General features: G+C 46.0%; 1 protein-coding gene across 2 annotated transcripts; it reads right to left on the reverse strand.

The window, feature by feature from the left end:
• Positions 1-55,999: 55,999 nt before the first annotated feature.
• On the reverse strand, positions 56,000-103,759 carry NUFIP2 (nuclear FMR1 interacting protein 2). 2 transcript variants are annotated; one of them, XM_040423438.1, is made up of 4 exons: positions 103,431-103,759; positions 72,862-74,532; positions 59,268-59,300; positions 56,000-56,798 (listed from the first exon to the last, which is right to left on the reverse strand). In XM_040423438.1, exons 1-4 carry the CDS (start codon positions 103,576-103,578, stop codon positions 56,746-56,748), a joined length of 1,905 nt encoding a protein of 634 aa, XP_040279372.1. In that variant the 5' UTR covers positions 103,579-103,759; the 3' UTR covers positions 56,000-56,745. The 2 variants fall into 2 exon arrangements, with proteins under 2 accessions (XP_040279372.1, XP_040279373.1); XM_040423439.1 differs by lacking the exon at positions 103,431-103,759 and adding an exon at positions 79,088-79,289.
• Between the last annotated feature and the right edge of the window lie 40,420 nt (positions 103,760-144,179).

Below are 144,179 nucleotides of genomic sequence, written 5' to 3' on the forward strand. Positions count from 1 at the left end.
TGGTCATAAAATGTGATCGGATCTTCATCTAAGTCACAACAATAGACAATCACAGTCTGCTTAAACTAATAACACAAAAAATTTAATGTTACCATGTTTTTATTGAACACACCATGTAAACATTCACAGTGCAGGTGGAAAAAGTATGTGAACCCTTGGATTTAATAACCTCCTTTGGCAGCAATACTTCAACCAAACATTTCCTGTAGTTGCAGATCAAACGTGCACAACGGTCAGGAGTAATTCTTGACGATTCCTCTTTACAGAACGGTTTCAGTTCAGCAATATTCTTGGGATGTCTGGTGTGAATCGCTTTCTTGAGGTCATGCCACAGCATCTCAATCGGGTTGAGGTCAGGACTCTGACTGGGCCACTCCAGAAGGTGTATTTTCTTCTGTTTAAGCCATTACTTCTATGCTTTGGGTCGTTGTCCTGTTGCAACACCCATCTTCTGTTCAGCTTCAGCTGGTGGACAGATGGCCTTAAGTTCTCCTGCAAAATGTCTTGATAAACTTGGGAATACATTTTTCCTTTCGATGATAGCAATCCGTCCAGGCCCTGATGCAGCAAAGCAGCCCAAACCATGATGCCCCCACCACCACACTTCACAGTTTGGGATGAGGTTTTGATGTTTGTGGCTGTGCCTCTTTTTTCCTCACACACTAGTGTTGTTGTTTCTTCCAAACAACTCAACTTTGGTTTCATCTGTTCAGAATATTTTTGCCAGTATTGCTGTGGAACATCCAGGCGCTCTTTTGCAAACTGTAAACCGTGCAGCAATGGTTTTTTTGGACAGCAGTGGCCTTCCTCTGTAGTATCCTCCCAAGAAATCCATTCTTGCTTAGTGTTTTACGTATTGTACATTCGCTAACAGGATGTTGGCATATTGCCAGAGACTTTTGTAAATCTTTAGCTGACACCTCTAGGATTCTTCTTCACCTCATTGAGCAGTCTGCGCTGTGCTCTTACAGTCATCTTTACAGGACGGCCACTCCTAGGGAGAGTAGCAGCAGTGCTGAACTTTTCTGCATTTATAGACAATTGTCTTACCGTGGACTGATGAACAGCAAGGCTTTTGGAGATACTTTTATAACCCTTTCCAGTTATGCAAGTCAACAATTCTTAATCGTAGGCCTTCTGAGAGCTCTTTGGTCGAGGCATAATTCACATCAGGCAATGCTTCTTGTGAAAAGCAAACCCAGAACTGTTGTGTCTTTTTTATAGGGCAGGGCAGCTGTAACCAACACCTCCAATCTCATTCTCATTGATTGGACTCCAGTTGGCTGACACCGTCACTCCAATTAGCTCTTGGAGATGTCATTTAGTCTAGGGGGAGCACATACTTGTTTCCACTGAATTGTGAATGTTTACATGGTGTGTTCAATAAAACATGTGTGACATTCAGATTATTTGTGTGTTATTCGTTTAGGCAGACTGTGATTGTGTCTATTGTTGTTGACTTAGATGAAGATCAGATCACATTTTATGACCAAATTTGTGCAGAAATCCATATTATTTCCAAAGGGGTCACATACTTTTTCTTGAAACTGTACATATATTTCCTTTAATTGTTCAGAACTAATTTGCATGAAAGCACAATAGGCTGGTTGTGACCTGAAACATTTATGGTAATTGTTTGATTTAAAAAAAGAAATGTAACAATATGATTCGAAACTTGTACAAGATATAAGAACATACAATTCAGTTTAATTGTAAACCTATTTTTTTAATATATATTTTTATTAAATATCCTTGGTTTAATGGTGGACACATCAGGAAACACGGCTTGTCATTTCTAACTTCTCAGTGATAACATTACTAGTTCAGCACATATCTTACATGCCTGAAATCACAGCGCCCAAGTAGAAGTGCTTGTAAGGTGAAGGACAATTCACAATGAAATTCGATAAGGAAGGAGAGTAGAAGTGAGGAGCAGATGTATTTCTCTGTTATGACTAACACGGATAACAGTCGTGACCTTAACGGAGTTGTGCAAGAATTGGGGGGTTTTGGCAAAGCCCTGCACTTGGCCAAACCTGTATAGGGAAGTTTATTTACCTGCTTCCCCTGCCCCTTCTCCTCCCTGCCCCTTCTTCTCCAAGCCCTGGGCAGCTCCTCTGGGCTCCCTAGCTCAGGGGCCAGCAACCTTCGGCACTCCAGCTGTTGTAAAACTACAATTCCCAGCATGCTCCATTCATTTTTATGAGAGTTCTGAGGAGGGCAGAGGAAGTATGCATGCTGGGAGTTGTAGTTTCATAATAGCTGGAGTGCCGGAGGTTGCCTACCCCTGCAGCCTAGCTGAAAACATCTGGTTTGATATCACCACAGCCAGTCACTAATCATGGTGGTAACTGGCTCCCCTTGCATCATGTGACCATTTGTCATGAAATAAGGGTAGCCAGTCGCCGCAGCGGACAGTGATTGGCTAAGATTATGTCAAACCAGATGTTTATGGCAAGGGCGCCCAGTGGTGCATTGCCGGCCAGGAGGAGAAGGAGCAGGGAGCCAGGAAGCAGGTAAGTAAGCTTCCCTTTACAGGTCCAGCCAAGATGAGGGGGGAGGGGGGCTGGGTGTTGCTAACTTCACCCTCACCCCCCATTCTTGCACAACCTATTAAAAGGGAATGGGTTATCAGAAAATGTCCTATTGTTTATATCATGTTTTATGGCTAGTTTCACACTAGTGGTCCGGCAAAGGAACAGCCTGATGGAGAACCATGCATCCAGCACCGCCGAAACAGCTTTTTTTTTTCCGGGTAAATCTCACTAATGCTGGAAACAGGTCGGATCTCATTATAGCCAATGGGCTCTGGCGGTAAAGGTAGTATTCAGCTATGCCGGATATGATGTAAGAGCTAATGTGAAACAAGCCTATGTTAAATATATACTTTTAAAGATTTTTTGGTGGTTATTTTTCATTTGATATGTCAAAAAACAATCCTAAAATCCTGTAGTTTTCACGTTGGCCACTAAGCCTAATAACTGGCGCCACTTCTTAGTCTGTACAGATCATTTTAGTGCAGTTATCTGCTCATCATTACAGACAGGATAAGAATTAAATATATAACCTATATATAGAGATAAACCACTATCCACCTTTTACAATGGGTGATGGTCACAGCTTTATCTACTCCCTCCTGACCTCTGCACAGGTCACAGAGCATGCCTAGAAAACTGCTCCCATAGGGGGTCAATGAGGTCCCTTCCTGACCATTGTGTCTATGGACCATGGATGCCTGCTGTAAAGCATATCTCTAAAAGCTGTTAAGAACAGCTCAGGCAAGCAAGATGAACGCCCCCATAATCATGTTAAGGAAATAGAATGTAAAAAAAATCTGCAATCAGAAAATGAAAAAACATTAGAAAAAAGATGATAAAGTGTTTAGTATCTGGTTTTAACTGGGAGAAAACAAAATTCGGACATTACTTTTTAATGCAGTTAGAAAGCTGGATGCACTGTCTTGAGGAAATATTAAGTAAAGAAAATGTAAAATTTACTGCACACTGCAAAACTTTAGATGGCCATACATATTAAATGTACACAATATTGGCAGAATCTCCCCGAGCATCTGCTGTCAATCAGGGTGTTTAATTTCAACATGCCCAATCCTATGTTCTCAGCAGGGGCGTAGCTAGAAGTGACTGGGTCCCACAGCAAATTTTTGTATGAGCCCCCTGCGCTTCGCAGCTTCCTCCTCCGTGTAAACTCACTCCTTTGGCTAGTCACGATCTAGACCAGCCTAGGCAGCCACACATCCTTTTCCATATATATTATTATATATATATATATATATATATATATATATATATATAATAAAAATAAAATGGACAGCACTCCAAGGCTTTAAAAAAAAATTATAAATTTATTCACCCATGTGAACAAAACAGCAGCAGCGATGTTTCGGGCTCATTCATAGAGCCTTTCTCAAGCAAGAAAGGCTCTATGGATGAGCCAAAACGTCGCTGCTGCTGTTTTGTTCCACATGGGTGAATAAATTTAAAAAGTAAAAAGCATTGAAGATAATGAAGAGCACGCGAAAGGCGACTTAAAAAATGGAAAATTCATTTTAAAATAAGAGGTTATCCTAAAAGATTATTCAGGAGAATAGATGAAAGCTGATCAAGTACTCGTGATACTTTGATGAAGGGCAAAATGAATGGCCGTATGGTAATGACCTGGTTACTTATAATCCCTATACTGCGATTTATGCAGTACATACTGTAATTAATCATTTTGGTTCAGCAGATATGTTAAAAATGTACTTTTAAATATGCAAATTACCTTGCTCAGTCGCGCAGGCGCACTGAGAGGCGGACGCTCGCTCGCGCCGCTCCATCCTCAATGCGCCTGCACCGATGACGTCACATCTAACCGGCGCAGGCGTATTGAGAAGGGGGTACACTCGGGTCGGCGCTCCTTCCTCAATGCGCCTGCGCCGGGTGGTAGATGTGACGTCATCGGCGCAGGCGCATTGAGGATGGAGCGGCCGAGCGAGCGTCGCCTCTCAGGTGCGCCTGCGCCGACTGAAGACAGGTACGGCGCAGGCGCCAGATTTTGAATGCAAACAGGGCCAGCAGAGAAAGATCCCGTCCGCTGGCCCTGTCAATCAACATGCGGAGGGGGCGTCTTTAGGATAGGAGGATGCGGCTGCTACCAGCAAGTAGCTGCCCTACTTGCTGGTAGCAAGGTATAGTGCATATTTTAAAAGTACATTTTTAACATAATCTGCTGAACCAAAATGATTAATTACAGTATGTATGCATAAATCGCAGTATAGGGATTAAAAGTAACCAAAAAAAAAACAAAACTGTTTAGTGGGGTGACAGAGCCCTTTAAATCTGTATGTAGGCTCCCATTATCCACATAAACCTGTGTATCTAAGAATTGCACCCGTTCACTCGAGGCTGTTAACGGTTTAAATATAGATTATCGTGTTACAGTGGGTATGAGATAGAGGGTATTGGCTCCGATTGCAGGATTTCCGGACACATTATTACATTGAATGTATAGAGCAGTTATGAATTTTATGCAAAAAAATGATGATTTTTCTGTATTACAGATATGGAGTTTCATGGGATGAGAGAGGCGTCCTGCAGGATGATGAATATGGGCCAAAAAATTTTTATGCGACAATTGATTTAGATGGGAATTATACACAATGCCGCATGCGGGTATAGACGGTAATTCACACAGACTCTCAAGCATGCGCTTGTTTGTGGGGAAGTGTTGTCTATGTGATGTGGATGAGTGACTGCACATGTATTATTAGTGCGTTGAGGTGTAGTGCAATAGAAAGATATAATTTATTAGAATATGAGAATAGAAGATGATTCCATATAACAATTTTTTCCCGCGGGGGAGAAATGGTCATCTTATGCTCAATTTATGCGCCCACACGCTCTCCACGCTACTAGAGTACTGTGCGGACTGATCCGCACCTCAAGAGATAACATCGGCATGAGCATTGATATAAAAAAAAAAAATTTTGTACCCTGCAGTTGGGTGGTGTTCACACCATGCGTTTTTTCAAAAAAACAACAAGTTGGATGAATTGCATTCAATTGCAGCACGCGTCTCTCTATCCTGATGAATTTATTATAGCCAAAGTGATTTTATTGTGATTTTAAAATGCACTTGCACTTTTTATAATATGTGATTGTTTATGTATACTTCAATGTGAAGCTACACCTTATCGGCACAAGCATTTTATATATATAGATGTATGAGAATATATACCAAGATCACAATACAAGAAGACACTGGAAATAGTGGAATGGAATGGATCGATAAAAAAAAAAAAAAAAAAAAAAAAAACACTTGATTTTGTATCAGCTGTCACTAATTGTAATCACTTGATTAAATGATGTTGTACACATGAATTGAAAAGCTGGATATGTATTTAGATGCCAGCATGTTGTTGGTCTGTGCACTTGGCTTGAGAAGGATCCCGGAAGGGGATTGAAACGTTGCGTATTTTGTATCACATGTGTGAATAAAGACACTGCGTTTTTACAAGAAGAGTGCTGTGTTGATTTTCTATGAATATACAAGCCTGTTGTCAAAGGCGAGACGCTTGCACCGGATAATCTCTAAAGTGAGTGCTGCCGGAATTCACATACTATAATATATATATATACACACACACACACTGTCTGTCATGTAGGTCATTGTACATGGCAGCCTTCCCTTTCTGCCTGCTGTTCCGCCATGTACTAGTGCTTATTATGGCACATATAAGCGCCCACCCTTTGCATATATGAGTAACAAAATAAGCAGTATTAGATGGCAGAACAGCAAGCAGGGAAGGGGGGCCCAGACAAGGGCCGGGGGGGGGGGGGGGGGGCTCAGACAAGGGTTGGGGGGGGGGGGGGGGGCACAGGCCAGAGCAAGGGGGCGCAGATAACGGCCAGGGGCTGCACTGGAAAGGGCCAGGTGGCGAACACAGGGGCCAAGGGGGGGCACAGACAAGGGCCAGGGAGGCGCACACAGGGGCCAAAGACGCAGACAAAAACCAGGGGGCACAGATAAGGGCCAGGGGCGCAGACAAGGGTCAGGTAGGGGGCACAGAAAAGGGCCATGGCCCAGGGGGGCGCAGACAGGGGCCAGGGAGGCGCAGACAGAGGCTAGGGGGGTGCAGATAAGGGCCAGGGGCACAGATAAGGGCCAGGGCCCAGACAGGGGCCAAGGGGTCACAGACAAGAGCCAGGGAGGCGCACACAGGGGCCAGGGGTGCAGACAAAAACCAGGGGGCACAGATAAGGGCCAGGGGCGCAGACAAGGGCCGGGGGGGGGGCACAGATAAGGGCCAGGGGCGCAGACAACAACAAAACATTTGTAAAGCGCTTTTCTCCAAAAGGACTCAACACGCATAAGCTTGTCTCAGATCGGTACATAGTAATATGTACAGGGGTAAAATGTTATGTGATCATAAATGCCAGGCTAAACAGGTGGCTTTTCAGTTTTGATTTAAATGTGTCCAGGTTGGAGCTGTTTTGATTGCGTTTGGCAGGGCATTCCACAAGGTAGGGGCAGCATGACAGAAAGCTCTGCTCCAAAGGTTTTTAGTTGAATTCTGGGGGTGGTCAAGTTATTGGATCCTTTTGATCTGAGGTTGTGTGAGGTGTGACGCAGATGCAACAAAACCTTCACGTATTCAGGGCCTAGGTCGTGTAGGGATTTGAACGTTAGCATGCCAATTTTGAGAAGGATTCTCCATTTTATGGGTAACCAGTGAAGTGAGCAGAGAATTGGTGTTATGTGACAGTGGCGGGGTTGGCTTGTTAACAGTCAAGGCTGAAGATGGACAGGCCGGGCCCCCAATATCGCCGGCGCCGCACTGTATGTGAAGGAACCTGGCCTGAAAAACTGTATTAAATAAATATGAAACTTGACTGACACGCTGCCGGGCCCCTTGTCAGCCTGGGCCCAAAAGCAGCCGCTTCCCCGGTAGTTACGCCACTGGTTCTCAGGGAGATATGCCATCAGAATACAGAGCATGAAAGTGTATGGGAGGGGGTCAGGAGAGATAGAGGTCAGTCAAGCAAGCGCTTGGGTGACAGGTAGGTTACATGTTTGCCTACTTTAAAGAAAATGGCCTATTGCTTAAATCATGTTTTCATGTTAAACGTATTTTTTTAATTTTTAATAATTTTTGGTGGTTATTTTTATTTTTTCTATATTTTTGTCAATATCCATATTAAAAAACAAAACCCTGTATATTTTTCACTGGCGACTTTCTGGTCTGTACAGATCAATTTACAGCAGTTATCAACCTTATCATTACTGGCAGAATTACAATGACAAGTAACACCTGTATACAAATAACATAGGATCCACCATTCACAACAGATGATTGTCAAAGTTTATCTATTCCCTCCTGACCTAATGTCTAAAAAAACTTTCCCATAGAAGTCAATGGGATCTGCTCCTGTCGATTGTGTCTATGGTCTATGTCAGTGGTGGGCAACCTTTTTTGTCAACTGAGCCAAATATCGCCAAAACCACGATTGGAATTTCTTTCGAGAGCCACATTTTTAAAACCTAAAATATTGCATCAACAGTACCAGTGAGGACTATTAGGCTCATGCACACGACCGTGTGCCCGCAAAAAAGTAGCGCATGCTGTGTGCAGCCCGCATCAAGGACCCATTCACTTCAATGGGTCCAGGATCCGGGCGCATGCACTACTTTTTTGCGGTGCGGAGGCACAGCCAGAAGCACCACGGAAGCACACTGTAGCACTCATATCCCGGATCCTGGACCCATTCACTTCAGCATGTGCTACTTTTTTGCGGTGCGGGCAGTCGGATGCGGATCGCGAACCCCATTCAAGTGAATGGGTCCGCGATCCTCATGCAGCTGCCCCATGGTCTGTGTCCGTGCATTGCGGACCGCTATTTGCGGTCCGCAGCACAGGCACGGCGCCCTTACATTCGTGGGCATGAGGCCAGAGTGTGTTTTTGAATACTTTTATATGTACTTTCTTTTATTTGGATCTTGATTATTATTTCATTTTATCTTTATCATTTTTTACTTTTCTTAAACTTGTCTGCAGATGTGGATGACGCACTTATGGGGGATATCTGTGGATGACGCACTTATGGGGATATCTGTGGATGACGCACTTATGGGGGATATCTGTGGATGACGCACTTATGGGGGATATCTGTGGATGACGCACTTATGGGGGATATCTGTGAGGGCGCACTTATGGGGGATATCTGTGGAGGGCGCACTTATGGGGGATATCTGTGGATGACGCACTTATGGGGATATCTGTGGATGACGCACTTATGGGGGATATCTGTGGATGACACATATATAGCATAAGATGCTATATATGTGTCATCCACAGATATCCCCCATAAGTGCCCTCCACAGATATCCCCCATAAGTGCCCTCCACAGATATCCCCCATAAGTGCCCTCCACAGATATCCCCCATAAGTGAGCCATCCACAGATATCCCCCATAAGTGCCTTCCAGTAAGTAATGTATTAGTGGGGGGAAGGAAGGGGGCAGGGACACTTGCGGTGGGGCCGGTGCAGTGCACACACCGGGGGCAGCTCCTACCTTTCTGCTGCAGGACATTTCGTTCCTCCTGAGCGGCGGCCTCTTCACCACTCCACCCCTCCTCACAGTGGGCAGCCGAACTAGAGCCGCGCCTTCTGCCCCGCCATGCGCCTCCTACCCCGCCTGCCTGCTTCATCCATAAAGTGGAAGGAGCAGACAGACGGGGCAGCAGGCGCATGACGAACAATTTACAAGCAGTCTGAGCGGCGCGATATGGCTGCACGGCCGCCCACCCGCCAGCCCGAACCAAAGAGCCGCAGTGAAAGATCAAAAGAGCCGCATGTGGCTCGCGAGCCGCGGCTTGCCGACCACTGGTCTATGTGGCTGCTGCAACTCTCTAAATGCTGTTAAGAACAGCTCAGGCAGGATGGCCGCCCCCATAATCATGTTCAAAATTTAGAATCTGCAATCAGAAACTAAGCACAGATGAGAAAAAAAAAAAGGATGTGTGTCGCTATCTGATTTTAACCGTCAGAAAATCTTTTGGTGACACATTCCCTTTAACCCGTAGGATACCAGCGCCGGACATGTATGGCGCTGGGAACTGGGTCTGAGATCCCAGCGCTGTACAGCTACAGCACGCTGATCGGGCGGGCGCAGCAGGTGCGCCCGGCTGATCAGCTGCAGGGGTCTAGCAGTCACTGATAGACGGACTCCTAATGTATGTCTTTTCACCGATGCCGGCGCATTAACCCTCGCACTGCCGCGGTCAGCGCTGACGGTGGCATGTGCGGTACCTTGACGGGTCCCGGGTGTCCATCATGGTCCCCGGACTGCTGTGACGGGGACCCGATGTCTTGGACTGCCATCCCTGTGAGATCCAGTCCCCTGGATCTCACAGGAAGCAGGCTGTAAGTGTATTACAGTGGTAATACACTTACAGCCAATGCTTTACAATACAGAAGTATTGTGATGCATTGTAAAGGGGATCAGACCCCCAAAAGTTGAAGTCCCAGAGTGGGAGAAAACAAAAAGTAAAAAAAAAAGTGTCCTTTTCCCAAAATAAAGTTAAAAAAATTCTAAAAAATAAAGTAAAAATAAAAATCGGGAAAAATAGAAAAGTAGACATTAGTTATCGCCGCAAACGTATCGACCGGATCTATAAAAATGTCACATGATCCACCCTGTCAGGTGAAGCCGTAAAAGAATAAAAATAAAAACAGTGCCAAAACAGCCATTTTCTGGTCACCTTGCGTCACAAAAAGTGTAATACCAAGCAATCAAAAAGGCATATTTAGCCCAAAATGGTACCACTTTCGGTTTTAAAAGCCGAGAAATTAAAATTTTGAAAATTGAGAGTTTGTAAAAATTTGGGTCAATTTGGTAAAGGTGAAATTATTGACTCAAATTTATGAAGTACAATGTGTCACGACAAAATCTCAGAACGGCTTGGATAACTAAAAGCTTTCCAAAGTTATTACCACATAAAGTGACGCATGTCAGATTTGCAAAAATCGGCCTGGGATTTAAGGTGAAGAGTGGCTCGGTACTGAAGAGGTTAATAATAATAAAAATAAAAAAAAACGCAACAAGAGTATGGCCACAAGAGGAAAAATTTCCACTCCAGATTTTGATGCGTTTCAAGTAGTGGAAACAGAATACTATAATCAGTATGCAGATGTGAGCTTAGCCTTACACAAAACTGTAGGATCAGATCATACTTTTAGGCCTCATGCACACGACCGCGCAGTTTTTTGCGGTCCGCAAACCGCGGATCCGCAAAAAACATAAAGCCGCCCGTGTGCCTTCCGCAATTTGCGGAACGGAACGGGCGGCCCATTGTAGACATGCCTATTCTTGTCCGCAAAACGGACAAGAATAGGACATGCTATAATTTTTTTGCAGGGCCTCGGAATGGAGCAACGGATGCAGACAGCACAGGGAGTGCTGTCCACATCTTTTGCGGCCCCATTGAAGTGAATGGGTCCGCACCCGAGCCGCAAAAACTTTCTCCCTTCAAGACCCAAAGAATGAGATCGCAGGGTACTGATGTCTTGGCATGGCAGCCTGGGGCCTAATGAAGGGCCAAGGCCTGCCTGCAGTGTATCCACATCAGGCTGCTCCAGAGAGTACCAACAGTATAATACACTGCAATGTATAATTAGTACAGGGTATTATAGAAGCGATCAAAAGATCGTCCTGTTGTTAGACAAGTAAATGGTAAAAAAAAAAAAAAAAAAAAAAAAAGTTTTAAATATATTAATTTCCAAGTAAAAAAAAAAATGCACCTTTTCTTATTTTCCAATAAAAAAAAAGCATTTCAACAGAAAAAATTGCAAAAATAAAATCTCCACACATTTGGTATTGCCACTTCCATAATGACTCACACTACACAATTATCATGTAAATTATCCCATGAACACAGTAAACAAATGTCAGCTTATTCGCCACAAAAAAAAAACTGAATAAAAAGCAATCAAAAAGTGTTATGTATCCCAAAAGGATGCAAATGAAAACTATAAGTCCTCCTGCAAAAATGAAGCCCTTACATAGCTCCATAGAACGAAAAATATGCGTTGATGCAAAAATTATTATTTTTTTTTTAACTATATGTATTTGGTATCGCTGTAATCGTACGGACCCAGAGAATAAAGTTATTGTGTCATTTATGCCGAAAAATAAATGCGGCAAATTTAATAACCAGTATTACTGCCCCCTGCCCCCAAAAAAACTTTAATAAAAGTTTAATTAATCATTAAGTTGTACACTGTATGTTTTGAGAATATTATTGACCGCTTCCATTATGGACACAGTCATCAGTATGAAGGGGGCATGGGGAGTGGTGAGGGCTGTAATCACTCCATGGTGTTCTTCCGAGCGTCGCATTGCACGTGCCCTGACAGCGTACATAGTCTGGACATAGTGCCAGGGTCGGCGCAACCATATAGGCGAATCAGGCGTTTGCCTAGGGTGCCGGCCTGCTGGGGGCGCCCTGGTGGGCTCCCTCTGACTGGGGCTGCAGCCCTGGGCGACAGGGCGAGCGACTCTTGAGCCGCCCCCAGCGCCGTTACAGGGGGGCCAGGAGGTGGAGGTCCTTCTTAAATATGGCAGAGCAGGCATCTGCTTACCCTGATGGCAGGTGCCTGCTCTGCCAGTAAATTACCGTAGGAGAGGAGGCGGGCGGCAAGGGAGCTTGTTCTAGCAGCTCCCCACTCCTCCCTCGCGCGCCCTCTGTGATGCCGGAATATGACGTCATTCCGGGCCAGGCATACTAAATGGTGCGCTGGAGGACTGAGGAGCTGCACCTTACTGGACCCCAGAGAGGTGAGTGTTTAAGTGTTTGACTGAGTGAGTGTCTGCCTGTGTATTTATCTCAGTGAGTGAGTGTATGCATGTCTGTCTTTCTGTCAGTAAATGTATGTGTGTCTGTCATTGAGTGTCTGTGTGTATGTCATTGAGTGAGTGTATGTCAGTGAGTGTGGATGTCTGTCGGTCAGTAAGTGTCTGTGTGTTTGTCAGTGAGTATATGTGTGTGTTTGTCTTCCAGTGAGTGAGTGTCTGTCAGTGAGTTTCCGTGTGTGTGTGTGTGTGTATTTCAGTGGGTAGGTGTATGTCTGTCAGTGAGTGAGTGTGTGTCTGTCAGTGAGTGAGTGTCTGTCTGTCAGTGAGTGAGTGTATGTGTACGTCATTCAGTGAGTGTCTGAGTGTGTGTCTGTCTGTCTGTCTGTGTGTCTGTCAGTGAGTGTATGTGTACGTCATTCAGTGAGTGTCTGAGTGCTTGATGGAGCTTGGGGGGCTGATCTGAGGAGGAATGGGGGTCTGATGAAGAATATTTTTTCTTACACTGCTCAAAAAAATAAAGGGAACACAAAAATAACACATCCTAGATCGGAGTTAATTTAATATTCTTCTGAAATACTTTGTTCTTTACATAGTTCAATGTGCTGACAACAAAATCACACAAAAATTAAAAAATGGAAATCAAATTTTTCAACCCATGGAGGTCTGGATTTGGAGTCACACTCAAAATTAAAGTGGAAAAACACACTACAGGCTGATCCAACTTTGATGTAATGTCCTTAAAACAAGTCAAAATGAGGCTCAGTAGTGTGTGTGGCCTCCACGTGCCTGTATGACCTCCATACAATGCCTGTGCATGCACCTGATGAGGTGGCAGACGGTCTCCTGAGGGATCTCCTCCCAGACCTGGACTAAAGCATCTGCCAACTCCTGGACAGTCTGTGGTTCAACGTGACGTTGGTGGATAGAGCGAGACATGATGTCCCAGATGTGCTCAATTGGATTCAGGTCTGGGGAACGGGCGGGCCAGTCCATGGAATAAATGCCTTCGTCTTGCAGGAACTGCTGACACACTCCAGCCACATGAGGTCTAGCATTGTCTTGCATTAGGAGGAACCCAGGGCCAACCGCATCAGCATATGGTCTCACAAGGGGTCTGAGGATCTCATCTCGGTACCTAATGGCAGTCAGGCTACCTCTGGCGAGCACATGGAGGGCTGTGCAGCCCTCCAAAGAAATGCCACCCCACACCATTACTGACCCAATGCCAAACCGGTCATGCTGGAGGATGTTGCAGGCAGCAGAACGTTCTCCACGGCGTCTCCAGACTCTGTCATGTCTGTCACATGTGCTCAGTGTGAACCTGCTTTCATCTGTGAAGAGCACAGGGCGCCAGTGGCGAATTTGCCAATCTTGGTGTTCTCTGGCAAATGCCAAACGTCCTGCACGGTGTTGGGCTGTAAGCACAACCCCCACCTGTGGACGTTGGGCCCTCATATCACCCTTATGGAGTCTGTTTCTGACCGTTTGAGCAGACACATGCACATCTGTGGCCTGCTGGAGGTCATTTTGCAGGGCTCTGGCAGTGCTCCTCCTGTTCCTCCTTGCACAAAGGCGGAGGTAGCGGTCCTGCTGCTGGGTTGTTGCCCTCCTACGGCCTCCTCCACGTCTCCTGATGTACTGGCCTGTCTCCTGGTAGCGCCTCCATGCTCTGGACACTACGCTGACAGACACAGCAAACCTTCTTGCCACAGCTCGCATTGATGTGCCATCCTGGATAAGCTGCACTACCTGAGCCACTTGTGTGGGTTGTAGACTCCGTCTCATGCTACCATTAGAGTGAAAGCACCGCCAGCATTCAAAAGGGACCAAAACATCTGCCAGGAAGCATAGGAACTGAGAAGTGGTCTGTGGTGACCACCTGCAGAACCACTCCTTTATTGGGGGGTGCCTTGCTAATTGCCTATAATTTCCACCTGTTGTCTATCCCATTTGCGCAACAGCATGTGAAATTGATTGTCACTCAGTGTTGCTTCCTAAGTGGACAGTTTGATTTCACAGAAGTGTGATTGACTTGGAGTTACATTGTGTTGTTTAAGTGTTCCCTTTATTTTTTTGAGCAGTGTATTTTCCTCCTCTTCTGGTCTAATGCCTCTTAAAGTGAAAAAAAAATGTTTTCCCGTTTACGTTCCATCTTTTGTGTTCCGTATACGGAACCATTCATTTCAACGGATACACAAAAAAAAACGGAAGGTATGCCACATGCCTTCTGTTTCCGTATTCCCGTTCCGTTCAAAGATAGAACATGTCCTATTATTGTCCACATAACAGACAAGGATAGTACTGTTCCATCACGGGCCAGCTGTACACAGACGTATTACACAGACTTAATCCATATTTTTTGCGGACCTCAAAATACTGATACAGCCATATGGTCGTGTGCACGAGGCCTTAAAGGGAACCTTTCTAGTTGAGTATAATGCGTAATCTCCTGGCAGCATGGTGCAAAACAGGAGGAGCTGAGCAGATTGATATATAGTTTTGTTGGAAAATATTCATGCACTGCTGCTGCCAATGACTGGCCTCGGCAGTGACGTCTCCCAAGTTGAATATTACTACTGGATCCATGCCATTTGGGGACACATCACCGCTGAGGTCAGTCATTAGCTACAGCAGTGCACGTGACCCTGTCTGTCTGGAAATTTACAGGATGGGAACCGGACCAACGTTCAAGGGAGCCGTCACAGAGCAGTAGGAAGTAGGCGATATAGTTATTAAAAAGAGTCCACAAAGCTTGACAAACTATTTAAAGGCGGTGTCCTTTATCTTTTACGGTTTAAAATAATTTACTAATTAAAATCAGATGTTCTTTTCTCAAATCTCTTTTCTCAAAGAACAACAGACGTGCAGGTTGGGGGACACCTGGGAAATAGTGACCATAAAGTAATAACCTTCCAATTATCATTCAAAAGAGCATTTCTACAGGGAGGAACAAATATACCAAACTTCAAAAAAGCAAAATTTAGCCAACTAAGGGAGGCCATAGGCCTAACTAACTGGGACAAAGTCCTCAAAAATAAAAATACAGCCGCAAAATGGGATATCTTTAAAAGCATCCTAAAATCTCAATGTGAGAGGTACATACCGTATGAGAATAAAAGGTTAAGGAACAAAAAGAAACCAATGTGGATAAATAGAACTGTAAAGAAAGCAATAAATGACAAAAAGAAAGCATATAAAATCACTAAAACAGGAGGGTAGCGAGGAAGCACTGAAAAACTATAAGGAAAAAAATAGAACATGTAAAAAAACAAATAAAAGTGGCCAAACTAGAGACCGTGAGATTAATTGCCAAAGAGAGTAAAACTAAACCTAAAATGTTCTTCAATTATATAAATGTTAAAAAGTATAAATCTGAAGGTGTCGGCCCTTTAAAGAGTAATGAGGAGAAAGCAAATGTCACGGGGTTCCGAAGGTGCACTCGGTCCCCCATTGCTCGCAGAACTGTTGCTTAGCTTTTGGAATGAGGTTCTGTGTTTGACCTCATTCCCAGGGCGGCTTTACTAGCTGGGTGGCTCCCTGCTCCTAGTCTGCCTTGAGCGCCGAGCTGATCACTCGGTGCTCGACTGGTTGGTCTGTCGGTCATGTGATGCTGGACACGTCACATGACCCTCACTCCCCACTATAAATACAGGCAGCCTGCTGGCTACAGGTTGCCTGTTAATTTCTAGGTTCCTGGCTATTTGTTGGACTACTGAATATTTACCTGATCCTGTTCCCTGACGATCCTCTGCCTGCTCCTCCTGTACTGCGCATACATCCTGGTATTGTGACCTCGGCTCCCACCTGACTACTCTCTTAGGACTCCTCTTGTACTTCGCTACTCTCCTGGTATTTGACCCCGGCTTCTCCTAACCATTCTTTGCTTAATCCGTTGTACTGCGTAGCTCTCTTGGTTCTGACCCGGTCCATTCATGTTCCGTATTTTGTCTTGTCTGTCTTCCCTGCACATATCCTAAGTTAGGGATTGCCGTCCAGTTGTCCCCTGTCATCAGGACTCGTGAGGCAAGTAGGCAGGGCCAGGGGTGAGGGTGGAGCGCAGTGGTCACTACCCTTCCCCCTGTGTGTGTGTGGACGTGACCGTTACAGCAAAGCTGTTAAATATTTTTTTCTCCAATGTATTCACTGAGGAAAATAAACTCTCAGATGACATGCAGAATGTAAAAATAAAATTCCCCATTAAAAGTGTCCTGTCTGATCCAGGAAGAAGTACAACAGCAACTTAAAAAGATTAAAATATACAAATCGCCAGGACCGGATGGCATACTGTTGTGCTTTTTCATAAGTGTAAACAGTTATATCTACTTATTTTAGTTATAATGGGTATTCATTGCCTTTAAGAGCAATGTTGATTTATAGTCACTGTTTTGTATGAAGTTTCATGTAGGCCGAAGTAAGTCCATGAGAAGATTACTGTGCCGTTCAAAAGCTAGTGTTATTGTAACAATATATTATACATTTAGACGGTTAGAAGATACACCGCACCTGCGGATTCTGAGGCTTCATTGTTTTTCGTATCTGAACATGAATTCTCTTGATGTTCCTCAAAGTATACATTCATGTATCAAAGTTTGTCCCTTGGCTCTAAGACAAGGCCTCCAGATGTCAGAGGTGTGTAGTATTGAAAATATCAGGCATGTATGAGTTAACCCTTAATGGTATGATGCTTATACAACAGTGCCACCTAGATATGAGCAGTTAATACTACATCAGTAGCAAAAGTGCATTCTGGGTAGTATTATGACGTCATACTCCTTATCAATGCACACACCCATCCAACAATGATTGGAAAGTTCCAAACTAGGAGGGTGTGTTCATCTGATAAGTTTTGGGTTAAGAAACCAGATACCAAAAAGAAAAAAAAAAAAGGAGGGAGAAATAAAAAACAAACAAAGAAACATTTGGGATTATAGATCTCGTGAGAAACATTTGGATTATCGGGGAAAACTCTTGAGAGCTGGCTGCCCCAAGACTCTGCACATACCTTGACGCTTGGGTAATGTATATTTTTGTTTTATGTAGTATTGATCTAAATTAATTGGCTTGATACTTAGCCAGATACCAGCTCATTTGCGGACGTGTAATGTTAGTTGCTACATCAGTATTTTCTCTGATTTCAGTTACGATGCATATAACTGAATAAAGGGGATAATATTGGAGAAACTCTCTGTTGGGAATCTTTGTATTCCCTAGTTTGATATCAAGCCAATAATTTATAAGTTTTGTTGCAATACTACCCCATATCTGAGATTGGTCATCATTTTTGGGCGGAGCAAGGGCTCGTATATGTCATTTTCTTGATTGAGTTTTCCGCATAATCCATTGATTGTATATCTCTCACAATTTTAAAGCCGTATTGCATAATATTTTTGTGTTGGTTGAGTAGTGTTTTGTTGGCACCATGTAGTGGTGAATTCTGGGTACTGCATATCATTGTATATTATTGAAATTTACGTTGATTAATTTTTGACTGTATTTTAAACTATTGTATAATAAACCATTTATATTTTTGCATAGACGCTTGTACCCTGTTTTACTGATTGCACAAAATAATCAGGTTCTCGATTGAACTCTTTTTGAGATGTTTATGTCCATCTCACGGGTCAATATCGTTTGCATCATTTTTCTTTTGATCCATAAATTTTTTTTTCTCTTTATATAAAGCATTTGCTTTTTATACCAGACATAAAATGGAGGCCCCGGTAGCGAGATCGAGTTAATTCTTTGATTATTTGTGCAAATAGTAAACCGTTCCATACTTTTCTTGGCTAACCAGATTATTCATAGATCTGTGTATAACTTTGTTGTAAGAAAATGAGTGCAGCCGGTAGTGATGTTGCAACATGAGATAGTCCATCTAGCCCGGAGCAGTTAATCCATAACGTTGTTGAATATGTAAATTCACATTTAGATTTGGATCATGATGTGGCTGCATGGATAAGTGAGTTGCAGGCAGAAGCCAAGAGAGAATGTGTGGATGCACAGTGAAGAGACATCTAACTTATCTTGACGTGCTTAAAAATACCGCCAGTAAAAAACAACACGTCTTAAAGATGTTGCCATGTGCATATAACAAAAATACAAAGATATGTATCCCATATGGAAGAAAGATTAGAATCTGCAAAGGCATCGATCGAGGACTTAAAATGTGAGCTCGATCACAGCCATGCTGCCTATCACAAATTAAAAAGTGAGGCAGAGGAGCTGCACATCTGTTATAACAGTCTGCAGCAAACAAATGAACTAAGCCAAACTGTAGCTAAAGTGATCTGTCTGATCATGAGGGATCTCCAGACCCTCCAATTCGCACACCCCAAAATGTAGATATGCCATCATCACATGCTCTTAAAGCGCAATCCATCCAAGACCCTAAGCCACCCGAGGGTGATGGCATGATTACACAGGAAGCCTTAACCCAATTAAGTCAGGCGTTTCAAGCTGTACCCGCCTTACTAGGCGCTAGCGACGCAAAAGGACACAGAAGTGCCCCTCTACGTCCTCCTCTAGAGAGGAATGTTAGGGTTAAGTCACCTGTGCCAAGTGGGTCTGATGGAAGTGAGCGGAGCGTAAGTGATGGGAAATCGTGTGATCCATTCCCTACCACGCAGGCATAAGATTGCCCATCAGGGGATGAGAGTTTTAGACGACCAACATATGCTGAGGTGGTCTCTAGAAAGAAAAATACTCAGTGTTCAGAAAAGGATCAGAACTCCTAGAGTATCATTAAGTTTCTAAATGTCACTGTGCCCAAATTCTCTAAAAAGGGTTCTCCTGAAATTGCCAATCACTTAGAACTGTACCAATCCACCATGGATTCTTTAAAATTGTATTCTGATGTGGACAGGATCAGATTCCTACCATGGGCATTTGATGGTAAATATCGGCACTACTTTATTTCATTTAGGGAGAGGGGAATTCAGGATTGGCAGGATGTTTTGCATGAGGTCAAATTAGAATTTGGCCCTTACTGTACTGTAACTGCTGCAAAACGTGATATCTATAAACTCACATGTAGACCCAATCAGAGTCCCCGGGAATTCCTCCCCATCCTTAAAAATGCCTATGGGTTGGCGTATAGATCCCCAAACTGGGAGTTTGAGGAGTTCAAACAACTGTTTTATGATGCAATGCCCATGCAAATTAAACTTAGCTTGGCTAGAGATCTTGATCTCAAAGCTCCATTGGACAGGTTGGTGACGGCTGCCACCTCACTGTATAACATCAGTGAATGCCATGCTACTGGTGAGAGGAGATATAAAAAGTCTCCAGAACAAAGCGTAGCAGAAGCTAAGGTAAACCCTAGCTTCAAATTTGAAACGCAGCCACGTAAATACCCTCAGTCTACAGGACCTGTCCAACAAACCCAGCGAAAACAGGTAGGACCCAAGCAAACAAAACCTCAGAGCCCCAATGGGCCAGAGGGGGATAACTCCAGTGCTGGGAGGTCTAACTACCGTCCGCAATATTACAATAGGGGTCCCCTGGGATACAGGCGCTGGAACAACAGGCCCAGACAACAGAAGGAAGGTAGGCCTGAATCCCCTACCTCACCTAGAAGTCGGTCACCCACTTCTAATACCTCGGTCTACAGTGAAATTGATTACGACCCAAAGTTTGAGATCTCTCGTAAGATCAAACTTTTGGTAGATGACGCGTACGCTGAGGATATCATAAATAGTCCACTACATGATTACTTGATAGTCACATATCCTGTTACCCCGGTACTGTATACCCTACCCAAGATACATAAGAACAGAGTTGACCCGCCAGGGCGCCCTATAGTGTCCGGCATCGACTCTGTTCTTTCACGACCAGCTATGTTCTTGGATGGGGTACTTCAAACATATGTAACAAGAGCTTTGTCCTACGTTAAAGATACCACCCATTTCCTGCGTAAATTGAAAGAACTAAGAGTTGAACCTGGAGATAGGCTAGTCTCGTTTGACGTGGTCAGTCTATATACTAGCATTGACCATGACAAAGGTTTGGAGGCGGTCAGGCATGTCTTGAATGACTCAGAATATACACCAGAAATGGTGAATTTTATTCTGACGTTATTGGAGATTATACTTACCGGTAATTATTTTAAGTTTAAGGACAATTTTTTTTTACAAACTAGGGGGACCGCAATGGGGTCTAACGCCGCACCAGTTTACGCTAACATCTACATGTACTATATAGAGAGTCAGTTTGTGTATCCATCCAGCTCCTTCAACTTTGTGAGGGGCTGGATGAGATACATTGACGATATCTTTTGTATATGGACAGGCACAGAACTGGAATTACATACATTCAATGAGTACCTGAATAATATTCATCCAGCTCTAAAATTTACGAGAGTCAGTTCTATGACTGAGCTACAATTCCTGGACACATTGGTATTTGTTCAGGGTGGGAAATTGGGCACAGACATACATGTGAAGAACACTGACAAAAACAACATCCTACAATACGACAGTTCACACCCACGAGACATGATAAAATCATTGCCGTACAGTCAATTTCTACGGGTACGTAGAATTGTTAGTGACGAGGAAAAAGTGGAGACAAGATTGTGGGAAATGAATAAGAAATTTGTCAATAGGGGATACCCTATACAATTGACGAATAAACATCAGAATAGGGCTCATAGAATGGAAAGGGATAAATTGCTCGAGAAGAACACAGATAAATCGAGTGTTCAAAATAGGATTCCTTTTGTTTCCAGATACACAATGTTGAGCAGACAGGTAGCTACGGTGATTAGAAAGAACTGGACACTTCTTACATAAGCATTTCCAGATACCCCATAATTTAAAAATCCCCCTCTATTCTCATATAGAAGAGGTCCTAATGTTAGAGACAGGTTGGTGCACGCTGATCAACCTCCAAACATGCAACCACAGAAACAAATAGGATGCTACCCCTGTCTAGGGTGTTGCCATTGTAATAATATGATAAAAGGAAAAACATTTGCACACCCTCATACTGGAAAAAAATACAAAATCAGACAGTTTTATACCTGTAATTCATCCTATGTCATTTACACCCTTCAATGTCCGTGTGGGCTCCTCTATGTGGGGGAAACCACACAGGAGATAAAAAAAAAAAAAGAGGATCACACAACATAAGTCCAAGATTCGAAAAAAAAGCTTTGGATCTCCCAGTACCAGATCACTTTGACAAATTGGGGCATAATTTGTCCCAACTCCGATTTCAGGTCATAGATGGGATACCACCATTACAGAGGGGGGGGGGGGAGATCGGGAAACCCTCCTTAAACAACTAGAGCTAAAATGGATTCATAGGCTCGATACACGTGAACCTAGGGGACTCAAGAGATTTTAATCTGGGGGTCTTTCTATAAGGGGTCCAATGTGTCTCTTCCTCTGAAGTGTAGATGGGATCTTTATTTGTTATTTTGTGTAACTTAAGATTGTGCCCAACTTTGTTGTGATGATTTTAACTTTTTGAGTTGTTCACCAAACACTAATATTTAATTGTCTCTCTCCAGGGGTGTCCTCACCGGGGTTTCTCCTTGGTCCGTAATTATCGATTCTGATGTCCCCAATGTCATACAGTCTTTTGTCCAGTTTTTATGGTGTCCGGGCCTGGCCAGTGGGGGGTGAGTCCTATCCTTTGGTCTTTTACCTCTAAAAAGGAAAACATAGTGTATGTTTGGACGGACGTGGTGTGTCACGGGGGCTATTGTCACTAAACATGATTGGCCCTTGTGACACCCTGCACGACCGTAAACCCCCGATAGGAGACATCTGCCCCATCTGATGGTACAGTTGGGACGGAGTCATTAACCTGAAGGGGTAGTATGTTTGAGTATATGGTATCCTCAGAGGGGTGTATGGCTGAATGAGAACAGCGATCACTCTGGAGGAACCATATTAAGTATTTAGGGTATATGGGGATTTTGAACTTACTATGTCGAGAAATTACCCCAAGTATGATGTTGGAGGCATTTTGACTCAATGAGAGGGACTTTCACCCACTAGGACTTGTCCGGGAACCGGTTGAATAGTGACAGGGGGAGGAGTCGGGTGACGCGCACGTCACATGATCGATTGTGTGGACGACCGCGTCTCCATGACAACCCCTACGTCACTGATGAGGGACAAGTTGGACGCACTACAATGCCGTGGAACGGAATCTGCTTCCACGCCATTGACAACAGGTGACGTCATTTGGGGAATTTTCCCCATTGGCTGACGACGGAGGGGGACGCATGAGCACTATAGATTCCGGGACGCCGAGCGTGGCACGGCCTGGAAGATTTTGCGGACAGGGAACGATACCCCGTGGATGCCATCCCTACAGAGGAGGTAACTTACAGGATTGCACACTGCACCAGAAAGCTATTTATTGATGATTATGTATGGTGACGTACTATTATGTATTAATGAGGATGTACTGATTCACCTGGGGGAGGGTTAATCCCATTTACTAGGCACTATATAAGACACATGTTGTATATTCACTGCATTGCTTGAAAAAGACCGAGGACGGTCGAAACGTTGCATCACCTTGCTGTTCTTATGGAATAAACCAACACCATATTTTCTACATATGACGAGTGATGCGGATTTCTTTGTATTTCTCTGACGTTGGGATCATCAGCCAGGATCCCCATCTGCTTGCACCACCACTTCCACAGTCAAAAGGTATTTTCTACGGTTTTCCCAATTGTTAGTTGGGTTTAGTAGTGCTGCCGGATCTCTATATATATCCACTTCTAATAAGGGCACACCACAAGTCCAAACTGTGCGCAAACCAAACCAAAATCGTTTGGATCAGTTGGCAGATCAAGTGGCCAAATTACAGGAGATCGTTAGTAAAATGTCCCAGGTCTCAACTGGAAAACAGCCTGAGTCTTTTTTAGGGGCAACTGCAGGACCCAGCTCAGCCCCATAATGCAGGCAGGGCAGGGTCAGAGCCCAGGTCGGTGAAAGGCTACTGAGATGGTTGTAAAAGAATCTAATGTGATTTCTAATCCTACTTTGCCTTGCAGTGTTCTTGACCCTAAAATTGAGGCCAAGGAGGAGATGTCTAACATGTTGTCTATATTACAGTCTAATCATGATGATTCCTGCACTAATGTGTCTTCTCCAGTGAGTGATCCTATCATCTCAGCGTCAACCTGTGAGCTGCCGTCTGTAAGCTGTGATGTGATCCAGTGTTCCCCAAAGGTGGGGGCTGCTGTGTCCTCGAGCAGCAGGAATTTCAAGAATTCATCAAAGGTCACAATGCTGCAGAAAGGTCAAATCCTTAATAAATGTCAAATAAGTGATAACCCTAATTTTTTATGTGAGCTGTTTCAGATCGAAGGCCGATATTTTCTTGATTCTTATCTCCAAGATGAACTTATCGGACCAATCAGGGGTTTACTTGACACAGGATCACAAGCCACTATATTGTCATATAGTTATTTCCAACAGGTATTGGAGGTGACAGCAAAGAAGCCGAAATTGAAATCGTTTGATGGCTCTTTGATAAGTGTCGGCGGAGACGCTTTGCAGGTAAAAGGTACATCATGGTTAAAATTCAAAATTGGCAAGAAGATAATTAGACATTCCACACTGATTCTGGACCTTCCCTATGATCAGCTGATCATAGGAATCGACCTCCTGAGAAGATTGAGTTCCATAGTAGACTTCATCAATGAAGCCGTCTGGACTGAAGTGAAGGCACCCATTGCCTATGAGTACTCTTGCAATGCACAATCCCAACGTAATTGTCATGTGATTGAAGAAAGGTTTAACTCTGTTAAAGTTCATTTTAGGAACAATCAAACACCGGATGTCACGATCCTGGAAGATGGTAAGCCCGAGGAAGCCGTCAACGGTGCCGCACATACCATAACCATCCAGAAGGACAGAATTGAAAAGGTAACCCTGGATGGGGATGCATTAACTATTTCTCTTAAAGGGAGAAGTTCCGAAATCGCGGACCTGACTAGGCATACTCAATCCATGGTACGGATTGAGAAGGTTAATGATAACTTATTGATTCCCATACAGGTGAACATTATGGCCCGGGTGAAATACGCCAAGCTGGATCTGAAATCCGAAGCCAGTTACATAAGCCTAAGTCTACTAAGAAACAGATTGCTAATCCTAAAATGATGAAAGTTTCCTCTCCACAGGACCAATGGATTCATAATCTGGATGGAGATTCACAGAGTCATAATGTGATTGCAAGATGTCTATTGTCTATTTCCATAGGAGATAAAACCACAGAACATTTATTCATTGTGTTGAATGAACCACGGTACCAGATGTACATAGGTAATGACCTTCTACACCGATTTTCCGTGCAGATTGATCTGGTCAGCAATACTCTAGGGATTCCAGGAGGAAGAGCAAGCCTTGAGATGGGGACAACAGATGCCCTATGCTGTGAGTATCATAGTTGCAGATGAAGTTAAAATCCCTGAAGGCTGTAAACCATTTCTTCTTCCCATTCAAATAAAGAAGGGACAAAGACTGAAGAATGCAGATGCTTTGATCTGTTTGTCCAACTGGATGCAGCAACTCGGCCTGAAGGTAAAGCTGACTCCTATGATAAACATCCATCAGGATCCATTGCATATGGCAATTCATAACATGGCTCCCCATAGTATATCTCTACAAAAAGTCACTATAATTGGTCTGGCTATGGATTCGGAGTATTACACTTTTGGTTTCCAAAATGATGTCATTGGACTTATTCCTGATGAATACTTGACAGAAGAACAGGTAGTGGAACAATATTTTTCCTCAACACCTGAGGGGTTATTTAATATCCACTCTGTTTATCCTTTCAGCTCTGAAAAAGGTACATGCCACATTGAAGAATCATCACTGATTTTCAACCATGAGATCGATGAGAAGGAGTACGAGTCATGCCAACAAGGAAAGGAGAAGGTACACAATACTAAAAATGATTTAACTAGTGAGCTTGAAGAAGCTTACGAGTTAAGTCAATCTGAAATCTTTCCAGAATTTCAGGAACGGGTGGAAGAGCAAATCTCTGTGGCTGACACATGTTCCGAGGAGTCGGAGCGTCAACAGCTAAAAAGGGGCTCTTCGCCGAATTCCAGGACATGTTTGCTAAGGATTCTTACGACTGTGGGGAAACTGACCTACACGTTGCAAGAATCCAAACGGATCCCAATGCACCCCCTTTATATGTTAAACAGTACCGACTTCCGCTGGCGGCATATGAGTCGCTATCGGAAATCATCAAAAACTTGGAGAAGCGGGGGATCATCCGTCCAGTGCACAGCTCGTTCAACCATCCTGTGCTTGGGATTCTCAAACCCAATGGTCAATTCAGTCTCTGTTCAGACCTAAGGCAGTTAAACGTGTATACATGTCCGGATGGCCCGTGGTGTATATTGACCAGAGTTTGGCGCAAATACAGGGATCCAAAATTTTCACTGCTCTGGATTGTGCGCAAGGATATTGGACAATTAAAAGTGGATGAGAGGGATCAATACAAACTGGCCTTTACATTTGGAAAGCAACAATATGCATGGACCCGATTACCTTTCGGGTACATAAATGCGGGTCATGAGTTTGCTGTGTTCATGCATAAGGCAATGCCTGATGCCACTGAACGAGGTACCATATCCTATGTGGATGATATCCTATCCTATGTGGATGATATCCTAATCAAAAGCACAACTTCTGAGGAGCATATTGCGGAACTGAGGCATGTACTAACCCAACTAAGAAACGCTGGTGTAAAACTTTCTTTACAGAAGGCTCAATGGTGTCGTACCAAAGTCAATTTTTTAGGTCACGAAATCACTGCCGATGGAATTAACCCACAGAAGAAAGTGGAAGCAGTGATCAACACAAAATCACCTACAAATACCAAGGAGTTGAGATCCTTCCTGGGCATCATGAACTATTCCCGTAAGTTCATAGATAACTATGCCGAGATTACAAAACCTCTTTTGCAGTTGCTGAAGAAAGGAGTAAAATGGGAATGGAGTGAGCGTCACGAGCAAGCTGTGAATGAGCTCAAGACCTGGATAGGCAAGGCATGGGGCCTGGATAAATCTGAAGGTGGAAAACCCTTTTACATTGAAACAGGCTTCACCGACAAAAGCGTGAGTGCAGTCCTTTTCCAAAAACAGGACAACCTAAACAAGATCATCGCCTATGCCAGCAAGTCCTTGTCACCGATTGAGGTACAGCCCATTACTGTCAACTGTGTGGGCTTTGCAATATTTCAGGAGTTTTATCCAGGGCGAAAAGATCATTGTGGAAACTGCACACCAACTCCTGTAATATTTGCAGAGTGATAGAATCAAGGATGGGAATTTATCAAACAGCAGGATAACCGCCTGGACGATGTCCCTAATGGGATGGCCCTTGGAAATCAGGTACAAACAAAATAATAAGAATCCAGTTGCTCAAGGATTAGCCGAACTTCATGATTGTTCCAATGCAGGACACACAGGTGAATCACCACAAAATGATTTCCTGGAAGAGCAATCTTCATCTCCATACAAGTCTTATGAAGAAGAATACTGCAAATCCTTACCATGTGTATATGTTGACGGCTGTTCTTTCCATACCGATATAGGAACGGAGCACACATTGGTTGCGGGTATCGGAATCGTATGGAATAATACATTCACCGACATGTCCGTTGGATACAAAATTGGTTCCAAAAGTAGCCAGTTCGCGGAGCTCACCACTGTGTATAAAGCGGTACAAATGGCTATTGATTCTGGTCTTTGTTATAATCACAGATTCTAATTATGTTCACAATAGCTTCGTGGAGTACTTCCCTGGATGGAAAAGGTCTAATATGGCAAGAAATAACAATAAGCCTGTCAAGCATGGTAAAATGTTTTGTAAGATCGACGAGATGGTTACCACCCATGGTCTCACCATTTACTGGAAAAAGGTAAGAGGTCACTCAAAATCTCCAGGTATGGATAAAGAGGGGAATGATTCGGCAGATTCCCTCGCTAAACAAGCAGCCATTAATGGAGAAGTCTTGGACGTTGATGACCTCATGGGAACTATCCAAGTGAATGCAATGACAAGAAGACAGGCCCAAAAGGAAACCGAAGCCAATGTGGCCCAATGGAGCCAAGATTCCCCTAGTGAGGACCTTATCACGAATCAAAAGGGGATCCAGTTATTGGTATGTTTTATAAACACATTGAAGATCCGCAGAATTGTCCCGTAACTATGGAAGACTGTGCAGACAAAGAAGAGTTACGAATTTTGATGAAGGGTAAGTCCCAATTCTCGTTACAGGATGGATTGTTGGTAAGAACCTCGAAGAATGGTATCTCACAATGGGTGGTACCCACGGCATACCGAGGTTTGATGTTACAACACGCCCATGACGCCCCAACGGCTGGTCATCGAGGTGAGAAGTTAACGTATGAATTATTACGGGATTACGCTTATTGGCCTCATATGTTGCAAGACGTTCGCACATATTGTCAAGGATGTTTAATATGCCCTCAATTTCAGCAGCAAGCACCCACTCATCGGGCACTGCTGATGAAAAGGGGGATGTTCATGCTATGGTCAGACATCCAGATAGACTTCATCAAAAGGCAACAGATATATGCTAACCGTGACTTGTCTATTCACAAAATGGGTAGAATTTTTGCCTTCCAAGACTTGCAGTTCAAGTGTGTGTGCGTCTCTACTCATTAACCACGTGTTTTCCAGGTTCGGTCTTCCCCAACGCATCGAGTCTCATCGCGGAAGTCATTTCACTAGTGAGGTGATGACAAAAACGTGGGAGATACTGGGAGTAAAAAGGAAGCTACATATAGCTTACCGGCCAGCCTCTAGTGGTGGAGTGGAACGCTACAACCAAACAATTGTCAACATTCTAAAGAAATTTGTCAATGAATCCGGTAAGAACTGGGATGTAAAGTTGCCTCTGGTTCTCATGGCCATCAGAGCCACTCCAAGCACAGCAACCAAACTTTCTCCCTTCGAAATGATCACAGAAAGGAAGATGGTGTTACCCCAGCATTTACTCTACCGGACAACAGACCAAAATTTGATAAATGCTTCAACAGATCATCAATACATAGAGAATCTACGTAAGCACCTTCAGCATGCTTTTGCATTTGCCCAGAAAAATCTGAAAAAAGCAGCCGTGAGCGCCAAAACCTACTATGATCTGAAGACTACTCAAAAGGAGTACCAAATTTCCGATCAGGTTTATCTCTATAACTTCGCCCTGGATCAGGTGAAAGAAAGGAAGTTCCTGCCTTCCTGGAAGGGACCCTATGTCGTCATTGACAAATTGTCACCTGTGGTCTACAAGATCAAAATTCCTAAGGGGGATAAATTTATAGAGAAATGGGTGTAGATTAATCAATTACGTGTTTGTCATCCTAAATCACAACTTCGCCAAATGGACGGATTGCCAGATGAAGAGTAAAGAGATATCAAGGTTCCAGCTAAAGTCGAAAACCCAGGATTGGTATAGTATGAACATACAAATGTACTAACCTATCCTCATGTATTTTCCTCTGTAACTAATTATCTTTTGACTAACTTTTGTATCGAGAAATTGCTCTGTCCAAGAAAAGAAACAATGCCAATTCAAAGATGTATGGTAGTATTGACTCTTTTCTTGCAGGAGTGATAAAAAGTGGAAGATGTATGTACTTATATTTGTCATACAATATATTTCAGGCGCAAGATGGCATCGAGGGTTTCTGAGGCATCATTATTTTTCCTATCTGAACATGAATTCCACAGTGTGAGCATTGTCTAGATGTTCCTCAAAGTATACATTCATGTATCAAAGTTTGTCCCTCGGCTCTAAGACAAGGCCTCCAGATGTCAGAGGTGTGTAGTATTGAAAATATCAGGCATGTATGAGTTAACCCTTAATGGTATGATGCTTATTGCTTATACAACAGTGCCACCTAGCTATGAGCAGTTAATACTACATCAGTAGCAAGTGCATTCTGGGTAGTATTATGACGTCATGCTCCTTATCAATGCACACACCCATCCAACAATGATTGGAAATTTCCAAACTAGGAGGGTGTGTTCATCTGATGGGTGTGTTCATTTTGGGTTAAGAAACCAGATACCAAAAAGAAAAAAAAAATGGGGAGAAAGAAAAAACAAACAAAGAAACCTTTTGGATTATAGATCTCGTGAGAAACATTTGAATTATCGGGGAAAACTCTTGAGAGCTGGCTGCCCCAAGACTCTGCACATCACTTGACGCTTGGGTAATGTATATTTTTGTTTTATGTAGTATTGATCTAAATTAATTGGCTTGATACTTAGCCAGATACCCACTCATTTGCGGACGTGGAACGTTAGTAGCTACATCAGTATTTTCTTTGATTTCAGTTACGATGCATATAACTGAATAAAGGGGATAACATTGGAGAAACTCTCTGTTGGGAATCTTTGTATTCCCTAGTTTGATATCAATCCAATAATTTATGTTTTGTTGCAATACTACCCCATATCTGAGATTGGTCATCATTTTTGGGCGGAGCAAGGGCTCTTATATGTCATTTTCTTGATTGAGTTTTCCGCATAATCCATTGATTGTATATCTCTCACAATTTTAAAGCCGTATTGCATAATATTTTTGTGTTGGTTGAGTAGTGTTTTGTTGGCACCATGTAGTGGTGAATTCTGGGAGATGTTTATGTCCATCTCACGGGTCAATATCGTTTGCATAATTTTCTTTTGATCTGTTAATCTTTTTTTCTCTTTATATAAAGCATTTGCTTTATATACCCGACAATACACCCCTGTATCCTAAGGGAATTAAGTAATGTCATAGCCAGACCCTTTTTCTGATATTTGTGGACCCTATACTGACAGGGAATGTTCAACAGGCTTGGCGCATAGCAAATGTGGTGCCAATTTTCAAAAAGGGTCCAAAAACAGAGCCTGGAAACTATAGGCCGGTAAGTTTAACATCTGTTGTGGGTAAACTGTTTGAAGGTTTTCTAATAGATGCTATCTTAGAGCATCTCAACGGAAATAAGCAAATAACGCCATATCAGCATGGCTTCATGAGGGATCAGTCATGCCAAACTAATTTAATCAGTTTCTATGAGGAGGTAAGTTCTAGACTTGACAGCGGCGTATCAATGTATGTCGTATATCTGGACTTCTCCATAGCATTTGACACTGTACCGCATAAAAGGTTAGTATATAAAATGAGAATGTTCGGACTGGGAGAAAACATCTGTATGTGGGTAAGTAACTGGCTGCGTGATAGAAAACAGGGTGGTTATTAACGGTACACACTCAGATTGGGTCACTGTCACTAGTGGGGTACCTCAGGGGTCAGTATTGGGCCTTATTCTCTTCAATATATTTATTAATGATCTTGTAGAACGCCTGCATAGTAAAATCAATTTCCGCAGATGACACTAAACTGTGTAAAGTAATTAACACTGAAAAGGACAGTATACTGCTAAAGAGGGATCTGGATAAATTGGAGGCTTGGGCAGATAAGGTTTAACACTGACAAATGTAAAGTTATGCACATGGGAAGGAATAATGCAAGTCACCCGTACATACTAAATGGTAAAACACTCTGTAACACTGACATGGAAAAGGATCTAAGAATTTTAATAAACAGTAAACTAAGCTACAAAAAACAGTGTCAGGCAGCTGCTGCCAAGGCCAATAAGATAATGGGTTACATCAAAAGGGGCATAGATGCCAGTGATAAGAACATAGTCCTACCACTTTACAAATCGCTAATCAAACCACACATGGAGTACTGTGTACAGTTCTGGGCTCCTTTGAACAAGGCAGACATAGCAGAGCTGGAGAGGGTCCAGAGGAGGGCAACTAAAGTAATAACTGGAATGGGGCAACTACAGTACCCTGAAAGATTTTCAAAATTAGGGTTATTCACTTTAGAAAAAAGACGACTGAGGGGAGATCTAATTACTATGTATAAATATATCAGGGGTCTATTTATCCCCAGGACTGGGACTGTGATGAGGGGACATCCTCTGCGTCTGGAGGAAAGAAGGTTTGTACACAAACATAGAAGAGGATTCTTTACGGTAAGAGCAGTGAGACTATGGAACTCTCTGCCTGAGGAGGTGGTGATGGCGAGTACAATAAAGGAATTCAGGAGGGGCCTGGATGTATTTCTGGAGTGTAATAATATTACAGGCTATAGCTACTAGAGAGGGGTCGTTAATCCAGGGAGTTATTCTGATTGCCTGAATGGAGTCGGGAAGGATTTTTTTATTCCCCTAAAGTGGGGAAAATTGGCTTCTACCTCAGTTTTTTTTTTTGCCTTCCTCTGGATCAACTTGCAGGATGACAGGCCGAACTGGATGGACAAATGTCTTTTTTCAGCCTTATGTACTATGTTACTAAATGTGTTTTTTTTTATTTTTCACTTGTAGATATTTCATTGTATTTTTGGTACATGATTCCATCCAGCCTGAGCTGCCATCAACAGAAAACCTAAAGCATATATGAACCCGTAATCTTGAGATGACCCATCAGCTTCTATGGGAGAATTTTTGAGGCACGCAGTACCTTCTGCAGAAGACATTGTGCAGGGAGGGGGAGTAAGTAAGCTGTGATAGCTCCATTTTTGAATAGTGGATACTGTATATGTACAGAGATTTTATCTGTCATTGTAAATGTGTGATAATAATGAGATGACTTGAGAAATTATCTCTACAAAACAGGAAATGTCAGCTTATTATCACATAGTTAAAAAAGCAATGCCATTTAAGATTGATAATGACATGAAAAATGTATTTAAAGGGAGTCTGTCACCACATTTGGGCATATTAAACTGATCAAATAGTGTTATATGTGCCACCCAGAACTTAAAAACGGTACCTTTGTTGTGGAAAACGGACTTTTCTTTTAGCCAAAAATGAACTTTGAACATTATGTTAATGAGCGCTCTCAAGTGCCCAGGGCGGCGTCTCAATCCTCCGAGCCCCAGGCAGCACCTCCTCAACGGCTCATAACCCCGCCCTCCATGTGCCTCTGCCCGCCCGTTTACTCCCCTCCTCTGTCCTTTTCCACTGCAGCTGCGCGGTCAAATTCGTAGGGGGCTCGGAGGATTAAGACGCCGCCCTGGGCACTTGAGAGGGCTCATTAACATAATGTTCAAAGTTCATTTTTGGCTAAAAGAAAAGTCCGTTTTCCACAACAAAGGTACCGTTTTTAAGTTCTGGGTGGCACATATAACACTATTTGATCAGTCTAATATGCCCAAATGTGGTGACAGACTCCTTTTAAAAAATATGCTATTGGCCATATTCAGATGTCCATAATGTGACATCTGGTCTACTGACCCAAACCAACACCATTATAGGGATCTATGATGCTATAATAGTCCACTAGGGAATAATAATACAAATAAGTACCAACCTGTGTAGCACCAACTGGTCGGAACTTATTTGTAATATTTTTCTCTAGTGGACTATCCCCATATGTTGCACTGTTTATGTTATATGGATTTAGCTTGTGTGGCTGTACCTTTACTCTACTAGACTTTTCCTCATTATTACCTTCGTTATTTGGTGGCACTAAGCACTTTATTTGGAAGAGCTGGGGGTGTGTGCTGATAGAAGTAGGCGCCAAGTCTATTTGCACCGAGTCCAACATTAGGATTAGGGATGAGTGACTCAACTTCGGATGAAACATCCAAAGTCGATTCGCATAATACTTTGTTTGAATACTGTAGGGAGCGAGCGCTTCGTATAGGAAGTAATAACTTTGGCTCATCGGAGCCAATACATTCTAATACTGCGCTCACTCCGTACAGTATTGAAACAAAGTTTTATGTGAATCGACTTCAAGTCGATTCGCTCATCCCTAATTAGGATTACATGCCTAGTGCGTCTCCTTTTTAGTGTACATGTATGCCGCTGTTATTTGATTTTTTTTAACATTATTTGAGATGAATTAATTAATAAAGTAACTGAATTTTTTGAACTAATCATGGACTGTGTGGGAGTGGTTTCCTTAATTGGTGTAGTGAAAACTTTTGATATGTCAAATTGACATAAGGGCTCATGCACACAAACTTATTTTCTTTCTGCTTCCGTTCTTTTTGCGGACCGTATGCGGAACCATTCACTTCAATGGGTCCGCAAAAACAACGGAAGTAGTGCATGTCCCATTATTGTCCGCAAATCACGTTCCGAGGCCCAATTCAAGTCAATAGGTCCGCAAAAAATACGGAACGCACATGAAACACATCCGTATTTCGCAGATCCATACTGTAGAAATGCTATGCCCAGCCCATATTGCTCATGTGTTTGGCGATTAATAAGTGACTGTTTCTGTTCTGCAAAAAACGGATCGCACACGGAAACCATACAGATCTGTTTTGTGGAATAACGGAATGGAAGAGGACTTAAATCAGAGGAAAAAAAAAACCCTCAGATACGGAACAACGGATCAGTGAAAAAACATAGTAACATAGCACATAAGGCTGAAAAAAGACATTTGTCCATCCAGTTCGGCCTGTCATCCTGCAAGTTGATCCAGAGGAAGGCAAAAAAAAACCCTGTGAGGAAGAAGCCAATTTTCCCCACTTTAGAGGAATAAAAAAATCCTTCCCGACTCCAATCAGGCAATCAGAATAACTCCCTGGATCAACGACCCCTCTCTAGTAGCTATAGCCTGTAATATTATTACACTCCAGAAATACATCCAGGCCCCTCTTGAATTTCTTTATTGTACTCACCATCACCACCTCCTCAGGCAGAGAGCTCCATAGTCTCACTGCTCTTACCGTAAAGAATCCTCTTCTATGTTTGTGTACAAACCTTCTTTCCTCCAGACGCAGAGGATGTCCCCTCGTCACAGTCACAGTCCTGGGGATAAATAGATGATGAGATAGATCTCTGTACTGACCCCTGATATATTTATACATAGTAATTAGATCTCCCCTCAGTCGTCTTTTTTCTAAAGTGAATAGCCCTAATTTTGAAAATCAGGGTACTGTAGTTGCCCCATTCCAGGTATTACTTTAGTTGCCCTCCTCTGCATCCTCTCCAGCTCTGCTATGTCTGCCTTGTTCACAGGAGCCCAGAACTGTACACAGTACTCCATGTGTGGTCTGACTAATGATTTGTAAAGTGGTAGGACTATGTTCTCATCACGGGCATCTATGCCCCTTTTGATGCAACCCATTATCTTATTGGCCTTGGCAGCAGCTGCCTGACACTGGTTTTTGCAGCTTAGTTTGCCGTTTATAAAAATTCCTAGATCCTTTTCCATGTCAGTGTTACCAAGTGCTTTACCATTTAGTATGTACAGGTGACTTGCATTATTCCTTCCCATGTGCATAACTTTACATTAGTCAGTGTTAAACCTCATCTGCCACTTCTCTGCCCAAGCCTCCAATCTATCCAGATACCTCTGTAGTAATATACTGTCCTCTTCTGTGTTAATTACTTTACAGAGTTTAGTGTCATCTGCGAAAATTGATATTTTACTATGCAAGCCTTCTACAAGATCATTAATATATTGAAGAGAATAGGGCCCAATACTGACCCCTGAGGTACCCCACTAGTGAGAGTGACCCAATCTGAGTGTGTACCGTTAATAACCACCCTGTTTTCTATCACTCAGCCAGTTACTTACCCACATACAGACGTTTTCTCCCAGTCCAAGCATTCTCATTTTATATACTAACCTTTTATGTGGTACAATGTCAAATGCTTTGGAGAAGTCCAGATATACGACATCCATTGATTCGCCGCTGTCAAGTCTAGAACTTACCTCCTCATAGAAACTGATTAAATTAGTTTTGCATGACCGATCCCTCATGAAGCCATGCTGATATGGCGTTATTTGCTTATTTCCGTTGAGATGCTCTAACATAGCATCTCTCAGAAAACCTTCAAACAGTTTACCCACAACAGATGTTAAACTTACCAGCCTATAGTTTCCAGGCTCTGTTTTTGGACCCTTTTTGAATATTGGCACCATATTTGCTATGCGCCAATCCTGTGGGACATTCCCTGTCAGCATAGAGTCCGCAAATATCAGAAATAAGGGTCTGGCTATGACATTACTTAATTCCCTTAGGATACGGGGGTGTATGCCATCCGGTCCTGGCGATTTGTCTATTTTAATCTTTTTAAGTCGCTGTTGTACTTCTTCCTGGGTCAGACAGGACACTTTTAATGAGGAATTTACCTTTACATTCTGCATTTCATCTGACAGTTTATTTTCCTCAGTGAATACATTGGAGAAAAAAAATATTTAACAGCTTTACTTTCTCCTCGTCGCTCTCTGTGAATCCCCCCTCATTACTCTTTAACCACCTCCGGACCGCCTAACGCAGATTCGCGTTCCGGAGGTGGCAGCGCTGCGCACAGTCACGCATATACGCGTCATCTCGCGAGACGCGAGATTTCGCTCCAAGCCGGCCCGCGCATGCGCATCGCGGGCCGGCAAAAGTTAAAGAACAAGTTCGTCACCAGCCTGCCAGCAACGATCATTGGCTGGCGATTTTTAAAAAATCCAATCACAAGCCATATAACAGATCATATTAGTAAATATGATCTGTTATATGGCTTCTCTGCTCCTGTGCTGGTCCTTTTCGTCGGTTGGATCCAGCACAGGAGCAGACTGAACTGTGAGTAGCACCAACACTACACCTTAGCCCCAGATCACCCCCCTGCACCCCAATTAACCCTTTGATCACCCCTTTGATCGCCCCTGTCAATCACCAGTGAAAGGAAAAAAAGTGATCAGTGTAAACTGTCACTTTTTTTTTTTCACTAGTATTGGCTGTTAGGTTTTAGGGATAGTTTAGGCCCCTTGGTTAGGTAGTTAGCGTCAGTTAGCGCCCACCCCACCGCACCGCAGTCACTTTTATTCGCTGAATAGCGTATCGCTAATCAGCATTTGTACTTTTATAGTATCTGTAAGTGATCAAAGCTGATCACGGTCAGATCTATAATAGTATTAGTGTCACTTTAGTTCGCCCTCCACCCAAAACGCAGTGTTTGCCCGATCAGGCCTGATCGGTCGCCCACACGTGCGTTCACCCACGCCCGCCCCACCGCAGTGACAAAAAAAATATATTTTTTGATCACTGCACATTCATTTTACACGCACTGCGGCGATAAAAAAATCAGTTTTGATATTTTTTATCAACCGCAGCGGCCTCCGGTACTTCGCTAGCCTCCCCTTTGTAAGACAGGTTTGCTTTTTTTCTTGGGTAGTCTCAGGGAATACCCCTAAATTTAGTAGTCCAAAATGTCAAACAGGGGGTATTCTTCTGAAGAGGCCTACAGGATTCTGACCCAGTCGGATGAGGAGTGGGAACCCTCATCTGATGAATCTAGCGGGTCAGAATATGAACCTGTGGAAAGCAGTGGCTCTCTGACCCAAAGTTCGGACGAGGAGGTGGAGGTCCCTGGCAGCACCAGGCGTACCCGGCCCCATGTCGCTAGACCACAGGTTATGCAGGATCCGCTTCAAGAGCAGCAGAGTGGGGCTGTCGCTGCCGGATCACGTGGTGAGGCATACACCAGCAGCGCAGCCCTCCCTGGACCTAGTACCAGCACTGCCGTACAACATGGTGACGTGGCGAGCACCAGAAGGGCAGTTGAAGCTGGTACGGTGGCACGTGCACTAGTTACCCCGTCGCAGCCACCGCAAAGACAGGCCCGTAGAGCCCCTAGAATCCCTGAGGTGCTGGCAAACCCTGATTGGCAGTCACCAACTTCAGCCGCACCTGTAGTTCCCCCTTTCACCGCCCAGTCTGGAGTTCGGGTTGAGACGGCTCAAATCGGTTCGGCCCTGGGATTTTTTGAGCTGTTCTTGACTGCGGAGCTCTTGGACTTAGTCGTGGCAGAGACCAACCAGTATGCCACACAATTTATATCCGCCAACCCGGGAAGCTTTTATGCCCAGCCTTTCCGGTGGAAACCAGTCCAAGTTTCCGAAATTAAAATTTTTTTGGGCCTTCTCCTCAACATGGGCCTGACAAAAAAGCATGAATTGCAGTCATATTGGTCAACGCACCCGATTCATCACATGCCCATGTTCTCTGCTGCTATGTCCAGGGCACGATTTGAGGCCATCCTCCGTTTCCTGCATTTTAGCGACAACACCACCTCCCGTCCCAGAGGCCACCCAGCTTTTGACCGGCTCCACAAAATTCGGCCCCTCATAGACCATTTCAACCAGAAATTTGCAGATTTGTATACCCCCGAGCAAAACATCTGCGTAGACGAGTCCCTAATACATTTTACCGGGCGCCTTGGCTTCAAACAGTACATCCCAAGCAAGCGTGCCCGGTATGGGGTCAAATTGTATAAGCTCTGTGAAAGGGCCACAGGCTATACCCACAAATTTCGTGTCTATGAGGGAAAAGATCAGACCCTGGAGCCGGTCGGTTGCCCTGACTACCTGGGGAGCAGTGGGAAGACAGTCTGGGACTTGGTGTCACCCTTATTCGGCAAGGGGTACCATCTTTATGTGGACAATTTTTACACAAGTGTGGCCCTCTTTAGGCATTTGTTTCTAGAACGGATTTGCGCCTGTGGCACCGCGCGAACTAGTCGCGTGGGCTTCCCCCAACGGCTTGTAACCACCCGTCTTGCAAGGGGGGAGAGGGCTGCCTTGTGTAACGAAGAACTGCTCGCGGTGAAATGGAGAGACAAGCGTGACGTTTACATGCTCTCCTCCATTCACGCAGACACGACAATCCAAATTGAGCGAGCAACCCGTGTCATTGAAAAGCCCCTCTGTGTCCACGACTATAATGCGCTCATGGGAGGGGTGGACTTCAATGACCAGATGTTGTCTCCGTATTTAGTTTCCCGCAGAACCAGACGCTGGTATAAGAAGGTGTCTGTATATTTAATTCAATTGGCGCTGTACAATAGTTTTGTTCTCTACAGTAAGGCTGGGAGAACACGATCTTTCCTCAAATTCCAGGAAGAGATCATCGAGAACCTCCTTTACCCAGGAGGTTCCGTGGCCCCATCCCCCAGTGTAGTTAGCCGTCTACACGAGCGACATTTCCCCAGTGTCGTTCCTGGTACCTCAACCCAACCGTCACCCCGAAAAAGATGTGTCTGTAGCAGGAGTGGAATAAGGCGTGACACCCGCTATTTCTGTCCTGACTGTGCTGACCACCCTGCCCTATGCTATGGAGAGTGTTTCCGGAAGTACCACACACAGGTACACCTAGCATAGGGATTGCATCTCACAGGACAGGCACACAGGGCTATTAGGGCCCTTTTACTCTCAGCTGCTGCAAACCTCTCCTTTCACCTGGGATAAAGTGCATAACGTACTTCGCCACATCTTTGGGCGATTTGCGCTTTGCACATTGTCCCATGGGGAAGGAGAGGTTTGTTCTATAAAGGTAAAAAAAACTAAACAAAAAAAAAATTACCGGTAAGTAAAAAAGTTAAAAAAGTTTTAAAAAGTTAATATGTTCTGTTCTAAAGTTAATAAAGTTATTGCTTTGCGGCCTGGTTTTTTCTTTTTTGTTTTGTTTTTTTTACCTTCCAGGTGGACCAACCGATCGACCAGCTGCAGCACTGATGTGCATTCGGACAGAAGCATTGTGCTGCTGTCAGATTACACGCAAGACGGTGTATGCGGCGCTGCAAGACGAGATTTCTCCTCAGCAGTAAAAGATATGTTTGCCGAGGCATATGAGCTGAGGAGGTGGCGGTGTTCATATACTTTGGCAAACACTTTGTATATATAAAAAAAAAATCCCGGCAATGATTTATTCATCCACATCGATTGATGTGAATGGAGAAATCTGGTTTGCCAGGGCATACGAGCTGAAGTGGGTATGGATGTTGGGCGGAGCTCCTATGTCCTGGCAGACGCCTTTCCCCTCCTTTTTCTTTTTTTGGCAGAGATTTTTTCATCCACATTGATCGATGCGAATGAAGAAATCTGTGCCGTTCATTTTTTTCTTTCAGCCCAGAGGCTGAACGGAAAAAAAAAATCTCATTACCCGTATGCTCAATATAAGGAGAATAGCAGAAACTCCTAATGCTGGGCATACATGTAATGATTGCGGAGACCCTCAAATGCCAGGGCAGTACAAACACCCCACAAATAACACCATTTTGGAAAGAAGACACCCCAAGGTATTCGCTGAGGGGCATATTGAGTCCATGAAAGATTGAAATTTTTGTCCCAAGTTAGCGGAAAGGGAGACTTTGTGAGAACAAAATCCAAAAAATCAATTTCCGCTAACTTGTGCCAAAATTTTTTTTTTTCAATGAACTCGCCATGCCCCTCATTGAATACCTTGGGGTGTCTTCTTTCCAAAATGGGGTCACATGTGGGGTATTTATACTGCCCTGGCATTTTAGGGGCCCCAAAGCGTGAGAAGAAGTCTGGTATCCAAATGTCTAAAAATGCCCTCCTAAAAGGAATTTGGGCCCCTTTGCCCACCTAGGCTGCAAAAAAGTGTCACACATGTGGTATCTCCGTATTCAGCAGAAGTTGGGGAATATGTTTTGGGGTGTCATTTTACATATACCCATGCTGGGTGAGATAAATATCTTGGTCAAATGCCAACTTTGTATAAAAAAAATGGGAAAAGTTGTCTTTTGCCAAGATATTTCTCTCACCCAGCATGGGTATATGTAAAATGACACCCCAAAACACATTCCTTACCTTCTCCTGAGTACGGAGATACCAGATGTGTGACACTTTTTTGCAGCCTAGCTGGGCAAAGGGGCCCACATTCCAAAGAGCACCTTTCAGATTTCACAGGTCATTTACCTACTTACCAGACATTAGGGCCCCTGGAAAATGCCAGGGCAGTATAACTGCCCCACAAGTGACCCCATTTTGGAAAGAAGACACCCCAAGGTATTCCGTGAGGGGCATGGCAAGTTCCTAGAATTTTTTATTTTTTGTCACAAGTTAGTGGAAAATGATGATTTTTTTTTTTTTCATACAAAGTCTCATATTCCACTAACTTGTGACAAAAAAATTTTTTTTTCATGAACTCACTATGCCCATCAGCGAATACCTTGGGGTCTCTTCTTTCCAAAATGGGGTCACTTGTGGGGTAGTTATACTGCCCTGGCATTCTAGGGGCCCAAATGTGTGGTAAGGAGTTTGAAATCAAATTCTGTAAAAAATGACGAGTGAAATCCGAAAGGTGCTCTTTGGAATATGGGCCCCTTTGCCCACCTAGGCTGCAAAAAAGTGTCACACATCTGGTATCTCCGTACTCAGGAGAAGGTGGGGAATGTGTTTTGGGGTGTCATTTTACATATACCCATGCTGGGTGAGAGAAATATCTTGGCAAAAGACAACTTTTCCCATTTTTTTTATACAAAGTTGTCATTTGACCAAGATATTTATCTCACCCAGCATGGGTATATGTAAAAAGACACCCCAAAACACATTCCTCAACTTCTCCTGAGTACGGGGATACCAGATGTGTGACACTTTTTTGCAGCCTAGGTGGGCAAAGGGGCCCATATTCCAAAGAGCACCTTTCGGATTTCACTCGTCATTTTTTACAGAATTTGATTTCAAACTCCTTACCACACATTTGGGCCCCTAGAATGCCAGGGCAGTATAACTACCCCACAAGTGACCCCATTTTGGAAAGAAGAGACCCCAAGGTATTCGCTGATGGGCATAGTGAGTTCATGGAAGTTTTGATTTTTTGTCACAAGTTAGTGGAATATGAGACTTTGTATGAAAAAAAAAAAAAAAAAAAAATCATCATTTTCCACTAACTTGTGACAAAAAATAAAAAATTCTAGGAACTCGCCATGCCCCTCACGGAATAGCTTGGGGTGTCTTCTTTCCAAAATGGGGTCACTTGTGGGGTAGTTATACTGCCCTGGCATTCTAGGGGCCCAAATGTGTGGTAAGGAGTTAGAAATCAAATTCTGTAAAAAATGATGAGTGAAATCCGAAAGGTGCTCTTTGGAATATGGGCCCCTTTGCCCACCTAGGCTGCAAAAAAGTGTCACACATCTGGTATCTCCGTACTCAGGAGAAGGTGGGGAATGTGTTTTGGGGTGTCATTTTATATATACCCATGCTGGGTGAGAGAAATATCTTGGCAAAAGACAACTTTTCCCATTTTTTTATACAAAGTTGTCATTTGACCAAGATATTTATCTCACCCAGCATGGGTATATGTAAAAAGACACCCCAAAACACATTCCTCAACTTCTCCTGAGTACGGGGATACCAGATGTGTGACACTTTTTTGCAGCCTAGGTGGGCAAAGGGGCCCATATTCCAAAGAGCACCTTTCGGATTTCACAGGTCATTTTTTACTGAATTTGATTTCAAACTCTTTACCACACATTTGGGCCCCTAGAATGCCAGGGCAGTATAACTACCCCACAAGTGACCCCATTTTGGAAAGAAGAGACCCCAAGGTATTCGCTGATGGGCATAGTGAGTTCATAGAACTTTTTATTTTTTGTCACAAGTTAGTGGAATATGAGACTTTGTAAGAAAAAAAATAAAAAAAAAAAAATCATCATTTTCCGCTAACTTGTGACAAAAAATAAAAAGTTCTATGAACTCACTATGCCCATCAGCGAATACCTTAGGGTGTGTACTTTCAGAAATGGGGTCATTTGTGGGGTGTTTGTACTGTCTGGGCATTGTAGAACCTCAGGAAACATGACAGGTGCTCAGAAAGTCAGAGCTGCTTCAAAAAGCGGAAATTCACATTTTTGTACCATAGTTTGTAAACGCTATAACTTTTACCCAAACCATTTTTTTTTTACCCAAACATTTTTTTTTTATCAAAGACATGTAGAACTATAAATTTAGAGCAAAATTTCTATATGGATGTCGTTTTTTTTGCAAAATTTTACAACTGAAAGTGAAAAATGTAATTTTTTTGCAAAAAAATCGTTAAATTTCGATTAATAACAAAAAAAGTAAAAATGTCAGCAGCAATGAAATACCACCAAATGAAAGCTCTATTAGTGAGAAGAAAAGGAGGTAAAATTCATTTGGGTGGTAAGTTGCATGACCGAGCAATAAACGGTGAAAGTAGTGTAGGTCAGAAGTGTAAAAAGTGGCCTGGTCTTTCAGGGTGTTTAAGCACTGGGGGCTGAGGTGGTTAAAAGGCAGACACCTTCAGATTTATACTTTTTAACATTTATATAATTGAAGAACATTTTAGGGTTAGTTTTACTCTCTTTGGCAATTAATCTCTCGGTCTCTAGTTTGGCCGCTTTTATTTGTTTTTCAGTGCTTTTTCAGTGCTTCCGTGCTACCCTCCTGTTTTAGTGTTTTATATGCTTTCTTTTTGTCATTTATTGCTTTCTTTACAGTTCTGTTTATCCACATTGGTTTCTTTTTGTTCCTTAACCTTTTATTCCCATACGGTATGTACCTCTCACAATGAGATTTTAGGATGTTTTTAAAGATATCCCATTTTGTGGGACCGCAAAACAACAACGTTCGTGTGCATGAGCCCTAAAGATTTTGATGGGGGGCGGTCTGAATGCTGAGACCCCCACCAATCTCTAGAACAAGGACAGAGTGCTCCGAGTACGATCTGTGGAAGTCTCAGCCCACACACAGACTGATCAAAACTTTGATATGTCGCTTAAACTTTAGTGAAAGCTCAGTGACCCTTTAATCTTCTTTCGTTACTGGTAATTTCCAACTCAAAACCTCATTCCAGTGGTAACCTGGGGCTTCGGGTTGAAGATTCAATTCACCGAAAGCAAGCTCTGTGGTATAATCCGGCAATTAAAAAAAATAATAATAATAATAATAATAATAAACAGGGAAAAATAAACCCCCAGAGTCATTTTATACTGCAACAATATGGAAAAGATGTTGGTTTAACTGCAGAGAAATGTTTTATTAACAAGTTATTGAATTAGAACATAATACTGGACAGGATGTACAGACAGTGATGTATATACCTCATGTTACAATCTGAAAGAAAATGCAAAAATTAAAAAAAGTGACATCGCGGTAGCCGAGCGATCCGCGATCAGGGTCGTGAAACGGCACAAACAATAAAACATTTCCTGCATTAAAAGGCCGAGTAACAACATAATAGTGAATGTTCCTGGTCATCAAATCAAACAGAATCATGATTTTTTTGGCAAATTAAGACTCGTCAGAAGCAATCGGCTACCCAAATGTGTCTCCCTGATTGGATAAACCTAGGAAAAATGAAAAAAAAAAAAAACACAAAAATAAAAAATGTTTTACAGATATGGACTGCTTTTCAATGACTACAACAACTCTGTGTTACTGGCCTTTCAAAAGACTACTAGGGCCTAGTTCACACGTCAGTAATTTGGTGAGTATTTTCCATTAGTAAGGCTACATGCACATGACCGTATGTTTTTTTGCAGTCGGCAAATTGCGGATCCACAAAAAAAAACGGACGACGTTCTGTATGGCATCCTTTTTTTTGCGGATCCATTGTAATGATGCCTATCCTAGAAAAAAAAAAAATAGGACATGCACTATATTTTTTGTGGAGCAACGGAACGGACATACTCATGCGGACAGCACACGGTGTGCTGTCCGCATTTTTTGCGGACCTTTTGAAATGAATTGGTCCGCATCCTATCAGCAAAAAAAAACAAAAAACGGAACGGACACAGAAACAAAATACGTTTGTGTGCATGAGGCCTAATTGTGAGCCAAAACCAGGAGCAGGTCAGAAACACAGAACAGGTGCAGATCTTTCCATAACATCTCTGTGGACTCCTGGTTTCGGCTCACAATCACTGACGTAATTGCTGATCAAATCACTGAAGTGTGAACTAGGCCTAAAGCCAAATCACATGCCGCCATGTAAAAGCACTGGACTCCACTCACAGCAAAATTATGCTATATACTGTAATTTTATTTTTTGCAGTAATTTTTTCTCCAGACACCAGAGATGCGATGTGTGAAAATGAACACCACTTGCAAAAATGTGCACCTGCAATGAATGAAAAACTTTATATTACAGGATCATATCTAACCTATTGAAGAGAATGGACGTTTTAAAGGGAATGTTTGCCTTTTAAAAACATGTTTAGTGAGGTTCAACATTTTATGCATTGAGTCCTTAATATATTTTAATAATGGTCGGAACGCCAAATCTCCACCATAAAGGGTTAAATGAAAAAATTGTGCGTGCCTGAAGCCATCACCAAGGTGCTTACTGTATACGGTTTTATTATCGAACTCAATGGGGCGCATAAAGACTGGCGGTTTCATATACCGGTCTTCAGAAGAAGTCTTAATATATTTGCAGCATCGTTTGTGCTGTTGGTGCCCCGGTAAGGCTTTGTTCACAGTGGTGTTGGGAATCTGGCAGGCTAATAGCCTGTTCCGGCATAAATGTCGCCTGGACAATTTATGCCGGAACAGATCCCTTTATAATCCATGCAGATCTGGTGGTACACTGTTGGCTCCGGCTATGCCAGCTAGGGTGAGATCCGGTAGCCTGATCCTCTGTCAGATGAGGCTATCGGATTACCAACACACCAGTTTTATCACGTATTAACTCCAGTTTTCTGATGTAGTGTGTCAAGCTGAGATGACCCTGCCAACTAGCCAAGCCCCATCCTCTTTTTGTAAAAGTGTCGTGAGCTGCAGATAACTATAAAAAAAAGTTGCAAAATTTTTGCGCAAAATGCAGACTGCAGAAAAATGTTTGGCCTCTGCATGCCAGAATCGGGGCAAAGAGTGTTGACACAGTTGCCCCATGAGATAAGGTCCCTCTAGTGGTGACTGGTGATAATAATGCATTGGCAAAAATTACGTTTTAGGCTACTGTCACACTGGCGTTTGGTGCGGATCAGTCCTGGATCTGCACAGATGGATCCGCACCGATAATACAACCGCATACATCCTTTCAGAACGGATCTGTTTGTATTATCTTTAACATTGCCAAAACGGATCAGTCTTCAACACCATTTAAAGTCAATGGGGGACGGATCAGTTTTCTATTGTGCCAGATTGTGTCATTGAAAACCGATCCGTCCCCATTGACATACATTGTTTGCCTCCGAATCGTAAGGCGGAACTGATGCATTCGGAGCGGATCCTTATCCATTCAGAATGCATTACGGCAAAACTGATCCGTTTTGGACCGCTTGTGAGAGCCCTGAAACGGATCTCACAAACGGAAACCAAAACGCCAGTGTGAAAGTAGCCTTAACTGCTACGACGACATTAACAAACTGATTCTCAAGAGTGGACTTTAAAATTAAAAGAGACCCATATTTTTCCCTCTTTTGACATGGAGTAAATTGACAAAATAAAGCGTTGCTGGTCTGTGAACCAGCTCACCTCTATAAATCACTGTGCAATATGGCTGTATTTTAGCACTAAAGTTATGACCACAAGGACCTGCATTGCACCTGACCCAAACTTTGCGTTGATCAAAGTTTGGTTCAATAGAACAGTAAGGCTAGGGCTACACGGCGACAATAAGTCACGCAACAAAAAAAAAGGGTACAACTACACTGCAACATGTGTCGCATGAAATGTCGCTCAAAATCATTTGTAATGATAGTCAACGGTGTCACACTGCGAAGCGACAGTCGCACAAAAATCCATCCAGGCTGGATGTTTGTGGGAGTGTTGCGTCGCAGTCCAACACCATTGATTATCATTTTAAAAAATGTTGCGCAACTTTTCTGCGACGTAGCCCTAGCCTAAGGCCTCTTTTACACAAGCGATATGGATTGTGGCAGGAAAAAAAACTGATGGTTTTGCAAGCAAGTTCAATCAGATCTTTCTGCGTTCGGTGTGTGTTTTTTTCCCCCATCTGGATTGCAAGCGTTGTTCACGTACTTTAAGAAAAACTGAATAATCGACATCTCCTAGCAACAATCGCTGAAAAAAACGCATTACATCCGGATTCCTTCCGTTTTTCACACAAGTCCCGTTCATTTCTATGGAGCCAGGGCTGCGTGAAAAATTCACAATATGGAACATGCTGCGATCTTTCCGGAACGCAAAGATGTTGCGTGAAAACCTACGCTCATGTGCACAGACCCATTGAAATGAATGCGTCAGGATTCAGTCTGGATGCTCGGTGGTCGCACATCGCATCCGGATGGAAAACTTGCTTGTGTAAAAGAGCCCAAAAGGGATACAGGCGCGGTGGTGTAATTCAGATGCTATACCATGGTGGGGTGCAGTTTTCAGTCTAAAATAATGGATCTCAGACAAAAATGGCTAAAACAGATGGAAAAATGTACATAACAAATGCCTAAAATCCAGGATCCGTTTTTTTTGTGAACCCTGCCTTAGTTGGTTTTATCATATAGAGCTGCATGAACGAATCTGCTGGTTGATGCTGGAGTGGGTCAACTAGTCTGAGGAGTGACAACCCCCTAACATGTTAGTGGAGGTCCTACAGTGCAGAGTAGACACCATACTCCACAGCATCCCATACATGTGTACTCAATAGGGAGAGGGGAATAAGCCACTACTGGCCATAACCGCCACTAATCTGTGTATAGGGACCTCACGACTCTCCTCCAATAGCAAATGTCGGGGAGAAAAGGATGGAACAATTGGATTGTTCAATTGGAGAGGAATAGATGTCGACTGAACAAGCATTCAGCTGCTATCTGATGTGTATGGCCAATTTCACACAAGAGTATTCGGTCAGTGAAATACGCACTGTGCGGCAGCAGTATTTCCCAAACTGAACTCATGGCCTTAAGCCTCATTCACACGTCCGTGTTCAATTCAGTGAGAAGGTGGTCTGTGATTCCTCCGTGAAGGATCTGTGTTGGGTCCGTGTGTCCATTTTTGTGCTCTCCGTGTGCCCATCTGTGTTTCGCTGAAAAATCATTTTGAAAGCATCTTTTCCTAATGATCCGTGAAACACCGATGGCATCCGTGGCTTTCACGGACCCATAGACTATAATGGGCGTGATGGATCCGTGAACACGGACAAAACAGAACATGCTTCCATGCAAAAGAAAACAGACCCACAGACCACGGCAAAAAAAAACAATGTCTGAACACACACATTAAAAAGAACTATGTGAATAAGGCTTCAGAATGATTCACAATGCTGTGTTCCTGCCCCACAGCGGCTGTACTGAACTGTACCCACATAATACACTCAGTACGATTCAGTATAGCCAAGGTCGGGCAGGAACATTCAGCATTATAAATTATTATAATGCCACGAGTTCGGGTCACACTGAGCGTATTTCATGGACTGTATACACTCGTGTGAAATTGGCCTTGGTATTTCACAGACATTGGACCAGCACTAAAGACTGCAAAATAAAAAAATGCATCTCCAGACTACACACCGACATGGGCGAGCTCAGGCATACCGTATATCTCTCATATCTACGGCCAGCTTTACTCAGCACAAGATAATGTGTTTCGCTAAAGAAAAAATTCTAGTGCCACTTCCTAAAAGTATGGGGGATTGAGTAAGCCTAATACACAACAAAAGTGCCACTAAAAAGTCACAAATCATGGCACACACCATATATTTGTGACTTTTTTTTTTTTACTTCTGTGCACTTTTCTGGAAGTGCAGAGATAAAAGAGGGTCATAGCAGAGGGCAGAGACTCCTAAAGGAAATTCCAACCTTGATCATTTTCCCCCTATGTTTTTAATACATGATCCAGAATATTCTGCAGTACCCAACAACTGATAAAAAAAAAAATGTATCTACACATACACGGTAATGTATAAAATTAATACATTGCGAGAATCTTGCAATGAGCAGAATCAATCTGGAGACTCTTGTAGAGATGAACAGTCAGCAAATATCTTTTATGTCACTGTATTTCTTCCATCTTACATATGGAAGGCTAAACCCTGAACCCCTAATTATAGCCACCATAGTCTATGTGTTATATTGTTTTAAAGAGGTTGTCCAGCCCTTTTATATAACCATGTATTCTCAGGATAGGCCCCCAATATATGACAAGCAGTGGTCTGATAACTACACCCTCACCAATCAGCTGTTCTGTGGTAGTTCCATCCATTGTATTGTGGATGGAGTCTTTTACTGCAGCACTGCTCCCATTCTCCTCAATGGGAGCAGTGCTGCAGTAAGCAGGTCCGTTCACTACACAATGGATAGCGCTGTGTAGTACCAGCGCAAGAACTACTGCAGAACTGCTGATCATGGGGGTGTGGGACGTAAGGCTACTTTACACTTGCGTTTGGTGCAGATCAGTCATGGATCTGCACAAACGCATCTGTTCACATAATACAACCACATGCATCCGTTCAGAACGGATCAGTTTGTATTATTTTTAACATAGCCAAAACAGATCCGTCTTGAACACCATTGAAAGTCAATGGGGGACAGATCCGTTTTCTATTGTGCCATATTGTGTCAGTGAAAACTCATCCGTCCCCATTGATCTGTTTGGCTTAAGCAGCGTTTTGGCGTCTGCCTCCGAAGCAGAACGGAGCCAAACTGATGCATTCTGAGCGGATCCTTATCTATTCAGAATGCATTAAGGGCAAAACTGCACAGATCTCACAAACGGAAAACAAAACGCCAGTGGGAAAGTAGCCTAAGACCCCCACCAAGCAGACAGTCTGAGAATATAAAACCTGTGAACATGCTTTCCAGCTGTGAGATAAGGACTGTCCCAAAGACAGTAATAGTACAATTGAAAAAAAAGAACAAAACTGCACTGTGTGATTGGATTTCTAAAAACAAAATTTTCCAAAAAGACACATCGTGTGTTTTAGGTTCAGTGACTGTCAATTAAAATGAACCCCATCTATGAAAAAGTATTAGGGGGTATTCCAGTTGTAAGTAGTTTTAACTATTAAATCGAGGGGGTCCTCTCAACTGGGATCCAAAAATGAATGGAACAGCTGGTCCAGCATGCACACTGCCGCTCCCTTCATCCCTATGGAACTGCAGGAAATAGATGAGAGAGACTGTACTCTGCCATCTCCGGCAGCACCACAGAGTTGAATGGAGTGGCAGTGTGCATATTTGACCCGCCGCTCCATTCATTAGGGAATACAGTGGTACCGGTGGTCAAACCCCCACTGATTTAAGTGCCCCTATCCTGTAGATAGGATATAACTTGTTACAACTGGAATAGCCTTTTAATGTAAGGCTGGTCACACACAGACAGACAATAGTCATCTCTCCTGCCCCCCACATACAAAACTGCACGGTTCAGGATGTATATGTCCTCAACAACAAGAGTCAAGTAAGATTTTGCCAGATAACACTGGCAGCACGTTATCTCCAAAGAACAAAACGATTGGGCATATTTAAATACAACATACCCGATCCTCCTCTTTCACCATATCTGGTAGAGTCAGGAGGCCCCATACATATTAGGTGGTTGGCCTGAAATCTGCAGATACAAAGAATAATCCAATGTACATGGCCAGCAAGATTGGGCTAGAGTTGTCAAAATCAAAAGTTAACAACATATTCTAAAAAGGGGTGAACAAAGAAAAATTTCCATTGCAGACTGAACTTTTAGATCTGGGTGGAATTTCCCCATTAGGTTGGCCTTCATGTGCACATTGTTGGTGCAGTGTTTCATAGTACAGTAGGCACAAAAAAAATTAACACAGCATATCTATATTTTCTGACTTCAATGGGGGAAAAAAAAATCTGCAGCATAGACAACCTCATGTAATAACAATTTACAGGTTATAGGGCAATTTGATTTTGGATACAGGAAATTCTTAAAAAAAAAAAAATGCACAAAACTATAGTAAAGCCACATGGACACCGCACATTGCTCTACAGATGTGGTCGTGGCTTGGCTTCCATGTGAACGTACCCCTATCCTGTTCACAGAACAGCGGTGACGGGCTGAGGCCCGAATGCCCAGCATCAAGAGTTGCACATGAAGACAGACAAAACCCAGGCCAGGTTTACACATTGCGTTTCATAAGTTTTCAAATATATATATAATATATTTTTTTTTTTTTAACTCTGAGAACCGGGTCAAATTTTCCTTTCTGCTTTGTGGGGTGAAAGTGGAAAAAGAAAATGCAATTACATCAAGGTTTTTTAGACTTTGTTTTTACAATTAAGTTCACAGTATGCTAAAAATGACATGACAACCTTAATCTGCGGGTCAGTACGATTACAGCGATACCAAATTTATATAGTTTTTATTATGTTTTACTATTTTTAAAAAATATATAAACCCTTAAATTCTGTGCAATTTTTATTATATTTCTGTATACAGAGCTGTGTAAGAGCTTGTTTTATGCAGAACAAGCTGCAGTTTTTACTGATACCATTTTTGGGATATTTAAATCACTTTTTACATACTTTTTTTGGGGTGTGAGAACCAAAAAAAGGCAAATCACCCTTTTTTTTTTACAGTGTTCACAAGTGAAATATTTCTATATTTTATTAATTTGGACATATTCAGAGGCGGTGATACCAATCGTATATTTTTACTAGTTATTTTCATGTGTAAATTTGGGGAAAGGGTGTATAAAATTTTATATTTTTTTTGTATTTTAAAAAAACTTTTTACTGTCATTTTTCTGTCCCATCAGGGGACTTGAATATAAGAACTTCTGCTCACTTTTCCCACAGATTGCAATAGACTACTATTACAGTCTATGGGGTTTTGACAGGCTTCCTATTAAGCCTTGCTGTAGGCAGGTCTTAATAGGCAGTTTGCTATGGCAGGCTAAGGTGTCTTCACAAGGCCCCAGGCTGCCATAGTAACTGATTGGTACCCTGTGATTTTGCCACAGGAGCCTGCTCCTTCTTTGTAACCACTCAGATGCCATTGACTGCAGCATCTGAGGAGTCATCTCTGATCCCAGTCATTGCATCTGGGTGTCAGCTGTGTCACACAGTGTATGGAGCGCTATCATCTCATGAGCTCACTCCATACATCCCTCCCGCACCTTGGACGTACAGTTATGTCCAGGCACGGGAAAGGGTTAATTTCAAACTAACATAGATGATCGCAAAGAGGAGGGGAATAGAGTTTCCACACAAAAAAAAAAAAGTCTCAAAAGGAGTAAAAATAAAAAATAAGCCATACTCACCCTCACTAATCCCTGCTTCTGGCATTTCGATGCTGGTCCAGTCCCTGCTGCTCTTCACTTCCTTGTCCAGCTTGACATGCGGGAACCGCCAGGAAAGGCTGCTCAGCCAATCACTGGCTGAGGCAGGTCACCACCACAACCAGTGATTGGCTGAGTGGTCCCTTTTCGAACATTTCTGGTGTGTCAAGCTAAGACCAGGAAGGGAAGAGCAGCATGAACTGCACCTGCAGCTGGGGAATCAGTAAGGGCAAGTATGTTTTTTTTTTTTTTTAAGGGCCACAAAGGGTTAAAAAAATTAAATAAAAAAATTCCCAATATACCCTTTCAAATGGGTGCCCCCAATAACATAAAAGACTTGCAGCGGGATCCTACTGCTATAAAAAATAAAATAAACTTATCTAAAAATCACCCCCCCGATGCCCCGCCACCGCTATTTTAACAGAGCGGTGGGTCCCCACTGTGCTCCACTTTCTGCTCCTGTCCCAACACAGCGGGAAATGGCTGAGAATGCTGCTCAGTCAATCATTGGATGAAGAGACGACCCACCTCAACGAGCGATAGGCTAAGCGGTATTCCCGTGAGCAGGAAGTGGAGCGCGCCGGGGACCTGGGCACCGTAGGGACTCTGCCCATTATCTGAACACTTCTGTTTTTGTAACCAAATACACACACGTGAATATATGCAATGTGTAAACCTAGTCTTCACATTGTATTCATATTCTATCATAGCGTGAGACAAATACACAGACCGCACAGCCAATAGGACACAACCGGTGATGCCTTTTATATGACAGTACTAGCGTTTGTATGTTGCTGAATGAAGACATTAAGGCTAGGGCCACACAAAGACTTTTTGTAGCGCTACTCACTGATTTTAACCATCAGGTGACGGCGGCGGGCCACAAGACTGCATTTAACACAACAAATTGCTTTCAACAGCAGCTGTAGCACCACTGAAAAAAAATCTCCATGTAGCCATTTACAGTGCATATACCTTGCCACTAAAGACAGTCCTATACATGACATACCTTCTGGTCAAACACTCATTTGACCAACAGCTCTCTCCCCACAATCCTTCGTTACACACGTATGCATGGATCATGTATTATGAATAGGAGAGGTGAGAAAGCCACCAGCCAGTAGTGCCTGTCAGGGGCTAAGGGTGGGTTCACATCACGTTTTATGCCTCCGTTTGACGTATACGTTTCAAAAAAAGAAAAGGATACAAAAACGCAGCACACCACGTTGTTGTATCCTTTTTTTTTTTTTTTACAATGGAACTCTATGGTGAACGGATGCCACCGCATGACACCATTCTGAAGCATCCGTTTAACGTATACGTTAAAAGGATGGGAAAAATGCGATGCGAACCCACCCTAATTTACGCAAGAACAAAAGTATCAGGCATGTTTAATAGGCATCTGTCAGCAGATTTGTACCTATGACACTGGCTGACCTGATACATGTGCGCTTGGCAGCTGAAGGCGTCTGTGTTGGTCCCATGTTCATATGTGCCCGCAATGCTGTAAACGTCATCACACATGCCTGTCTCTGTCAAAGCCTCTAGGTGTAATGGTAACCCGATGCTCCTAGAGGCCAAATTGTATATATTAACCCCAATTTTCATTTTTGATTTTATCTCCCCACGTTCCAATAGCCATAGCTTTTTTTAATTTTCTGTTCACATAGCCATATGAGGGCTTATTTTTTGTGGGACAAGATGCGTTTTTTTTTTTTAATGCCAGCATTTAAAGGGGTTGTCCAGGTTCAGAGCTGAACCCGGACATACCCATAATTTCACCCAGGCAGCCCACCTGATGTTAGCATCGGAGCATCTCATGCTCCAATGTGCTCCCTTGCCCTGCGCTAGATCGGGCAGGGCAAGGGCTCTTTTGTTTACAATAACACTGCCGAGCGGAGGCTTCCGCCCGGCTGTGTGTTCGGTGAAGTCACCGGCTCTGATGGGTGTGCTTTAGCACGGCCCTAGCCATTTTACTGGCTAGGGCAGCGTTAAAGCCCGTCCATCAGTGCCGGTGATGTCACCGGGCTTCCTGGCAGCCCCATGGAGAGCCCGGTTCGTCCCCGGAACTACCTTTTCCCTGCACGATTTAGTGCAGGGCAAAGGAGAGCATCGGAGCATGAACTGCTCCGATGCTCAAATCAGGGGGACTGCCTGGGTGAAAATGGATGTATGTCCGGGTTCAGCTGTGAATCCAGAAAACCCCTTTAATTTTCCCAGGAGGAAAAGTACCTGTGGTGACGTCACTGCGCTCATCACATGGTCCGTCACATGATCGATCAGTGATGATCTATCACTGATGGATCATGTGACGAGTGCAGTGACGTCACTACAGGTCCTTTTCCTCCTGGGCATCAAAGAAGAAGACAGAAGAGAAGCCGGGCTGTGCGAACAAGTGGATGAGGAGAGTTAAATTATTATTATTTTTTAACCCCTCCAGCCCTATTTTACTAAGCATTCTGTATTAAGAATGCTAATATTTTCCCTTATAACCATGTGATAAGGGAAAATAATAAAATCTACACAACACCTAACCCAAACCTGTACTTCTGTGAAGAAGTCCGGGTACCAAACATGCCAATTTTTCTCACGCGCGTGCAAAACGCATTAAAACGCTTTGCACTCACGCGGAAAATCGTGCATTTTCCCGCGACGCGTCCGCTTCCTATCCAGCCCTCACACGCGACACCTGTGTGAAAGAGGCCTAAGAGATCTATTAGGGTAAATAGGATGCAGACACTATCCCTGCTGAGCTGTGCCTCATGCACAGTACAGCAGAGCAGGGAGCTTACCATGGAAGGCTTCAGAAGCGTTCACTGCGTGGGCTCCAATGGGAAGGCAGAAGAAACTGCATCCCTCTATCTTACCTCACTGATGCCACGATCAGTGTTGAATGCTGCATCTGAGGGGTTAAATGACGAGGTGCGGCATGATCGCCGTTTCCCTGTGATTGAGACACATACGGAGCAGGCTCAACGCAGCAGTCGACTCCATACACGGACGGGCACATAATAGTGTACATGTATGACATTATGTTAAGGGGTTAAAACTTAATTTTTTCAGCAATGGGGGCACATATTAACATGGGACCAACACAGATGCCTTCAGCTGCAAAGCGCACATTTAACAGGTCAGCCAGTGTCATAGGGACAAATCTGCTGACAGATGCCCTTTAAACCCAACACGCCTGGTCCTTCTCTTCCCCAGGACATCTGCCGATGGTCAGCGAGTTGGGATGACATACATCTAATGTGTATGGCCAGCTTAAGATAAAGTTTCACTTCACATCTAAATGACATTTTAGGGAACCTAAACTGTTGGCTCTTGGTTTTCTGTAATGCATCCACAGAAGAAATAACCATACAGCATAAAAAAACAAAATAAAAAAAACACAACGCTGTGGAGGAAACCACATTAACAAACCATATGGTTATCAACTATGTAGCATTTTGTGCATATTTCCTGCAGTAAAATAAATAATTCCAAGCGATAATGAGTTGATATGTACTATTCAAACTCATCTACAAAAAAATAAAATAAAATAATAATCTGCTGACAAGACATTATCCAAGCAGTCTTTCTACTGAAATGTTTTTGATCATATACATAAGCTCAGTCTGCTCGTTGACAGCAACAAATGGTTAAATTATGTCTAGACCTGGGAAGAGATGGAGGGGACGTCTAGCAACTAAGAGATTAACCCCTCCAAACAATGGAGGGGCCCGCAACATAAAAAACAAAAACAAAAAAAAACTGGATATTCTAAAAATATATAGCACCATTTGAGTCTGAATAGCATTTGTTTTGTGGCAGAGGCACTCTCAGCTATAGCCTGAAGCCCAACGGGGTGTGCTCTGCATGAGTGATATAAGGATGAAAGCAAACGAGCATGGAGGACATTGCTTGAAGACAAAGCGACAGTGAGCAACTGAGGAGTGGCACTCCCAACATGTGCATATTGTGCAGCATATCCCCCACTAGCACCCAATGCATTGCAGGCCACTCGCTTAAATAGAAAGGGTCAATACCTTTATTGCTAAAGTCCTGCTTCCAGTAATGTCCTTCATACAGAAAAGGGCACACTCAAAATTATAAAAAAAAAAAAAAAAAAGAAGAAGATTCATAAAGATTTTAGAAGCATACAGTTAAAAATAAAAAATATATATATATGTAATCAGACCCCTGTCAGAGTCATGGAGGTTTTCAGCATGATGTTCATGTGCGATTGGGTTGATACTCCATCCAACACAAGTAGGGGAAAAGCAGAGAACCAAAAAAAGGACAGCTATTAGCGACACACAGGGAGATGATGCAGCCAGGGTCTCGAACAGCCTCGCACATCTTGCTCCCCTTTCATACAATGACATCAAACAGGGAACAGATTTGCCTCTTTCTATATAGATATTTTTTAAATATATTAAATGCCTAAATAGATTAATTTCTTTTGCGTTTTACTATTTTTTTATAGTTTTTTTTATAGTTTTTCTTTTTGTCCTTTGTTCTTTCATTAATCGTCTCTAAATGGGACGCATACTCCAATGGTCAAAATTAAGAAACCTGTTTGTCCGAATTTTTCCAGAATTGAAAAAAGTGCATCTGTCTCCAGTTCCCAAAAAAAGTGAAAAATTAAGACAGCCTGCTTTGTTTTTTTTTTCTGTGTGTCTTTCCTTTGTAAGTCCCAAAAGAAAACAGAAAAAAAGCCATAAAAAAAAAAAAAAAAAAAAAAAGATATAAACTGTTATTTCTTAAAAATGTGTTCATTGTTTCAGCCGGGATGAGTGTTGTATGCAGAAGCCATGTGAAACACTAAAAATACAAGGTAAGACTGGGACGGGCTGGGCAATCCCCAAAATAATACAATGTGCTCTCTCGTGGTTGGCAATGTAAGTACGCAAGCACGTCTCTTCAATGTCACGTAGCAGGGTCGTGCCTCCGAGGATTCTGTACTCAATTTACTCAAGCACTTCAGTCTTATGTGACGATGACAAAAAGGAGAAAAAAAAATAAAAATAAAAAAAGAAATTGGGAATTTAAACCAAAAAAAAAGTACCAGTTATTAAACTTTCTTTTCCTGGGAAAGGTTAGGTCCTGACTGGATCAACATGGTTTCCATAATATTTTCATTTTTAAATTTGTTTAAATAACTATATATTTGTATATATTTATAGATAGAATTTTCTATACATAGTTATCCAAACAAAATATATACGTATATGTATATTTATATAATTATATATCAGAGGATTTGATTCTGTTATGTTCTCGTTTTCTCCTCCGTTTCTTGCACGGTTTTCTATTTTTTTTCTTCTTTTTTCAAAGGCGCATGACAGCCAGACAATGTCTCATGCACTGATGAAATGACTTCGGAAAGGAAAAAGCCAGCAGTCCTCTGGCAGCAATCTCAGAGATCAGGGCGGTCCATGGCTTCATTGTAAGAGATTATCCTACTGGGATCTGAAAAACAAAGTAGAAGGCAAAAAGTTTTAAAAGGTGAAGTTATAGTTCTGATGTCAATGGGGGAAAAAAAATTACTAAAGGGGTGGTCTCACTCCAGAAATTGGCATTTATTATGTAGATAAAGTTACTACACAGCACTTACTAATGCACTGTGATTGTCCATATTGCTTCCTTTGCTGGCTCAATATTTTTCCATCACATGATACACTGCTCGTATCCAGGGGTTACGACCACCCTCCAATCCAGCAGCGGTGGTCGTGCTTGCACACTATAAGAAAAAGCGCCGACCTCTCTGAAAGTGCGCACAGGTACGAATGCACAGCAGCTGGCCACCTTGTATCAGCACTGCAGCAACGGCCATAACCCCTGGATACAAGCAGTGTATAATGTGATGGAAGCTTTGTATTAGCCACAGGATAAATGCCATTTGTGGAAGTGAGACAACCCCTTTAATAGAATGACTATGTGAAGGCACACGGGCCATTGTACCAGTGATAGCAGGACGTTCTGCAGTGCAGTAGGACAGTCTAGTTGTCCCATCCACAATACATGGATCCAGGGCAGCAACTACTGACGAACAAATGGCGACCAGTCACCCACCTGGATATGTCATAAGTCTGACCTACTTAAGACAAATGCAGGCAGATACATTGATCTTTAAACTAGTACTTCAGCCTCCATTGCCATTTACGTAACAGATGCATAAAGTGAAGTTAACTGGGGTTGAGGTGAATTTACGGTGACTGGGTCATCTCCAGCACTGATGCAGCAATGTTAATGCCACCAGACAATGCCATGCAATGATAACTAATGATTGTAATATATTGTCCTGCGGAGCAGAAGTAGAAGCTCAATACACTGTGTAGTTGCTGGCGCCCTGAAGCTCCGCTCCTATTCATTTGAATGGGATCTTAGATGCATAACCATGGCACAGGCAGCACATAGTGTAGGGGGCTGGCTACTTCCAGCAACGTACACTACAGTTTTTGGTGCCACAGTTGCCCTAAACAGCTGCCAGGTGTCAAACCAGAAGATAGATCATCAATACCTGTAGCCTGGAGAATCCTTTTAAAATCCACACTGAAGGTTAAAATAACCATTGCTGGTACTACCCGCCACATTTTTGTCTGGTGTGGATGTACCCTAAAGGCAGGACCACATGCAGCAGCCGGCAGGCTGTGAAGAGGTGGACGTGACCCAAAATCATGCGTACATGCAAGCAGCAGCTGTTTTCTATAGAATGATAAAAATTAATAGGCAATTGTTTGCGGACTGTTTATATTGATGACCAATCATCAGGATAAGTCATGTAGGCGGGGGTCCGACTCCCGGCACCTCCACCGATCAGCTGTTGGAAGAGGCTGCAGTGTTCATACAAGTGCTCGCTTTCATAACGGCAGCGATGAGTAGTGTAATTACAACCATGGCGCCCCCATTCACTTCAATGGGACGGCTCCTTCCTATCCACTTAAACAGGAAGGAGCCGTCCCATTGAAGAGAACCGGACGGAGCAGTTGTAATTACACTGCTCACCGCTACATTTCTGACAGCAAACAGTGAGGAGAAGGCAGCACCCGTATGAGCGCTGCGGACGCCCGTCGATCTGATATTGATGAGCTATCCTGAGGATAGGTCATCAATATAAAAAGAAAAAAAAAAAGCAGACAACCCCTTTAATGACCACATGATTTGTACGCTTATCAGCAAAGCCCCCCACCTGACCAGACCGGTTAGGGGAAGCTTACTTACCTACTTCACAGCTCCGGCTCCCCACCCTACAATGCTCTGCTGGGCCTGGTCGCTGTAAACATCCAGTATGACGCTGCCTGCAGACAATCACCGGCTGCGGCAATGACCGGATCCCCTTGTGACATGTGACCATTTGTCATGACGTAAGGGGAGCCAGTCAACAGCGCGGCCAGCGATTGTCTGCAAGCAGCGAGGGAGCCCAGGAGAGCATCTGAAGCTGGGGGAAGGAGGAGGAGAGGGATGCAGGTTCCCTTAAAGGGGTTGCCTCACTTTAGAGGAAGTTAATACAAGACATGCCACTTACTAATGTACTGTTATCATCCATATTGCTTCCTTTGCTGGCTGGATTCATTTTTCCATCACATTATACACTGCTCGGTATCCACGATTCCACAACCCCTTTTAAATATGCTTGTGCGCTACCCAACCAGACATTGGTGCTCCCTCCCAAAACCAGTGCAGATATGAAATGGAGGTGGTGACCATAAGAACTACTTTCTATGGCTGCTTATACTATAAAACATAGCCCCAGTCTATTTAACCATAACGGAAAGCTGACAACTCTGAACAGCAGGGGGCGCCGTGTGGCCCTCCAAACAACGGCCGTCTTTTAGGAACTAGTTCTGTGAGAAGGCGAGGACCAAGTTAATAATTACAAGAACATAAAACACACAGATAAGGCAAATGTAAGCCCTTCACCTCTATGGCCAAACTTACCTTGTTTTTGCAAGTTCAAAATAGATTCCATTTCTGTTAAGAAAATAAAGAGGAAAGAGAGGAGACGTTAAGATCATGGGGAATAAAGAGGGCAAAAAAATGTAATTGTCTGACCAGGCAGAAAACTCTCATACAGTACTATGTCCCAGAGAAGCTTGCTGGTGGGAGGTTCACGTGTGGATACCGAGGGTGCACAGGTCTGACATATATATCTTGCATACATTACAGTGAAGGAGTAATACATCAATATCAAATCAACTGGGCGGATTTCAAAGTAAGCTTTGGGAAAGAGACCGGTTTAATGTTTTATGATGTTAAAGGGGCTTTCTGAGACTTTTATACCCATGACGTATCCTCTGGCCATCAGTATCTAATTGGTGGGGTCCAACACCCAGGACCCCCACCGATCAGTTGTTTGACAAGGCAGCTGCTGTAGCTCCGCATCTTTCTCTCTGCTCACCAAGAACAGCGCCGTACATTGTATAGTGACTGTGCTTGGTATTGCTTTCGGTACCCCATCTATGCCGACGACACCCAACTATACACTTCATCCCCTGACATTAGGGATGTCCCGATACCATTTTTTTAAGACCGAGTACCGATACTTTTATTTAAGTACTCACCGATACCAATTACCGATACCAATAACAGCGGCGCAGTTGCTGATAGCAATGAAAGAAATTAAAGCTGGAATTTGGTTGCTATGGACAACTGCTTTACTTTTCCTTTGTACAAGGGTTAATAAATTAATAAATGGGCATATAACAGTGCTTCCCAACCAATGTGCCTCCAGCTGTTGCAAAACTACAACTCCCTGCATGGCTGTGCGGGCATGCTGGGGAGGTGTAGTTTTGCAACAGCTGGAGGCACACTGGTTGGGGATCACTATTATATGCCCATTGCCCCCACCACCACCTTAATTATTCACGGTTTGTCTGTTTTAACATGAAATGGAGAGAAATTAACTGGATTTCTTCTCCATTTCATGCATCAAACCCACCTGGCCACGTGACCTCTCCGATATACTTTACTTCATTACATATTTCCGGCATAAATCTGTGACAACCCCTTTAATGGCCAGCATAATGAAGGCGACTGAGTAGTCACAGACTGTATGAGTGCTCCCAGTCTGGTAGATCCTTGGTGACAACCACAGCAGCCAGCATCACAGCAGTCACAGGGTTGTCACCCACTTTCCCTGAAGTTCTCAATGCTAGCTCCTCCCACTTCTGCTCTGGATGGCTCTGCTTATGAGAGGCGGCCATATTGGCTTGTCACACAGCTTTCTCAGAATCAGATGTGGCTGGCAGACATAAGAATGGACTGCAGTACCTGGGCTCCGGCAGCTCCTGCCATCTCTCCACCTCCGGCCCAGCTTCTTGCAGTCCCCTGAGGATAATATCCAGAACCCCAGCCAGAGGCGGCCTCCTCCTGCCGCAGTCAGGCCAGCATGTCCCCAGGTGTATAATATCAGCTGCCATCCCCACGCTGATCAGCTGGGAGCAGCGCCACCGCCGACCGGAAGAGAAGATGGGACACGCCGCTGCAGCCGCCGCCCGGAAGAAGATGGGACACGCCTCCGCCACCGCTGATCTAGGGCCATGAGGTATCGGCCGTGGTATCGGCGACATTTGCACGAGTACAAGTACTCGTGCAAATGTCCGGTATCGGCCCCGATACCGATACTGGTATCGGGACATCCCTACCTGACATCACCCCTGCTTTACTCCAAAACACCAGTAATTGTTTGGCAGCTGTCTCTAACATCATGTCCTCTCTGTATCTAAAATTGAACCTCTCAAAAACTGAACTTTTTGTCCGTCCGTCGTCCCCCCCCCCCTCTTCCCACTAACTCACCTAAACTTGATATTAAAATTTGGGTCTGCAGCACTATCATAACTCCTGTGCAACATGCCCGCTGTCTTGGGGCCACATTTGACTCTGATCTTTCCTCTGTTCCCCATATTCAATCACTTACATGCTCTTGTCGTCTGCACCTCAAGAATATCGCCAGAATCCGCCCTTATCTTACGGTGGAAACGGCAAAAAACTCATTGTTGCCTTGATTCATTCTCGTCTTGACTACTGCAACGCATTACTAATCGGTCTCCCTCTCACTAAACTCTCCCCCCTTCAGTCTGTCCTAAATGCTGCAGCCAGGCTTATCTATCCATCCACCCGCTACACTGATGCCACTAGTCTGTGCCGTCACTTCACTGGTTGCCCATCCACCACTGAGTACAGTTCAAACTTCTCACCCTCGCCCACAAAGCTCTCCACGGTGCTGCACCTCCATACATCTCCATCTACCACCCTACTCGTGCTCTCCGTTCTGTTAGCGACCTTAGATTAATAACCTCCATAATTCGTACCTCTCACTCCCATCTTCAAGACTTTTCTCGGGCTGCACCTACTCTCTGGAATACTCTGCCCCAGAATACTAGGTCAATCCACTACTTCTCCACCTTCAAACGTGCCTTAAAAACACATCTTTTCAGGCAGGCTCATCAAGCTACCTAAACTGACTATTCCCAGACTAAACCACCCCACCAACTCCTATGGCCTAAACTCGATCCTCTAGAAGTCCCAAACCCGAAGCAGATCGTCCGGCACCACTCCTGTCACTTCAATAATGTCTCAAATCCTATGCGTCACCCCCAATTCCTCATAGATTGCAAGCTCTTGCGAGCAGGGCCCTGACTCCTAGTGTTTCAGTTGCATATTAGCCAGTCAGTTTTGTTTCGTACATGAACCCTATGAATTTGTAAAGCGCTGCGGAATATGGTGGCGCTATATACATTTTATTATATATTATTATTCAATGGGGTTGAGCTGCGCCTAGGCTACGTGACTAATGAACGTGAGGTCACATGGCCTAGACTAGGCTGAGACACTACTGCGAGCTGATCGGCAGCCGTCCCACCGATCAGAGGATAGGTCATCAGTATAATAGTCTTGGAAAAGCCCTTTAAGAACCTATTAGCCTGGGCAATTTTTGGGCCAGTTCATAGAAACGCTTGTTCCTGGTAAGTGGCCCCCTAATCAGCTGATAAACACGCAAACACTCGTTTTTCGGCAGATTGGCAGATTTCATTCAGAAGGACAGATGTCCGACTCTCAGGAGCACACATAGAAACATAGAATGTGTCAGCAGATAAGAACTAGGGCTGCACGATATGGGAATTTTGTGCGATTGCGATTAGGGCCCTAAAAATTGCGATAACGATGTGCGATGCGATATTTTAAGGGAATTGTGCTAGAGGTCTATTTGCTTGGATTTTCCCATATGAGCCGCTGACGCGGCTGGGTATGACGCTGTTATGTGGGGGATCTGTGGAGGACGCTGTTATGTGGGGGATCTGTGGAGGACGCTGTTATGTGGGGGATCTGTGGAGGACGCTGTTATGTGGGGGATCTGTGGAGGACGCTGTTATGTGGGGGATCTGTGGAGGACGCTGTTATGTGGGGGATCTGTGGAGGACGCTGTTATGTGGGGGATCTGTGGAGGACGCTGTTATGTGGGGGATCTGTGGAGGACGCTGTTATGTGGGGGATCTGTGGAGGACGCTGTTATGTGGGGGATCTGTGGAGGACGCTGTTATGTGGGGGATCTGTGGAGGACGCTGTTATGTGGGGGATCTGTGGAGGACGCTGTTATGTGGGGGATCTGTGGAGGACGCTGTTATGTGGGGGATCTGTGGAGGACGCTGTTATGTGGGGGATCTGTGGAGGACGCTGTTATGTGGGGGATCTGTGGAGGACGCTCTTTTGTGGGGGATCTGTGGAGGACGCTCTTTTGTGGGGGATCTGTGGAGGACGCTGTTATGTGGGGGATCTGCGGAGGACGCTGTTATGTGGGGGACCTGCGGAGGACGCTGTTATGTGGGGGACCTGCGGAGGACGCTGTTATGTGGGGGACCTGCGGAGGACGCTGTTATGTGGGGGACCTGCGGAGGACGCTGTTATGTGGGGGACCTGCGGAGGCCACTGTTATGGGGGACCTGCGGAGGCCACTGTTATGGGGGACCTGCGGAGGCCACTGTTATGGGGGACCTGCGGAGGGCACTGTTATGGGGGACCTGCGGAGGGCACTGTTATGGGGGACCTGCGGAGGGCACTGTTATGGGGGACCTGCGGAGGGCACTGTTATGGGGGACCTGCGGAGGGCACTGTTATGGGGGACCTGCGGAGGGCACTGTTATGGGGGACCTGCGGAGGGCACTGTTATGGGGGACCTGCGGAGGGCACTGTTATGGGGGACCTGCGGAGGGCACTGTTATGGGGGATGTGTGCTATGACACATGGGGTCACGAGGGGGGCCAGCATAAGACACACATATAGCATCTTATGCTGGTCCCCCTCATGGCCCTATGTGTCCCTTCATGTGTCCTAAACTGCGCACATAACCAGTGCTCCAGACAAAAAAAAAAATGACCAGGAGCCATTGGCTCCTAAACTAAAAAATTTTGGAGCCAAATTACATTTTTTAGTCGCCAAATTGAAAATAGTAATATAGTGACAATTTAAAAAAAAAGGACTTTGAGAAGATGAGACGCAGGTCCCAGTAGTGAGCCAGGTCTACATATAGGAGAATACAGCACCACATGCCTCTCACATCCAGGGACATCTTCTGGGGGACAAGGTAAAAATGGCGAATTGCGTGGTTTAGAGTTTTTTTTTCTGTTACTGCCTTCACCAAGCGGAAATATTTTGTAATATTAATAGCTCACACTTTTTCGGACGTGGCTATATGTAATATGTTTATTCTTTATTGTTTGTAATTTTTTTATGTAAAACTGGGAAGGGGGCCATTTAAACTTTTAGTATTTGTGTTTTTTTTTAACTTTTTATTTAATAACCATTTCTTCCCTTAGGGACTAGAACCTGGATCTTTTTACACCCTTGTGCTATTCACCCTGATAGATCTCTATCAGGGTGAATAGGACCTCACACTCTCCCTGCTGCCCTGGGCTTTGTGCACACAGCAGCAGGGAGCTGACCATGGCAGCCAGGGCTTCAGTAGTGTCCTGGCTGCCATGGTAACGATCTGAGCCCCAGCAGTGTAATCTGCCACTGCCACCACTGGAGGGGATGGGACCCTGTGGCCCACATATAACAATGGGGAAGGGGACTTGTGGCCAGTGGTAATGGGGGGGGGGGGGGGGGGCGCACTGCGCCACCAATGAATGTAATTAAAGAGGACCTTTCATAGTAGCAGGATGCATAGAGCGGCGCCCAGGGATCTAAGTGCACTTACTATTATTCCTGGGCGCCGCTCCGTTCGTCCGCTGTGGCCCCCGGTATTTTTAACATTCAGAGCAAGGAGGAGGAGACGCCAGTGTCTCTCTGTCTCCCTGACAGCAGCGCTGTCCAATCACAGCTCAGAGCTCAGAGCCAGGGAGTTTTTTTTCTCCCTGGCTCTGAGCTCTGCGCTGTGATTGGACAGCGCTGCTGTCAGGGAGACAGAGAGACACTGGCGTCTCCTCCTCCTTGCTCTGAATGTTGAAAATACCGGGGGCCACAGCGGACGAACAGAGCGGCGCCCAGGAATAATAGTATGTGCACTTAGATCCCTGGGCGCCGCTCTATCATAAAATGGCCAGCCTCTGTACTTTCACTATGAATGCACTGCAGTGCAGAGAGCGGCAGAGAGCGAGCCGGTCGGCGCGTGACTGACGTCACTGTCACGCTCCTCCCACTTAATTCAGGAAGCAGGAGCGTGACTAAGTGACGTCAGTCACGCGCCAGCCGGCTGCCTCGCTCGCGCTCATCGCTGCAGTGCATTCATCGTGAAAGTAAGTACAGAGGCTGGACCTGTTATCAATAGGACAGAGGACTTTTTATCAATAGGGGCCCCTTCATATATAATCGCGGCATTTTCGGTTGGCCGAATCGCCAAATCGCATTTGCCGATTATCGCGATTCGATTACTTTTGCGATATATCGTGCAGCCCTAATAAGAACCATTTGGCCCATCTAGTCTGCCCAATATACTGAATACTATGAATAGCCCCTGGGCCTATCTTATATGAAGGATGGCCTTATGCCTATCCCAAGCATGCTTAAACTCCTCCACTGTATTTGCAGCTACCACTTCTGCAGGAAGGCTATTCCATGCATCCACTACTCTCTCAGTAAAGTAATACTTCCTGATATTACTTTTAAATTATCTGTATAATCAGAGATGGGGGAGGAACGACTCCGATAGCATACACATTGCATCGGCCTGGACAACATACGAGTGCCGATCCATGCGTTTATCGTCTGTTCTCATCCTGCCCAAACATCAGGCCATATTCAGTCCGCAAGATACGCTTCGTGCGACAGAAGTATTTCCAGGACTCAACATTGCATAATTATGATTTATAATCCTGTTTGTTCCTGCCTGACTGCAGCCGTACTGAACTGTACTCACATAATGCCGTCAGTAAAATTCAGTACAGCCGCGCTTGGGCAGGAACACGCAGCGCTATAAATCATTATAATGCCGTGAGTTGGTGTCACAAGAGCATATTTCACGGACTGAATATACTTGTGTGAACCTGGGCTAGTAGGAGCCTTACTCAATAAGCAATTAAATGTTTTAGGCTACATTCACACACAGCAGTTTAAGTAGCAGAAATTTTGGCAACTGAAAATCAGTTCTGTGCATCTGAATGGGGTTGTTCCTGCAGCATAAGTATGGATTTCTGCAACAAATCTGCAACTTCACCCTTAGGGATCATGCACATGGCCATAAAGTGTTTTGTGGTCCGCAAAACATGGATCTCGGCTAAGTTCAAGGCACCTTTTTTTTTTTGCTTCGGTAAAAACGTCCCATCCTTGTCTGCAAAATAGAAAAGAATAGGATATGTTCTATTTTTCTTTTGTGGGGCGGTGGAACAGACGTGTCGGTAGCACATGGTGTGATGTCTGCATCTTTTGCGGCCCCACTGAGATGAATGGGTCCGCACACCATCCGTAAAATAAACAGTTTGGTTGCGGACTGAAACTACGGCCGTGTGCATGAGCCCTTAAGTTTCACCCTATCTTAAAGAGTAACTAAGCTTTTCTAAAACCTTCCTTTAAAATGTACTTTATTAATCAATAATACAATTTTCCTACTCAAATAGGCATCCAAAGTCCTAGGTGCCATTGTGTCAAAATCATTACCTTAGTACAGAGCTGACTTGGGGGCTGCAGGGAATGCTGCACAGGCCGGAACACAGCTCGCTGCCTCTGCTTCCCTTAAGCCTGGCACATCGCTACCCTGTGAAGGTGTGCTATGCCTGGATTTAGCAGAGCGGAGTCCTCCCTGAGCCTGCTCCGCTCAAGGCTCTCTATAGCGCATCGGTACAGGCATAGCAATATGCTAAAGCAGGGATGCTCAACCTGCGGCCCTCCAGCTATTGCAAAACTACAACCTCCAACATGCCTAGACAGCCTCCAGCTATTGGAGCATGCAGGGAGTTGTAGTTTTGCAACAGCTGGAGGGCCGCAGGTTGGGCATCCCTGTGCTATAGAGATCCTGGGGGTGAGCAGAGTGGGCTCCTACCTGTGTTAATCCTGGCATCGCTCACCTTCACAGGGTACCCATGTGCTGTGCCAGAATTTAGCCAAATCTTGGCATACCACACCTTTACGGATAAGACAGCCTCCGTGTCCATCTGAACTCAGAAAATGGGCCGACGGCATTTCGTGGTGACAGGTTCTGGGTTCAGTGAAGACTGGTCTATTGCTTGGCACCAATTCTGAGATCTCCGTTATCTTCTAGTAGTCTAGTCCCCTAAAAGCTTATCAAGTTGTTAAGACATGTGCAGGAAACCCCTCTCTGCACGGGCATATCTTTGGTGCAGGCGATCAGAACTGCCGCAGGTGACAGGAGCGGTCGGCAAGAAGACAAGTCATCTCAGAATAGCGGAAAGAGAGCAATTCCTTCCTGCTTAGGAGGGCGGCGTGAAGTAGTGATTTTAGGGTTGGGTCACTTATGTGTGAAGAGGTTTTAGTTTAGTAGAACTTGTTTTATTCATTAGTGTTCTGAGCTACAAGTCCAGCATATTTGTGAGCTGAGGGTTCCCTCTGCCCTCCCATTGCTGACCGCTTTCTGCCGACACAATAATAGGGAAAAGGCTGTCAATCAGCAGATTCCATGGTGCTCACTTCCTGCCACAACTGACAAGTTCTCAAAAACTAACATCTTCACGCAGTCTGTAAAGAAAGACTTCATTACATTAGAGGACTGGGTTATGAGAAAACCTGTAACTCTGCGGCCTGTACTCCCGGGATCGCTCCTGAGGCTAGGCTGCTCCGGCAGAGAATTCACCACATCTGGCACTGCCGGATGCAGACGGGACGTCTGCCAGACCCCATTATGCTGCTGTTTGTGCCTGGCCGATTCCCGGCATTGTGAAACTAGCCTAAGGCTTCTCTTGTAGTATGACTTTCCGACATTAAGGCTAGGGCTACATGACGACATGTGTCAAACTACACTGCAACATATGTCGCATGACAATTTTTATAATGATAGTCCAAAATGTCGCACCGCGACAGTCGCAGAAAAATCCATCTTGGATGGATTTTTTGCTATGGTCATGTCGCAGTCACAGTATATTTGCAATGCGACACCATAGACTATCATTATAAAAATTGTCGGGGGACACGTCGTCGTGTAGCCCTAGCCCAGTGATAGGCAAACTGCGGCTCTCCAGCTGTTGCAAAACTACAACTCCCACCATGCCCTGCTGTAGGCAGTCTTTGCATGCTGGGAGTTGTAGTTCTGCAACAGCTGGAGAGCTGCAGTTTGCCTATCACTGCCCTAGCCTATGGCTTATTGCACACGAACGTGTGCGCTCCGTGGCCGTATTGCGGATCCGCAATACACGGAAACCGTACCATGTGCATTCCGCATCACGGATGCGGATCCATTCACTTCAATGGGTCTGCAAATCCGGAGATGCGAAACGGAAGCACAGAACTCAAAAAGATAGTACATGTACTATCTTTTTGCGGAACGGCCGGATCGCGGACCCATTAAAATGAATGGGTCCGTGATCCGCTGCGGCTGCCACGGGGCGCAGACGTTCGTGTGCAAGTCTGTCACCCGGCAAGTTACTGAAACCAGGAAGGGTGTCTTGTAGGACGAGCTCAGCTGAATTCACTTACTCATCTGTTGCTTCATTCTGGAGAAAGAGTACTTTTAATCCATATGCAAATGAGCATCAGTTAAAGAGGACCTTTCACTTGTAAAAACAATGTGAACTAAGTATGCTGCCATGTAGAGCGGCGCCCGGGGATCTCACTGCACTTATTATCCCCGGGCGCCGCTCCGTCCTTCAGTTATCCCCTCCGGTATCTCCGCTCACTAAGTTATAGTAGGCGGTGTCTTCTCTTGTCCTGTGGGCGTCTCCTTCTCCTAGGCTGCAGCGCTGGCCAATCGCAGCGCACAGCGCACAGCCTGGGAGAAAAAAAAACTCCCAGGCTGTGCGCTGTGATTGGCCAGCGCTGCAGCCTAGGAGAAGGAGACGCCCACAGGACAAGGGCAGACACCGCCTACTATAACTTACAGAGCAAAAGGTACCGGACGGGAGAACGGAGCGGCGCCCGGGGATAATAGTAAGTGCAGTGAGATCCCCGGGCGCCGCTCTACATGGCAGCATACTTAGTTCACATTGTTTTTACAAGTGAAAGGTCCTCTTTAAGTGCACTGAGGGCGGAGCCACTCTAAGCTTCCTTGATACCAATCAGAACAGGTGAAGTTACTTAAAATGGGTTGTCCGGGATCAACCAGAATTAGGGCAGAGGTGGAAAGTGCCATAAATCAAAAGGAAAAATCACTCACCTATTAGATCCACTAACACAGGAATGACATAAAAGTACTTATGAGCCCGGGGCAGTAATTGGCTGCAGCAGTCACATGTGAAGTCACTCCTGCAGTAGGGATCGACCGATTATCGGTTTGGCCGATATTATCGGCCGATATTGAGGATTTTGAACGTTATCGGCATCTATTTTGCCGATATACCGATAACGTATGGGGAACACAGAACGCGCTGCTCTCAGCGCGTTCTGTGTTCCCTCCGCAGCACAGGGGAGAAGGAAGCAGTGTCTCCTCCCCCTGTGCTGCTGCTGCCACTGCCACCAATGACAGAAGAGAAGACAAGAGGAGGGGAGGGGCTGTGGCCGCTGCGCCACCAATGAAGATAAGACTTTCATTCATTCATATACAGGAGGCGGGAGCTGGCTGCAGAATCACATAGCCGGCTCCCGGCCTCTATGAGCGATAGCTGCGATCCGCGGTAGTTAACTCCTCAGGTGCCGCGGATCGCAGCTACCGCTCATAGAGGTCGGGAGCCGGCTATGTGGTTCTGCAGCCAGCTCCCGCCTCCTGTATATGAATGTATGAGAGACTTATCTTCATTGGTGGCGCAGTGCGCCCCCCCCCCCCAATATTAATCATTGGTGGCGCAGTGCGCCCCCACCCCAATCCCGGCCAATAGTAAAAACATTGGTGGCGCAGTGCGCCCCCCCCCCCACCCAGTATTACTCATTGGTGGCAGTGGCCACAGGATCCCCTCTCCCCTGCTCCTCCGATCGGAGCCCCAGCTGTGTAAGCCTGGGGCTCCGATCGGTTACCATGGCAGCCAGGACACTATTGAAGCCCTGGCTGCCATGATAAGCTCCATGCTGCTGTGTGCACAAAGCACAGGGCAGCAGGGACAGTGTGAGATCCTATTCACCCTGATAGAGATCTATCAGGGGGAATAGGACAAGGGTTCTAGTCCCTAAGGGGGCTAAAAGTTAGTAAAAAAAAAAACACAAAAATATTAAGTATAAATGAAAAAGACTTATAAAAAAAAAATACACATTAACAATAAACAAAAAAATACACATTAACAATAAACATATTCATTTTCAGCAGATTTGTGTAGGAATTTTTTTTTCTTCTCAAAAATAAAAATTCCCAGAATATCGGTATAAATTATCGTCTATCGGCCTGAAAGTTCACAAATTATCGGTATCGGCCCTAAAAAAAATCAATATCGGTCGATCCCTATCCTGCAGCACAGCAAAGACCAGCAGGGAGCGCTAGAGTGGCAGGGGATCCGTTAGGTAAGTAATGTTGCTTATATTCTTGTATGGCGCTTCCCACCATACCATTTGGATTGCTCCCAGACAACCATCTGCCTTCAACTATTTTAGTGTAGGACTACTCCTCGTAAACTATTCTAACAGACATACAAATATTTTCTTTTAACAACGTTTTCTTCAATCGCTTTCTTTCTCCCGTCTTACGGCCTCTAAAAGCATCTTGCTAGTAAACAAGTTCCTGTGCTCATTCACGGCCAGAAAAATGAAAAGACATCTGTCAGCAGATTTCACCTACGACACTGGCTGACCTGCTACATGAGCGCTTGGCAGATGAAGACATCGGTGTTGGTCCCATGTTTATATGTGGCCGCATTGCTGAGAAAAGCGATGTTTTAATATATGCAAATGAGCCTCTAGGAGCAACGGGGGCGTTGCCGTTACACCTAGAGGCTCTGCTCTCTCTGCAACTGCCGCACCCTCTGCTTGGCAGTATAATCATCACACCTGGCCATGCCAATCAAAGTGCAGAGGTCGCAGCAGTTGGCGAAAGAGCCTCTAGGTGTAACGCAACACCCCCGTTGCTCTTAGAGGCTCATTTGTATATATAAAAAAAATCTATTCGGGCACATATGAACATGGCACCAACACAGATGTCTCCAGCTGTCAAGCGCACATGTAACAGGGCAGCCAGGTACAAATCTGCAGACAGATGCCCTTTAACTCGGGTTGAGGATCGCAAAGTCAGAGGGGTGTCCCCACTACAACAACTTATCCCCTATACTGCGAATAGAGGATAAATGTTTGGCAGGAGTCCAAATGCTGGAGCACTCACCGATCATGTGAATGGTGGGTCTGCACTCCCCATTTGAATGGAGCAGCAGACGTGCATGCATGTCCGCTTTTCAATTCAACTCTATGGGACTGTAGGAGATAGCCAAATTCAAGCGCTTGAATTTGGCTATCTCCTACAGCACCACAAAGAAGAATGGAGTAGCAGTGCGCATGTGTGACCACCGGCCCATTCAAACAGGGGGGGGGGGAAAAAACGGCCACCATACGCATGACTAGTGGACACCCCTGCCAATCCGACACTTATGCTCTTACCCTGTGGATAGAGCATATGTTGTCTCAACGGGACAACCCCTTTAATGGGGCACACCAACCTTAGACACTCATGGTATATCTACAGGATATCTATCTTCCCATATAGGTGGGAGCCAGGTGGCCGCTGCAGGGAAAATGTAGTACGACATGGCAGCCATACAGATGGATGGAATCCACATACTACAAGGACAGCTTGCGTCCACCAGAAGAGGAGCTGGTGCTACAGTTCTGGCTCATAGGTGGAGGGCTGGCAGCAGACCTCCGCCTCCGAGTTCCATATACACTAATAAAATATATGGAAAGAGGGTGTCTTCAAGAGACAACTTATTTAAAAAGGTCACCGAGTTGTCACAAAATTTTGTGACATGTCAGACATATGATCAGTGGGCTAGAACGAGGAGAGCGCTCTCTGATCTCACTGCAGGAGCGGAAGAGAGTCAGACTCCACAGAAAGTCTATGGGCCCATTTGGCTTCCATCTCCTGCGACTGCTTCTCTCTCCTTGTTCTAGTGATCGGTTGAGGTCTCTGCACTAAGATCCGCCGCCCCCCCCCCCCCCCCCCCCCCCCCCCGACAGATCAAAAGCTTCATGACACCTTTCAAGAGACACCCTCTATCCATATATTTTATTACTCTCCTTGTTGTAGGTATCAGTGAGGGCTTCATCAATAACACCCCCTACTGATCAAAACCTTCAATGTCTCTGAGACAATAAGTTTTATGAAAACTCAGTGACCATTTAAGACAGGAATCCACACCCTTTATTAGCTCAACAGACACAAAAACTGCATGTGTGATTCCAGTCTAAGGGTGCTCATAGACAGCAGACCACTGTACATGGGGTATCCCAATGCAGGCCAGACGTCATATGATGGGGAAATGAACAGTCTGGTATGCTGGATTTACCATTAAAAGCACAAGTCAGCTCAGCCAAGTATGAGGGCGGGATACCTGTCGGCAGTGTGAAAGGGTAGCTCATGAATCACCTAACGCAGTGGTCCTCATGGCCCACCTGCCGGTCATGTTTTCAGGATTGCCTTAGCATTCAGCAGATGATATAATTAGTGTCAGTGCATCAGGACTGATCGCAGGTATAAATCATGACCGGTAGAGGTGGGCCCTGGGGCCTGGAGTTGGGGGAACGCTGACCTAAGGCACCTAAACCTTACTAAATACCCGAGCAAGACATCAGTTTCCAAACTGCACAGTATGTCACTATTGACAGGTTGAGTACATCATATACCTGGATAACAAAATGTAAGCAGACCCATACCTATCTTGCTCACAAACATGTTCTGGAGAAGTTAGACTGGCTATAAGTACATTACATCAACTGAAAATGCCAGTCTGCCACCCTTGTATGTGCCCGCTGCAGACTACAGAACTTTTTCTCACAAATGGCACGAGCCCGGCACAATCTTTACCTTTAGTGTGATAGATTATAGCAGCGCTCAGGTCAAAAGAACCCCAGCTATCTTTGCAACCAAGATCTCCGTGGTACCTCTTGTCTTTGGCGGAGGCCTGTAAAGTGTTTTTCAGAGAGGTCTGAGGAATTTCTTCGTTTTCACAGACCTTGGCCTGAAACACTAATAAACCCTGGCTAGCAGCTTCCGGCTTTTGCAGCTCCCCTCTCAGCAGAGTCTCTAAGGATGATGCACCCCCATCTCCCCCAGAACCAAGAGCTGCTTTTAGTGTGGCACCGTCTGGAACTTGAGGGCTAGTCCGTTTCTCCAGCTCATAGGCCTTGGGAAAAACAGGGCGCTCATTTCCTGAGGGTACAGTTTCAATACCCTGTGAAACAGGGGATGTTGGGTGCTCCCAGATCACCTGCCCAATGTCTGGCTTATCTGCTCCAGCCTCAGGGCCAGCACTTGGTTCATTTATAAAAGACAAGCCCCATTGGTTCTGAAAAATTTCTCCCAAGCTTTGCTGACTTGACTGTCCAGACTGGTCTCCCTGCAAAGCGTCCGGCAGGGCATGTTGCATATTAGAAGGGTAAGTAAAAAGGCCAGGTTTCTTTTGATCAGAGGGGTTTGAAGGGGTAGAAGAGGGTTCTGTGGGCAAAGGCTCTGCTCCCCCAGGCAGTGCGTGTGAAACAGTACTAGCAGCAGTGGCCATAAAACCCCCGTCAGCTCCAATTAGAAGGGGTCCATTGGCAAAATTTATGGTAGACACAGACTTCATGGCAGACATGGGGACCTGGGACACACAGTTTGATGATGTAGCCTCCCCTGGTTGAGCGGAGAAGGAAAGGGAAGAGGGAGAAGTTGCGTTGTTCTGGGTTGCTTTATTGAGGTTCTCTTTGACTTTACTTGCATAACTAATTTTGGGAACTATTTTAGCACTACTGTTGTCAACTGGGAAAACAGGAGGAGGTTTAAACAAAGTCCACGAGTCCTCCTTAGTGGAGCTAACTGGAGAAGCTTTCCCCTTCGGCCGGTCATCAAACTTCTTTCCTACAGCAGGTTTGGCATCAGAGTTTTTCCTCTGAATGTCACCAGGGTTTGCTCTCACTCGAATGGTTCCTGAAGGGTCACTTTTCCAAGTTGCTTTACCATTATCTGCCCGGGTCGCCCCTTTCTGATCTGCAAACAAATCTGGCTTCAAGTTTTCAGAATCCAGCTTTGTTTCAGAGTCTGACATTTTGCCAATCAAAAAGCTGGCGCTCTCAGCAGGCTTGGCATTGGTGAACTTGGCTTTCCGTTTGTTGGCCGGGGCATATCCACTCTCTGAACCGCTGCCATCGTTCTCTGCACCCTTGCTTACGTAGCCGTTAGTCATAAAACCAGAGCTGTTCGACAGCAAACCATTCTGAACGGGTCCACTCTCCCCCTTGTCTGTGCACTTGAGATCTTTAGGTTTGCTTTCATAAGATTTATCATTCCTTTTGTCCATACTGTTTTTATGAAGCAAAGTTTTGGGTTTGTTGTTCGCCTTTCCAAAGTTAATAGTCTTGGCTAGGTGCTTAGAATGGGTGTTGATGTCGGCAGGGGCTTGCTGGCTACCGTTGGCAATTCTGGAGGCAGTCTGGCTTGCAGATTTTTCAGAGCCCAGGGTCTTGCGGTCTCCTGTGGTACCATTTAGCTCTCCATGTACTATGAGGGGAAAAGAAAACAACAAAAATATTACAGAAAGCATGAAACCTGAAAATTCCTCCGATATCTCATGACAAAGTTGATCGTTAAACAGTATCTGCACAGTAAGGGCCCATGTACACGACCGTATGTATTTTGCGGTCTGCATAAAAAAAAAAAATAATTGATGAAATCTGTGTTGCATTTGTTTTTTTGCAGATCCATTGAACAATGCCCGTCTTTGTCCGCAAACGGACAAGAATAGGACATGTTCTATTTTTTTTGCGGAATGGACACGCGGACATTGAATGCACACGGGAGTCATTTCTGTTTTTTTTAAAAGCACATTTAAATTAATGGTTCCGTATACGGACCTGTAAAAAAACCGGAACGGAAACGGAAGAAAAATACGCTTGTGTGCATGAGCCCTAAAGGTACATTTTCATGCTCCTACTAAGCAGTCAATTATTAGGAATTAACTGTTCAGTCCCGATAATTGCCTGCTCGTCAGAGGAAGTGAAGAGCTGCCTCCACTGTACGAGGACGAGTGGTCTCTACTGCTGTTGCTCATCCTCACACAAATTCACCGTTTCTGGGCAGCAGAGTGCTGGTCACACAGGGCGATCAGCCGCCAGATGATTTAGGTGTCTGCTTAAACAATAAAGTCATCGTTTTACACGTTCATCGAGGGATAGGTGGCACATTTACATAGGCAGATTATCGAGAACGTCCAATAATCGACCCATGTAAATGCGTCTTAAGTGATGTCATCACTAGGATATACCAGATACCATCATCTACTAACTGGTGAGGGTCCCACAGTAATCTCTTAAACGAAAGCACCTTAACCCTTTCAGCTTTTCCTGCAAAGCTCCTCTATTGAGCAACACTGTGCAAGAAAAGTGCTCCATTTGGGTGATGAGTGGGGTCCCCGCTGACTAGTAAAGCTAGCCATATACAGAAGACAGTCAGGCAGATAGGACTTCATGACTTATTTGTATGGGTCCACTCCACTGTTCCGTGACAGAAGGATCAGACATGCTGGATTTCAACTTGCCTGAACCCTTGCTCCTGTGGGAGATCAGCCCTCTAGGACCAACATTTAACGCCAAAATGGGGTCCCCCAAGCAGTCATGCCCTCTGAGGAGGCCACAACTTCTAGTTGGAGAATAAATGGAGAGGTGGCTGAGCTGGAGTGCAGCTCTCTTCATTGAGGAAGCCGTGAAGACCAGCTGAGCACGCTTGCTTGGCTAACTCGTATAGAAGGGAGTGGAGAGGAGAGCGCCACCTCTTGAATCATATCCCGCATGGACGCAGTGGCCACCTCAGTAACTGGAAGGGCGGTCTGGGAATCCTGTTCTGGAAATAGGTGCAAGTCCTAGAGGTGGGACTGGCATCTATCAGACATTTATGACATATCCTGTGGCAATGCCATAAATGGTCTAAAACCCCTTAAAGTGATGGCATATCAGAAGACCTATACTAGAACTTCTATGGCAAAACAACTTAACTTAGAGTATTTTCACCCCTAACATGAAAATCAACTTGAAACATAAGACCTTTAAATGCTTTGGCCCATCTCGCACGTTGGTGGCATATCTTTAGGCCCCTTTCACACGGGCGAGTATTGCACGCGGGTGCAATGCGTAAGGTGAACGCATTGCACCCACACTGAATCCAGACCCATTCATTTCTGTGGGGCTGTGCACATGAGCTGTGATTTTCACACATCACTTGTGCGTTGCGTGAAAAACGCAGAATATAGAGCATGCTACGATTTTCACGCAACGCAGGCCCCATAGAAGTGAATGGGGCCGCGTGAAAATCGCAAGCATCCGCAATCAAGTGCTGATGCAGTGCGATTTTCACGCATGGTTGCTAGGTGACGATCGGGCTTGGGGACCCGATCTGTATTATTTTCCCTTATAACATGGTTATAAGGGAAAATAATAGCATTCTGAATACAGAATGCAAAGTAAAATAGTGATGGAGGGGTTAAAAATAAATAAATTAACTCACCGAGTCCACTTGATCGCGTAGTTGCGGATCTCTGTCTTCTGTAATGTTGAGCTGCCGGCTAAGGACCTGTGGTGACGTCACATCACATGGTCCAATCACATGGTCCCTCACCATGGTGATGAACCATGTGATTGGACCATGTGATGAGCAGTGACGTCACCACAGGTCATTTTGCCAGGTCCTGAAGATAGAACAGAGACCGGCAGCTATGGAGCAGGTAAGTTATATTTATTTTTTAACCCCTCCATCCCTAATTTACTTTGCATTCTGTATTAAGAATGCTATTATTTTCCCTTATAACCATGTTATAAGGGAAAATAATAAAATCTACACAACACCGATCCCAAACCCGAACTTCAGTGATGAAGTCCGGGTTTGGGTCTGGGTACCAAACATGCAGATTTTTCTCACGCGGGTGCAAAACGCATTAAACGCTTTGCACTCGCGCTGAAAAATCGCGCATTTTACCGCAACGCACCCGCATCTTTTCGGGCCCTCACACGCCACGCTCGTGTGAAAGAGGCCTTAGGATTTCAGATAGGCATCTCTAGTGAGATATGCATGGCTTGCTCTCCATTCACTTCTATGGGAGTTCAGGAAAGAGCCAAGCGAGCACGCTCGGCTCTTTCCGGAACTCCCATAGAAGTGAATGAGGGCGCAAGCGCAAACACCTCTCCATTCGCCAAGCTGGTGCTCAGCTATTTTCAGCACTCCCATAGAAGTAAATAGGAGGATTGCTGTGCTTGAGCCTTCATTCACTTTGAGAGCCCCTTTCTGGAGATGGGTGCAGGTCCCACCTTTGCGACCTGCACCTATCTGACATTGGTGACTTATCGCTAGGATATGCCACCAATGTGTGAGATGGGCGAACCCCTTTAAGTTCTCTACTGTCGGTTCATTAATGGGGCCGTCACATTACAACTTATCCTCTATCCATAGGATAGGGGGATAAGTATCTGGGTCTGAGAACAGGGGCCCGTGTTCCCACATTTGAACAGCGCATTAGACAGGTGTGCGTGCTGCTTTTTTATTCAACTATATGGAACTGCCGCAGACGGCCAGGTACAAGCACTCGGCTATCTCTAGGAACTCTACAGAGCGGCAGAGTGCATGTGTCCACTGCTGCATTCAAATGAGGGAATAAAGGCCCCCAATGTCATGGTCAGCAGGGGCCCCAGCGGACGCCTGCCAATCCAAGACTTTACCCTTATCCTATGGATAAAGGACGTGTTGTTGTAATGCGACAACCCCTTTAAAAATGGAGCCACATGTTTGTAATATAATGCTACATCGTTGTAAGCCAGCTATCCTAAAAGGCATATGACTGTTTCCATAGGAGGCCTCCGTCTGCATTTCCTATAGCCCTGCACAGCTATGCGGGAACACTCATGACCCTGCATCACATGCACTGATCAGGAGTCTAGGAAAGCTTCCCCGATAATTTACACTGATATCTGAATTCATAGAAGTTAGGGAGAAATAAACTTTTATAACACCAATGGGGGGAACCGAAACCCCCGCACTGCTGTTCAGTGTGAATATGAACTACACGGCCACTTGTTAAAGGGGCACTCCAAACTTGGACAATTGGGGCGTCTTCAAATGCTGCGGGTTTGTTTTGTTGCAGAATTTTCTGCGACTGAAAATTCAGCTCCATTCATTTGGATGGGGAGGCGAGCCCGTGGAGTTCTGCCTCATTCAGGTGAATGGAACCGATTTTCAGTTGAGGAAAATTCTGCAACTAAATCCTCAACATGTGAAGGGGCCACTATGGGATATCCACAGGACAGGAGTCGCACCCCATGTGGAGGACGGGGTTCCCCTGCCTGGTGAGGAGGCCGTCAGCCAACACATGCAGAGCCATCTCTCCGCGTATAGGTAGTAGGTCGAGGACCCCCATGTATCAGAGATCTGCGGTATACCCGATAGAGATGCTGTTCATGTCTCAGTTGTGACTACCACTAACTCCTCACTACTTCATAGCTACTGGTGGTCCCTTAATGGATGGCTTCTCCTCAGCATAGGTCATCGGTATCGGTGGGGCCGGAGTCCCGGCACACATGCCAATCAGCTGTACGAGGAAGCTCTGGTGAGCGCCACCCATCGTATAGCGGCTGTGCTTGGATTGTTCACGTGAATGGGACAGAGGCCGCGGTGACCCCTGAACGTGACATCACAGGTCTTAGGAGGAGCTCTTCATACAGCGGACTGGCCGGGATTCAGGAGTCACTGCCCCACCAATCAGATATTCATGACCTATCAAAATCCCAGAGAACCCTTTAAAGGGGTATCCCAGTTACTGGAAAAAGTATCCCTCATCCACATAATAGTGGCTAACTTATTTCCTGGGGTCCGACTGCTAGAACCCCCACCAAATCACAAAAATGGGGGTCCTGTATCCCCAAAATGATTGGGGCTGCAGGTGAAGCATGTGCTGCTCCGTTCCTTCTCTGCGGCCGCTGTACTATATAGACACATCATGGAGTACATGTCTATAGCAGGACGCACACCGCGCCCCGGTCACTACCTTATCCCGGCTGCACCAGCCATCGGTCACCTTGACTGCACGGTCCCGAGCCCGAGCGGCAGAAGGGCGGGTGGCAGTGGTTGTCGCACATCCAGCACACTCATGGCGTGCGGCACATGTCAGGACGCGGCGCTGGTGACAGGTGGAAGCGGGCAGCAGGGGGCGCTTCACCACCCCTCCCCTCCAGGCAGCTGTTCACACAGTCCCGGCTTCTGGTCTCTCTCACCATTCAGCACGGTGCCAGAGCCGGGGGAAGTCTCGCTTCGTAACAACTTGTAGTTCACGCGAGACTTTGCAAACGAGAACCGCGCATGCCCAGATTACGCGCAAGCCAACGCGAGAACGTAGGGAGAGCGGATAAGATGAACGCATGCGCGGCCCCGCCCCCTGCTTGCTTGCCTTGTGTCCACCAATCAGAGCCGGACACGTGACACCACCCGGCGCAGTGACAAGTGACAACGTGTGGCGTTGTAGTGTGAATTGTACAAAAGCGGGGGCACACGTAATGACTAGTGCTGCCACCTGCGTGAGCCAGGCTCATGTCTGCACTCCAGAGGAGACGTCATCTACACCGGGCGTAGTCCTAGTGGTCAGACACACTATAGGGGGAATGTAGAAAAAACTATTATAACAGAAAAGGGGAGTAGTTGCCCATAGCAACCAGTGAGACTAAGGCCTCCTGCACACAACCGTATGGCTTTTTCAGTGTTTTGCGGTCCTTTTTTAATGGATCCGTTGTTCTGTTTCCTTGTGTGTCCGTTTTTCCGTATGGCGTATACAGTAATTACATAGAAAAAATTGGGCTGGGTATAAAATTTTCAATAGATGGTTACGCAAAAAACAGAACGGATACGGAAGACATACGGATGCATTTCCGTATGTGTTCCTTTTTTTGCGGACCCATTGATTTAAATGGAGCCACGGAACGTGATTTGCGGGCAATAATAGGACATGTTCTATCTTTCAACGGAACGGAAACGGAATGCATACGGAGTACATTCCGTTTTTTTTGCGGAACCATTGAAATGAATGGTTCCGTATACGGAATGCAAAAAAAAAAAACGGCCATGTGCAGGAGGCCTAATGCTTGCATTTCATGAGAAAAGCCATTGGATCCGAGTGGTCGCCATGGGCAACCCCTCTACTTTTCAAGCACCAGATTTGATACATCTCTGCTCCTGGCGGTAAAGTCGACCACACAGATAATTTACCTGTTGGCCGAAAGGCATTTCACCAGACAGTGGGGGAGGGGAGGTACGCCGCTGCCAGACTCCTCTAGCGATGGATCGGGCAGCCCAATCCTTATCCATCATCTGCCGCAATGGGTACGGCCATCTTCAAGGGGTTGTCCACTACTTTAGTATTGATGGCTGATCCTCAGGACTGAGTCCAATAACCCACTGCAGCACAGCTCCATCCTTTCAATTCAATGCGGCCACAAAGAGAAAACAGAAAGGACTCCCTGTGCATCGCGTGGCCGTTGCACACAAAAAAATAATAATATTGTCTGCATTACGGACAAAGATGGGACTGTTCTAGGGGCCAGCTGTTCCACAAAATGCAGAATGTACACAGCTGGTGTCCGTGAGCCCTAAAAGAGGGCAAGTTTGGATCAAAGGAGCAGAGGATTAAAGGGGTTGTCTGACATACATGGAAACAGTCCCTAAATGAAATAAAATAAAAAAACATATACTAATTAATCCCCCCCCCCCCCCCAACGTGGCTGCCCCACTTCTTATCTCCAGTCTGTGGTGACTGAGCTATGTACTGCATGTGACCACTGCAGCCAGTCAATGGTGTCAGCAGTCTTGTGCCATATACTCCAGGAGCTGAGGTCACGTGCCATAACTGCGGCCTGCAAACACAAAGCGTTTGAGGACCAGTGCCTTAGTGCAGGAAATGGCTGGGGACTAAGTGGCATGTGTTTTGTTTTATATTTTAACACAATAAGGCCTCATGCAGTCTGCAAACCGCACAGCCACATAAAAAATAAAAAAAAGTATACCAGCCGTGTGCACGCTACCAGTTTCTTTTTTGCCTTCTATAGAAATGTCCTATCCTGGTCGAGAAAATGGACAAGTATAGATGTTCTACTCTTCCCCAGGACTATGGCACGGACAGCACACGGTGTGCCAACAACAGTTTTTGTGGCCTCACTGAAGTGAATGCATCCGATCCACAAAAAATGTGAATCTGTTGCGGAAAAAAAATATGGTCGTGTACAAGGGGCCTTAGAGACACTGGGGAGGTTTTCATACCAGTTGGACAACCCCTTTAAGGCTACTTTCACACTCGCGTTTTGGTTTTCCGTTTCTGAGATCCGTTCAGGGCTCTGACAAGCGGTCCAAAAACGGATCAGTTTTGCCCTAATGCATTCTGAATGGAAAAGGATCCGCTCAGAATGCATCAGTTTGCCTCCGATCAGTCTCCATTCCGCTCTGGAGGCGGACACCAAAACGCTGCCTGCAGTGTTTTGGTGTCCGTCTGACGAAACTGAGCCAAACGGATCCGTTCTGACACACAATGTAAGTCAATGGGGATGGATTTCTCTGACACAATAGAAAACAGATCTGTCCCTCATTGACTTTCAATGGTGTTCAAGACGGATCCGTCATGGCTATAGAAGACATAATACAACTGGATCCGTTCATGATGGGTGCATGCGGTTGTATTATTCTAACGGAAGCGTTTTTGCAGATCCAGACGCTAGTGTGAAAGTAGCCTAAGGGCCCATTCAGACGGCCGTAGTACTTTGCGGATCTGCAATTTGCGGACCGCAACCATTATAGAAAATGCCTATTCTTGTCCGCAATCTGACATGTTCTATCCTTTCTGCGGAGCCGCGATACGGAATAACAGATGCGGACAGCACACGGTGTGCTGTCCGCATCTGTTGATGGCCCATAGAAATTAATGGATTCGCAAACCTTCCGAAAAATTGCGGAACAGGTGCGGATCCGTTCATACGGCCGTGTGAATGAGCCCTTAGTGAAATCATGCGCTGCCATCCTTAGCCCAGATCCAATCTCAAGTAGCTCATTTCGTGGAACACAGATCAGAACGAGACCCTAGAGGGCATATGTGGGGTACATGTCACCGGTGTAGGGGTACCACAGGGTGTCACCAGACCATGCTCCTGTTGCAGCCTGGCAACTGAAGAGATATCCTATGTGCACAGCTTACAACATTTATGTCACTCTCCCTATCTCCAGAAGAAATGCATTCACTCCCCCCCACACCTCTTAGGTCCCTTTTACACGAGCAAATTTTCCCCGCGGATGCAATGCGTGACGTGAACGCATAGCACCCACACTGAATGTGTTTCACGCATCAGTTCTGCATTGCTTGAAAAACGCAGCATGTTCTATAGTCTGCGTTTTTCACACAGCCCTGGCCCCATAGAAGTGAATGGGACTTCAGTGAAAAACGCATTGCGTCTGCAAGAAAGTGCGGAGGCAATGTGTTTTTCACTGATGGTTGCCAAGAGATGTTTGTAAACCTTCAGGTTTTTTTTTTATCACAAACGTGAAAAACGCATCAAAACGCATTGCACCCGCGCAGAAAAAACTGAACGCAATCGCAGACAAAACTGACTGAACTTGCTTGCAAAATGGTGCGAGTTTCACTGAACGCATCCGGAGCCAAACTGTCACGCTCGTGTTAAAGAGGCCTTAATTAAACCATGCTCACGTCCTCACCTCTACCATAAATCTGGGCAATTCCATCATTTCAATGGTTCAGCAAAAAAAAAAACTGAAGTGTCTCCGTGTGCATTCCGTTTCAGTACCGTGAAAAGATAGAACATGTCCTATTCTTGTCCGCAAATCACGGTGCTTGGCCCCATTCAAGTGGTCCGCAAAAAAAGAAAAAAACGTTACACATACGGAAATGCATAAAAATAAAAATCAGGAAATCACATTGTATGATTTTTAAAGAATTTGTTTGTCTTGCACCGCTGAACATAAGTATTTGAACACCTGAGAAACAGCAAGAATTCTGTCTCTCAAAGACCTGTTACTGTGCATTTAAAAAGTCCACCTCTACTCCACTCCTTAATATAACTTAGTAACACCTGTCTGAGCTCTTGAAAGACCCCTGTCCACCCCACAGTCAGACGCCAACTACTACCATGGGCAAGACCAAAGGGCTGTCAAAAGACACCAGAGACAAAATTGTGGACCTCCACAAGGCTGGAAAGGGCTACGGGGCAATTGCCAAGCAGCTTGGTGAAAATAGATCAACTCTGTTGGAGCAATTGTTAGAAAATGGAAGAGGCTAAAGACGACTGTCAGTCTTCCTCGGACTGGGGCTCCATGCAAGATCTCACCTCGTGGGGTATCACTGAGGATAAGAAAGGTGAGGAATCAGCCCAGAACTACAAGGGAGGAGCTGGTCATTGACATGAAGAGAGCTGGGACCGCAGTTTCAAAGGTCACTGTCGGTAGAACACTACGGTCTCATGGTTTCAAATCATGCATTGCACAGAAGGTTCCCCTACTCAAGTCATCACATGTCCAGGCCTGTCTTAAGTTTGCCAATGACCATCTAGATGATCCAGAGGAGGCATGGGAGAAAGTCATCTGGTCAGATGAGACCAAAGTAGAACGAGTTGCATCCCAAGAAGACCATCCCTACTGTGAAGCATGGGGGTGGTAACATCATACTTTGGGGGTGCTTCTCTGCGAAGGGGACAGGACAACTGCACTGTATTAGGCCTCTTGCACACGAACGTGTGCGCCCCGTGGTCGTGCTGCGGCCTGCAATGCACGAGCACAGTCCGTGGGGCAGTAGATCGCGGACCCATTCACTTTAATGGGTCCGCGATTCGGCCGTTCCTGCAAAAAGATAAGACATGTTCTATCTTTTTGCGGAACAGAAGTACGGGACGAAACCCCACGGAAGCACTCCGTAGTGCTTCCGTAGGGTTCCGTTCCGAATCTCTGGATTTGCGGCCCAATTGAAGTGAATGGGTCCGCATCCGTGATGCAGAATGCCCCCCGAACAGCACACGTGTATTGCGGATCCACAAATGCGGTCCGCAATACGGCAACGGGGCGCACACGTTCGTGTGCAAGAGGCCTTAAGGAGAGGATGAATGGGGCCATTTATTGTGAGATTTTGAGCAACAACCTCCTTCCCTCAGTCAGAGCATTGAAGATGGGTCGTGGCTGGGTCTTTCCAACATGACAACGACCAGAAGCACACAGCCAGGATAACCAAGGAGTGGCTCCGTAAGAAGCATATCAAGGTTCTGTAGTAGCCTAGCCAGTCTCCAGGCTTAAATCCAATAAGACATCTTTGGAAGGAGCTGAAACTCCGTGTTGCTCAGCGACAGCCTCAAAACCTGACAGATCTAGAGGAGATCTGTGTGGAGGAGTGGGCCAAAATCCCTGTTGCAGTGTGTGCAAACCTGGTCAAGAACTACAGGAAACGTTTCACCTCTGTAATTGCAAACAAAGGCTTCTGTACCAAATATTAACACTGATTTTCTCAGGTGTTCAAATACTTATGTTCAGCAGTGCAAGACAAAAATTCTTTCAAAATCATACAATGTGATTTCCTGAATTTCTTTTTTCTCGCCCATATTCCTTGGGGGACACAGGAAACCATGGGTATAGCTCTGCTCCCTAGGAGGCGTGACACTAAGTGAAAGCTGTAAGCCCCTCCTCCATCAGCTATACCCTTCAGCCTGGAGAAGAGACTGCCAGTTTTTGCTTAGTGTCCAAGGAGGCAAGACACCCCCTGCTTATGCAGGGTTGTTTTCCTATGATTTTTTATTTTTGCGTTATTTGTTGTTTTTAAATTCGATTTTTTTTCTACCTACAGGGACAACAGAGGCGCATTAGACCCCTCTGTTTCTCCTGGGGTTGAGTTGCGCCAGTGCCGGTAATTCCGCACTGCCGCCTCCCCCACAGAAGACAAGGTGGACCAGGGCAGCCTCGCTCCCCTGCGTCCCGCCAGCTCAGGGTCGCCCGCACGCCAAGTCCCTCCCCCGGCTTCCTGCCACTGCGGTGCCAGGAGCTGAAGGGGCGACCCCCGCTGGATGGACTGAGGGCGAAGACAGCGTATGGTGAGAGTGGCTGCTCCAGCCTCCCCTTCCTCCCTCCCACCGCTGCTACATCCCCCATGGCCGCTGCTACATCCCCCATGGCCACTGCTACATGGCCACTGCTACAGGGTGCGCAGCTGGAACAGGAGTTGGACTCGGACGTCCCCATCCAGGACCTACGTTCCTTGGGCCCAGCTTATTATTCGGGCCGGGAATTTTGTTTGTGAGGCCTCCCTTGATGCGGGAGCCCTTATTGCACGCTCCTCCGCCCTGGCAGTTTCCGTCAGGAGGGAGCTCTGGCTGAAGGTTTGGAAAGCGGACGCTGCCTCCAAACGTTCCTTGGCGGGGCTACCGTTTGCGGGTTCCCGCCTTTTCGGGGTCCGCCTAGACGAACTTATTTCGGAGGCCACAGGTGGTAAAAAGCACCCATCTTCCTCAACCCCAAGCCAGGGGTGCCCCCCGCGGACGCCCTGGTGCGTCTCGTTTTCGGTCCTCCCGCAGGGCCTCTGGGGCTCCCACCACAGCTGCCGCTTCGGCTCCTCCCCAGGATAAGCGTAGGAAGACGTTTTTTCGGGCGCAGCCCTCCTGGCGCAAGCCGCAGGCTGCCCGCACACCCGCAGCAAAGCAGTCCTCTGCCTGAAGGCGCGCCCCCACCCACCCGGGTGGGGGGCCGGCTCCTCCTTTTCAGGGACGTCTGGATGGCTCACGTCTCCGACGCCTGGGCCCTCGAAATTGTGTCCTCCGGATACAAAATCGAATTTGCATCCTTCCCTCCAGATCGGTTCTTTCGCTCCCGCCCGCCGCGGGACCCGAAAAGCGCGGCTGCGTTCTCCGCGGCCGTTCAAGCCTTACTGGACAGGGGGGTGATTACCCCTGTTCCTCTAGAGGAAAGGTTCCAAGGGTTCTACTCGAACCTCTTTGTAGTTCCCAAGAAGGGAGGTTCGGTGCGGCCCATTTTGGACCTCAAAAAGCTCAACCGTTTTCTCCTCCTTCGACGGTTTCGGATGGAGTCCCTCCGTTCCGCGGTGGCTTCCCTGGAGCAGGGAGATTTCATGTCTTCCATCGATATACAGGATGCCTACCTCCATGTTCCGGTAGCCCGGTGTCACCATCGCTTCCTCCGATTCGCCGTGGGGGACCTCCACTTCCAGTTTGTCGCCTTTCCCTTTGGGCTGGCAACAGCCCCCCGGGTGTTCACCAAGGTCCTGGCCCCGGTTTTGGCCTTACTCCGTTCCAGGGGTGTTTTTCTGCTACCGTACTTGGACGATATCCTCATCAAGGCTCCGTCCCTTTCTCAAGCGGTTGCCAGCGTGGATCTCACTCTAGAGACTCTGGCGAGGTTCGGTTGGGTCATCAACTTCCCCAAGTCCTCCCTTCCCCCCTCCAGACAACTAGTCTTCCTGGGAATGCTTTTAGGACACAGGAGCGGCGGAGGTACGTCTTCCCTCGGAAAAACGTCTGATCCTCCGTGGGGCGGTTCGGGGTCTCCTTCTCCACCGTCGACCGTCCTTCCGCTTCTGCATGCGGGTCTTGGGGCAGATGGTTGCCTGCTTCGAGGCGATCCCATTTGCGCAGTTTCACTCCCGCCCTCTCCAACGGGCGATCATCTCCTCCTGGGACAAATCGCCGGAGTCTCTGGATCATCCCTTCCATCTATCGCCTCCGGTGCGGTCATCTCTCCGCTGGTGGTTACAGTCCCCTCTTCTGGGCAGGTCCTTTCTGCCACTCAACTGGTTGGTGGTTACAACCGATGCCAGTCTCTTGGGCTGGGGAGGCATGTTTCCTCCCCGATCCGTCCAGGGCATTTGGTCTCCATCGGAGTCCAAACTCTCGATCAATGTCCTGGAGCTGAGAGCGGCCCTTCTGTCTCTACGACACTGGACTCATCTGCTGAAGGGTCATCCAGTTCGTGTACAATCTGACAACGCCACGTCCCGGCCCTATCTGCAATTTTTATTCCAGGGGTGGACAATTGGGCGGCGGACTTCCTCAGTCGCACCACCGTCGACCCCGGCGAGTGGTCTCTTCACCCGGAGGTATTCGAGGCCATTTGCCTTCGTTGGGGCATACCGGACGTGGACCTCATGGCCTCAAAATTCAATCACAAGGTCCCCGCCTATCTGTCCAGGGCCAGGGATCCGGGAGCTTGCGGAGCCGACGCCCTCGTTCTTCCTTGGCGAGGCTTCGCGCGCCCATACATATTCCCTCCCATCCCTCTCCTGCCCAAGGTCCTTCGGAAGATCGCGGCGGAAGGCGTCTCGGTGATTCTGGTCGCTCCGGACTGGCCCCGCCGGTCTTGGTATGCCGACCTCATGCTGCTCCTGGCAGACGCGCCCTGGCCGCTGCCCGCCAGGGAAGATCTTCTCTCTCAGGGACCGATCTTCCACCCGCGTTTAGGGTCCCTACGTTTGACGGCGTGGTTGTTGAGACCACCGTCCTGACACGTAGGGGTTTTTCTGCGGACGTCGTCCGCACCATGATCCGCGCCCGTAAGCCGTCCTCTTCTAGGATCTATTATAGGACCTGGAGGACCTTTTTGGGGTTCTGTGCCGATCTGGGGATTCCTCCGCTCCGCTTTTCTCTCCCCACCGTTTTGTCCTTCCTGCAGAGCGGACTGGCCCAAGGTCTGGGCCTTAGTTCTTTGAAGGGTCAGGTGTCTGCGCTGTCCATTTTGTTTCAGCGCCCACTGGCCCCCCTTGGTCCTGTCAAGAGCTTCCTTCAGGGCGTGGCTCACGCGGTTCCCCCGTACCGCCCTCCGGTACCGCCCTGGGACCTGAACCTGGTTCTCTCAGCGCTCTAGGCTTCCCCTTTCGAGCCTCTGCGGACGGTTTCCTTGCGACTTCTTTCCTGCAAGGTTATTTTCCTTGTAGCCGTCACCTCTCTTCGGAGGGTGTCTGAATTGGCTGCACTCTCCTGTCTGGAACCTTTCCTAGTGTTCCACCAGGACAAGGTGGTTCTTCGTCCGGTCCCTTCCTTCCTTCCTAAGGTGGTCTCCGCCTTTCATCTGAACGAGGACATCGTTCTCCCCTCTTTGTGTCCTTCCCCTTCCGCCCGCGGGAGAGGAAGCTTCATCGCCTGGACGTTGTCAGGGCGCTCAAGATTTACCTGGAAGTAACCAGCTCTTTCAGGCATACTGACTCGCTCTTTGTGGTCCCGGAGGGGTCGCGCAGAGGGATGGCGGCATCCAAAGTTGCTATCGCCCGTTTTGTCAAGATGGCTGTTACTGAGGCTTATCTCGCCAAGGGCAAGGTTCCGCCCCTTGGTGTTACCGCTCACTCCACTAGAGCGGTCGGGGCTTCCTGGGCTCAGAGGAATCGGGCTTCTACGGAGCAGATTTGCAAGGCGGCCACTTGGTCCTCCTTGCACACCTTCACCAAGTTCTACAGGGTGCATACTCATGCGTCGGCTGACGCTGCTTTAGGCCGTCTGGTGTTGCAGGCGGCAGTTGATTGATGCCTCTGGTGTTGGTTGAGTTTGTTCTGGTCCCTCCCTTCTGGGACTGCTCTGGAACGCCCCATGGTTTCCTGTGTCCCCCAAGGAATATGGGCGAGAAAAGGAGACTTTTGTATTACTTACCAGTAAAGTCTCTTTCTCGCTCTTCCTTGGGGGACACAGCACCCGCCCTTCATTTGGGTTACAATTGTGGTTCCGGCTTGGTTGCCCCCGTTGGGGCTCGACAGTTCTTTTTCCGGTTGGTGGTTATCTTTCACTACTTGGACACGCAACTGGCAGTCTCTTCTCCAGGCTGAAGGGTATAGCTGATGGAGGAGGGGCTTACAGCTTTCACTTAGTGTCACGCCTCCTAGGGAGCAGAGCTATACCCATGGTTTCCTGTGTCCCCCAAGGAAGAGCGAGAAAGAGACTTTACTGGTAAGTAATACAAAAGTCTCCTTTTTTTATTCTGTCTCTCAGAGTGGGAACCTACAATGTGAATTTCAGACCCCTCCATGATTTCTAAGTGGGAGAACTTGCAAAATCGCAGGGTGTTCAAATACTTCTGTTCCTCACTGTATATATTTCCTTCCACGTGTTGGGCCTCTTAAAACCTCTGTATGATGCCTTAAAGGGGTTTGTGGCACAATCCGGTGTGTGATGTTGTGGTGCGCTGAAATGCACAAGTAGTGGTTACTTAATGAGTCCTTCTACTGTCTGATTTCATATAGAAACTGAATAGATAAAATAAAATTACCCCATTTGTTTGTCATACAGGGTCGCACACAGGCACATGGAGTGGTCAAACGCCCTTGTGAAGCCTATAAATGGGTCACACAAGTGGGCAAAGTTTCAGAGGCTTACAGAACACCATTCATTTTTCAAGATTTTCCACCACATTCCAAGGAGAACGACTCCTGCAAGGAATCGCTGCTAAAGAGGTTGGATCATCAGGCGATTAGAAAAACATGGCCGCTTTCTTTCATAAACAGCGCCACACTTGTCCATAGGTTGTGTCTGGTACAGCAGTTCAGCTCCACCTGTGGATTGCTGTGGTTTTCAGAAGGTAGCAGTCATGCTTTTCTAATCCTGGACAACTCATTAAAGTGGCTCTCCGGTTTCTAGCTATTGAGGATATATCCTCAGGATATAGGTCATCAACATCTGACTGGTTGGGTTCTGACACCGGGCACACTCCCTGATCAGCTGTTTTCGGCAACTGCTGGCCACAAAAACAGTGCTGCAGCTTAGCTCCGATCAGACACTGAGGGGAAAAGGAGTCTTTTATGGGACAAGCCCTTTCACTATGTAAGGTGCCACCATGTACTCTTCCCTCAAGACAGGATATAGCTATTTGCTTGACCAATTAAATACAGATGATGCATTGCAAATATTTTTTGGCTGGTGGAAGCGGTGGAGATTCCCCATCAGATGATGGAAATGTCAACCAGATCCTGGGTTGTGGTTTTTCCAATTCTCCAGGGACATTTCAGAATCAGTAAAATTGGCAATGTAACATCGAGGCCATTCATTCTTTTACTCTGGTTCCTCAAAGGTCCTTTAAAGGGTTATTCGTTTGGATCCGATAGCTGTGACCCTCAACGATCAGTAGAACAGAGTACGAGCCACCCCTTACAGATGCATTAGAATGGAGCGGTGGTTCCGCATGCGCAGCGATGCTGCAATCTCTACTGGACTGATGGGAAGAACAGAGAACTATACTCTTCTATCGTCCCATCAGTCCAGTAGATGGGGTGTATGCACGACCAGGACGACATTCAAATGCTTCTGGAACGACGGGGCGCTTGGGAATGCCTATTCACATTGGATGGAGTTCTACTACTACTTTTTACGTCCCATGTGGGCGTACCCACAACTGGCATCCAGGCCAATGCAGGAGCTAGTTGCTTTTGCTGTACATCTAGAAATGGGTTAAACATAGCAGCATTTTCTTTTTCTGATGAAATTAGGACTGCATAAGACGGGTGTGATGTAGTATCTCTTACAAGGGTCTGCAGTATATCAAGCATCCTTAAACAAGAAAGACATCAGCGGAGAGCAGCCTCGCTGCGTGCACACCCATAAGGCATTTACTACATGGACCGTCAAATGCAGACAGCCTTTATACAGCAGTTATATAACCTCTGGCCGGGGCTTTAAAGGAACACCTATTTAATGGCTCATGCACACGCAAAAAATAGGGATGACGTCCGTGGGCATTCCGTATTTTGCAGAACGGAACAGCTGGCCACTAATAGAGCAGTACTATCCTTGTCCGTAATGTGGACAATAATAGGACATGTTCTATTTTTTCCGGAATGGAAATATGGACATACGGAAACGGAATGCACACGGAGTAACTTCAGTTTTTTTTTGGGGGGGGACCCATTGAAATGAATGGTTCTTTATACGGTCCACAAAACCCCCCCCAAAAAAAACAAAAAAAAACGGACACGGACAGAAAATACGTTCGTGTGCATGAGGCCTAAGGTTGAGGACAGAATCTGTTTTCTATAAGAACTGCCTTCTCATTAATACAGATGAAGCATTACAAAGCAGATTTCCATTGGAGGCCCATCAGTAACGCCACATGTTCTAACAAACTGAGTCACTGCGAGAAGATTTCACTCCATGCCCATAACATACATCTATCATTGATCAAGCCTAGAGAAACCAGGGGGAGTCAATTGGCCTCCATACACACTATTGTATAGTCTGCTAAACCTGCCTGACAATCTAGTGTGTATGGCGAGCTCCCGGCCCTCCCCTGACAGATCACGAACGGAATGTTTTCGCCCAAACCTTTTGTTCTCTTGGGAGATAAGCCGCCACCTGAGGTGCCTGGCTGCAGCCTTCTACTCTCTCCCAGTTTAAAACACCGAACTGAACATGTACGTGTATGGGGGGGCTTCGGGAAAGATAGCAGCTGACAGCCTTTAAAGGTGTATGGGCACCTACATACGTGAGCAAGCTAAAAAAATGAGACTGAGCCCCATCCGGGCAAGATGTGATGCCAGTGATTAGAAAAAAAACTGTGTACAGCGCACCAGTGTATGCCAGCGTTATATAATGAAAAATAATAAGAGAACAAAAACGCTATCATAATGATAAGTGTAAATGCTGCAAAAGATCAAGGATATGGGTTAGTTCACACTGGCGTTAAACAGATAAGGTCTCCTGCACACGACCGTTTTTTCCCCCCGTTTACTGGCCGTTTTTTACGTTCCGTATACGGAACCATTAAGTTCAATGGTTCCGCCAAAAAAAACGGAATGTACTCCGTATGCATTCAGTTTCCGTATTTCCGTTCCAAGATAGAACATGTCCTATTATTGCCCGCAAATCAGGTTCCGTGGCTCCATTCAAGTCAATGGGTTCGCAAAAAACGGAACACATATGGAAATGCATCCGTATGTCTTCCATTTCCGTTCAGTTTTTTGCGGAACCTTCTATTGAAAATGTTATGCCCAGCCCAATTTTATCTATGTAATTACTGTATACTGTATATGCCATACATAAAAAAACGGAAACAAAAAACGGAACAACGGATCCGTGAAAAACGGACCACAAAACACTGAAAAAGCCATACGGATCCAGCCTAGTCAGATACTGCCGTTCACTGCTGGACCCCTTGACTATAATGCCAGTGTTTCACTGGAAAGTGTCTGGATCCCATTACAGTCATTGGCGCCTGGTGCTGAACGGCAGTATCTGGCTAGGCCGGATTCGGTGAATTTTGGCAGGCTATTCGCTGCCAGTGTGAACCTACTCAAACTCTATATTCATTGATCGTGCGGCCATAAAAGTTATCATTCTCACTGCCGTCACGTGTAAAAATGACAACAGGTAGTGCTCGCTAGCCAAAGATGGTGCTCCTCCGCCGGCAGGGTGGAGACTCCTCACAACTAGAAGATAATTGCCCGTGACTTTAATCGTTTCTCAGTGGTTCTTAAAGTTGTTCTGAGTAATGGGGTCTACAGTGATCAACGTGGCATAAAACACTGAAAAGTGCTGCAGTGACCATACTCATCATGGTCGATTATCACATAGTGCGGCAATGGAAAAACATACCAGTCTGTGTGTTACATACAGTCTAGGGATGGGCGAATCGACTTCGGATGAAATATCTGAAGTCGATTCACATAAAACTTTGTTTCAACACTGTATCCGATCAGTATTAGAATGTATTGGCTCTGATGAGCCGAAGTTATTACTAAGCGAAATCTCGCGAGACTTCACGTAATAACTTCATAAATTGATTTCTACTGTAAAAAAAAAAAAACATTTCCCGATGTTTCATCCGAAGTCGATTCGCTCACCCCCAATACAGACCACTTTGGATCGGTCACACTTGGTGGTAGCCACACCTGTCCACATCAGCCCTATTCACTTCTATGGAGCTCAGCTGCAATTCCAGACACAACCCATGGCCTTAGGCCTCATGCACACAAACTATTTGGTTTCCGTGTCAGTTCCTTGTTTTTTTGCCGATGGGATTCGGACCCATTCATTTCAATGGGTCCGCAAAAATGCAGACAGTACACCGTGTGCTGTCCGCATCCGTATGTCCATTCCCTAGCCCCGCAAAAAAAAAAATAATAACATGTCCTATTCTTGTCCGTTTTGCGGACAAGGATAGGCATGGTTACAATGGACCCGCAAAAATAAAAAACGATGCATACGGACGTCATCCTTTTTTTTTGTTGATCCGTAATTTGCGGACCGCAAAACACATACGGTCGTGTGCATGTAGCCCTACTTGGCTATCTCTGGAACTCCCATAGAAATGAATGGAGTGGACTCGCGACTGCTCTTGGATTGGCCTCCACCGCTTGTCAGCAACACAGGCCAATCCGAGGGCAGCAGGAAATATCTCGGACAGCAAAATACTCAGTGTGCATCAGGTAGTCTGAGAAGCAGTGCTGCCACCTTAAATGGCAGAACAGGAGCCCGGGAAGTAGAGGAGCTACAGCTGAAAAGTAGGTCACCAGGTAAGTGTTCTGTTCATTCCCCAATTAGGCTCCATTCACACGTCCGTGGTGTGTTGCGGATCCGCAACACACCCGCCCGGCACCCCTATAGAAATGCCTATTCTTGTCCGCAGCTGCGGACAAGAATAGGACATGTTCTATCTTTTGCGGAGCTGCGGACCCGAAGATCGGCGCCGCGCTCCGCAAATGCGGATGCTGACAGCACACAGTGCTGTCCGCATCCATTCCGTCCCCATAGATAATGAATGGGTCCGCACCCGTTCCGCAAAATTGCGGAACGGATGCGGACCCATTTTGCCGACGTGTGAATGGAGCCTTAGGCCTCTTTCACATGTCCATGATGAGATCCGGGACAAGTCCATGTGTCCATTTTTTGCCCTCCACATGTCATCTGTATTCTACATGCACTGCTAGGCTAAAAATGTTTTTCCAGTGCATCTCCTACCAATGGTCTGTGAAAACCACTGACAAAACACGGGTGGCATCCGTGTTATGTCCATGGTTCTCACTGAACCATAGATTATAATGTGTGTGAGGGATCTGTAATCATGGACAAAATAGAGCATGCTTCGATGGTGTCACCACTGACCCAAGGTCTGTGAAGAACCACTTAAACCACGTTAAAGTCAATGGGTATATGAGCGGCCTGTGGAGACCACGATCAGCACACGTCTAAGACACACTGATGTGGGAGTAGTAAACTGCTTCCGTGTCCATGCCTCCACAACAAAAAAGAGAAGATTGAAGACAATGGATCCACACCGCGACGTGGAGTGCACACAGCCGGTTAGGGCTGAAATGATTACTCGATTGAATCGAGTAATTCGACACCAAAAAATCCTCAATGCAAATTTTCCGCATCGAGGATTTGTTTGTGTCATGTGACCACGGAGCGGGAGTGAAGCTCTTGCTATTACTTACCGCTCCGTGGTCACCCGCCGGCCCGTACCGCGCTGCACTGGATCCCGACACATCGTCAGGTGATAGTGCACGTAAGCGCGCAGTATAACCCGACGATGTGTGACGTCAGGATCCAGTGCAGCGCGCGGAGAAGAGGAAGGAGCTGTGGAGCGGCGCACCTACAGGAAAGGTAAGTATTTTATTTCAATGGCGCTGGGGACATGGCACTGAAGGGGGACATCCAGCAATGGATGACTTGGAGGGGCTGATCTGGTGGCACTAGGGGAGTAGGAGACATGGCAATGGATGGCATGGAGGGGCTGATGGCACTGGGGGAACAGATGCACTTGGGCTGATCGCACAGGGGGGGAACGAAGGGTGTTGAGGACTGATGGCAGGGGGTCTGATGAGTTTTTATAATCAATTAATTCATAATTTTTCTTATTAGATTACTCGATTAATCATAAAAAATTAAATCAATAGAATACTCAATTACTGAAATAATCATTTACTGCAGCCCTACAACCGGTGCCCATGTTTTGTGGGCACAGCCTTATAGCAATTATCCTGGCTTTAGATATTGATGACCTATCTCTAGATAGCTCGAGCTGCAGTATGCCAACATAGCCACTACTCAATGGCCAGAACGTCCGGTTCTGTTCATGGTGTTATTTTCTGTGCCAGTGGAGATCAGTTGATCGGCGGTGGTGATGGACCCCCACTGAGCTGATATTGATAACAGCAGCCTGGCTATTTGTTGGCTGGGGTGCATCATGTACAGACACCCCTAAAAATAGAGAGGGGGATTTACTACTCACATTATGCATTTTAGACACCTTTTTGAGCCACACTAAACAAGGGGGCATGGCTTACTGGATAGGGGCATTGTGTTACAATTGTGCCGCAAAGTAACCTGACGAATAGTTGGTGTGAAGCTAGACATCCAGGAGTATGCACCAAATTGTCAAAAAATTATTAATTATTTTGGCACTAATGTTGATGCTGCCTAAATATTAGCCAGGAACAGTAAACCTCCCCCAGAGTTTTGTCTTATAGACCTGAAGGCCGTGGACGTCAGGTCAGCCCGAGGGCCTGTTTTATAACATCTTTAGTGATTCAGACATTTATCATGAGATGTGCAGCAATGTAAGCGGCTTAGTCATTAAATAAAAAAGTCACGTTGTAATATAAACCTGATTGCTATTTTCCGTTGTTTCCCACCTCTCTGGATACAGCCAGCAGAACGTTTGCTTTCTGGTTGCTACGTCCAGGCCATGTATAGAATGTGACCGCAAGTTCACATCTCTTCTCCCTACATCCTGGGTATATATAAGGAAACACTTCCAACAAATACTCGGAATGTGGCCTTTGGGTATAATGGGTGCGAATATACAAGACTGTGGACATAATCATGGCAGCCAAGACCGGATCTATTACCGACATTGAGAACTGTGAAATGATTAGGAAAGAGAAGGATTATATTGTAAAGAGACTTAACCCTTTTAAGACAGTCTATTTTCATTTTTTTTCCTCCACCGCCTTCCGAGAACAATAATTTTTTTGCTTTTCTGTTCACATAGCGACATAAGGGATTATTTTTGGGGCCAAGTTATATTTTATAAATGGCACAACTTAAAATTACCATATTTTGTATTGGAAACCAGTAAAAAAATAAAATTTTGGGGCGAAATAAAAAAAATAAAAAAAATAAAAAAATAAAAAACAATTCCAACATGGTATTTTGGATTTTGTTTTTACTGCATTCATAGTTTGCTAAAAATGACAATCTTATTGTGTGGCTCAAAACAGTTACAGCAATACCAATTTTATATAATTTTTATTATGTATTTCTAAAAAACAAAAAAAAACAAACACACAACAGGTCTTTGCATCGCAGACCCATTACTTATTTACACAGTATTTTTATCTGCAGAGTTGTTGCTTGTTTTTTCCAGGACAAGTTGGAGTTTTAATTATTACCTGAAGTTTTATAAGGGTACATGCGACTTTTTGATCATTTTTTTAAAAAAAATTTTAGGGAAAGGTTACGGAAAATATTGCAAATCATCAATTTTTGCTATGTTCTGTTAAGACATTCAAAGCGCATTTTACCATTGATGACCTATCCTCAGGCGTTGGTCTGACACCCGGCGCCCCCGCCGATCAGCTGTATGAGGAGACGGCGCTCACAGTGAGCACGTGCCGTCTCCCTTCTGTCTTCCAGTCCGCTGCTGTATGTCTGTGGCAAAGCAGCAGTGGACAGGAAGGGAGACGGCACGTGCGCACTGTGTCTCCTCATACAGCTGATTGGGCCCCTGCCGATTTGATATTGATGACCTATCCTGAGGATAGGTCATCAAGAGTAAAAGCCCCAATCACCCCTTTAATATAATCATATTTTAATGAGATTTTTGGACACAGCAATACCAATTATGATTATTTTATATGTAAAATTGGGAAAGAGGGTGATTCAGATGTAAAAAAAAAAAATTTACTGTACATTTTAGTCCCCTTTGGGACTAAGAGTAAACTATTGCAGTCTATGGGATTTTTACTGCCTGTCAAGCCTTGCTGCAGGCACTGCTTAACAGGGAGTTTGCGATGGCAGGCCTGAGGCTGCCAAAGCAACCGGCTGTGGGGGCTCCGATTGGAGGACAGAAGAGTCCTCTCCCACTGTGTAATTGTTCAGATGCCATGGGCACTTCTCACCAAGGCATCTGAGGGGTTAAATGACCAGGATAGGAGTTATCGCCAATCCTGGTCATTATGGCAGAATGTATTACACAGCTGGCACATGCCACGTATGGAGGCGGGCTCAGACATCTTTTCCCGAACCGTATCATGTTCTTGGCATGCCTTTTTTTCCCCCCATGACCAAAATCTCTGTACAAAGAAAAAAAAAAAAAAAGCCACCCAAAAATGTTTGCAAACAGTTCTCGAAATTCATGTTGTTTTCTGCCAAATTTTTCTAATTTTGGGAAGGGCTTGTATGTGAAATGGGCCTTAAAGAGGACCTTTCACTAGAATAAAAAATGTAAACCTAGCATACAGACATATACAGCGGCGCCCAGGGATCTCCCTGCACTTACTGTTATACCTGGGCGCCGCTCCGTTCTCCCGTTATAGGCTCCGGTAGCTTCATATGTTCGGTTCAACTGGGTGGAGCCTGCCGGCGTCTCCTTCTCCCAGGCTGTAGCGCTGGCCAATCGCAGCGCTCAGCTCATAGCCTGAGAGTTTTGTTTTTTTTCTCTCAGGCTATGAGCTGAGCGCTGCGATTGGCCAGCGCTACAGCCTGGGAGAAGGAGACGCCGGCAGGCTCCACCCAGTTGAACCATACATATGAAGCTACCGGAGCCTATACCGGGAGAACGGAGCGGTGCCCGGGGATAATAGTAAGTGCAGGGAGATCCCTGGGCGCCGCTCTCCATGTCTGTATGCTTAGTTTACATTTTTTATTCTAGTGAAAGGTCCTCTTTAAGTCTTGATCACATTTCCCATGTCTGTTTAATGTCCGTGGAATATCCATCTCTCCGTGCAGAATCAGTGTTTGGTCCATGTGTCATTGTATTCCATGGACAATGCTTAGCTGGAAATTAATTTCCAGAGCATCTCCTACCAATGGTCCATGAAAGACCACTGACAGAACCAGAATGCCATTTGTGTTAGTGGTTTTTCATGGAGCCAAAGACTTCAATGGGCGTGTTTGGTCCACGTTAGGGACCAAAGTAGTGCGAGCTCCCATCATTTTTCCACTGACACATGGTTAGGCTACATGCACACAACTGTTCCATTTTTTGCGGTCCACAAAAAACGGAAGCCGCCCCTGTGCCAATTTGCGGAAAGGAACAGGCGGCCCATTGTAGAAATGCCTATTCTTGTCCGCAAAACAGACAAGAATAGGACAGGTTATATTTTTTTTTTTGCGGGGCTACAGAACGGAGCAACGGATGCGGACAGCACACGGAGTGCTGTCCGCATCTTTTGCGGCCCCATTGAAGTGAATGGGTCCACATCCAAGCCACAAATACTGCGGCTCGGATGCGGACCAAAACAACGGCCGTGTGCATGAGGCCTTAGTGTAAAACCACTGATGTGTGGACAAACATTAAAATCGATGGGAACGTGCAATGTCTGTGGAGAAAACAAATAGCACACGTCCGTGATTCACTCAGTTGTGAATGAGGCCTTACAGTGGCAGTACTTTTAAATGCAGCATGCTGTAGGTGTGACATTTTTTACCACATTCACCACGTATACAGTGGCATACTTAATTGTATTTAACATGGCAACGGTGCGCGTTCTCTGCACTCCATGTGAACGAAGATCTAAAGGCCGATTTACACGTTGCTGACATATCTCAATTTTTGCGGAATTTTTCACAAAATCACAACAGAACTGCCCCGATAGCAGCGTTTTTATCAAACTAAAAATTCAAGTTTTCTGTGGTCCCAGCAGTTGTAGCCAAGTGCAGCTGTTTAGAGGACCCCGAGCTTTATCCATAGGGCCCCATTCACCTGATGGAGGCCATTCATATCCCTTCTCCCGTGCCAGGGTGGTATGTGTACAGGAAAGTTCAGCACACTGCTATGAAAGGCTCAAAGGCAGTCTGCACAGCGCCTTACAGGTGCATTCCCAGCAGTGGTTGACTGGGCACAGAGGCAATGCCACACGATCACCTTAAAGGGGGTTTTCAGGACTACAATGATTTTTTGCAGATAAGCAACTACATGAGCATACCTCATGTACATCTTCCCCATGCTATTTTTTATTCTCAGTTTGGGTTCTGGTGACCAGTTTTCACCCTGTAAACCAATCACTCTGGTTTCTCTACATCCTGTATGTTCCTGTATCCAACCAAACCCATGATGCACTTCTCCTTTGTCTGCCACACCTCTAGCACCGCCCCTAACCATGCCCAGCTAGTTACATGGACACTCCCCTATCACTGCCCCGCCCATGGACATAAGATCACAGGAAATAAGAGCTGCATGGACATGGTCATGTGACCACAGCCCGGAACGGGAGACAAGCGCAATAAAATTAGGAGATATATTACAAAATTACAGCAACCTTCATAAAGGATTATTGTAAAGGATGCTGATGCAAACTGGAAAACCCCTTTAATGTTATAGTGCGCCAAGGCTCCTAAACTTCCTCAGGGCCTTCACATGCCATCAATGGAAAGTGCTTCCAAAACACACCCTTCAGTCTTAGGCCTCATGCAAAAGAGATCTGTACGGTACGAATCTGTGATAAGGCTCTGTTCACACTTGAAGGCATGTGTCGGGACTCTTCCCCAACATACATAGGGTGAGGCAGAAGCCAGGACACCCCTTTTATCTGGTGAAATTTGTGGAAAATTGACTTCCAATACGTGCAAGTATTCATTGGGAGGGAGACTGCATTATTTGGTGGTGGAAACGTTTTGGACTCCATTTTGACAGCGGGAGGACGGCGGTCAGGTCATATCAATCTTCACTAAAATTTACTCAGAAACACACTGGAAGTGGCAGTTTTAACCTAGCTTCGGCTACTTTCACACTAGCATTTTTACTGGATACGGCAGGGCTCAGCAAAAACGCTTCCGTCACAATAATACAACTATCTGCATTAGTTATAAACGGTTCCGCCTGTATTATCTTTAACGTAGCCAAGACGGATCCGTCCTGACAAACAATGTAAGTCAATGGGGACAGATCCGTTTTCTCTGACAGATCCGTCCCCCATTGACTTTCAGTGGAGTTCATAACGGATCCGTCTTGGGTATGTTAAAGATACTACAACCGGATCCGTTCATAACAGATGCCTGTGGTTGTATTATCAGAACGGAAGAGTTTTTGCTGATCCATGACGGATCCAGCAAAAACACTGGTGTGAAAGTAGCCTAGTTGAACCATCTGCATCAGTTATGAACGGATCCGGTAGAATTATCTTTAACGTAGCCAAGAGAGATCCGTCATGACCTCCACTGAGTCAATGGGGGACGGATCCGTTTTCTATTGTGGCAGATTGTGTCGAAGTTAAACGGATCCGTCACCATTGACCATCGAAGTTAAACGGATCCATCTTGCTCCGCATCCCATGACGGAAAGAAAACCGCAGTGTGCTGCAGTTTGCTCTCCGCTATGAGAACGGAACACGGGCATGGTGGCACCACGGTCTCATGAATATGGCTCTAGGGCATTTTTTGCGGTCCACAAAGTTCGGATCTGCAAAATGTGTGTACCACATTACGCCGAACGGCACGTCCTGCCCTCTATAGAGCTGTCCTATCCTTGTCCGTAAAATGGACATATTCTTTTTTTTTTTTTGTGGGACTACAGAACAGACATAAGAATGCGGACCGCACACGGTGTGCTGTCTACATGTCACATGTAAAGCAGACGGACAAGCAACTAGGCCAGAGGCTGGGATAAGGGAGCTGGTCCCCTTCTATTGCATCCCTAATCCACGCCCTCTCCTCACCGTATGAGTGGACCTGGATGGTAGGACGGCTCATACCCAGGAAACCTAGGACCCCGAGTCGCCCTGATATCCCCCTTCTCTATTTGAGGGACTGAGACAACATGTTCACCCCAGACACTGATGAACAGGAGTCTCACTGGCCTAGCTGCCAGGGAAGGAACAGACAGTGCACAGCTACTGGATCGGCAGGAAAGAGCCTCGAACAACATGCACTTACCTGCCTCTGCAACCACAACGACTGGACCCCATACAGATGTACTGGAACCTGTTCACCTCACAGGACACAGCACAAAACACAAACATGGAATCCAGCAAACCAGAAACTGCCTGGACCCCCATGCGGATAGAATGCATGGCGGCCCCAGCAGAGCTGCACACGGACTACTGGCTCCCCCTCCGGGGAACCCTGAGACCCTCTTCCGGAGGAACAGACAAACAAGGAGATGTCTAGCAACCATGCCAGGCAATACACCAAACTAGACATAACAACAAATCCCCAAACATAACAGGTAAGGTAGGGAACAAGGAGGAGAACATAGGGAGACATCACTAAAGACCTTGATGTTCCACAAGGAAGCCTTCACAGACAGGTAACAAATCCAGATAGGAGCAAAGCTCCTTCTCCGACTCCTACAGAGGCAGACAAACTGCCCTAAAGCTCACAACTCCAACATAAGAAGAGCCATGAGGCCACACCCAGCTCCACCTGGCACACACCTTAACCCCGTACACACCAAAATGGGAAGGAACACCAGACTTTAAGGGGAAGTGTCCAAACATGCTAAAACAACACGTTGCCACCGGGAACAAGCATGCAGGACACAAGTGTCACAGTCCACTACCACCAGACCACATCTTTTGTGGCCCATTGAAGTGAATGGGTCCGAATCCAACCTGCAAATAATGCAGATTCGATGCGGACAAAAACCATGGTCATGTGCATGAGCCCTTACACTGGAGTTTTTTTCTTACAGTTTCTGTGACAATCTGAGACAAATTATCATTGCTTTGCTAAAAACATGGGGGGGGGGGGGTCATTCACTAAGGGTTCATTCACACGGCCGCAATCTCCAATGCACGGGCACCATCCGTGTGGCTGCTGCGACTAATCCAGACCCATTCAACTTGAATGGGTCCATGAGCCGTCCACACCGCAAAAAAATTAAAAAAATAGTTCAAACATGTTCAATTTGTTTGCAGTGCGGAGGCCGCTGTGGTGCTTCCGTGGGGTTGCGTGCCTCCGTTCTGCACTGACCTTCAGGATTGCGGACCGCATCTGTGATGTGGGGGTGCACACAGCCGCGTGCATGAGCCCTAACTGCGCTACGCCAGTCTTTGGGGTATAAAAAGTCTCAAGACCTTGTTTTGCGACTTTTTAAACACTCATGTGACACTACACGGGAAAGTATGCCTGGACAAGCCCTTTAAAGGGGTTGACAAATTATTAACAGAATAGGAGATCTGATCGTCAGACGTCCGATCGCTGGGGCCCGTGTTCCCTGTTTGAAGGGAGCTGCAGACGTAAATGTGTCCGCCGATCCATTCAGCTTTATGGGACTTTATGTACGCTAGGAGCACAATAGGGTGTGCGGTACACTAAAATGCCATAAAGGAGAACTGCGTGGCGGTACACCAGTATTAGTAGATATGCAGGAATGTACAGAAATATCAGAACGTGGCCAAAGGGCATCAGGGTTATACAAGGACCCGCTGTCCTACTCAATGGCGAGGACACCAAGGAAGTCACCAATAGACTTCATCATTTTATCATGAAACCCCCCTTTAACTGGCGATTCACAATTGAATTGTAAAGCGCTATATAAATAAAGATTAATTATGTACAGGCACTGAATGTGTTAAATGACAAACCTAGTCCCTATCCTCCATTCATACTGGTAGAAAGCCGCCCATTATATAACGGAGACACCAGGCCCATGTGCCACATCTTCTAGAATATTCAGCAGCACACCGCCCCACATCGTCCACACTGGGCAGAGGCTCTTTAGGCGAGTCCCCGGCTCGGGCTGCTGACACCAGGCCGCATCAAGCAGCTGACTGGAAGGGGAGGGGAAAGCGGCAGCCGGCCGGGGAGAATTCAGGTTAACCCCCTGCGGCAAGCAGCCGGGCCCGAGCGGCTCTACGTAACTGCACCCCAAAGTGGTGAATGACCCCATCAGGCAACCCCTTTACCCCTCCGGCATATAGATATACAGAGGCAAGGGCTTATATGACACACTGGAAAAACGCAAATCGCTTTGTAGATGTGAACTACGCCATGGGCATGGCCTGGTAACAATGTATCAGAGCCACCAGAGGATGTGGCACTGACTGGGGTATCACTGCAGGCAAAGTGAACAGAAGCCGCTGACCCAGATGGCCTGATCAGCGCCATCATCCCACTAAAACTGCACCTCCACATGGCAGCTGAGCAGCCCTAGCCCAACATGCCTGTGTGTGGCACTGCCAGGCCAGCACACCCCGGTGCCCACCTGTGACCCCCCCCATCACCCTGCGGTAAGCGCCCCCCGGAGCCGACCTGTTTTCTTCTGGTGCGTTTCCTGGTGCGGTAGGGCGTGTTTCTGGTCATGTTTTATCGGCTTTGGCTGGTGTTTGGCGCTGCCCTCTGCTCCATGCTGCAGGCTGCCCGGGTGGTGGTGGTGCTGCGGGCCAGCCTGCTCCTCCATTGAAGTGTCTGGGCCCCCCCTGTGCTGGCGGCAGAGCACGGAGCCCTCGTCTCGGAGGTGGCTGCAGCCGGGACTCCTCCGCTCAGAGACTTTCTAGAAACGATTGACGGTCTCTCTCCAGCAATCAGACCTCTCCGAGTGCCGTCCTCTCTTCCTCCGGCCCCGGCCTCCCCCAGGTCTCCCCTCCCTGCACAACTTCTCTTCTGCAACCTCACAGGGCTGGGCTTCAACGTCAGCACTATGGCCCCCACCAGCCTCTACACCGCCACATCCTGACACCGAGCAGCATCCTCACCCGAGTGTGCGAGCACTATACTGCCATATACACGGCACAAGACCATCATGTACACTATACTGCCATATACACCGCATCAACTATACTGCCATATACACGGCACAAGACCATCATGTACACTATACTGCCATATACACCGCATCAACTATACTGCCATATACACCGCATCAACTATACTGCCATATACACCGCATCAACTATACTGCCATATACACGGCACAAGACCATCATGTACACTATACTGCCATATACACCGCATCAACTATACTGCCATATACACCGCATCAACTATACTGCCATATACACCGCATCAACTATACTGCCATATACACCGCATCAACTATACTGCCATATACACCGCATCAACTATACTGCCATATACACGGCACAAGACCATCATGTACACTATACTGCCATATACACCGCATCAACTATACTGCCATATACACCGCATCAACTATACTGCCATATACACCGCATCAACTATACTGCCATATACACCGCACAAGACCATCATGTACACTATACTGCCATATACACCGCATCAACTATACTGCCATATACACCGCATCAACTATACTGCCATATACACCGCATCAACTATACTGCCATATACACGGCACAAGACCATCATGTACACTATACTGCCATATACACCGCATCAACTATACTGCCATATACACCGCATCAACTATACTGCCATATACACCGCATCAACTATACTGCCATATACACGGCACAAGACCATCATGTACACTATACTGCCATATACACCGCATCAACTATACTGCCATATACACCGCATCAACAATACTGCCATATACACAGCATCAACAATACTGCCATATACACTGCATCAACTATACTGCCATATACACGGCACAAGACCATCATGTACACTATACTGCCATATACACCGCATCAACTATACTGCCATATACACCGCATCAACTATACTGCCATATACACGGCACAAGACCATCATGTACACTATACTGCCATATACACCGCATCAACTATACTGCCATATACACCGCATCAACTATACTGCCATATACACGGCACAAGACCATCATGTACACTATACTGCCATATACACGGCACAAGACCATCATGTACACTATACTGCCATATACACCGCATCAACTATACTGCCATATACACCGCATCAACTATACTGCCATATACACGGCACAAGACCATCATGTACACTATACTGCCATATACACCGCATCAACTATACTGCCATATACACGGCACAAGACCATCATGTACACTATACTGCCATATACACCGCATCAACTATACTGCCATATACACGGCACAAGACCATCATGTACACTATACTGCCATATACACCACATCAACTATACTGCCATATACACGGCACAAGACCATCATGTACACTATACTGCCATATACACCGCATCAACTATACTGCCATATACACAGCATCAACAATACTGCCATATACACAGCATCAACAATACTGCCATATACACAGCATCAACAATACTGCCATATACACAGCATCAACAAAACTGCCATACGGATGGCATTTGTCAGGCGGATCAGTTTTTTTGGCATTTTTAAAGGTCTGCCCATGCACAGACCAAAAAGCTGGATCCATTTTGCCAGAACACTTAATGCCGGATTCCGACAAGTGTTCAGTATTTTTGACCGGAGATAAAACTGCAGCATGCTGCGATATTTTCTCCGTCCAAAAAAACGTAAAAGGGACTGAACTGAAGACATCCTGAACGGATTACTCTCCATTCAGAATGCATTAGGATAAAACTGATCAGGTTTTTTTTCGGAATTGAGCTCCTATGATGGAACTCAATACTGGAAAAGAAAAATGCTAGTGTGAAAGTATCCTTATATACACAATACAATCCTACACAACATCAACGATACTGTCATATACCGGTACACAGAACAATCATGTAAACTTCATAATGCCATCACATACACATCAACAACACAACAATATTATATACAAAACACAAGACAATCATATAAACTTCATAATACCGTCACATACACAACATCAACAATAATATATACACAACAACACAATACTATGACAACCAGGGGCGGACTGGGAACTTAAGGTGGCCCTGGAGAAAATAGGCCCCGTTTTGTAGTTGGGTGCAAATTGATGGAAGGCAGGGTCAGCAATACTATATTGTGGCACATTATACCTCCCCTACAGAGCCAAATACCACAGTCCATCACAAAATACTGGCAGAAGCACAAAATACATCCCCAAAAACTTCCACTGGCTGGCCGTGAGGAGGGCAAAGGCAGCCCCCTGGGCATCGGCCCACCGGGAAATTTCCCTGTAAGGTCTAAGGCCCATCCTCCCCTGATGACAACAACACAATAATATCATACATACAATACAATCATGTAAACTACATAATTGTAAAGCACTGCAGAATATGTTGCCGCTATATAAAGATTATTATAATATGATATATGAAACTCTCACATCAAAAATAAAACAATATCATACAGTTGCAAGAAAAAGTATGTGAACCCTTTGAAATGATATGGATTTCTGCACAAATTGGTCATAAAATGTGATCTGATCTTCATCTAAGTCACAATAGACAATCACAGTCTGCTTAAACTAATAACACACAAAGAATTAAATGTTACCATGTTTTTATTGAACACACCATGTAAACATTCACAGTGCAGGTGGAAAAAGTATGTGAACCCTTGGATTTAATAACTGGTTGAACCTCCTTTGGCAGCAATAACTTCAACCAAATGTTTCCTGTAGTTGCAGATCAGACGTGCACAACGGTCAGGAGTAATTATTCACCATTCCTCTTTACAGAACTGTTTCAGTTCAGCAATATTCTTGGGATGTCTGGTGTGAATCGTTTTCTTGAGGTCATGCCACAGCATCTCAATCGGGTTGAGGTCAGGACTCTGACTGGGCCACTCCAGAAGGTGTATTTTCTTCTGTTTAAGCCATTCTGTTGTTGATTTACTTCTATGCTTTGGGTCGCTGTCCTGTTGCAACACCCATCTTCTGTTGAGCTTCAGCTGGTGGACAGATGGCCTTAAGTTCTCCTGCAAAATGTCTTGATAAACTTGGGAATTCATTTTTCCTTCGATGATAGCAATCCGTCCAGGCCCTGACGCAGCAAAGCAACCCCAAACCATAATGCCCCCACCACCATACTTCACAGTTGGGATGAGGTTTTGATGTTGGTGTGCTGTGCCTCTTTTTCTCCACACATAGTGTGTTTCTTCCAAACAACTCAATTTTGGTTTCATCTGTCCACAGAATATTTTGCCAGTACTGCTGTGGAACATCCAGATGCTCTTGTGCAAACTGTAAACGTGCAGCAATGGTTTTTTTGGACAGCAGTGGCTTCCTCTGTGGTATCCTCCCATGAAATCCATTCTTGTTTAGTGTTTTACGTATCGTAGATTTGCTAACAGGGATGTTAGCATATGCCAGAGACTTTTGTAAATCTTTAGCTGACACTCTAGGATTCTTCTTCACCTCATTGAGCAGTCTGCACTGTGCTCTCGCAGTCATCTTTACAGGACGGCCACTCCTAGGGAGAGTAGCAGCAGTGCTGAACTTTCTCCATTTATAGACAATTTGTCTTACAGTGGACTGATGAACAGCAAGGCTTTAGGAGATACTTTTATAACCCTTTCCAGCTTTATGCAAGGCAACAATTCTTAATCGTAGGTCTTCTGAGAGCTCTTTTGTGCAAGGCATCATTCACATCAGGCAATGCTTCTTGTGAAAAGCAAACCCAGAACTGGTGTGTGTTTTTTATAGGGCAGGACAGCTGTAACCAACACCTCCAATCTCATCTCATTGATTGGACTCCAGTTGGCTGACACCTCACTCCAATTAGCTCTTGGAGATGTCATTAGTCTAGGGGTTCACATACTTTTTCCACCTGCACTGTGAATGTTTACATGGTGTGTTCAATAAAAACATGGTACCATTTAATTATTTGTGTGTTATTAGTTTAAGCAGACTGTGATTGTCTATTGTTGTGACTTAGATGAAGATCAGATCACATTTTATGACCAATTTGTGCAGAAATCCATATCATTCCAAAGGGTTCACACACTTTTTCTTGCAACTGTATACACAACACTAACATATAGACTGCATAATATATATATATATACAACACAATAGTATAAACTATTAAATAATACAAAACTAGAATATAAAGTACAGATACTGTTATGTACAGTACCCGGGCTATCATCTACACAATACTGTCATATAAACTACGGTATACAATACTATTATATAACTTACATATTCTATGATATAAACAACACAATACTATAATAAGAATAACATAACATTGCAATATAAATTGCACGCTACCATATATACTACATATAGTATTACATGCACCAGGGATCAGCCATCTCCTGCACTCCAGGTGTTATGAAACTACAACTCCCAGAATCCTCCATTCATGTCTATGGTTGTTACCAGGACAGCCAAGTGTGCATACTGGGAGTTGAGGTTTCACTGCAGCTGGCGTGCCGAAGGTAGCTCATCCCTGTAGCATCCTAGAAACGATATATACTACCACTTAAAGGGGTTCTCCGGGAATGTTTTAAAATTGCTGCCAGCAACCTGGACTGGTTGCCACCACTTGCAGAGCTACCTAGGGGAGTGAGGTGGCGGGGTCTCACTACACACTACACTCTGGCATTTGCATATGTTGGTCAGGCTGCTCAGGTGTCAAGCTGCTGAGCCATGATGGCATATTGTAGGCAAGATCGCATCACTACCATCTGATCAATGTAGTGAGGCCCCCGCCCCCACCTCTCTGCTCAATGGGCTGCTCACCTCTCTGGAATTGAGAGCCAAAATGCGTTTTACATAAGAAAGCACACTCGTTCACTGGTGCTCTGTTCCAGTGCTGACTTGGACTGGAAGTGTGGCAACCCGTCTGTCACTTGCACTGCTGCTCCCATTCAGTGGCCTCAGCAGTAACATGCCACATGGGAATACGTCACTGCTGAGGCCAGTGAATAGCTGTAGTTCTGCACGTGACAACGTTCTGGTTGGCACACTTCCACTCCACAGCGGATCAGAAGCAGCAGGGACAAGACCCTCAGTGCTGTAACGGAATGCCACTGAACAGATGAGTGGCTTTTTTTTAAAATGTTAAATGCATTCTGGTCCTTTTTTATTTATTTAACCCTTTCCAGACCTCCGCCGTACATGCAGTGGGACTCACTGCTCAGCTCTGGGACACACTGCTCAGCTCTGGGACACACTGCTCAGCTCTGGGACACACTGCTCAGCTCTGGGACTCACTGCTCAGCTCTGGGACTCACTGCTCAGCTCTGGGACACACTGCTGAACTCTGGGACTCACTGCTCAGCTCTGGGACTCACTGCTCAGCTCTGGGACTCACTGCTCAGCTCTGGGACACACTGCTCAGCTCTGGGACTCACTGCTCAGCTCTGGTACACACTGCTCAGCTCTGGGACTCACTGCTCAGCTCTGTCACGGCTGTATGTGAGCAACAAGAGCATACACAGTTAATAGAGCTACTGACCGGACCCAAACTAGGGAGGATAAAGGGTGACCCCTGTCAGACCCTCAAAGCTCTCCCTATGCTGCTAAAGCACATGCCCGGATCCAAATGGCGGAACGAGGCATGCCCACGTACCTAAGACTAATGACCACTGTAACCCCTACAATAGTGGAAGGGGCACGGCCACCGGTGCCCTGCTCAGTATATGGAGGGAACCGTGGCCACCTCAGATCCAGTCAGAAAATAACCAGGTACACAACAATGTCTGCACACTTAGCTGAAGGTGCTGCAGCCGCAGAGAAGACGGATCCAAGGACAGGTGGCAATATCCGGAGTGCTTGCTGCAGCAGAACACAGGTCCAGTGAACTGATAGCTAACAAGTGAAGATACTCAAGCAAGAGCTACAACTCAAATGAGAACTATAATCCACAGCCTAGAAAATAGGAGGGGTGGTTTAAAGGCAGGGAAATCAAACGCAGAAGGAACAGCTGGGAGGACTCCTCCAAGCTCTAGTAGTGACATCATCACAGGGGTGGAGAAACAGAGCTGTGAGAACGTCTCAAAACTCTGGTAGTGAGAGTACCCCCCTCCCTCTACGGGTGGACTCCAGACACCCAGGACCCACCTTCTCAGGATGAGCCCTATGAAATGCCCTGATGAGGCGAGTGGCTTTAATGTCCGACACCGGAACCCACATCCTCTCCTCAGGACCATAACCCTTCCAATGAACGAGGTACTGAAGAGAACCGCGGACAATGCGAGAGTCCACAATTCTGGAAACCTCAAACTCCAGATTGCCATCAATCAAAATCGGAGGAGGAGGCAAAGAGGAGGGTACCGTGGGCTGGACATATGGTTTTAAGAGAGATCTGTGAAATACATTATGTATCTTCCAAACCCGTGGAAGATCAAGACGGAAGGCAACAGGATTGATGACTGACAAGATTTTATAAGGCCCAATAAACTTGGGACCCAATTTCCAGGAGGGAACCTTCAGTTTAATATTTCTTGTAGACAACCACACCAGATCACCCACATTCAGGTCCGGACCAGGCACACGTCTCTTATCAGCCACACTCTTATACTTCTCACTCATCTTTCTAAGATTACTCTGAATCTTTTGCCAAATGGTAGACAAAGACGAGGAAAATCTCTCCTCCTCAGGTAAACCAGAAAGAGCCCCTCCCGAGAATGTCCCAAACTGCGGATGGAACCCATATGCACCAAAGAATGGTGACTTATCAGAAGATTCCTGACGACGGTTGTTCAGAGCAAACTCAGCAAGAGGGAGAAATGAACACCAATCCTCCTGGTTCTCTGCCACAAAACAGCGCAAATATGTCTCCAGATTCTGATTAAGGCGCTCAGTCTGACCATTCGACTGCGGGTGAAAAGCAGAAGAGAAGGACAGCCGAACCCCCAGGCGAGAACAGAAAGCCTTCCAGAACCTGGACACAAACTGCGTGCCTCTATCGGAAACAATATCAGAGGGAATGCCGTGCAATTTAACAATATGGTCGACAAAAGCTTGCGCCAACGTTTTAGCATTGGGTAAACCAGGGAAAGGTACGAAATGAGCCATCTTGCTAAAACGGTCCACCACCACCAGGATCACCGACTTCCCTGAGGAACGAGGAAGATCCGTGATAAAGTCCATGGACAGGTGTGTCCAAGGACGGGAAGGTATGGGTAACGGGAGAAGGGAACCTGAAGGCCGTGAACGAGGGACCTTAGCGCGAGCGCACGTCTCACAAGCAGCCACAAAACCCTCCACCGACTTACGAAGAGCCGGCCACCAAAATCTCCGAGCAATGAGATCTACCGTGGCTCTACTCCCGGGGTGACCAGCAAGAACAGTATCATGATGCTCCTTGAAGAGTTTGTGACGTAGCTCAGAAGGCACAAACAACTTCCCAGAAGGACAACGGGCAGGTGCCTCAGTCTGGGCAGCCTGGACCTCGGCCTCCAAATCGGAATATAGAGCAGAAACAACTACCCCCTCCGCCAAAATGGGACCCGGGTCCTCGGAGTTTCCTCCTCCCGGAAAACAGCGAGAGAGAGCATCAGCCTTCACATTTTTGATCCCAGGGCGGAATGTAACGACAAAATTGAATCTGGAGAAGAACAGAGACCATCTGGCCTGTCTCGGATTCATATGCCTGGCCGACTCCAAGTATGCCAGATTCTTATGGTCGGTAAAAACGGTGATAGGGTGTCTGGCCCCCTCCAACCAATGGCGCCATTCCTCGAAAGCCAACTTGATGGCCAACAACTCCCTATCTCCCACATCATAGTTTCTCTCTGCCGGGGAGAGTTTTTTAGAGAAAAAGGCACAGGGTCGCCATTTGGCAGGAGAAGGGCCCTGGGACAAAACCGCACCCACACCCACCTCGGAAGCATCCACCTCAACAATAAAAGGTAAGGAAACATCGGGATGCACCAAGACGGGAGCAGACGCAAAACTCTCTTTAATCTTAGAAAGAGCTGCAAGCGCCTCCTCCGACCAAGAGGAAAAATCCGCCCCCTTTTTTGTCATGTCAGTAAGGGGTTTGACAACAGAGGAATAATTCAAAATGAACTTTCTGTAATAGTTCGCATAACCCAGAAAGCGCATCAATGCCTTCTGATTCTCAGGAAGCTCCCACTCAAGTACAGCACGGACCTTCTCCGGATCCATGCGTAAACCAGAAGCAGAGAGGAGAAAACCCAGAAATTGAATCTCCGATACCATAAAAAGACATTTCTCCAGCTTGGCGTACAATTTATTTTCCCGCAGAATCTGCAGAACCTGAAAAAGATGATCCTGATGGGTCTGAACATCAGGGGAAAAAATCAAAATATCATCAAGATACACCAATACAAATTTCCCCATTAAATGGTAGAAAATACTATTAACAAAATGCTGAAAGACGGCCGGAGCATTCATCAGGCCGAAAGGCATAACGAGATTCTCGAAATGCCCGTTAGGAGTATTAAAGGCCGTTTTCCTTTCATCCCCCTCTCTGACCCTGACCAGGGTGTACGCGCCTCTCAAATCCAATTTGGAAAAAACCTTGGCCCCAACAATTTGGTTGAAGAGGTCCGGGATCAGAGGAAGGGGATAGGGATCGCGAATCGTGATACGGTTCAGCTCCCTAAAATCTAGGCAAGGTCTCAGAGAGCCATCTTTTTTTTTAACAAAAAAAAAACCCACGGCAACAGGTGATTTTGAGGGACGAATATGCCCCTTATCGAGACTCTCGGAGATATAGGTTCGCATTGCGATTCTTTCCGGTTGTGAGAGATTGTAGAGGCGTGCTTTTGGCAGCTTGGCGCCGGGAATGAGGTTAATGGGACAGTCAAACTCCCGGTGAGGAGGTAGCTCCTGAACACCGCTCTCAGAAAACACGTCCGAGAAATCAGAGAGAAATGATGGCACAGTTTTAGTAGACACCTCTGCACAAGTCGCTGTGAGACAATTTTCTCTACAAAAGTCACTCCACTCATTTATTTGCCTACCTTGCCAATCAATAGTGGGGTTATGTCTAGTGAGCCAGGGTAACCCCAAAACTAGAGGAGAAGGCAATCCGTTAAGGACAAAACAAGATATATCCTCCACATGAGTGTCACCTACAGCTAGCCGGATATTGTGAACAATGCCCTTCAGAGATCTCTGTGAGAGTGGAGCAGAGTCAATAGCAAAAACAGGTATATCCTTTTCTAATGTGCAAACCTGAAAACCATGCATGGCTACAAATTGAGTGTCAATAAGATTGACGGCCGCTCCACTATCGACAAAAATCTCACAAGAAATGACTTTGCTCTCTAGCGCCACCCTGGCAGACAGGAGAAAACAGGAACTGCAGGTCAGAGGAAAAGCATCAATTCCTACATCAACTTTGTGTCATGGTCTTACCTTCTTGCTGTTCTCCTTCGTTTGACATGTGCTGGCGGCCATCTTGGTTTCTGGGTTTCTTGTAGCCTCCCACCCTGCGGCTCCTCCTTCCCACTGGGAGGAGCTGGATGCCTAGCTCATATATATAGGAGGTCTGTGGCTTCAGTTCCTTGCTTGGTCCTCCTGTGTTCACATGCTTCTAGACTGCTGCTGCTTCTGGTTCCTGATCCTGGTTTCGTCCGACTACCCTGCTGGTTCCTGATCCTGGTTTCGTCCGACTACCCTGCTGGTTCCTGATCCTGGTTTCGTCCGACTACCCTGCTGGTTCCTGATCCTGGCTTCGTCTGACCACCCTGCTGGTTCCTGATCCTGGCTTCGTCTGACTACCCTTCTGGTTCCTGACCTCTGGCTTCGCAAAGACTCTGCTTCGGTTTCGCCATCCGTTTGGACTTTTGCTTTACAGCTTTATTTTCAATAAAGCCTTCTTATTTTCACTTATCTCTTGTTGTACGTCTGGTTCATGGTTCCGTGACATTAGGACCAAGCCATGAATTCTGACGGTACAGGGCCATCCTCGCTACCCACGCTGGTTGACAGACTTGATCAGCAGGATCACCTGTTGGGTCGGTTCGCTGTGGCGTTGCAAACCCTGCTTGAACGCACGGCTCATTTCGCTCCCGTTGCCGATGGGTCGGTTGTCGCTCCTGGGCCCGCTCCTACTGCCGCTCCGGTTGTTGCGCCAGAGTCTACCCCGACACCTGTTGTTGCACCTGCGGTGTTTCGGGGTATGACCGGTTCTGCCCCTCTTCCACAGCGCTTTGGGGGAGAGCCAACTCAGTGCCGAAGTTTCCTTAACCAGGTGGGCATTTATTTCGAGTTGCTGCCACATGCCTTTCCTACTGAGAGATCAAAGGTGGGCTTCTTGATCTCGCTGCTCTCGGACAAGGCCTTGGCCTGGGCCAGCCCTTTATGGGAGAACAACAATCCGGTGGTTGCCGAGTTTTCCGGTTTTGTTGCTTCTCTTCGGAAGGTATTCGATGTGCCGGCTCGTGCTGCCTCTGCTGCGAAGCTCCTTATGTCCATCAGACAGGGTTCACGATCCGTAGCTGAATACGCCATTGAGTTTCGTACCCTGGCAGCAGAGGTGGGCTGGAATAATGAGGCTCTGGTCGCTGCTTTCTCTCATGGTCTCTCGGATGCCTTGAAGGATGAGGTTGCAGCTAAGGACCTACCAGTGGAGCTCGAGTCTCTTATTTCTTTCCTGATTTTGATTGACACCAGACTCAGGGAGAGACCTTCCTTTAAGGAGAGCCTGCGGAGGTTTTCTAACAGATTGGCGCCTACGTTTGCTGTCCCACCCGTGCCTCCCTCTCCTCCCACGCCTCCTGGGGATGACTTGTCTGGGGGTGAACCCATGCAGCTGCGGTTTGCTCGCCTGTCCGAGGGGGAGAGGGTACTCCGGAGACGCGAGGGCCGATGCATGTACTGTGGTTTCGGTTGGCATGTCCGAACCGTCCGGGAAACGCTCGCACCTGAGATCCTGTCGGGGGCAGATCTTGGGTGGAGTCTCCTCGTCCCCGGTTTCCTGTGTTGACAAACCACTGATCACTGTTGTCCTCTCCTGGGTCGGGGGCTCGGTGACGACCCAGGCGTTGGTGGACTCTGGTGCTGGTGGTTTGTTCATTGATAAGGTGTTCGCTGCCACCAATTCCATTCCTCTGCAGGCTCGAGGTTCCCCACTGGCTCTTGAGGCGATAGACGGCAGACCCCTTCTGCCGCCACACGTGACTCATGAGACCCTTCCAGTGGGGATAGCCATTGGTGCAGTTCACAGAGAGTCGGTCTCCCTCTAGGTTATTTCGTCTCCACACTACTCGGTGGTCTTGGGGTACCCCTGGCTCCGGAAGCATAATCCGACTTTCGATTGGAGATCGGCCGAGATCCTCTCGTGGTCACCGCAGTGTGGGGCTAGTTGCATCCATGGGTCTGTCAAGTTGCTGTGTACTTCTTCGGACTCTCTGTTGCCTCCTGAATACGAGGAGTACCGGGATGTATTCGATAAGGTGCGCGCGGTTGCCCTACCTCCGCACCGCCCATACGATTGTGCCATAGAGTTACAATCTGGTGCCGTTCCTCCTCGTGGCAAAGTCTATCCACTGTCGGTAGCGGAGAATGAGGCCATGGAGGAGTACGTGAGGGAGGCGCTTTCACGCGGACACATTCGCAAATCCTCGTCCCCGGCAGGGGCTGGATTTTTCTTTGTGAAAAAGAAGGGCGGTGAGTTGAGGCCTTGCATCGATTACAGGGGTCTCAATCGCATCACGATCAAGAACGCTTACCCGATACCCTTGATTTCCGAGCTGTTCGATCGCCTTAAAGGGGCCACGGTCTTTACCAAACTCGACCTGAGGGCGGCATATAACCTGGTAAGGATCAAGGCGGGCGATGAGTGGAAGACCGCGTTTAACACCAGGACCGGTCATTATGAATCCTTGGTTATGCCCTTTGGGTTGTGCAATGCGCCCGCAGTCTTTCAGGAATTCATCAACGATGTTTTCCGTGACCTGTTGCAGCAGTGTGTGGTGGTCTATTTGGATGACATCTTGGTATATTCTGAATCCATGGAGGCCCACATTCTGGATGTCAGACGAGTGTTGCAACGGTTACGAGAGAACAAGCTGTTCGGTAAGCTTGAGAAATGCGAATTTCACCGATCCCAGGTAACCTTCTTAGGTTACATCATTTCCGCTGAGGGGTTCTCCATGGATCCTGAGAAGGTTTCGGCTGTCTTACAGTGGCCCCAGCCCAGTGGTCTTCGTTCCCTGCAGCGCTTTTTGGGCTTCGCCAATTATTATCGGAAGTTCATCAGGGACTTTTCCATGCTAGCCAAGCCTCTCACGGATCTGACCAGGAAGGGCAGTAATTCCCAGGTCTGGCCGCTCGAGGCATTCCGAGCATTTGAGGCTCTAAAGTCCGCCTTTGTGTCGGCTCCGATTCTGTCGCATCCCAACCCTGGGTTGCCCTTTGTCCTTGAGGTGGACGCGTCTGAGACGGGAGTAGGCGCCCTTCTGTCTCAGCGTAGAACACCAGAGGGTCCTCTGCTTCCTTGTGGGTTTTACTCCCGGAAACTGTCTTCCGCGGAGTGCAACTATCAGATTGGTGACAGGGAGTTATTGGCCATCGTGCAGGCCCTTAAAGAATGGAGGCACTTGCTCGAGGGTTCGGTGGTTCCGGTCCTCATCCTGACGGACCACAAGAATCTGACCTACCTTTCTGAGGCCAAGAGATTGACACCACGTCAGGCCAGATGGGCTCTGTTCTTGTCACGTTTTAATTACGTGGTCTCCTACCTACCCGGTTCCAAGAACATCAGGGCGGATGCCTTATCACGGCAGTACTCCGAGCTGTCCAGGGAGGAGTCGATTCCGACTTCGGTCATACCTCCGAATCAGATCTTGGCCGCCATTCGCACCAGCCTGACCTCTCCCCTGGGTGAGCAGATTTTGGCGGCTCAATCTGGTGCTCCCTCTGGGAGACCCAACGGCAGATGTTTTGTGCCTGAAGAGTTGCGCACTCGGTTGTTGCGAACCTACCATAACTCCAAGACCGCGGGGCATCCTGGAAAGAATCAGCTGTCCTGGGCTGTTTCACGTCTGTTCTGGTGGCCTTCCCTACGTTCCGACATCGCCGCATATGTAGCGGCATGCTCCGTTTGTGCCCAGAGTAAGTCCCCTCGGCACCTTCCGTTGGGCCTTCTGCAACCCATAGCCACCGGGGAGCGCCCATGGTCACACCTGGGGATGGATTTCATTGTGGACCTCCCTGCATCCCGAGGCCATACGGTCATTCTCATGATTGTGGATCGGTTTTCCAAAATGTGCCACTGTGTTCCTCTCAAGAAGTTACCCTCTGCACAAGAGTTGGCCACGATTTTTGCCAGGGAGGTCTTCCGGTTGCATGGTTTGCCCAAGGAGATTGTGTCGGATCGGGGGAGTCAGTTTGTGTCCAGGTTCTGGCGCGCCTTTTGCTCCCAGTTGGGGATTCATCTCTCCTTCTCCTCGGCCTACCACCCTCAGTCCAATGGGGCCGCAGAACGATCCAATCAGGCCTTGGAGCAATTCCTTCGTTGCTATGTCTCTGATCACCAAGACAATTGGGTTGACCTCCTGCCTTGGGCTGAGTTTGCCAGGAACACGGCGGTGAACTCTTCCTCTGGGACGTCTCCATTCATGGCCAATTATGGGTTCCAACCTGCCGTGTTACCGGAGGTATTCTCTCCCCAGGATATTCCGGCTGTGGAGGATCACCTTTCCGTCCTACGTGCTTCTTGGGTACTGATCCAGAAGTCCCTTGAGGTCTCTGCGCAGCGCCAGAGACTCCAGGCTGATCGCAGACGAGCGCCTGCTCCTTCCTACCAGGTCGGAGACCGTGTATGGTTGTCCACCCGCAACCTTCGAGTGCCCACTCCCAAGCTGGCGCCTCGCTTTGTTGGTCCCTTCCGAGTGCTTCGCAGGGTAAACCCGGTAGCCTATGCCCTTGCGCTTCCTCCTGGCATGCGGATCTCCAACGTGTTTCATGTCTCCCTGTTGAAGCCACTGGTGTGTAATCGTTTCACTTCCTCGGTTCCTCGGCCTCGTCCGGTCCAAGTGGGCAATCGTGAGGAGTATGAGGTGAGCAATATCCTGGACTCACGCCTGGTCCGCGGTCGGGTGCAGTTTTTGGTCCATTGGCGTGGTTATGGTCCAGAGGAGCGTTCCTGGGTTCCCTCCGCAGATGTCCATGCTCCTGCCTTGCTCCGAGCCTTCCACGCACGCTTCCCTCAGAAACCGTTCTTTACTCCGCGGAGGAGGGGCCCTTGAGGGGGAGGTACTGTCATGGTCTTACCTTCTTGCTGTTCTCCTTCGTTTGACATGTGCTGGCGGCCATCTTGGTTTCTGGGTTTCTTGTAGCCTCCCACCCTGCGGCTCCTCCTTCCCACTGGGAGGAGCTGGATGCCTAGCTCATATATATAGGAGGTCTGTGGCTTCAGTTCCTTGCTTGGTCCTCCTGTGTTCACATGCTTCTAGACTGCTGCTGCTTCTGGTTCCTGATCCTGGTTTCGTCCGACTACCCTGCTGGTTCCTGATCCTGGTTTCGTCCGACTACCCTGCTGGTTCCTGATCCTGGTTTCGTCCGACTACCCTGCTGGTTCCTGATCCTGGCTTCGTCTGACTACCCTGCTGGTTCCTGATCCTGGCTTCGTCTGACTACCCTTCTGGTTCCTGACCTCTGGCTTCGCAAAGACTCTGCTTCGGTTTCGCCATCCGTTTGGACTTTTGCTTTACAGCTTTATTTTCAATAAAGCCTTCTTATTTTCACTTATCTCTTGTTGTACGTCTGGTTCATGGTTCCGTGACACTTTGCCCAAAGTAGCAGATGAAGCAGAATTTGATGATTTACCTTTTGAGGTATTTCTCTTATTATTGCTCTTAGTACAGTTCAAGAATCTCCTAGACGGACAAACATTTGCCAAATGAGCTATGCCCCCACAACAAAAACACACCATACTCTGAGGACTAAATCCTCTTTTATCAGGGGCAAGTCGACCTAGCTGCATGGGCTCCTCCTCAGAGGGGAGCGAGACAGGATGAGGCCCCTGCACACTGAATGAGTCCGCACCACTGCCCCTAGACTGACAATGGCTGGACAGAGAGGTCTCGTTTCTTTCTCTTAGACGCCTGTCAAGGCGTACCGCTAATGACATGGCAGACTCTAAGGACGTTGGTCTCTCATGGAAAGCAAACGCATCCTTCAATCTCTCTGAGAGACCATGACAGAACTGACTCCGGAGTGCAGCATCATTCCAACGTGAATCAGCTGCCCATCTCCGAAATTCAGAAAAATAAAGCTCCGCAGACAGTTTGTTCTGGCATAAAACACGTAAGTTAGACTCGGCCAGAGCAACACGATCCGGGTCATCATATATCTGCCCCAGGGCCACAAAAAATCTTTCCACGGATCGAAGGGAGGGATCCCCTGATGGCAGCGAAAAAGCCCAAGTCTGAGCATTACCCCTGAGCAGGGAGATGACAATCCTCACCCTCTGCTCCTCCTTACCAGAGGAGTGGGGACACAAGCAAAAATGGAGTTTGCATGCCTCTCTGAAGCGAACAAAATTCTCACTGCCCCCGGAGAACGTTTCCGGAAGTGAGACCTTTGGCTCGCAACAGACTCCATGAGCCGGAGCAGAGCCCAATGCTTGAAGCTGAGTCATAGATTGACGGAGATCCGCTACTTCCAAAGAAAGACCCTGCATGCGGTCAACCAGGCCAGAAAGCGGATCCATGTCAAAAAGGACGGTTTTGGTGGATTATAATGTCACGGCTGTATGTGAGCAACAAGAGCATACACAGTTAATAGAGCTACTGACCGGACCCAAACTAGGGAGGATAAAGGGTGACCCCTGTCAGACCCTCAAAGCTCTCCCTATGCTGCTAAAGCACATGCCCGGATCCAAATGGCGGAACGAGGCATGCCCACGTACCTAAGACTAATGACCACTGTAACCCCTACAATAGTGGAAGGGGCACGGCCACCGGTGCCCTGCTCAGTATATGGAGGGAACCGTGGCCACCTCAGATCCAGTCAGAAAATAACCAGGTACACAACAATGTCTGCACACTTAGCTGAAGGTGCTGCAGCCGCAGAGAAGACGGATCCAAGGACAGGTGGCAATATCTGGAGTGCTTGCTGCAGCAGAACACAGGTCCAGTGAACTGATAGCTAACAAGTGAAGATACTCAAGCAAGAGCTACAACTCAAATGAGAACTATAATCCACAGCCTAGAAAGCAGGAGGGGTGGTTTAAAGGCAGGGAAATCAAACGCAGAAGGAACAGCTGGGAGGACTCCTCCAAGCTCTAGTAGTGACATCATCACAGGGGTGGAGAAACAGAGCTGTGAGAACGTCTCAAAACTCTGGTAGTGACAAGCTCTGGGACTCACTGCTCAGCTCTGGGACTCACTGCTCAGCTCTGGGACACACTGCTCAGCTCTGGGACTCACTGCTCAGCTCTGGGACTCACTGCTCAGCTCTGGGACTCACTGCTCAGCTCTGGGACACACTGCTGAACTCTGGGACTCACTGCTCAGCTCTGGGACTCACTGCTCAGCTCTGGGACTCACTGCTCAGCTCTGGGACTCACTGCTGAACTCTGGGACTCACTGCTCAGCTCTGGGACTCACTGCTCAGCTCCGGGACTCACTGCTCAGCTCTGGGACTCACTGCTCAGCTCTGGGACTCACTGCTCAGCTCTGGGACTCACTGCTCAGCTCTGGGACACACTGCTCAGCTCTGGGACACACTGCTCAGCTCTGGGACACACTGCTCAGCTCTGGGACACACTTCTCAGCTCTGGGACTCACTGCTCAGCTCTGGGACATACTGCTCAGCTCTGGGACACACTGCTCAGCTCTGGGACACACTGCTCAGCTCTGGGACTCACTGCTCAGCTCTGGGACACACTGCTCAGCTCTGGGACACACTTCTCAGCTCTGGGACTCACTGCTCAGCTCTGGGACATACTGCTCAGCTCTGGGACACACTGCTCAGCTCTGGGACACACTGCTCAGCTCTGGGACACACTGCTCAGCTCTGGGACTCACTGCTCAGCTCTGGGACACACTGCGGACCGCAAAACACCTACGGACGTCTGAATGGACCCTTATCCTTCAAAAAAAAGTTATAGCTCATGGAATGCGATAAAAAAAAAAGTGTGGTCCCTAAGGGGTTAACATCACTTTTTAGATGCAAGGGAGATAATAAATCTCCCCCATGGTGTTGGGGATAAGAGGGGTGCAGTGACTGACACGAATTTGAAGAGCATTGTTGCTATCACTGGAGGTTACTGTGACTGCCACTGGCTGGCAATGGGGACATACTGTAGCTGGCATTGTATAGGGCACACACTCCAGGTGATGGTTGGTCATATGTGCATGGCTCTTCTACGGAGGAATGGTCAAATGTAAGAAATGGTATTTGGTCACTGCATTCATGGCTTTAGTTTCATACAGGGAGATTATATTCTAAAGTGTGTACAGTGACGCTTGAGAGTTTGTTAACCCTTCAGAATTTTCTATATTTCTGCATAAATTTGACCTAAGACTATATCCAATATTCACACAAGGCCTAAAAGTAGATAAAGATAACTGAATCAAGCAAATGAGTCAAAAATATTAGACTTGCGGAAAATGATCCAATATCACGTCTGTGAGTGGCAAAAGTATGCAAACCTTTGCTTTCAGTATTTGCCTTGACCCCCTTGTGCAGCAATAACTGCAACTAAACATGTCTGGTAAATAGTCCTTCACATCAGTTTGGAGGAATTTTAACCCATTCCTCCATATCATACAAAACTGCTTCAACTATTATATTGGTGGGTTACTTCCCAGGAACTGCACGCTTCAGGTAGTTCCACAACATTTCTATTGGATTAAGGGCAAGACTATGACTTGGCCATTCCAAACTATATTCTTCTTTAACCATTCTTTGGTAGAGTGACTGGTGTGCTGAGGGTTGCTGCATGACTTACATTCTCTTGAGATTCAGCTTGTGGACAGATGTCCTGATGTTTTCCTTTATAATTTTCTAGTATAATACAGAATTTATTGTTCCTTCAACGATGGCAAGCTATCCTGGCCCAGGTGCAGCAAAACTTGGCCAAACCATGATACTACCACCACTGTTTTTCACAGATGGGGTAAGGTTGTTATGCTGGACTACTGGGATTTCTTTTCTCAAAACATAATGCTTCTCATGTAAATCGAAAAGTTCTATTTTGATCTCACCTGTCCAGAAAATATTGTTCTAGTACCTTTCTGGCTTGTCCAGGTGATCTTCAACAAACTTCAGACGGGCAGCAGTGTTCTTTTTGGAGAGCAGCAGCTTTCTCCTTACAATTCTGCCATGCGCTACATTGTTGTTCGGTGTCTTCCTGATGGTGTAGTCATGAACATTAACATTAGCTACAGGGAGAAAGGCCTTTAGTTGCTAAGAGATTATCTTGGGTTCCTTTGCAACCTCATGGACTATTACACCTTGCTCTTGGTGTGATCTTTGTGGTCAACCACTCCTGGGGAGGATAATAATGGTCTCGAGTTTTTCCTCCATTTGTACACAATCTGTCTGACTGTGGATTGGTGGAGTCCAATCTCTTTAGAAATAGTTTTCAGGAGGCGGCTGAGAGATCGAAACACCACTCAGGGTATGCTTATCTTTTTTCCTTTAATCACCAAGTCTGTTTATCCTCACATTTGCCTCCATTTTCCATTGTTTTGGGCTTATTGTCTTCAGGTTTCTTGGTGACTAACATTTGATATTTATAATATTTTTCCCTGATTCTTGGTGTGCTGACCTCCCAGCCCCTCCTTGGGTCCTATTCCTCTCCTTTGTGTTCCACCTTTGTGCTGCCTTTTTATCCTCATGTATGTATTTTACATTGTTAATAAAGTTTATTTATGTTTACTATGCGAAGATTTTTGTGCAATTTCTTTGGTGTTAGAAATAGTTTAGTAACATTATCCAACCTGATGAGCATCAACAACTCTTCTTCTGAGGTCCTCAGAAATCTCCTTTGTGCCATGATAGACTTCCACAAACGTATTGTAAAGATTTACAGACTTTGATAGATTCCTGTTCATTAAAGGGGTTTTCTGAGATTTTTTTTTTTACTGATAGCCTATCCTCAGGAGCGACTGCTTTTCCTAGGCCAGTGACATCAAGTTCATCATTCACATGGCCTAGGAGCAGCTCAAGTGAATGGGGCTGAGCTGCAATACCAAGCACAGCCGCTATACAATGTACGGCACTATGCTTGGTGAGCTGTGAGAAGGCAGCAGCGCTCAAACAACTGATCCACAGGGTTCCCAGGTGTCGGACCCCCACTGATCAGATACTGATGGCCTATCCTGAGGATAGGTCATCAGTATTAAAATGTCAGAAACCCTTTTTGAATAAAACAGGTCACCTGATAGAAAACAACCAACTCTAAATTCACCTTCAAATTATCTGCTAATCCTAAGGGTTCACATACTTTTGCCACTCACAGAGGTGTGATATTAAATCATTTTCCTCAATTTATAAATGATAATCTTTGAGTCATTTGTTTGATTTAGCTATGTGTGTATACTTTTAGGACTGATGTGAAAATCTGATTCAGTTTTAGATAAAAATCTGTGCAGAAATATATAAAATTCCTAAGGGTTTACAAACTATCAAACACCACTGTAATTACATTGGAAAAGTAATTCCCTATTTTTTTGTGGATTCACGTGTTGGGTACAGTAAGCAAGTACCCAACAAATTCCTGCCCAAATCTTCCACCAACATATTTCATTGTAAGAGCCATTTATATAAGATTCTTTTTTTGGTAACCTTCTATAAAAACACTTCTTCTTCTCCACCAAAATTGCATTTTTAGGACAAAGTGGAAGATTGCAGTTTTAAAGAAAACCACAAAATAACTACGTAGCATGAAAGAAAATCCAGATAATTTGTAACTTCATTGTAGTTTTATATTCATCCCTCATTTTACGGTCATCATGCACTCTTATATTTGTGACCATGGGGTCAGCTTGTAGGAAGGAATCCTTCTTGTGTTAAATGTATTTTAGTTTTATAATATCACGGCTTAAATATTGCAGGCCCTGACTTCTGCATATAGAGCATTTTTTTGTGGGGTTTTTTTCAAACAGTTGCCCAGATTTTTTATGTATTTGAACCTAGAATCAGTCAAAAAAGTAGCACAAATTGGCACAATTTTGTCGCAACTAGAGTTTCTCCAATTTTTTTGACTCACTTGAAAAAATGGTGGAACTTAGCAGATTGGTGGAGGTCTGACACCCAGTACTCCCACCGATTGTCTGTTTTGGCCAGCCGCAGGGAGCACTATTCACGTCGGTACTAGAAACTACACAGTGAACACAGCCTTCCCTCCACTGTATAGTTTCCAACACCAATGGCAATTTGAAACAGCTGAGCCAAGAAAATCCCTTTAAATAAAATCTTAGTGATGCAATAGAACATTTGAAGGATAATTAGAGAAAGAGGAATCGAGATGGCTCACCCTTCAACTATGCTGAACATATGGAAGCTTCGCTCTCGTCATTGTACTAACAGGAAACTTTGTAAATTAGTCATAAATTAAATTTTATTTATAAAATAAACCAAACATATACTATCAACTATATTATACTAATACTTAGAATTACTACTACTACTCCACTACTACCACAAATCCACTGGATAAACATCAAACACAAGCAGAACTGCAGCTGGGGCTCTGGAAATCTCGTTTAAAACGTCACGAAGAAAAAGATTTTATTCCTATGCAGAACATTTCATTTTCTTCAGGATTCACATTAAGGGTACAACTACCCCACACGGCCTTGTGGCGTTCGCGATGTGGCCTCTCTGTGTTGGAGTACCTCCCGGACTCTAAATAAACTAATGAAGACCGCATTGTTCAGTGGATCTGTATTGTTAATGGCCGTGCGGTATTAAGGTGCCATTAACAATACAGACCCTCTGAACAGAGTTCATTAGTTTAATTAGAGCCCACTGTGGCCTGTACGACCACTTTATACTTGAACGCAGTGTGGCCACACAACCATGCCATGCGGTCAAACCCTAAGGCCTCATGCACATGGCAGAGCTACTGGTATGCTACCCTAAAAGCAATGATGTATCACTCATTAATATTCGCCCCATAAGATGCAGTGACATTTTTTTTGGGGGGGGGAAAGTGCGTCTTATAGGGCGAAAAATATGGTATATCCCGACGCATTTCTCTAAACCAATGGTTCATCAGAGAATGATTATGATGTGGAGATGACCATATACAATCAACCAGTTTAACACATATAGGCCTCTAGGACCAAACCTCCTTGTTATTTTATATACCAATGCCTTGTAATACAGGTGAATCACTTTTAGTCCTTTATTTAGACAGGAGTTGATGAATAATTTTGTTTCAAGATCTCTCCACCATTTACGCAAATATGATATATACAGTCGAGTTACATTATTATGACCACCAGCTACTATCCATAGTAAGTAGGGATGAGCGAACCCTAACTTTACAGGTTCAGAGTTTGGGTGGTGTAGAAATTCAGTTATGGATTCCATTATAACGGAATTCGTAGACGGAATGCAAAACGGAAGCCTTTAAGTGGCCTTCCGTTTTGATCCGTCAAAATAGAAGTCTATGGCCAAGAATAACGGATCTGCAAGACTTTGGTGGATGACTTCGGTATTCCTATCTGTGTATTTAAAAACATTTAAAAAATGTTTTTAAAAAACGCAGATAGGAATACCGAAGTCATTCACCGCAGTCGCGTGCAACTTCGGCCCAGACAATGTTTTGCTACAGGGAGCCCATACATTACAGATAGGAATACCGAAGTCATTCACCGCAGTCGCGTGCAACTTCTGCCCAGACAATGTTTTGCTACAGGGAACCCATACATTTTAATGCTGTACGGAAACAGCATTACAAATGAAGTTTGTTTCGCTCAAGCCTAATCTTCAGCAGTGATGGTCAGTTCACAGTGTTCGCCAACGAACACATGCGGGCTGCCATCTTTAGTAAGGTAGACTCACCCGTCCGGCGATGCACAGGTAAGCCCTTACTGCTGGCGAACACTGCGAACTGACCATCGCTGATCTTCAGGATAGGCCATCAATATCAGATTGGCAGGGGTCTGGCTCCCAGCAGCTGATCAGCTTTTCGAAGAGAGAGCAGCATTCCGGTGAGCACCACAGCCTCCTATTGAATAGTGGCTGTACTTGATATTGCAGCTCAGCCCCATGCACTTGAATGGAACTGAGCAGCGCCTAGGCCACGTGACTGATAAACGTGATGGCATGTGGCCTAGGAAGAAGCTGCGGTGTTCACTACTAGTGAATAGGCCATCAATCTGAAAATTATGGACAACTTGTTTAAAGGGGTTTTCCAGGCTTTTAATATTGATGACCTATCTTTAGCATAGGTCATCAATATCAGATCGACGGGGGTCAGAAATCTCGGAACGCCCGCCGATTAGCTGTTTGAAGAGAAGGCACGCGCCGTGCTCACGTGACGTCTCCGGTCTCTTTTCCTGCTTGCCATAGACATAGCAGCAGCACATGCTGCGTGCTTTCTCTTCATACAGCTGATCGGTGGGGGTTCCTGAGGATAGGTCATCAATATTAGAAGCCTGGAAAATCCCTTTAATCTTTGGAGCTGTTCACATGGGTGTATAAAAGCATGCTTAAAAATGCAGCATGCACTATATTTCCGTTTTACAGATAGAAAACACCAATTGAGATCTTTGGGGAGTGTTCACAATATGCATTCATCTGTATGTCATCAGTAGCGATGAGCGAAGTGAGCTTCGGGTTCGAGATCCAAAGTCGCTTCGGTCAAAACTTCATTTGAATGTTGTACGGAGATTCGTCTCCATAAAGTATTCAAATGTATGGCTCCGGCGAGTTGAAATGAGTTATCAGCGAAGTCTCACGAGACTTCAATGAATAACTTCTGCGCTCGATTTTTAAAATTGAAAAACATTTTAAAACGGGAATCTGATGACTTCGGTACTGGCTGGTACCACGGTACCGAAGTCGACTTTGGAACCAAGTTTTAAAATGGTTTTTAAGTTGAAAAATCAAATCGCAAATTTATTCACAGATGTCCGTACAGCATTAAAACAAAGTTTTGAGCAAATCGACTTTAGATCATACAATAATAATTAGTATTGTATGTGTGCGTCACGTGTATTGCATCCATATGTCATCAGTATTCACTCCGCATGTAACTAATATTCTGTAACTAATGTATGTATGTAACTAATATTCATGTAACTAATATAAACTGACAAACCCACCACTAAGTTATGTTCCATACACTGTAATACAAATATATTACATGCTTGGTCAATAATTCCTGTAGAGTATGACTGGGATAATTGCATTTTTGTGACTCGACATAGGGAATCTGCAAATCTGTTTCCCACTCTCTTATGATGGCAACGTCAGCATTATCTCTTCCAAGACCGCACTTTCCACATGGTGGGGCCATGTAAAAGGTAGCGGGGACTTCAGTACGGCAGATTCCACACATTTCCTAGGAAGTCACATGTCTCTGAGCTGCCTACATTGTCAGCAGAAGAGCTGGTGAGAAGTATTCATTCATATCCAGGATGTGCTGGAGAGAAGTGGTATCATCTGTGCAGGATGTTCTGTTAGATCAGCATTATAAAATACAGAGAAACAAGAAATTTATGTACAGTACAAACCAAAAGTTTGGACACACCTTCTCATTCAAAGAGTTTTCTTTTTTTTTATGACTATGAAAATTGTAGATTCACACTGAAGGCATCAAAACTATGAATTAACACATGTGGAATTATATACATCACAAACAAGTGTGAAACAACTGAAAATATGTCATATTCTAGGTTCTTCAAAGTAGCCACCTTTTGCTTTGATTACTGCTTTGCACACTCTTGGCATTCTCTTGATGAGCTTCAAGAGGTAGTCCCCTGAAATGGTTTTCACTTCACAGGTGTGCCCTGTCAGGTTTAATAAGTGGGATTTCTTGCCTTATAAATGGGGTTGGGACCATCAGTTGCGTTGAGGAGAAGTCAGGTGGATACACAGCTGATAGTCCTACTGAATAGACTGTTAGAATTTGTATTATGGCAAGAAAAAAGCAGCTACAGTAAGTAAAGAAAAACGAGTGGCCATCATTACTTTAAGAAATGAAGGTCAGTCAGTCAGCCGAAAAATTGGGAAAACTTTGAAAGTAAGGGCTATTTGACCATGAAGGAGAGTGATGGGGTGCTGCGCCAGATGACCTGGCCTCCACAGTCACCGGACCTGAACCCAATCGAGATGGTTTGGGGTGAGCTGGACCGCAGAGTGAAGGCAAAAGGGCCAACAAGTGCTAAGCATCTTAGGATCTCCTTTAAGACTGTTGGAAGACCGTTTCAGGGGACTACCTCTTGAAGCTCATCAAGAGAATGCCAAGAGTGTGCAAAGCAGTAATCAAAGCAAAAGGTGGCTACTTTGAAGAACCTAGAATATGACATATTTTCAGTTGTTTCACACTTGTTTGTTATGTATATAATTCCACATGTGTTAGTTCATAGTTTTGATGCCTTCATAGTCATGAAAATAAAGAAAACTCTTTGAATGAGAAGGTGTGTCCAAACTTTTGGTCTGTACTGTATATATCATTCTGTGCAGGATATATTTAATTTAAAGGGAATCCGTCAGCAGATCTGTACCTATGACACTGGCTGACATGTTACATGTGCTGAAGGCATCTGTGTTGGTGCCATGTTCATATGTGCCCGCATTGCTGAGAAAAATTAAGTTGAAATATATGCAAATGAGGCTCTAGGAGCAACAGGGGCATTGTTGTTACACCTAGATGCTCGGCTCTCTCTGCAAATGCCATGCTCCCTGCACCAGGGCCAGGCAGTGTAAATGCATACCTCCCAACCGTCCCGGATTTCAGTGGCTGTCCCGCGGTCCTGGCACGGGGGAAGTATGCCCCGCTCTCAGGCAGCTGTCCCTGCTGTTGCCTGTAATGATGAAACAGAGCAAACATGTGTATCCTGCTGCTGGGGAACGAGGTGAGTATGTGGAGTTTTGTTTTTTTTACTGTCTGTTAAGGGGGCACAATCCTGGACATATCTCTGTGAGGGGGCACAATCCTGGACATATTACTATGAGGGGGCACAATTCTGGGCATATTACTGTGAGGGGACACAATTCTGGGCATATTATTGTGAGGGGACACAATCCTGGGCATATTACTGTGAGGGGACACAATCCTGGGCATATTACTGTGAGGGGGCACATATCTGGGCATCGCTACTGTGAGGGGAACATATCAGGGCATATAACTGTGAGAGGGCACATATCTGGCCATAACTACTATGCGAGGCCACAAATCTGAACATAACTACTGTGAGGGGGCACATATCTGGGCATTCCTACTGTGAGGGGTACATATCAGGGCATATTACTGTGAGAGGGCACATATCTGTCCGAAACTACTGTGCGAGGGCACAAATCTGGACATAACTACTGTGAGGGGGCACATATCTGGGCATTACTACTGTGAGGGGTACATATCAGGGCATATTACTGTGAGAGGGCACATATCTGGCCATAACTACTGTGCGAGGGCACAAATCTGGACATAACTACTGTTCGGGGGCACATATCTGGGCATTGCTACTGTGAGGGGGCATATATCTGGGCATGGCTAATGTGAGGGGGCACATATCTAGGCATAATCTGTGAAGGGGGCACATATCTGGGCATAACTACTGTGTGGTGGCATAAAGGGGGAATAATAACTATGTGGGGGCTTTGTGAGCCGCACATGGTGTCCCTCTATCTTCTTTTCAAAAGTTGGGAGGTATGGAAATTGTTATTACATCTGGCGCTGCCAATCATAGTGCCGAGGCACTGTGTTTTTCACTAGAAGATGTAGATTGTTATTCTTCAGTTTTTCTTCACGCACGTGAAAAATTCATCAAAACTGATTGAACTTGCATGAAAAACCATCAGTTTTTTCCTGAGCTGACTTTGCCTCATTTCAATTTGCTCATGTGAAAGGGGCCTAAAGGGGTTGTCCGAGATAATTAAAAATCACAGACAATCAATCTAATTGCCTAAAATAATAAATTATGTTATACTCACCTGCTTCTCCAGCACCATTCTCTGCACCCCCTGCCTTTGCTGGTTTAGAAACAGCAGTGATGACAGGTCTGAACCCTGCAAGTGACCGGCACAGCCAATCACAGTCCTCAGAAGTCTACCAGAGGATAGTGATTGGCTGCAGCAGTTACATGTGGCATGCCACCAATGCTGTTTGCATACAAGTAGCAGCAAGAATAGCGGGCCAGTGCCATAGAGAACAGTGCTGGAAAAAAGGGGTGAGTATAATTTAGGCAAGGTCGGATATTTTTAAAGGGATTTTCCAAGACTTTTCTACTGATAACCTATCCTCTGGATAGGTCATCTGTATCTGATGGTGAGGGTCTGACACCCAGGACACCTGATGGTGAGGGTCTGACACCCAGGACCCCTGCCAATCAGCTGTTTAAGAAGGCACCGGTGCTCTTTGCTGTCACCACCAGCTCTCTGAGAAGATCTGGCAGACGTTCTTCTGTACCTCTTGCATGATGTTCTTTGTTTTGGTTTCACTTTGTCATCTCCTTTCCTTCTCCCAGCTGTCATCTATTTACACTGATTGCCTCCCTTTATATTCCCTCCCATACTGCCTCACTTTGCGGTTTATACTTCTTCCTGGATGAGTTGTTCACTGCTGGATGCTCCTTCTCCTGATTCCTCAGATAAGTCTGTTTCCTTTATTTGTGTTTACTTGCTGGCTTGATTGTAGGTGACCCTGACTCCGTCCGTATTAAGTGCAGGAAGCCGGTGGTCGTGTCCCCTCACTATTATAGAGTTTTCAGGTGTCAGATAGTATAAGGTACGTGGACATGCAATCGTCTACCATAAAGATCTTTGCATGGGCATAGCAGTCAGGGAGAGCTCTAGTGGTTTTATAGGGCTCACCCATATGCTCCTTAGTTTGGGATCAAGGCAGTCGGATGTTTATTTATAAGTTCCAGCTTTCTGCAACACCATCCGTGACATTATAAACCACCTATACCACCTTAAGCATGAATCCGGTTTCAGCCTTGATTGACCGCATGCAGGGTTTTTCACTGGAGGTAGCAGATCTCCGTAAAACTGTGTCTCAGTTTCAGGTGACCGGTTCTGCTGGCGTTCGTGGAGTTTGTTCCGAGCCTAAGATCTTGCTCCTGGATACGTTCTCCGGGGGTAGTGAGAATTTTGTTCGCTTTAGAGAGGCTTGCAAACTCCATTTTCGCCTACTTCCCCATTCCTCTGGTAATGAGGAGCAGAGGGTTGGGATCATCATCTCGCTGCTCAGGGATAACGCTCAGTCTTGGGCCTTTTCACGGCCGGTGGGGGCACGGCCCCTCCGATCGGTGGATGAATTTCTTGTAGCCCTGGGGCAGATATATGATGACCCGGATCGTATTGCTCTGGCTGAATCTAAACTGCGTCTTTTATGCCAGGGTAAACAGTCCGCAGAGATATATTGTTCAGAATTTCGGAGATGGGCAGCTGATACTGGTTGGAATGATGCTGCACTACGAAGTCAATTTTGCCATGGTCTTTCGGAGGGATTGAAAGATGCATTTGCCTTTCATGAGAGACCTGCCTCGTTAGAGTCTGCCATGTCTCTAGCTGTTCATATTGACAGGCGTCTTAGAGAGAGAGGAGAGCCACTCCTTCCTGTCATATTCAGCCCAAGGACAGTGGGGCGGTCTCATTCAGTGCGCAGGGGCCTCAGTCTCTCTCAATTCCCTCTGAGCAGGAGGCCATGCAGCTGGGTTTAGTAGAGGATTCAGCTCTCAGGGGAGGGTTTGTTTCTGTTGTGGGGGTATAAATCATTTGGCAAATGTTTGCCCCTCTAGGAGATTCAGGGAGTTTTCTGAGGGTAATAAAGAAACAAAAATAAAAAAAACCCTCTAAAAACTTTCCATCTGTTACTATCGGCAAGGTTGATGCGGAAATTGAAGGCTTGCCGATTGCTTGTAGTTTCCGTTTTGTCCTACCTGCCAGGGTGGCGCTAGATAGCAAGAACATTGTTTGTGAGATTTTTGTAGATAGTGGAGCAGCTGTTAATCTCATTGATAATCAATTTGCTATAACACATGGTTTCCAGGTATGCACTTTGGGAAAAAATATACCTGTTTTTGCTATCGATTCCGCTCCACTTTCTCAAAAATCGTTAAAGGGCATAGTTCACAATATCCGTTTGACTGTGGGTGATGCTCATGTTGAGGATATGTCATGTTTCGTCCTAAGCGGATTACCTACTCCTCTAGTGTTGGGGCTACCCTGGCTCACTAAACATAACCCCACCATTGATTGGCAAGCAAGGCAAATAAATGGCTGGAGTGACTTTTGCGGAGAGAATTGCCTCACGGCGTCTCTTTCAGAGGTTTCTACCAAGACTGTACCATCTTTTCTCTCTGAATTTTCGGATGTGTTTTCAGAGAGTGGTGTCCAGGGAGTACGATTGCCCTATTAATCTCATCCCAGGCGCCAAGCTGCCAAAATCACGTTTATACAATCTCTCCCAACCTGAAAGAGTCGCTATGCGTACTTATATCTCTGAGAGCCTGAGAAAGGGACACATCCGACCCTCGAAGTCACCTGTTGCCGCTGGGTTTTTTTTTGTTAAGAAAAAAGATGATACTTTAAGACCATGTCTGGATTTCAGGGAGCTGAACTGTATCACAATTCGTGACCCATATCCGCTTCCTCTGATCCCGGACCTGTTTAACCAGATGTTTGGGGCTAAAGTTTTTTCTAAGTTGGATTTAAGAGGGGCATACAACCTAGTCAGGGTCAGGGAAGGGGACGAATGGAAGACGGCCTTCAATACCCCTGAAGGCCATTTCGAGAATTTGGTTATGCCCTTTGGTTTGATGAATGCTCCAGCCGTCTTCCAACATTTTGTGAACAGCATTTTTTATCATTTAATGGGGAAATTTGTTCTGGTGTATCTAGATGACATTTAGATTTTTTCTCCTGATTTCAAAACTCATAGGGACCACCTATGTCAGGTCTTGCTCATTCTGCGGGAGAATAAATTGTACGCTAAACTGGAGAAATGTGTGTTTGCGGTTCCAGAGATTCAATTTCTGGGTTTTCTTCTCTCCGCTTCTGGTTTTCGCATGGACCCTGAGAAGGTCCGCACTGTGCTTGATTGGTAGCTTCCCGAGAATCAGAAGGCATTGATGCGGTTTTTGGGTTTTGCCAATTATTACAGAAAGTTCATTTTGAATTATTCCTCTGTTGTTAAGCCACTCACTGATATGATTAAAAAGGGGGTAGATTTTTCCTCCTGGTCGGTAGATGCACTTAAGGCCTTTTCTAGTATCAAAGAGAGTTTTGCTTCCGCTCCCATCTTGGTACAACCTGATGTCTCTCTACCTTTCATTGTTGAGGTGGACGCTTCTGAGGTTGGTGTGGGTGCGGTCTTGTCTCAGGGTCCCTCTCCTGCCAAATGGCGACCTTGTGCCTTTTTCTCAAGGAAACTTTCCTCCGCAGAGAGAAATTTCGATGTGGGAGATAGGGAGTTGTTGGCCATCAAATTAGCTTTTGAGGAATGGTGCCATTGGCTAGAGGGAGCCAGACACCCTATTACCGTGTTTACCGACCATAAGAATCTGGCCTACTTGGAATCAGCCAAGCGTCTGAACCCGAGACATGCCAGATGGTCTTTATTCTTTTCTAGGTTTAATTTTGTTGTCACGTTCCGCCCTGGGGTTAAAAGTGTGAAGGCTGATGCCCTGTCACGTTGTTTTCCGGGAGGGGGGAACTTTGAAGACCCGGGTCCCATTTTGGCTGAAGGGGTGGTCGTCTCTGCTCTTTATCCTGATTTGGAGGCAGAGGTTCAGGCAGAGGCTCCTGATCTTTGTCCTCCTGGGAGGTTGTTTGTGCCTTGCTGGGCACCAGGGGAGTAGAGCCACAGTGGATCTCATTGCTCAGAGATTCTGGTGGCCGGCTCTTTGTAAGACGGTTGAGGGTTTTGTGGCAGCCTGCGAGACCTGCGCTCGTGCCAAGGTCTTTCATTCACGGCCATCGGGTTCTCTACTCCCGTTACCCATTCCTTCCCGTCCTTGGATGCATCTGTCCATGGACTTCATTACGGTCGAATGGCCAGACCGAACGCGTCAATCAGAATCTGGAGACATATCTGCGCTGTTTTGTGGCAGAAAATCAGGAGGATTGGTGTTCTTTTTTGTCCCTTGCTGAGTTTGCTTTAAATAACCGTCGCCAGGAGTCCTCTGATAAGTCACCATTTTTTGGTGCATATGGGTTTAATCCGCAGTTTGGGACATTCTCTGGAGAAGGGTCTTCTGGTTTACCTGATGAGGAGAGATTTTCCTCGTCTTTGTCATTTATTTGGCAAAAGATTCAGGGTAATCTGAAGAGGATGAGTGAGAGATATAAGAGGATAAGAGACGTGTGCCTTGTCCGGACCTGAATGTGGGTGTAGTTGTCTACAAAGAATATCAAGCTGAAGGTTCCCTCCTGGAAGTTGGGTCCTAAGTTTATTGGGCCTTACAAGATCTTGTCCGTCATCAATCCCGTTGCCTTCCGTCTTGATCTTCCTCAGACTTGGAAGATCCATAATGTTTTTCACAGGTCCCTATTAAAACCGTATGTCCAACTCACTGTACCCTCCTCTTTGCCTCCTCCTCAGATTGTTGTTGATGGTAATCTTAAATTTCAGGTCTCTAGGATTGTGGATTCTCGCATTATCCGCGGTTCTCTCCAGTACCTCGTTCATTGGGAGGGTTATGGTCCTGAGGAGAGGATGTGGGTCCCAGTGGCGGACATTAAGGCCACTCGTCTCATCAGGACTTTCCATAGGTCCCATCCTGAGAAGGTGGGCTCTGAGTGTCCGGAGTCCACTCGTAGAGGGAGGGGTACTGTCACCACCAACTCTCTGAGAAGATCTGGCAGACGTTCTTCTGTACCTCTTGCATGATTTTCTTTGTTTTGGTTTCACTTTGTCATCTCCTTTCCTTCTCCCAGCTGTCATCTATTTACACTGATTGCCTCCCTTTATATTCCCTCCCATACTGCCTCACTTTGCGGTTTATACTCCTTCCTGGATGAGTTGTTCACTGCTGGATGCTCCTTCTCCTGATTCCTCAGATAAGTCTGTTTCCTTTATTTGTGTTTACTTGCTGGCTTGATTGATTCACTGCTGGAGATTTCGGTTGCTGCTTGTTCAGATAAGTCCTTTCATGTATTGTGTTTCCTTGCTTGCTTGATTCTAGGTGACCCTGACTCCGTCCGTATTAAGTGCAGGGAGCCGGTGGTCGTGTCCCCTCACTATTATAGGGTTTTCAGGTGTCAGATAGTATAAGGTACGTGGACAGGCAATCGTCTACCATAAAGATTTTTGCATGGGCATAGCAGTCAGGGAGAGCTCTAGGGGTTTTATAGGGCTCACCCATATGCTCCTTAGTTTGGGATCAAGCCAGTCGGATGTTTATTTATAAGTTCCAGCTTTCTGCAACACCATCCGTGACATTTGCTTACCAAGCACAGTGCCGTCTATTTGATAGTGGCTGTGCTTGGTATCACAGCTGAGCCCCAATGACTTCAAAGGGGCTGAGCTGCGCCTATGCTATGTGATGGATGAACATGACATCATGGACATGGACATGGACTAGGCTAAGCTACAAGAAGGGCACAGTGTTACTGCGAAAGCCGGTGCCTTCTCAAGCAGCTGATCTGTGGTAGTCCCGGGTGTCGGACCCCCTCCAATCAGATACTGATGACCAATCAGTAGAAAAGTCTCAGAAATCCCCAGGGGTGAACTGCCCATAGATCCTACAGGGAAGTTTCCCAGGGGGGCTGATACCCAGAGGGTCCGCCCAATCCTTTCTCATGGCCGCTAGCTGGAAAAATAATGATCTGATGCTCACAATAGTAATTAATGGTGGGAGCATCAGGTACTTATGCACCTGGCCAGTGTCCGCAGGTGCCTTCCTGAATTCAACTGTATCGCCATCCTCAGCATAGAGATATAGTTGAATACCACAGAAGGGGCTGCAGTGTTTTGTGCTGCACTCCGGTATTGCTAGCCCTGCCTACTTGTGTCGCCCTGCCTTCTAGCAATTTGGGCCCGCCTAGAACACAGGGCCTCTTTTAAGTTTTTTTTTAAGTTATCTCATCGGACCCCAACGATCCGATACTGATGACCTATCATGAGGATAGGTCATCAGTAAAAAAAATCTTGAAAACTACCCTTTAATTATCTCGGACAACCCCTTGAAAGATTTTGATGTTGATGGCCTATGCTCAGGATATTGTATAGTGGGTGTGTTTGGTTTTACAGTTCAGGCCCATTCACTTGAATAGGACTGAGCTGTGCCTAGGCCATGTGACCAATGAACTGGCTGCAGCGCTCACTAGCCTCTTCAAACAGCTGATCGGCAGGGGCGTAGCTATAGGGGAAGCGGCTGCTTTGGGGCCCATCCAGGAGGAGGAGGAGTAAAAGATTTTGTCAGGGCCCCCTCAACAGTATTACACAATGAAATGATATACAGTGACAGTGTAGAAAGCGGATGGAACAGCTGCCGGGCCTGTCCTGAGAGAGCGATCTTTACTAGCCACAGGAATAGGGGTGGCATGAAAGGAAGCGGTTGTGAAAAAATTACTGGGGGAGGGGGGGCCCCATTCAAAAATTTGCTGTGGGGCCCAGTCATTTCTAGCTACGCCACTGCTGATCAACAAGGGTGCTGGTAGTCGGATCGATCAGATATTGATGACTATGGCAGGCCATCAACATCAAAATCTCGGACAACTCCTTTAATGTCGCTTTATTGAAGAATATTATCTTTTATGGACAAGAGACTATTTTGAGTGCCATGGGTATCTTATAGACTATATTTATGTTCCATTGTATACGTCGTGTCATATGTAAGTACAGATGGAGAAGAAGTTACTAAAGAATCCACTTCAGACCTGAGCAGTCACAGACACTTAGCATAATAATGCGGTTTAGGATGCCAGTCTAGAACGCACTGTTCTAATGAAGGCAAGCAGAGCGTCATGCTGCAGATGTAGGTGAAGCTGGCACTGCTGCTGTCCATACAAATAATGCATGGGAAGATTTGTCTCCTGTTTCTATAGCAGCAGAAAGATTTTCAAAAGCCAGACATAAAGCGCTTGCAAACAGCGTCATCTATCTTTTCTGTATTTTTCCAGAGAGGTAAATACCAAGAAGTTTTTTTATTAATATTATAACAGCATAATAATGAACTGAAAAATTGGTTTCAGAGGCAGTACAGTACACGGGAATGATGAAAATGAAATAATATTACAATCCAGACAACATCCATAACAGTGCCACGGATAGATCCGTGGCTCAGACCCCTGAAGTAGTGGTCTCCAATCTGTATGCATCCAGCTGTCAGGGCATGCTGATAGTTGTAGTTTTGTAACATCTGGAGAGCCACAAGTTATAAGCACTTCCCTAGGATATCCTGCAACTACGAATAGACCTTTAGAACTTTTTTTGGTAACAGCAAAGGCTTTCTTTAGGGAGGTTGCACAATCTTTAATATATAGAATTCTAGTACCTGAATGGTTACAATTTTTCAGGTAGAAGAAAAGACACAGGGCCAGATTTAAAGAGGTTTTCCAAGTTTTTTTTTAACTGATGACCTATTCCCTGGATTGGTGGGGGTCCGACACCCAGGATCCCTGCAGATCAGCTGTTTCAGAAGGCACCAATGCACACAGTAGAGCCGCAGCCTTCTCTATGCTCACCAAGCACAGCGCCGTACATTGTATAGAGGCTGTGCTTGGTATTGCAGATCAGCCCCATTCAGTTCTATGGGACTGAGCTGCTCCTGGGCCATGTGACCGATGATCGTGAGGTCACATGGCCTAGGAAAAGCTGAGAGAAGGCCGCGTGGCTATTGCGAGGGTCGGTGCCTTCCTAAACAGTTGATCGGCGGGGTCTCAGGTGTTAGCCTCTCCGCTGGTCAGATACTGAAGACCTATCCAGACGAAGGTCATCAGTTAAAAAATCTCAGAAAACATTTTTAGGCCGAATGCACACAGCCGTGTTCTGCGGTATGCCGGGCTGGATTCCTGTTCAGAGCAGGAGCGCACAGCGTCATTGGTTGCTATGACGCCGTGTGCTTCATGCCGCCGCTGCTGTACAGTAATACACTCGTATAGTGTATTACTGTACAGCAGCGGCGGCATGAAGCGCACGGCGTCATAGCAACCAATGACGCCGTTGTCTCCTGCTCTGAACAGGAATCCAGCCCGGTATACCACGGAACACGGCCGTGTGCATTCGGCCTCAATCCTACAAAACGGTGCTTGTGGTGTATGGCGACTCACATACCTCAGCACAATTGGCCTGATATGCTTACAAATCGTACTCATTCTAAAATCAGCCTTATTGAGCAGCGAGGGGCTGACCCGACTGCTCAAGAGACTCCCCCATCTTGATTTACAAGACCAGACACACACAGAAGTGTAGAGGCGCATGCACAGTTGGCTTCTCCACTGCTCAGGTAGCAGCAGAGCCTCTGCACTTGTACCATTACTCGGAGCAATGGTACAGACACAAGATTGACAGAACTTGTCAATCAAGGGAGGAGGGAGAGTCTCTTGAGCAGAAGGGCCAGCCCCTCGCTGCTCAATAAATTGGATTTGTATGAAGCGATTTGCTCATCATTACCTTCACCTATACTGGCCCATTACTCGAATAAACATTCCCATAGTATGAGGGCAACCCGGGCAAGCATGGAAAAACAGGTGACAATGGGTGCATATAGGGCAATCTTTTGAGTATAGAGGTATAGTTCAGTCTCTATGGCTGTACTGAGCAACTTTTGAAACTAGTACTATTCTTAAAGGGGTTGTCCGGGTTTAGAACTGAACCTGGACATATCCCCATTTTCACCCAGGCAGCCCCCCTGACTTGAGCATCGGAGCAGTTTATGCTCCGATGCTCTCCTTTGCCCTGCGCTAAATCGCGCATTTTTAGGAGTTCCAGTGACGAACCAAGCTCTCCATGGGGCTGCCAGGAAGCCCGGTGAAGTCACCGGCACTGATGGGCGGGCTTTAGCGCTGCCCTAGCCCGGCAGTGTGTTAGGATAAACAAAAGAGCCCTTGCCCTGCACGATCTAGCGCAGGGCAAGGGAGCGCATTGGAGCATGAGATGCTCCGATGCTAGCCTCAGGGGTGCTGCCTGGGTGAAAATAAGGGTATGTCCGGGTTTAGCTCTGAACCTGGACATACCCTTTAACAGTCTTAAAGAGGACTGGTCACCTCTCCTGACATGTTTAGTAACTACTTGCATTCCCCATGTAATAGCGATTCTGGAGCATCTGCACTTTTGACTCTATGCTGTGCCATTCCTCTGTTGTTCCTCCTAGAATTTTATGAATGGTCCAGATGGGTGTTACCAGTTGGAGGTGTGTCCCTGCACAGTCTGAAACTGGCAGAACCGATGGGATAGTGTCAGACTGTGCAGAGACACATCTCTAACTGGTAACACCCATCTGGACCTTTATTGTAGAGTGCTGGCCAACTCATTCATACATTTCTAGGAGGATTAATAGATTAATTAAACATAGAGTCAATAGAATAAATGCTCTAGCACAGGGGTCTGCAACCTTTAAGACATAAAGAGCCACTTGGACCCGTTTCCGAAGGAAAAAAAAAACTGGGAGCCGCAAAACCATTGCGACATTTAAAACAAATATAACACTGCATATATTGTTTCTTACCTTAATGCTATATACAGGATCGTGCAGTCAGCTGTCAATCTGAAGAAAAAAAGGACTTTTTCACTTAACAATGTAAAATATATTTTTGCAAATTAATAGCTAATTAAAATATTTAATTTACCTTTACCAGACCACCCCCAATCATGTGCCAGTAATACCAGACCCCCCCAATCATGTGCCAGTAATACCAGACCCCCCTCCAATCATGTGCCAGTAATACCAGACCCCCCTCCAATCATGTGCCAGTAATACCAGACCCCCCTCCAATCATGTGCCAGTAATACCAGACCCCCCTCCAATCATGTGCCAGTAATACCAGACCCCCCAATCATGTGCCAGTAATACCAGACCCCCCTCCAATCATGTGCCAGTAATACCAGACCCCCTTTAATCATGTGCCAGTAATACCAGATCCACCTCCAATCATGTGCCAGTAATACCAAACCCCCCTCCAATCATGTGCCAGTAATACAAACCCCCCTCCAATCATGTGCCAGTAATACCAGACCCCCCTCCAATCATGTGCCAGTAATACCAGACCCCCTCCAATCATGTGCCAGTAATACCAGACCCCCTCCAATCATGTGCCAGTAATACCAGACCTCCCCAATCATGTGCCAGTAGTAATACCAGACCCCCCCAATCATGTGCCAGTAGTAATACCAGACCCCCCCCCAATCATGTGCCAGTAGTAATACCAGACCCCCCCAATCATGTGCCAGTAGTAATACCAGACCCCCCCAATCATGTGCCAGTAGTAATACCAGACCCCCCCCCAATCATGTGCCAGTAGTAATACCAGACCCCCCCCCCCCCCCCAATCATGTGCCAGTAATTCCAGGGGCCCCCCCAAATTCCCCAATCATGTGCCAGTATAATACCATTATGTGCCAGACTGCCAGTTAAAAAAAAAAATAATTAACACTTATACTTACCTCTTTGGAGCGATGCGATGCAGGCCTCTTCCGGCCTGTGTCCCGACTCCAGCGCTGTACGGCTCAGGTGGCGCGATGAAGTCATCGCGCCGCCTACGCCGGCCTCTGATAGGCTGCCGCCCTAGTAGAGCCGGCAGCCTATCAGAGGAACAGGAAAGGGACACACCTCCCTGCCCTGCTCATTCGCACAGCCTTCTGTTTGTATCGCTGTCCTGAGGACGGCGATGCAAACAGATCACTATGGAGATGAGCGCTTCGCTTCCACAATGGAAGCGCTCATCTCAGTGCCTGCCCAGCCGCCGCCACACAGTGCCTGCCCCGCCACCGCCGCACACACACTGCTCATGCCGCACACACACTGCTCATGCCCATGCCGGAGCCGCGGCAAAGGTTCAAAAGAGCCGCATGCGGCTCCAGAGCCGCGGGTTGCTGACCACTGCTCTAGCATTATTACATGAGAAGTGAAACTAGTTACTAAATGTGACAGGTCCCCTTTAACAGGGGGTATAATTTTGAGACAATTAAAAGATTTACTTTTTCTTGAACCCAGCCTGCATGGAAACCGATTACAATATTGAGGATGAACAGTATGTTACATGTTCTGCTTTAGTTGCTTCATTTAGAATTATAAAAGGCCTAAGGCGGTAGTAATATAAGTCATTATGTAAATGGTGCAGATATTATTGAGGGCAGTTTTGTTTAGTAGGAGAAATCAATGGGGAACCAGTCAGTAGTAAACCATTTACTGGTAGAGTCCGATAATTCCGTGGTAACACAGCAGGCTGATCACGCTAGGCAAATATTTGTTAAAAGCAAATCTTAACCCCCTGTGATGTCTTTTTTTTACAGGCTTTACCTTAAGTATTCATTATAACATGAAAGGCATCTGTTATCCTGGATATGAAGTCAAGAAGTGCCATTCATTGTTATGTGATATTTATGTCTTTAGAGAGTCCAATATATAATCCTGCTAAACAGAAATACAGTGCAGACCCTCGGTGGGAGTCCTGCCTGCGTATTAGGGTTGTCCCTCTATAGCCGGGCTTCACACCTTCTGTATGGAGTGCACACTTGTTCTGTGGGGGCTCCTAATTCACATCAACGACATGGAGAAAGAGCTAATTCCATAGTATAAAACGGGAAATACCCGAGTACGGCCTTGTCTGGCTGTTCAGCCACCATTTATGGAAGCAAGAACCTCCAGACCATGTCCTCCTCCCCCTCTAATACACTTCCGTACAGAGAGGGACAGAGCAGGCTGCAGCGTCCCACTCAGGACACGTGGGAACTGCAAAATTACTGTGAAACGGCATTATCACATTGCATGTCATTTTGTATTGCAACACCTGTTGTATCCCTGTTCATAGGCTGGTCTGGTGTAATTGATACATCCCACCACTAGATGGAGATAGTACTTAAGTCATATAAATACTTAGGGCAGGCCTAGTGGGATGGTTCTAGAGTCCTTAGGAGGTTAGTGAGGAGCAGACTAGAGCCAGTTGTAAAACTGAGGTTACACACCACGGAATAGTGGGTGAAGCCAGATACAGAAATGAGGTAGAGCCAAGGTATGAGGCGCAGGAGAGCGTTTTCCTCCTGTGACCTTCCTAGATCCTATAACCAGAGGATAGCGTTTTCCTCCCTGAAGGAAGATAACCAAGCTAAAGAGAGACATCGGTGATAACAGCCACTACTAAAGTCTTAATGGGCACCTTTGCACATGGTGGAGGACAATCTAGCTACAGGCAGCCTCACCATACATTGAAGAATACAGACTAGCTACCTGTTCAAGGGCTTGGAAGATACAGAAACAAAAGGACTAAGCATACCAAATAAGCATTACAGGCAGCCTCACCAAATTACTCTGGTTCACTAGGGACCTGAAACAAAGTCACCTACCAGAAATACTTATACAGAACCACAAGCTAAACCTAAACCCAGCCAAACCTATTAACAGTGGATCAACAGAATTCCTCTAAATTGCAAAAGACTGTATTCTGTCTCGATGTATATGCCGCAACTGGAACCAACATCAGTAAAAGTTGTAAGTTGTATCCTACCACTGTCTACTTCATTCTTACCACTGGTTGTACCACCATTAACGGTACTGGCGTCACGACAAATAACATCAAGGGACCCAGCCGCCATAAGCACCCTAAACACCACTGCCATCAAGGGCACCTCGACCTCCATCTAGGCTGGTGCTCCCCTACCACTGAGTGTCCCCCGGAGGATTTCGTCCTGCCAGCCCAGGGAGGCTTTCTGCTAACCGTGAGTAAACCGATCAACTGTGTTGTTATTTGGCCCCTCATCGGCCCACCGTGCACCTCACGTGCTGCCCCTGCGGTTCTGGCTGACTGCAAGGTCGTACCTAAACCCCTATACCACAGGAACTGTATTCTGCACCTTCCATAGGTCCCACTAAGGGTCACCAAATCAATAAGAACAACTTATATTCTACTATAAGGAATACTCCAGTTCTCCTGTAGAACATCATTAGGTTATTGTAATTGCTGCTAAAACTATACTGTATGATAAAAACCCATAGACCAAAGGCCTCCTCCTGCATACATGCTGGTGGGTGGGTGGCATCTCCTCTCCGTACTGGTAACTATAAAAAAGAAGAAAAAATAAAACCAGTAATATAATCATCATTTACATCCCAACCGTGTAATGTAGACACAATAGTAAAGGCACTATGGGCAAACCTCAATTCATCATCCCAGGCGTGATCTAAATTTCTACATTTAAAGAGGACATTTAACTACAATAAAAACTCTAAACTAAGCATACAGACATGGAGAGCGGCGCCCAGGGATCTCCCTGCACTTACTATTATCCCTGGGCGCCGCTCCGTTCTCCCGGTATAGGCTCCGGTATCTTCATATGTTCGGCTCAACTGGGTGGAGCCTGATGGCGTCTCCTTCTCCCAGGCTGCAGCGCTGGCCAATCGCAGCGCTTAGCTCATAGCCTGAGAGGGTTTTTTTTCTCTCAGGCTATGAGCTGAGCGCTGCGATTGGCCAGCGCTACAGCCTGGGAGAAGGAGACGCCGGCAGGCTCCACCCAGTTGAGCCGAACATATGAAGATCCCGGAGCCTTTACCGGGAGAACGGAGCGGCGCCCAGGGATAATAGTAAGTGCAGGGAGATCCCTGGGCGCCGCTCTCCATGTTCTATATTCTGCGTTTTTTACGCAACGCAGGCCCCATAGAAATGAATGAAGATGCGTGAAAATCGCAAGCATCCGCAAGCAAGTGCGGATGCAATGTGATTTTCACGCATGGTTGCTAAGGAGATGAGGGATGCGTTACCTAGGACCCCATTTACTGTATTATTTTCCATTATAACAAGGTTATAATGAAAAATAATAGCATTCTTTAATTCAGAATGCTAAGTAAAATGTCCATTGTGGGGTTAAAAATAAAAAATAAATGTACCTGACCACATCCACTTGATCGCGCAGCCGGGCTCGTCTTCTTTCTTCTTCTTCTTGTAGGACCTGGCTGGAAAAGGACCTTCGGTGACGTC

The sequence above is a fragment of the Bufo bufo genome, chromosome 3 (genome assembly GCF_905171765.1).
Source record: "Bufo bufo chromosome 3, aBufBuf1.1, whole genome shotgun sequence".
NCBI classification, from domain to species: domain Eukaryota; kingdom Metazoa; phylum Chordata; class Amphibia; order Anura; family Bufonidae; genus Bufo; species Bufo bufo.

Excerpts from the sequence above, each read along its gene's own strand:
- NUFIP2 (XM_040423438.1), bottom strand. The coding sequence starts at position 103,578 with ATGGAGGAGCAGGCTGGCCCGCAGCACCACCACCACCCGGGCAGCCTG. Across the intron at positions 74,533-103,430 it reads AACGCACCAGAAGAAAACAG|TACATGGAGAGCTAAATGGT; the intron begins GTCGGCTCCGGG and ends TTCCCCTCATAG. Across the intron at positions 56,799-59,267 it reads TTTGAACTTGCAAAAACAAG|ATCCCAGTAGGATAATCTCT; the intron begins GTAAGTTTGGCC and ends TTTGTTTTTCAG.